The following is a 144,179-nucleotide window of genomic DNA, read 5'->3' as shown; positions in this document are numbered from 1 at the left end:
GTTAAGAGACCTTTTTTGTAGAGAATTATGTTTCCTACAATTTATGTTCTATGATATTTTTTGATCAGAAGCGTAGTTTTCGAGATATATCGAGATATTTAAAAGTTCCGAAGCCGCACCAACATAATAGAGATACAGAAACACCGTGGCCCCTTTCTTTGAGATAACTCTGCACTAGTGCGAGCCGCAAATGCCACTTCCAGCTTAGCTGTGCAGAAGAAGAACAACAGGAAGAAGAAATATCTCGAAATATGTCCGTCAGGCCCCTTCCCTTGAGATATATCTGCAAATATTTCGGAAACGAAGCGAGCTATGGCAAAATGTTAAGAGACCTTTTTTGTAGAGAATTATGTTTCCTACAATTTATGTTCTATGATATTTTTTGATCAGAAGCGTAGTTTTCGAGATATATCGAGATATTTAAAAGTTCCGAAGCCGCACCAACATAATAGAGATACAGAAACACCGTGGCCCCTTTCTTTGAGATAACTCTGCACTAGTGCGAGCCGCAAATGCCACTTCCAGCTTAGCTGTGCAGAAGAAGAACAACAGGAAGAAGAAATATCTCGAAATATGTCCGTCAGGCCCCTTCCCTTGAGATAAATATGCAAATATCTCGGAAACGAAGCGAGCTATGGCAAAATGTGAAGAGACCTTTTTTGTAGAGAATTAAGTTTCCTACTTTTTATGTTCTATGATATTTTTTGATCAGATGCGTTGTTCTCGAGATATATCAAGATATTTAAAAGTTCCGAAGCCGCACCAACATAATAGAGATACAGAAACACCGTGGCCCCTTTCTTTGAGATAACTCTGCACTATTGCGCGCTGCAAATGCCACTTCCAGCTTAGCTGTGCAGAAGAAGAACAACAAGAAGAAGAAATATCTCGAAATATGCCCGTCAGGCCCCTTCCCTTGAGATAAATCTGCAAATATCTAGGAAACGAAGCGAGCTATGGCAAAATGTTAAGAGACCTTTTTTGTAGAGAATTAAGTTTCCTACTTTTTATGTTCTATGATATTTTTTGATCAGATGCGTAGTTCTCGAGATATATCAAGATATTTAAAAGTTCCGAAGCCGCACCAACATAATAGAGATACAGAAACACCGTGGCCCCTTTCTTTGAGATAACTCTGCACTATTGCGCGCTGCAAATGCCACTTCCAGCTTAGCTGTGCCCAAGAAGGACAACAAGAAGAAGAAATATCTCGAAATATGTCCGTCAGGTCCCTTCCCTTGAGATAAATCTGCAAATATCTCGGAAACCAAGCGAGCTATGGCAAAATGTTAAGAGACCTTATTTGTAGAGAATTAAGTTTCCTACTTTTTATGTTCTACGATATTTTTTGATCAGATGCGTAGTTCTCGAGATATATCAAGATATTTAAAAGTTCCGAAGCCGCACCAACATAATAGAGATACAGAAACACCGTGGCCCCTTTCTTTGAGATAACTCTGCACTATTGCGAGATGCAAATGCCACTTCCAGCTTAGCTGTGCAGAAGAAGAACAACAAGAAGAAGAAATATCTCGAAATATGTCCGTCAGGCCCCTTCCCTTGAGATAAATCTGCAAATATCTCGGAAACGAAGCGAGCTATGGCAAAATGTTAAGAGACCTTTTTTGTAGAGAATTATGTTTCCTACAATTTACGTTCTCTGATATTTTTTGATCAGAAGCGTAGTTTTCGAGATATATCGAGATATTTAAAAGTTCCGAAGCCGCACCAACATAATAGAGATACAGAAACACCGTGGCCCCTTTCTTTGAGATAACTCTGCACTATTGCGACCTGCAAATGCCACTTCCAGCTTAGCTGTGCAGAAGAAGAACAACCAGAAGAAGAAATATCTCGAAATATGTCCGTCAGGCCCCTTCCCTTGAGATAAATATGCAAATATCTCGGAAACCAAACGAGCTATGGCAAAATGTTAAGAGACCTTTTTTGTAGAGAATTAAGTTTCCTACTTTTTATGTTCTATGATATTTTTTGATGAGATGCGTTGTTCTCGAGATATATCAAGATATTTAAAAGTTCCGAAGCCGCACCAACATAATAGAGATACAGACACACCGTGGCCCCTTTCTTTGAGATAACTCTGCACTATTGCGAGCTGCAAATGCCACTTCCAGCTTAGCTGTGCAGAAGAAGAACAACAAGAAGAAGAAATATCTCGAAATATGTCCGTCAGGCCCCTTCCCTTGAGATATATCTGCAAATATCTCGGAAACGAAGCGAGCTATGGCAAAATGTTAAGAGACCTTTTTTGTAGAGAATTAAGTTTCCTACTTTTTATGTTCTATGATATTTTTTGATCGGATGCGTAGTTCTCGAGATATATCAAGATATTTAAAAGTTCCGAAGCCGCACCAACATAATAGAGATACAGAAACACCGTGGCCCCTTTCTTTGAGATAACTCTGCACTATTGCGAGATGCAAATGCCACTTCCAGCTTAGCTGTGCAGAAGAAGAACAACAAGAAGAAGAAATATCTCGAAATATGTCCGTCAGGCCCCTTCCCTTGAGATAAATCTGCAAATATCTCGGAAACGAAGCGAGCTATGGCAAAATGTTAAGAGACCTTTTTTGTAGAGAATTATGTTTCCTACAATTTACGTTCTCTGATATTTTTTGATCAGAAGCGTAGTTTTCGAGATATATCGAGATATTTAACAGTTCCGAAGCCGCACCAACATAATAGAGATACAGAAACACCGTGGCCCCTTTCTTTGAGATAACTCTGCACTATTGCGACCTGCAAATGCCACTTCCAGCTTAGCTGTGCAGAAGAAGAACAACAAGAAGAAGAAATATCTCGAAATATGTCCGTCAGGCCCCTTCCCTTGAGATAAATATGCAAATATCTCGGAAACCAAACGAGCTATGGCAAAATGTTAAGAGACCTTTTTTGTAGAGAATTAAGTTTCCTACTTTTTATGTTCTATGATATTTTTTGATCAGATGCGTTGTTCTCGAGATATATCAAGATATTTAAAAGTTCCGAAGCCGCACCAACATAATAGAGATACAGAACCACCGTGGCCCCTTTCTTTGAGATAACTCTGCACTATTGCGAGCTGCAAATGCCACTTCCAGCTTAGCTGTGCAGAAGAAGAACAACAAGAAGAAGAAATATCTCGAAATATGTCCGTCAGGCCCCTTCCCTTGAGATAAATCTGCAAATATCTCGGAAACGAAGCGAGCTATGGCAAAATGTTAAGAGACCTTTTTTGTACAGAATTATCTTTCCTACAATTTACGTTCTCCGATATTTTTTGATCAGAAGCGTAGTTTTCGAGATATATCGAGCTATTTAAAAGTTCCGAAGCCGCACCAACATAATAGAGATACAGAAACACCGTGGCCCCTTTCTTTGAGATAACTCTGCACTATTGCGAGCTGTAAATGCCACTTCCAGCTTAGCTGTGCAGAAGAAGAACAACAAGAAGAAGAAACATCTCGAAATATGTCCGTCAGGCCCCTTCCCTTGAGATAAATCTGCAAATATCTCGGAAACGAAGCGAGCTATGGCAAAATGTTTAGAGACCTTTCTTGTTGAGAATTAAGTTTCCTACTTTTTATGTAGTATGATATTTTTTGATCAGATGCGTAGTTCTCGAGATATATCAAGATATTTAAAAGTTCCGAAGCCGCACCAACATAATAGAGATACAGAAACACCGTGGCCCCTTTCTTTGAGATAACTCTGCACTATTGCGCGCTGCAAATGCCACTTCCAGCTTAGCTGTGCCCAAGAAGGACAACAAGAAGAAGAAATATCTCGAAATATGTCCGTCAGGCCCCTTCCCTTGAGATAAATCTGCAAATATCTCGGAAACGAAGCGAGCTATGGCAAAATGTTAAGAGACGTTTTTTGTAGAGAATTAAGTTTCCTACTTTTTATGTTCTATGATATTTTTCGATCAGAAGCGTAGTTCTCGAGATATATCAAGATATTTAAAAGTTCCGAAGCCGCACCAACATAATAGAGATACAGAAACACCGTGGCCCCTTTCTTTGAGATAACTCTGCACTATTGCGAGCTGTAAATGCCACTTCCAGCTTAGCTGTGCAGAAGAAGAACAACAAGAAGAAGAAATATCTCGAAATATGTCCGTCAGGCCCCTTCCCTTGAGATATATCTGCAAATATCTCGGAAACGAAGCGAGCTATGGCAAAATGTTAAGAGACCTTTTTTGTAGAGAATTATGTTTCCTACAATTTATGTTCTATGATATTTTTTGATCAGAAGCGTAGTTTTCGAGATATATCGAGATATTTAAAAGTTCCGAAGCCGCACCAACATAATAGAGATACAGAAACACCGTGGCCCCTTTCTTTGAGATAACTCTGCACTAGTGCGAGCCGCAAATGCCACTTCCAGCTTAGCTGTGCAGAAGAAGAACAACAGGAAGAAGAAATATCTCGAAATATGTCCGTCAGGCCCCTTCCCTTGAGATAAATATGCAAATATCTCGGAAACGAAGCGAGCTATGGCAAAATGTTAAGAGACCTTTTTTGTAGAGAATTAGGTTTCCTACTTTTTATGTTCTATGATATTTTTTGATCAGATGCGTAGTTCTCGAGATATATCAAGATATTTAAAAGCTCCGAAGCTGCACCAACATAATAGAGATACAGAAACACCGTGGCCCCTTTCTTTGAGATAACTCTGCACTATTGCGAGCTGTAAATGCCACTTCCAGCTTAGCTGTGCAGAAGAAGAACAACAAGAAGAAGAAACATCTCGAAATATGTCCGTCAGGCCCCTTCCCTTGAGATAAATCTGCAAATATCTCGGAAACGAAGCGAGCTATGGCAAAATGTTTAGAGACCTTTCTTGTAGAGAATTAAGTTTCCTACTTTTTATGTAGTATGATATTTTTTGATCAGATGCGTAGTTCTCGAGATATATCAAGATATTTAAAAGTTCCGAAGCCGCACCAACATAATACAGATACAGAAACACCGTGGCCCCTTTCTTTGAGATAACTCTGCACTATTGCGCGCTGCAAATGCCACTTCCAGCTTAGCTGTGCCCAAGAAGGACAACAAGAAGAAGAAATATCTCGAAATATGTCCGTCAGGCCCCTTCCCTTGAGATAAATCTGCAAATATCTCGGAAACGAAGCGAGCTATGGCAAAATGTTAAGAGACGTTTTTTGTAGAGAATTAAGTTTCCTACTTTTTATGTTCTATGATATTTTTCGATCAGAAGCGTAGTTCTCGAGATATATCAAGATATTTAAAAGTTCCGAAGCCGCACCAACATAATAGAGATACAGAAACACCGTGGCCCCTTTCTTTGAGATAACTCTGCACTATTGCGAGCTGTAAATGCCACTTCCAGCTTAGCTGTGCAGAAGAAGAACAACAAGAAGAAGAAATATCTCGAAATATGTCCGTCAGGCCCCTTCCCTTGTGATATATCTGCAAATATCTCGAAAACGAAGCGAGCTATGGCAAAATGTTAAGAGACCTTTTTGTAGAGAATTATGTTTCCTACAATTTATGTTCTATGATATTTTTTGATCAGAAGCGTAGTTTTCGAGATATATCGAGATATTTAAAAGTTCCGAAGCCGCACCAACATAATAGAGATACAGAAACACCGTGGCCCCTTTCTTTGAGATAACTCTGCACTAGTGCGAGCCGCAAATGCCACTTCCAGCTTAGCTGTGCAGAAGAAGAACAACAGGAAGAAGAAATATCTCGAAATATGTCCGTCAGGCCCCTTCCCTTGAGATAAATCTGCAAATATCTCGGAAACGAAGCGAGCTATGGCAAAATGTTAAGAGACCTTTTTTGTAGAGAATTATGTTTCCTACTTTTTATGTTCTATGATATTTTTTGATCAGACGCGTAGTTCTCGAGATATATCAAGATATTTAAAAGTTCCGAAGCCGCACCAACATAATAGAGATACAGAAACACCGTGGCCCCTTTCTTTGAGATAACTCTGCACTATTGCGAGCTGCAAATGCCACTTCCAGCTTAGCTGTGCAGAAGAAGAACAACAAGAAGAAGAAATATCTCGAAATATGTCTGTCAGGCCCCTTCCCTTGAGATATATCTGCAAATATCTCGGAAACGAAGCGAGCTATGGCAAAATGTTGAGAGACCTTTTTTGTAGAGAATTAAGTTTCCTACTTTTTATGTTCTACGATATTTTTTGATCAGATGCGTAGTTCTCGAGATATATCAAGATATTTAAAAGTCCTGAAGCTGCACCAACTTAATAGAGATACAGAAACACCGTGGCCCCTTTCTTTGAGATAACTCTGCACTAGTGCGAGCCGCAAATGCCACTTCCAGCTTAGCTGTGCAGAAGAAGAACAACAAGAAGAAGAAATATCTGGAAATATGTCCGTTAGGCCCCTTCCCTTGAGATAAATCTGCAAATATCTCGGAAACGAAGCGAGCTATGGCAAAATGTTAAGAGACCTTTTTTGTAGCGAATTAAGTTTCCTACTTTTTATGTTCTATGATATTTTTTGATCAGATGCGTAGTTCTCGAGATATACCAAGATATTTAAAAGTTCCGAAGCCGCACAAACATAATAGAGATACAGAAACACCGTGGCCCCTTTCTTTGAGATAACTCTGCACTATTGCGAGCTGCAAATGCCACTTCCAGCTTAGCTGTGCAGAGGAAGAACAACAAGAAGAAGAAATATCTCGAAATATGTCCGTCAGGCCAGTTCCTTTGAGCTGAATCTGCAAATATCTCGGAAACGAAGCGAGCTATGGCAAAATGTTAAGAGACGTTTTTTGTAGAGAATTATGTTTCCTACAATTTATGTTCTATGATATTTTTTGATCAGAAGCGTAGTTTTCGAGATATATCGAGATATTTAAAAGTTCCGAAGCCGCACCAACATAATAGAGATACAGAAACAGCGTGGCCCCTTTCTTTGGGATAACTCTGCACTATTGCGAGCTGGAAATGCCACTTCCAGTTTAGCTGTGCAGAAGAAGAACAACAAGAAGAAGAAATATCACGAAATATGTCCGTCAGGACCCCTCCCTTGAGATAAATCTGCAAATATCTCGGAAACGAAGCGAGCTATTGCAAAACGTTAAGAGACCTTTTTTGTAGAGAATTAGGTTTCGTACTTTTTATGTTCTATGATATTTTTTGATCAGATGCGTAGTTCTCGAGATATACCAAGATATTTAAAAGTTCCGAAGCCGCACAAACATAATAGAGATACAGAAACACCGTGGCCCCTTTCTTTGAGATAACTCTGCACTATTGCGAGCTGCAAATGCCACTTCCAGCTTAGCTGTGCAGAGGAAGAACAACAAGAAGAAGAAATATCTCGAAATATGTCCGTCAGGCCAGTTCCTTTGAGCTGAATCTGCAAATATCTCGGAAACGAAGCGAGCTATGGCAAAATGTTAAGAGACGTTTTTTGTAGAGAATTATGTTTCCTACAATTCATGTTCTATGATATTTTTTGATCAGAAGCTTAGTTTTCGAGATATATCGAGATATTTAAAAGTTCCGAAGCCGCACCACCATAATAGAGATACAGAAACACCGTGGCCCCTTTCTTTGAGATAACTCTGCACTAGTGCGAGCCGCAAATGCCACTTCCAGCTTAGCTGTGCAGAAGAAGAACAACAAGAAGAAGAAATATCTCGAAATATGTCCGTCAGGCCCCTTCCCTTGAGATAAATATGCAAATATCTCGGAAACGAAGCGAGCTATGGCAAAATGTTAAGAGACCTTTTTTGTAGAGAATTAAGTTTCCTACTTTTTATGTTCTATGATATTTTTTGATCAGATGCGTTGTTCTCGAGATATATCAAGATATTTAAAAGTTCCGAAGCCGCACCAACATAATAGAGATACAGAAACACCGTGGCCCCTTTCTTTGAGATAACTCTGCACTATTGCGAGCTGCAAATGCCACTTCCAGCTTAGCTGTGCAGAAGAAGAACAACAAGAAGAAGAAATATCTCGAAATATGTCTGTCAGGCCCCTTGCCTTGAGATATATCTGCAAATATCTCGGAAACGAAGCGAGCTATGGCAAAATGTTGAGAGACCTTTTTTGTAGAGAATTAAGTTTCCTACTTTTTATGTTCTATGATATTTTTTGATCAGACGCGTAGTTCTCGAGATATATCAAGATATTTAAAAGTTCCGAAGCCGCACCAACTTAATAGAGATACAGAAACACCGTGGCCCCTTTCTTTGAGATAACTCTGCACTAGTGCGAGCCGCGAATGCCACTTCCAGCTTAGCTGTGCAGAAGAAGAACAACAAGAAGAAGAAATATCTGGAAATATGTCCGTTAGGCCCCTTCCCTTGAGATAAATCTGCAAATATCTCGGAAACGAAGCGAGCTATGGCAAAATGTTAAGAGACCTTTTTTGTAGAGAATTATGTTTCCTACTTTTTATGTTCTATGATATTTTTTGATCAGACGCGTAGTTCTCGAGATATATCAAGATATTTAAAAGTTCCGAAGCCGCACCAACATAATAGAGATACAGAAACACCGTGGCCCCTTTCTTTGAGATATCTCTGCACTATTGCGAGCTGCAAATGCCACTTCCAGCTTAGCTGCGCAGAAGAAGAACAACAAGAAGAAGAAATATCTCGAAATATGTCCGTCAGGCCCCTTCCCTTGAGATAAATCTGCAAATATCTCGGAAACGAAGCGAGCTATGGCAAAATGTTAAGAGACCTTTTTTGTAGAGAATTAAGTTTCCTACTTTTTATGTTCTATGATATTTTTTGATCAGATGCGTAGTTCTCGAGATATACCAAGATATTTAAAAGTTCCGAAGCCGCACCAACATAATAGAGATACAGAAACACCGTGGCCCCTTTCTTTGAGATAACTCTGCACTATTGCGAGCTGCAAATGCCACTTCCAGCTTAGCTGTGCAGAGGAAGAACAACAAGAAGAAGAAATATCTCGAAATATGTCCGTCAGGCCAGTTCCTTTGAGCTGAATCTGCAAATATCTCGGAAACGAAGCGAGCTATGGCAAAATGTTAAGAGACGTTTTTTGTAGAGAATTATGTTTCCTACAATTTATGTTCTATGATATTTTTTGATCAGAAGCGTAGTTTTCGAGATATATCGAGATATTTAAAAGTTCCGAAGCCGCACCAACATAATAGAGATACAGAAACACCGTGGCCCCTTTCTTTGAGATAACTCTGCACTATTGCGAGCTGCAAATGCCACTTCCAGCTTAGCTGTGCAGAGGAAGAACAACAAGAAGAAGAAATATCTCGAAATATGTCCGTCAGGCCAGTTCCTTTGAGCTGAATCTGCAAATATCTCGGAAACGAAGCGAGCTATGGCAAAATGTTAAGAGACCTTTTTTGTAGAGAATTAAGTTTCCTACTTTTTATGTTCTATGATATTTTTTGATCAGATGCGTAGTTCTCGAGATATACCAAGATATTTAAAAGTTCCGAAGCCGCACCAACATAATAGAGATACAGAAACACCGTGGCCCCTTTCTTTGAGATAACTCTGCACTATTGCGAGCTGCAAATACCACTTCCAGCTTAGCTGTGCAGAGGAAGAACAACAAGAAGAAGAAATATCTCGAAATATGTCCGTCAGGCCAGTTCCTTTGAGCTGAATCTGCAAATATCTCGGAAACGAAGCGAGCTATGGCAAAATGTTAAGAGACGTTTTTTGTAGAGAATTATGTTTCCTACAATTTATGTTCTATGATATTTTTTGATCAGAAGCGTAGTTTTCGAGATATATCGAGATATTTAAAAGTTCCGAAGCCGCACCAACATAATAGAGATACAGAAACACCGTGGCCCCTTTCTTTGAGATAACTCTGCACTAGTGCGAGCCGCAAATGCCACTTCCAGCTTAGCTGTGCAGAAGAAGAACAACAAGAAGAAGAAATATCTCGAAATATGTCCGTCAGGCCCCTTCCCTTGAGATAAATCTGCAAATATCTCGGAAACGAAGCGAGCTATGGCAAAATGTTAAGAGACCTCTTCTGTAGAGAATTAAGTTTTCTACTTTTTATGTTCCATGATATTTTTTGATCAGATGCGTAGTTCTCGAGATATATCAAGATATTTAAAAGTCCTGAAGCTGCACCAACTTAATAGAGATACAGAAACACCGTGGCCCCTTTCTTTGAGATAACTCTGCACTAGTGCGATCCGCGAATGCCACTTCCAGCTTAGCTGTGCAGAAGAAGAACAACAAGAAGAAGAAATATCTGGAAATATGTCCGTTAGGCCCCTTCCCTTGAGATAAATCTGCAAATATCTCGGAAACGAAGCGAGCTATGGCAAAATGTTAAGAGACCTTTTTTGTAGAGAATCATGTTTCCTACTTTTTATGTTCTATGATATTTTTTGATCAGACGCGTAGTTCTCGAGATATATCAAGATATTTAAAAGTTCCGATGCCGCACCAACATAATAGAGATACAGAAACACCGTGGCCCCTTTCTTTGAGATAACTCTGCACTATTGCGAGCTGCAAATGCCACTTCCAGCTTAGCTGTGCAGAAGAAGAACAACAAGAAGAAGAAATATCTCGAAATATGTCTGTCAGGCCCCTTCCCTTGAGATATATCTGCAAATATCTCGGAAACGAAGCGAGCTATGGCAAAATGTTCAGAGACCTTTTTTGTAGAGAATTAAGTTTCCTACTTTTTATGTTCTACGATATTTTTTGATCAGATGCGTAGTTCTCGAGATATATCAAGATATTTAAAAGTCCTGAAGCTGCACCAACTTAATAGAGATACAGAAACACCGTGGCCCCTTTCTTTGAGATAACTCTGCACTAGTGCGAGCCGCAAATGCCACTTCCAGCTTAGCTGTGCAGAAGAAGAACAACAAGAAGAAGAAATATCTGGAAATATGTCCGTTAGGCCCCTTCCCTTGAGATAAATCTGCAAATATCTCGGAAACGAAGCGAGCTATGGCAAAATGTTAAGAGACCTTTTTTGTAGCGAATTAAGTTTCCTACTTTTTATGTTCTATGATATTTCTTGATCAGATGCGTAGTTCTCGAGATATACCAAGATATTTAAAAGTTCCGAAGCCGCACAAACATAATAGAGATACAGAAACACGGTGGCCCCTTTCTTTGAGATAACTCTGCACTATTGCGAGCTGCAAATGCCACTTCCAGCTTAGCTGTGCAGAGGAAGAACAACAAGAAGAAGAAATATCTCGAAATATGTCCGTCAGGCCAGTTCCTTTGAGCTGAATCTGCAAATATCTCGGAAACGAAGCGAGCTATGGCAAAATGTTAAGAGACGTTTTTTGTAGAGAATTATGTTTCCTACAATTTATGTTCTATGATATTTTTTGATCAGAAGCGTAGTTTTCGAGATATATCGAGATATTTAAAAGTTCCGAAGCCGCACCAACATAATAGAGATACAGAAACAGCGTGGCCCCTTTCTTTGGGATAACTCTGCACTATTGCGAGCTGGAAATGCCACTTCCAGTTTAGCTGTGCAGAAGAAGAACAACAAGAAGAAGAAATATCACGAAATATGTCCGTCAGGACCCCTCCCTTGAGATAAATCTGCAAATATCTCGGAAACGAAGCGAGCTATTGCAAAACGTTAAGAGACCTTTTTTGTAGAGAATTAGGTTTCGTACTTTTTATGTTCTATGATATTTTTTGATCAGATGCGTAGTTCTCGAGATATACCAAGATATATAAAAGTTCCGAAGCCGCACAAACATAATAGAGATACAGAAACACCGTGGCCCCTTTCTTTGAGATAACTCTGCACTATTGCGAGCTGCAAATGCCACTTCCAGCTTAGCTGTGCAGAGGAAGAACAACAAGAAGAAGAAATATCTCGAAATATGTCCGTCAGGCCAGTTCCTTTGAGCTGAATCTGCAAATATCTCGGAAACGAAGCGAGCTACGGCAAAATGTTCAGAGACCTTTTTTGTAGAAAAGTAGGTTTCCTACTTTTTATGTTCTATGATATTTTTTGATCAGATGCGTAGTTCTCGAGATATATCAAGATATTTAAAAGTTCCGTAGCCGCACCAACATAATAGAGATACAGAAACACCGTGGCCCCTTTCTTTGCGATAACTCTGCACTATTGCGAGCTGCAAATGCCACTTCCAGCTTAGCTGTGCAGAAGAAGAACAACAAGAAGAAGAAATATCTCGAAATATGTCCGTCAGGCCCCTTCCCTTGAGATAAATCTGCAAATATCTCGGAAACGAAGCGAGCTATGCCAAAATGTTAAGAGACCTTATTTGTAGAGAATTAAGTTTCCTACTTTTTATGTTCTATGATATTTTTTGATCAGATGCGTAGTTCTCGAGATATATCGAGATATTTAAAAGTTCCGAAGCCGCACCAACATAATAGAGATACAGAAACACCGTGGCCCCTTTCTTTGAGATAACTCTGCACAATTGCGAGCTGCAAATGCCACTTCCAGCTTAGCTGTGCAGAAGAAGAACAACAAGAAGAAGAAATATCTCGAAATATGTCTGTCAGGCCCCTTCCCTTGAGATATATCTGCAAATATCTCGGAAACGAAGCGAGCTATGGCAAAATGTTGAGAGACCTTTTTTGTAGAGAATTAAGTTTCCTACTTTTTATGTTCTATGATATTTTTTGATCGGATGCGTAGTTCTCGAGATATATCAAGATATTTAAAAGTTCCGAAGCCGCACCAACATAATAGAGATACAGAAACACCGTGGCCCCTTTCTTTGAGGTAACTCTGCACTATTGCGAGCTGCAAATGCCACTTCCAGCTTAGCTGTGCAGAAGAAGAACAACAAGAAGAAGAAATATCTCGAAATATGTCCGTCAGACCCCTTCCCTTGAGATAAATCTGCAAATATCTCGGAAACCAAGCGAGCTATGGCAAAATGTTAAGAGACCTTATTTGTAGAGAATTAAGTTTCCTACTTTTTATGTTCTACGATATTTTTTGATCAGATGCGTAGTTCTCGAGATATATCAAGATATTTAAAAGTTCCGAAGCCGCACCAACATAATAGAGATACAGAAACACCGTGGCCCCTTTCTTTGAGATAACTCTGCACTATTGCGAACTGCAAATGCCACTTCCAGCTTAGCTGTGCAGAAGAAGAACAACAAGAAGAAGAAATATCTCGAAATATGTCCGTCAGGCCCCTTCCCTTGAGATAAATCTGCAAATATCTCGGAAACGAAGCGAGCTATGGCCAAATGTTAAGAGACCTTTTTTGTACAGAATTATCTTTCCTATAATTTACGTTCTCTGATATTTTTTGATCAGAAGCGTAGTTTTCGAGATATATCGAGATATTTAAAAGTTCCGAAGCCGCACCAACATAATAGAGATACAGAAACAGCGTGGCCCCTTTCTTTGGGATAACTCTGCACTATTGCGAGCTGGAAATGCCACTTCCAGTTTAGCTGTGCAGAAGAAGAACAACAAGAAGAAGAAATATCACGAAATATGTCCGTCAGGACCCCTCCCTTGAGATAAATCTGCAAATATCTCGGAAACGAAGCGAGCTATTGCAAAACGTTAAGAGACCTTTTTTGTAGAGAATTAGGTTTCCTACTTTTTATGTTCTATGATATTTTTTGATCAGATGCGTAGTTCTCGAGATATATCAAGATATTTAAAAGCTCCGAAGCTGCACCAACATAATAGAGGTACAGAAACACCGTGGCCCCTTCCTTTGAGATAACTCTGCACTAGTGCGAGCCGCAAATGCCACTTCCAGCTTAGCTGTGCAGAAGAAGAACAACAAGAAGAAGAAATATCTCGAAATATGTCCGTCAGGCCCCTTCCCTTGAGATAAATCTGCAAATATCTCGGAAACGAAGCGAGCTACGGCAAAATGTTCAGAGACCTTTTTTGTAGAAAATTAGGTTTCCTACTTTTTATGTTCTATGATATTTTTTGATCAGATGCGTAGTTCTCGAGATATATCGAGATATTTAAAAGTTCCGAAGCCGCACCAACATAATAGAGATACAGAAACACCGTGGCCCCTTTCTTTGAGATAACTCTGCACAATTGCGAGCTGCAAATGCCACTTCCAGCTTAGCTGTGCAGAAAAAGAACAACAAGAAGAAGAAAAATCTCGAAATATGTCCGTCAGGCCCCTTCCCTTGAGATAAATCGGCAAGTATCTCGGAAACGAAGCGAGCTATGGCAAAATGTTAAGAGACCTTTTCTGTAGAGAATTAAGTTTTCTACTTTTTATGTTCCATGATATTTTTTGATCAGATGCGTAGTTCTCGAGATATATCAAGATATTTAAAAGTTCCGAAGCCGCACCAACATAATAGAGATACAGAAACACCGTGGCCCCTTTCTTTGCGATAACTCTGCACTATTGCGAGCTGCAAATGCCACTTCCAGCTTAGCTGTGCAGAAGAAGAACAACAAGAAGAAGAAATATCTCGAAATATGTCCGTCAGGCCCCTTCCCTTGAGATAAATCTGCAAATATCTCGGAAACGAAGCGAGCTATGCCAAAATGTTAAGAGACCTTTTTTGTAGAGAATTAAGTTTCCTACTTTTTATGTTCTATGATATTTTTTGATCAGATGCGTAGTTCTCGAGATATACCAAGATATTTAAAAGTTCCGAAGCCGCACAAACATAATAGAGATACAGAAACACCGTGGCCCCTTTCTTTGAGATAACTCTGCACTATTGCGAGCTGCAAATGCCACTTCCAGCTTAGCTGTGCAGAGGAAGAACAACAAGAAGAAGAAATATCTCGAAATATGTCCGTCAGGCCAGTTCCTTTGAGCTGAATCTGCAAATATCTCGGAAACGAAGCGAGCTATGGCAAAATGTTAAGAGACGTTTTTTGTAGAGAATTATGTTTCCTACAATTTATGTTCTATGATATTTTTTGATCAGAAGCGTAGTTTTCGAGATATATCGAGATATTTAAAAGTTCCGAAGCCGCACCAACATAATAGAGATACAGAAACACCGTGGCCCCTTTCTTTGAGATAACTCTGCACTAGTGCGAGCCGCAAATGCCACTTCCAGCTTAGCTGTGCAGAAGAAGAACAACAAGAAGAAGAAATATCTCGAAATATGTCCGTCAGGCCCCTTCCCTTGAGATATATCTGCAAATATCTCGGAAACGAAGCGAGCTATGGCAAAATGTTAAGAGACCTTTTCTGTAGAGAATTAAGTTTTCTACTTTTTAGGTTCTATGATATTTTTTGATCAGAAGCGTAGTTTTCGAGATATATCGAGATATTTAAAAGTTCCGAAGCCGCACCAACATAATAGAGATACAGAAACACCGTGGCCCCTTTCATTGAGATAACTCTGCACTAGTGCGAGCCGCATATGCCACTTCCAGCTTAGCTGTGCAGAAGAAGAACAACAAGAAGAAGAAATATCTCGAAATATGTCCGTCAGGCCCCTTCCCTTGAGATAAATCTGCAAATATCTCGGAAACGAAGAGAGCTATGGCAAAATGTTAAGAGACCTTTTTGGTAGAGAATTAAGTTTCCTACTTTTCATGTTCTATGATATTTTTTGATCAGATGCGTAGTTCTCGAGATATATCAAGATATTTAAAAGTTCCGAAGCCGCACCAACATAATAGAGATACAGAAACACCGTGGCCCCTTTCTTTGAGATAACTCTGCACTATTGCGAGCTGCAAATGCCACTTCCAGCTTAGCTGTGCAGAAGAAGAACAACAAGAAGAAGAAATATCTCGAAATATGTCCGTCAGGCCCCTTCCCTTGAGATATATCTGCAAATATCTCGGAAACGAAGCGAGCTATGGCAAAATGTTAAGAGACCTTTTTTGTAGAGAATTATGTTTCCTACAATTTAGGTTCTATGATATTTTTTGATCAGAAGCGTAGTTTTCGAGATATATCGAGATATTTAAAAGTTCCGAAGCCGCACCAACATAATAGAGATACAGAAACACCGTGGCCCCTTTCTTTGAGATAACTCTGCACGATTGCGAGCTGGAAATGCCACTTCCAGTTTAGCTGTGCAGAAGAAGAACAACAAGAAGAAGAAATATCTCGAAATATGTCCATCAGGACCCTTCCCTTGAGATAAATCTGCAAATATCTCGGAAACGAAGCGAGCTATTGCAAAACGTTAAGAGACCTTTTTTGTAGAGAATTAGGTTTCCTACTTTTTATGTTCTATGATATTTTTTGATCAGATGCGTAGTTCTCGAGATATATCAAGATATTTAAAAGCTCCGAAGCTGCACCAACATAATAGAGGTACAGAAACACCGTGGCCCCTTCCTTTGAGATAACTCTGCACTAGTGCGAGCCGCAAATGCCACTTCCAGCTTAGCTGTGCAGAAGAAGAACAACAAGAAGAAGAAATATCTCGAAATATGTCCGTCAGGCCCCTTCCCTTGAGATAAATCTGCAAATATCTCGGAAACGAAGCGAGCTACGGCAAAATGTTCAGAGACCATTTTTGTAGAAAATTAGGTTTCCTACTTTTTATGTTCTATGATATTTTTTGATCAGATGCGTAGTTCTCGAGATATATCGAGATATTTAAAAGTTCCGAAGCCGCACCAACATAATAGAGATACAGAAACACCGTGGCCCCTTTCTTTGAGATAACTCTGCACAATTGCGAGCTGCAAATGCCACTTCCAGCTTAGCTGTGCAGAAAAAGAACAACAAGAAGAAGAAAAATCTCGAAATATGTCCGTCAGGCCCCTTCCCTTGAGATAAATCGGCAAGTATCTCGGAAACGAAGCGAGCTATGCCAAAATGTTAAGAGACCTTTTTTGTAGAGAATTAAGTTTCCTACTTTTTATGTTCTATGATATTTTTTGATCAGATGCGTAGTTCTCGAGATATACCAAGATATTTAAAAGTTCCGAAGCCGCACAAACATAATAGAGATACAGAAACACCGTGGCCCCTTTCTTTGAGATAACTCTGCACTATTGCGAGCTGCAAATGCCACTTCCAGCTTAGCTGTGCAGAGGAAGAACAACAAGAAGAAGAAATATCTCGAAATATGTCCGTCAGGCCAGTTCCTTTGAGCTGAATCTGCAAATATCTCGGAAACGAAGCGAGCTATGGCAAAATGTTAAGAGACGTTTTTTGTAGAGAATTATGTTTCCTACAATTTATGTTCTATGATACTTTTTGATCAGAAGCGTAGTTTTCGAGATATATCGAGATATTTAAAAGTTCCGAAGCCGCACCAACATAATAGAGATACAGAAACACCGTGGCCCCTTTCTTTGAGATAACTCTGCACTAGTGCGAGCCGCAAATGCCACTTCCAGCTTAGCTGTGCAGAAGAAGAACAACAAGAAGAAGAAATATCTCGAAATATGTCCGTCAGGCCCCTTCCCTTGAGATATATCTGCAAATATCTCGGAAACGAAGCGAGCTATGGCAAAATGTTAAGAGACCTTTTCTGTAGAGAATTAAGTTTTCTACTTTTTAGGTTCTATGATATTTTTTGATCAGAAGCGTAGTTTTCGAGATATATCGAGATATTTAAAAGTTCCGAAGCCGCACCAACATAATAGAGATACAGAAACACCGTGGCCCCTTTCATTGAGATAACTCTGCACTAGTGCGAGCCGCATATGCCACTTCCAGCTTAGCTGTGCAGAAGAAGAACAACAAGAAGAAGAAATATCTCGAAATATGTCCGTCAGGCCCCTTCCCTTGAGATAAATCTGCAAATATCTCGGAAACGAAGAGAGCTATGGCAAAATGTTAAGAGACCTTTTTGGTAGAGAATTCAGTTTCCTACTTTTCATGTTCTATGATATTTTTTGATCAGATGCGTAGTTCTCGAGATATATCAAGATATTTAAAAGTTCCGAAGCCGCACCAACATAATAGAGATACAGAAACACCGTGGCCCCTTTCTTTGAGATAACTCTGCACTATTGCGAGCTGCAAATGCCACTTCCAGCTTAGCTGTGCAGAAGAAGAACAACAAGAAGAAGAAATATCTCGAAATATGTCCGTCAGGCCCCTTCCCTTGAGATATATCTGCAAATATCTCGGAAACGAAGCGAGCTATGGCAAAATGTTAAGAGACCTTTTTTGTAGAGAATTATGTTTCCTACAATTTAGGTTCTATGATATTTTTTGATCAGAAGCGTAGTTTTCGAGATATATCGAGATATTTAAAAGTTCCGAAGCCGCACGAACATAATAGAGATACAGAAACACCGTGGCCCCTTTCTTTGAGATAACTCTGCACGATTGCGAGCTGGAAATGCCACTTCCAGTTTAGCTGTGCAGAAGAAGAACAACAAGAAGAAGAAATATCTCGAAATATGTCCATCAGGACCCTTCCCTTGAGATAAATCTGCAAATATCTCGGAAACGAAACGAGCTATGGCAAAATGTTAAGAGACCTTTTTTGTAAAGAATTATGTTTCCTACAATTTATGTTCTATGATATTTTTTGATCAGAAGCGTAGTTTTCGAGATATATCGAGATATTTAAAAGTTCCGAAGCCGCACCAACATAATGGAGATACAGAAACACCGTGGCCCCTTTCTTTGAGATAACTCTGCACTATTGCGAGCTGCAAATGCCACTTCCAGCTTAGCTGTGCAGAAGAAGAACAACAAGAAGAAGAAATATCTCGAAATATGTCCGTCAGACCCCTTCCCTTGAGATGAATCTGCAAATATCTCGGAAACGAAGCGAGCTATGGCAAAATGTTAAGAGACCTTTTTTGTAGAGAATTAAGTTTGCTACTTTTTATGTTCTATGATATTTTTTGATCAGATACGTAGTTCTCGAGATATATCAAGATATTTAAAAGTTCCGAAGCCGCACCAACATAATAGAGATACAGAAACACCGTGGCCCCTTTCTTTGAGATAACTCTGCACTAGTGCGAGCCGCAAATGCCACTTCCAGCTTAGCTGTGCAGAAGAAGAACAACAAGAAGAAGAAATATCTCGAAATATGTCCGTCAGACCCCTTCCCTTGAGATGAATCTGCAAATATCTCGGAAACGAAGCGAGCTATGGCAAAATGTTAAGAGACCTTTTTTGTAGAGAATAATGTTTCCTACAATTTACGTTCTATGATATTTTTTGATCAGAAGCGTAGTTTTCGAGATATATCGAGATATTTAAAAGTTCCGAAGACGCACCAACATAATAGAGATACAGAAACACCGTGGCACCTTTCTTTGACATAACTGTGCACTAGTGCGAGCCGCAAATGCCACTTCCAGCTTAGCTGTGCACAAGAAGAACAACAAGAAGAAGAAATATCTCGAAATATGTCCGTCAGGCCCCTTCCCTTGAGATATATCTGCAAATATCTCGGAAACGAAGTGAGCTATGGCAAAATGTTAAGAGACCGTTTTTGTAGAGAATTAAGTTTCCTACTTTTTATGTTCTATGATATTTTTTGATCAGACGCGGTAGTTCTCGAGATATATCAAGATATTTAAAAGTTCCGAAGCCGCACCAACATAATGGAGATACAGAAACACCGTGGCCCCTTTCTTTGAGATAACTCTGCACTATTGCGCGCTGCAAATGCCACTTCCAGCTTAGCTGTGCAGAAGAAGAACAACAAAAAGAAGAAATATCTCGAAGTATGTCCGTCAGGCCCCTTCCCTTGAGATAAATCTGCAAATATCTCGGAAACGAAGCGAATTATGGCAAAATGTTAAGAGACCTTTTTTGTAGAGAATTAAGTTTCCTACTTTTTATGTTCTATGATATTTTTCGATCAGAGGCGTAGTTCTCGAGATATATCAAGATATTTAAAAGTTCCGAAGCCGCACCAACATAATAGAGATACAGAAACACCGTGGCCCCTTTCTTTGAGATAACTCTGCACGATTGCGAGCTGGAAATGCCACTTCCAGTTTAGCTGTGCAGAAGAAGAACAACAAGAAGAAGAAATATCTCGAAATATGTCCATCAGGACCCTTCCCTTGAGATAAATCTGCAAATATCTCGGAAACGAAGCGAGCTATTGCAAAATGTTAAGAGACCTTTTTTGTAGAGAATTAGGTTTCCTACTTTTTATGTTCTATGATATTTTTTGATCAGATGCGTAGTTCTCGAGATATATCAAGATATTTAAAAGCTCCGAAGCTGCACCAACATAATAGAGGTACAGAAACACCGTGGCCCCTTCCTTTGAGATAACTCTGCACTAGTGCGAGCCGCAAATGCCACTTCCAGCTTAGCTGTGCAGAAGAAGAACAACAAGAAGAAGAAATATCTCGAAATATGTCCGTCAGGCCCCTTCCCTTGAGATAAATCTGCAAATATCTCGGAAACGAAGCGAGCTACGGCAAAATGTTCAGAGACCATTTTTGTAGAAAATTAGGTTTCCTACTTTTTATGTTCTATGATATTTTTTGATCAGATGCGTAGTTCTCGAGATATATCGAGATATTTAAAAGTTCCGAAGCCGCACCAACATAATAGAGATACAGAAACACCGTGGCCCCTTTCTTTGAGATAACTCTGCACAATTGCGAGCTGCAAATGCCACTTCCAGCTTAGCTGTGCAGAAAAAGAACAACAAGAAGAAGAAAAATCTCGAAATATGTCCGTCAGGCCCCTTCCCTTGAGATAAATCGGCAAGTATCTCGGAAACGAAGCGAGCTATGGCAAAATGTTAAGAGACCGTTTTTGTAGAGAATTAAGTTTCCTACTTTTTATGTTCTATGATATTTTTTGATCAGACGCGGTAGTTCTCGAGATATATCAAGATATTTAAAAGTTCCGAAGCCGCACCAACATAATGGAGATACAGAAACACCGTGGCCCCTTTCTTTGAGATAACTCTGCACTATTGCGCGCTGCAAATGCCACTTCCAGCTTAGCTGTGCAGAAGAAGAACAACAAAAAGAAGAAATATCTCGAAATATGTCCGTCAGGCCCCTTCCCTTGAGATAAATCGGCAAGTATCTCGGAAACGAAGCGAGCTATGGCAAAATGTTAAGAGACCTTTTCTGTAGAGAATTAAGTTTTCTACTTTTTATGTTCCATGATATTTTTTGATCAGATGCGTAGTTCTCGAGATATATCAAGATATTTAAAAGTTCCGAAGCCGCACCAACATAATAGAGATACAGAAACACCGTGGCCCCTTTCTTTGCGATAACTCTGCACTATTGCGAGCTGCAAATGCCACTTCCAGCTTAGCTGTGCAGAAGAAGAACAACAAGAAGAAGAAATATCTCGAAATATGTCCGTCAGGCCCCTTCCCTTGAGATAAATCTGCAAATATCTCGGAAACGAAGCGAGCTATGCCAAAATGGTAAGAGACCTTTTTTGTAGAGAATTAAGTTTCCTACTTTTTATGTTCTATGATATTTTTTGATCAGATGCGTAGTTCTCGAGATATACCAAGATATTTAAAAGTTCCGAAGCCGCACAAACATAATAGAGATACAGAAACACCGTGGCCCCTTTCTTTGAGATAACTCTGCACTATTGCGAGCTGCAAATGCCACTTCCAGCTTAGCTGTGCAGAGGAAGAACAACAAGAAGAAGAAATATCTCGAAATATGTCCGTCAGGCCAGTTCCTTTGAGCTGAATCTGCAAATATCTCGGAAACGAAGCGAGCTATGGCAAAATGTTAAGAGACGTTTTTTGTAGAGAATTATGTTTCCTACAATTTATGTTCTATGATACTTTTTGATCAGAAGCGTAGTTTTCGAGATATATCGAGATATTTAAAAGTTCCGAAGCTGCACCAACATAATAGAGATACAGAAACACCGTGGCCCCTTTCTTTGAGATAACTCTGCACTAGTGCGAGCCGCAAATGCCACTTCCAGCTTAGCTGTGCAGAAGAAGAACAACAAGAAGAAGAAATATCTCGAAATATGTCCGTCAGGCCCCTTCCCTTGAGATATATCTGCAAATATCTCGGAAACGAAGCGAGCTATGGCAAAATGTTAAGAGACCTTTTCTGTAGAGAATTAAGTTTTCTACTTTTTAGGTTCTATGATATTTTTTGATCAGAAGCGTAGTTTTCGAGATATATCGAGATATTTAAAAGTTCCGAAGCCGCACCAACATAATAGAGATACATAAACACCGTGGCCCCTTTCATTGAGATAACTCTGCACTAGTGCGAGCCGCATATGCCACTTCCAGCTTAGCTGTGCAGAAGAAGAACAACAAAAAGAAGAAATATCTCGAAGTATGTCCGTCAGGCCCCTTCCCTTGAGATAAATCTGCAAATATCTCGGAAACGAAGCGAATTATGGCAAAATGTTAAGAGACCTTTTTTGTAGAGAATTAAGTTTCCTACTTTTTATGTTCTATGATATTTTTCGATCAGAGGCGTAGTTCTCGAGATATATCAAGATATTTAAAAGTTCCGAAGCCGCACCAACATAATAGAGATACAGAAACACCGTGGCCCCTTTCTTTGAGATAACTCTGCACGATTGCGAGCTGGAAATGCCACTTCCAGTTTAGCTGTGCAGAAGAAGAACAACAAGAAGAAGAAATATCTCGAAATATGTCCATCAGGACCCTTCCCTTGAGATAAATCTGCAAATATCTCGGAAACGAAACGAGCTATGGCAAAATGTTAAGAGACCTTTTTTGTAAAGAATTATGTTTCCTACAATTTATGTTCTATGATATTTTTTGATCAGAAGCGTAGTTTTCGAGATATATCGAGATATTTAAAAGTTCCGAAGCCGCACCAACATAATAGAGATACAGAAACACCGTGGCCCCTTTCTTTGAGATAACTCTGCACTATTGCGAGCTGCAAATGCCACTTCCAGCTTAGCTGTGCAGAAGAAGAACAACAAGAAGAAGAAATATCTCGAAATATGTCCGTCAGACCCCTTCCCTTGAGATGAATCTGCAAATATCTCGGAAACGAAGCGAGCTATGGCAAAATGTTAAGAGACCTTTTTTGTAGAGAATTAAGTTTGCTACTTTTTATGTTCTATGATATTTTTTGATCAGATACGTAGTTCTCGAGATATATCAAGATATTTAAAAGCTCCGAAGCTGCACCAACATAATAGAGGTACAGAAACACCGTGGCCCCTTCCTTTGAGATAACTCTGCACTAGTGCGAGCCGCAAATGCCACTTCCAGCTTAGCTGTGCAGAAGAAGAACAACAAGAAGAAGAAATATCTCGAAATATGTCCGTCAGGCCCCTTCCCTTGAGATAAATCTGCAAATATCTCGGAAACGAAGCGAGCTATGGCAAAATGTTAAGAGACCTTTTCTGTAGAGAATTAAGTTTTCTACTTTTTATGTTCCATGATATTTTTTGATCAGAAGCGTAGTTTTCGAGATATATCGAGATATTTAAAAGTTCCGAAGCCGCACCAACATAATAGAGATACAGAAACACCGTGGCCCCTTTCTTTGAGATAACTCTGCACTATTGCGAGCTGCAAATGCCACTTCCAGCTTAGCTGTGCAGAAGAAGAACAACAAGAAGAAGAAATATCTCGAAATATGTCCGTCAGACCCCTTCCCTTGAGATGAATCTGCAAATATCTCGGAAACGAAGCGAGCTATGGCAAAATGTTAAGAGACCTTTTTTGTAGAGAATTAAGTTTGCTACTTTTTATGTTCTATGATATTTTTTGATCAGATACGTAGTTCTCGAGATATATCAAGATATTTAAAAGTTCCGAAGCCGCACCAACATAATAGAGATACAGAAACACCGTGGCCCCTTTCTTTGAGATAACTCTGCACTAGTGCGAGCCGCAAATGCCACTTCCAGCTTAGCTGTGCAGAAGAAGAACAACAAGAAGAAGAAATATCTCGAAATATGTCCGTCAGGCCCCTTCCCTTGAGATAAATATGCAAATATCTCGGAAACGAAGCGAGCTATGGCAAAATGTTAAGAGACCTTTTTTGTAGAGAATTAAGTTTCCTACTTTTTATGTTCTATGATATTTTTTGATCAGATGCGTAGTTCTCGAGATATATCAAGATATTTAAAAGTTCCGAAGCCGCACCAACATAATAGAGATACAGAAACACCGTGGCCCCTTTCTTTGAGATAACTCTGCACTATTGCGAGCTGCAAATGCCACTTCCAGCTTAGCTGTGCAGAGGAAGAACAACAAGAAGAAGAAATATCTCGAAATATGTCCGTCAGGCCCCTTCCCTTGAGATATATCTGCAAATATCTCGGAAACGAAGCGAGCTATGGCAAAATGTTAAGAGACCTTTTTTGTAGAGAATTAAGTTTCCTACTTTTTATGTTCTATGATATTTTTTGATCAGATGCGTAGTTCTCGAGATATATCAAGATATTTAAAAGTTCCGAAGCCGCACCAACATAATAGAGATACAGAAACACCGTGGCCCCTTTCTTTGAGATAACTCTGCACTAGTGCGAGCCGCAAATGCCACTTCCAGCTTAGCTGTGCAGAAGAAGAACAACAAGAAGAAGAAATATCTCGAAATATGTCCGTCAGGCCCCTTCCCTTGAGATAAATATGCAAATATCTCGGAAACGAAGCGAGCTATGGCAAAATGTTGAGAGACCTTTTTTGTAGAGAATTAAGTTTCCTACTTTTTATGTTCTACGATATTTTTCGATCAGATGCGTAGTTCTCGAGATATATCAAGATATTCAAAAGTTCCGAAGCCGCACCAACATAATAGAGATACAGAAACACCGTGGCCCCTTTCTTTGAGATAACTCTGCACTATTGCGAGCTGGAAATGCCACTTCCAGTTTAGCTGTGCAGAAGAAGAACAACAAGAAGAAGAAATATCTCGAAATATGTCCGTTAGGCCCCTTCCCTTGAGATAAATCTGCAAATATCTCGGAAACGAAGCGAGCTATGGCAAAATCTTAAGAGACCTTTTTTGTAGAGAATAAAGTTTCCTACCTTTTACGTTCTATGATATTTTTTGATCAGATGCGTAGTTCTCGAGATATATCAAGATATTTAAAAGTTCCGAAACCGCACCAACATAATAGAGATACATAAACACCGTGACCCCTTTCTTTGAGATAACTCTGCACTAGTGCGAGCCGCAAATGCCACTTCCAGCTTAGCTGTGCAGAAGAAGAACAACAAGAAGAAGAAATATCTCGAAATATGTCCGTTAGGCCCCTTCCCTTGAGATAAATCTGCAAATATCTCGGAAACGAAGCGAGCTATGGCAAAATGTTAAGAGACCTTTTTTGTAGAGAATTAAGTTTCCTACTTTTTATGTTCTATGATATTTTTCGATCAGATGCGTAGTTCTCGAGATATATCAAGATATTTAAAAGTTCCGAAGCCGCACCAACATAATAGAGATACAGAAACACCGTGGCCCCTTTCTTTGAGATAACCCTGCACTATTGCGAGCTGCAAATGCCACTTCCAGCTTAGCTGTGCAGAAGAAGAACATCAAGAAGAAGAAATATCTCGAAATATGTCCGTCAGGCCCCTTCCCTTGAGATAAATCTGCAAATATCTCGGAAACGAAGAGAGCTATGGCAAAATGTTAAGAGACCTTTTTTGTAGAGAATTAAGTTTCCTACTTTTTATGTTCTATGATATTTTTCGATCAGATGCGTAGTTCTCGAGATATATCAAGATATTTAAAAGTTCCGAAGCCGCACCAACATAATAGAGATACAGAAACACCGTGGCCCCTTTCTTTGAGATAACTCTGCACTATTGCGAGCTGCAAATGCCACTTCCAGCTTAGCTGTGCAGAAGAAGAACATCAAGAAGAAGAAATATCTCGAAACATGTCCGTCAGGCCCCTTCCCTTGAGATAAATCTGCAAATATCTCGGAAACGAAGAGAGCTATGGCAAAATGTTAAGAGACCTTTTTTGTAGAGAATTAAGTTTCCTACTTCTCATGTTCTATGATATTTTTCGATCAGATGCGTAGTTCTCGAGATATATCAAGATATTTAAAAGTTCCGAAGCCGCACCAACATAATAGGGATACAGAAACACCGTGGCCCCTTTCTTTGAGATAACTCTGCACTAGTGCGAGCCGCAAATGCCACTTCCAGCTTAGCTGTGCAGAAGAAGAACAACAAGAAGAAGAAATATCTCGAAATATGTCCGTCAGGCCCCTTCCCTTGAGATAAATCTGCAAATATCTCGGAAACGAAGCGAGCTATGGCAAAATGTTCAGAGACCTTTTTTGTAGAGAATTAAGTTTCCTACTTTTTATGTTCTATGATATTTTTTGATCAGATGCGTAGTTCTCGAGATATATCAAGATATTTAAAAGTTCCGAAGCCGCACCAACATAATAGAGATACAGAAACACCGTGGCCCCTTTCTTTGAGATAACTCTGCACTATTGCGAGCTGCAAATGCCTCTTCCAGCTTAGCTGTGCAGAGGAAGAACAACAAGAAGAAGAAATATCTCGAAATATGTCCGTCAGGCCAGTTCCTTTGAGCTGAATCTGCAAATATCTCGGAAACAAAGCGAGCTATGGCAAAATGTTAAGAGACCTTTTTTGTACAGAATTATGTTTCCTACAATTTATGTTCTATGATATTTTTTGATCAGAAGCGTAGTTTTCGAGATACATCGAGATATTTAAAAGTTCCGAAGCCGCACCAACATAATAGAGATACAGAAACACCGTGGCCCCTTTCTTTGAGATAACTCTGCACTAGTGCGAGCCGCAAATGCCACTTCCAGCTTAGCTGTGCAGAAGAAGAACAACAAGAAGAAGAAATATCTCGAAATATGTCCGTCAGGCCCCTTCCCTTGAGATAAATCTGCAAATATCTCGGAAACGAAGCGAGCTATGGCAAAATGTTAAGAGACCTTTTTTGTAGAGAATTAAGTTTCCTACTTTTTATGTTCTATGATATTTTTTGATGAGATGCGTAGTTCTCGAGATATATCAAGATATTTAAAAGTTCCGAAGCCGCACCAACATAATAGAGATACAGAAACACCGTGGCCCCTTTCTTTGAGATAACTCTGCACTATTGCGAGCTGCAAATGCCTCTTCCAGCTTAGCTGTGCAGAGGAAGAACAACAAGAAGAAGAAATATCTCGAAATATGTCCGTCAGGCCAGTTCCTTTGAGCTGAATCTGCAAATATCTCGGAAACGAAGCGAGCTATGGCAAAATGTTAAGAGACGTTTTTTATAGAGAATTATGTTTCCTACAATTTATGTTCTATGATATTTTTTGATCAGAAGCGGAGTTTTCGAGATATATCGAGATATTTAAAAGTTCCGAAGCCGCACCAACATAATAGAGATACAGAAACACCGTGGCCCCTTTCTTTGAGATAACTCTGCACTAGTGCGAGCCGCAAATGCCACTTCCAGCTTAGCTGTGCAGAAGAAGAACAACAAGAAGAAGAAATATCTCGAAATATGTCCGTCAGGCCCCTTCCCTTGAGATAAATCTGCAAATATCTCGGAAACGAAGCGAGCTATGGCAAAATGTTAAGAGACCTTTTTTGTAGAGAATTAAGTTTCCTACTTTTTATGTTCTATGATATTTTTTGATCAGATGCGTAGTTCTCGAGATATATCAAGATATTTAAAAGTTCCGAAGCCGCACCAACATAATAGAGATACAGAAACACCGTGGCCCCTTTCTTTGAGATAACTCTGCACTATTGCGAGCTGTAAATGCCACTTCCAGCTTAGCTGTGCAGAAGAAGAACAACAAGAAGAACAAATATCTCGAAATATGTCCGTCAGGCCCCTTCCCTTGAGATATATCTGCAAATATCTCGGAAACGAAGCGAGCTATGGCAAAATGTTAAGAGACCTTTTTTGTAGAGAATTATGTTTCCTACAATTTATGTTCTATGATATTTTTTGATCAGAAGCGTAGTTTTCGAGATACATCGAGATATTTAAAAGTTCCGAAGCCGCACCAACATAATAGAGATACAGAAACACCGTGGCCCCTTTCTTTGAGATAACTCTGCACTAGTGCGAGCCGCAAATGCCACTTCCAGCTTAGCTGTGCAGAAGAAGAACAACAAGAAGAAGAAATATCTCGAAATATGTCCGTCAGGCCCCTTCCCTTGCGATAAATCTGCAAATATCTCGGAAATGAAGCGAGCTATGGCAAAATCTTAAGAGACCTTTTTTGTAGAGAATTAAGTTTCCTACTTTTTATGTTCTATGATATTTTTTGATGAGATGCGTAGTTCTCGAGATATATCAAGATATTTAAAAGTTCCGAAGCCGCACCAACATAATAGAGATACAGAAACACCGTGGCCCCTTTCTTTGAGATAACTCTGCACTATTGCGAGCTGCAAATGCCTCTTCCAGCTTAGCTGTGCAGAGGAAGAACAACAAGAAGAAGAAATATCTCGAAATATGTCCGTCAGGCCAGTTCCTTTGAGCTGAATCTGCAAATATCTCGGAAACGAAGCGAGCTATGGCAAAATGTTAAGAGACCTTTTTTGTAGAGAATTATGTTTCCTACAATTTATGTTCTATGATATTTTTTGATCAGAAGCGTAGTTTTCGAGATACATCGAGATATTTAAAAGTTCCGAAGCCGCACCAACATAATAGAGATACAGAAACACCGTGGCCCCTTTCTTTGAGATAACTCTGCACTAGTGCGAGCCGCAAATGCCACTTCCAGCTTAGCTGTGCAGAAGAAGAACAACAAGAAGAAGAAATCTCGAAATATGTCCGTCAGGCCCCTTCCCTTGAGATAAATCTGCAAATATCTCGGAAACGAAGCGAGCTATGGCAAAATGTTAAGAGACCTTTTTTGTAGAGAATTAAGTTTCCTACTTTTTATGTTCTATGATATTTTTTGATCAGATGCGTAGTTCTCGAGATATGTCAAGATATTTAAAAGTTCCGAAGCCGCACCAACATAATAGAGATACAGAAACACCGTGGCCCCTTTCTTTGAGATAACTCTGCACTATTGCGAGCTGCAAATGCCTCTTCCAGCTTAGCTGTGCAGAGGAAGAACAACAAGAAGAAGAAATATCTCGAAATATGTCCGTCAGGCCAGTTCCTTTGAGCTGAATCTGCAAATATCTCGGAAACGAAGCGAGCTATGGCAAAATGTTAAGAGACGTTTTTTATAGAGAATTATGTTTCCTACAATTTATGTTCTATGATATTTTTTGATCAGAAGCGTAGTTTTCGAGATATATCGAGATATTTAAAAGTTCCGAAGCCGCACCAACATAATAGGGATACAGAAACACCGTGGCCCCTTTCTTTGAGATAACTCTGCACTAGTGCGAGCCGCAAATGCCACTTCCAGCTTAGCTGTGCAGAAGAAGAACAACAAGAAGAAGAAATATCTCGAAATATGTCCGTCAGGCCCCTTCCCTTGAGATAAATCTGCAAATATCTCGGAAACGAAGCGAGCTATGGCAAAATGTTAAGAGACCTTTTTTGTAGAGAATTAAGTTTCCTACAATTTATGTTCTATGATATTTTTTGATCAGATGCGTAGTTCTCGAGATATATCAAGATATTTAAAAGTTCCGAAGCCGCACCAACATAATAGAGATACAGAAACACCGTGGCCCCTTTCTTTGAGATAACTCTGCACTAGTGCGAGCCGCAAATGCCACTTCCAGCTTAGCTGTGCAGAAGAAGAACAACAAGAAGAAGAAATATCTCGAAATATGTCCGTCAGGCCCCTTCCCTTGCGATAAATCTGCAAATATCTCGGAAATGAAGCGAGCTATGGCAAAATCTTAAGAGACCTTTTTTGTAGAGAATTAAGTTTCCTACTTTTTATGTTCTATGATATTTTTTGATGAGATGCGTAGTTCTCGAGATATATCAAGATATTTAAAAGTTCCGAAGCCGCACCAACATAATAGAGATACAGAAACACCGTGGCCCCTTTCTTTGAGATAACTCTGCACTATTGCGAGCTGCAAATGCCTCTTCCAGCTTAGCTGTGCAGAGGAAGAACAACAAGAAGAAGAAATATCTCGAAATATGTCCGTCAGGCCCCTTCCCTTGAGATGTATGTGCAAATATCTCGGAAACGAAGCGAGCTATGGCAAAATGTTAAGAAACCGTTTTTGTAGAGAATTAAGTTTCCTACTTTTTATGTTCTATGATATTTTTTGATCAGACGCGTAGTTCTCGAGATATATCAAGATATTTAAAAGTTCCGAAGCCGAACCAACATAATAGAGATACAGAAACACCGTGGCCCCTTTCTTTGAGATAACTCTGCACTATTGCGAGCTGCAAATGCCACTTCCAGCTTAGCTGTGCAGAAGAAGAACAACAAGAAGAAGAAATATCTCGAAATATGTCCGTCAGGCCCCATCCCTTGAGATAAATCTGCAAATATCTCGGAAACGAAGAGAGCTATGGCAAAATGTTAAGCGACCTTTTTTGTAGAGAATTAAGTTTCCTACTTTTCATGTTCTATGATATTTTTTGATCAGATGCGTAGTTCTCGAGATATATCAAGATATTTAAAAGTTCCGAAGCCGCACCAACATAATAGAGATACAGAAACACCGTGGCCCCTTTCTTTGAGATAACTCTGCACGATTGCGAGCTGGAAATGCCACTTCCAGTTTAGCTGTGCAGAAGAAGAACAACAAGAAGAAGAAATATCTCGAAATATGTCCGTCAGGCCCCTTCCCTTGAGATATATCTGCAAATATCTCGGAAACGAAGCGAGCTATGGCAAAATGTTGAGAGACCTTTTTTGTAGAGAATTATGCTTCCTACAATTTATGTTCTATGATATTTTTTGATCAGAAGCGTAGTTTTCGAGATACATCGAGATATTTAAAAGTTCCGAAGCCGCACCAACATAATAGAGATACAGAAACACCGTGGCCCCTTTCGTTGAGATAACTCTGCACTAGTGCGAGCTGCAAATGCCACTTCCAGCTTAGCTGTGCAGAAGAAGAACAACAAGAAGAAGAAATATCTCGAAATATGTCCGTCAGGCCACTTCCCTTGAGATAAATCTGCAAATATCTCGGAAACGAAGCGAGCTATGGCAAAATGTTAAGAGACCTTTTTTGTAGAGAATTATGTTTCCTACTTTTTATGTTCGATGATATTTTTTGATCAGATGCGTAGTTCTCGAGATATATCAAGATATTTAAAAGTTCCGAAGCTGCACCAACATAATAGAGGTACAGAAACACCGTGGCCTCTTTCTTTGAGATAACTCTGCACTATTGCGAGCTGCAAATGCCACTTCGAGCTTAGCTGTGCAGAAGAAGAACAACAAGAAGAAGAAATATCTCGAAATATGTCCGTCAGACCCCTTCCCTTGAGATGTATCTGCAAATATCTCGGGAACAAAGCGAGCTATGGCAAAATGTTAAGAGACCTTTTTTGTAGAGAATAATGTTTCCTACAATTTACGTTCTATGATGTTTTTTGATCAGAAGCGTAGTTCTCGAGATATATCAAGATATTTAAAAGTTCCGAAGCCGCACCAACATAATAGAGATACAGAAACACCGTGGCCCCTTTCTTTGAGATAACTCTGCACTAGTGCGAGCCGCAAATGCCACTTCCAGCTTAGCTGTGCAGAAGAAGAACAACAAGAAGAAGAAATATCTCGAAATATGTCCGTCAGGCCCCTTCCCTTGAGATAAATATGCAAATATCTCGGAAACGAAGCGAGCTATGGCAAAATGTTAAGAGACCTTTTTTGTAGAGAATTAAGTTTCCTACTTTTTATGTTCTATGATATTTTGATCAGATGCGTAGTTCTCGAGATATATCAAGATATTTAAAAGTTCCGAAGCCGCACCAACATAATAGAGATACAGAAACACCGTGGCCCCTTTCTTTGAGATAACTCTGCACTATTGCGAGCTGCAAATGCCACTTCCAGCTTAGCTGTGCAGAGGAAGAACAACAAGAAGAAGAAATATCTCGAAATATGTCCGTCAGGCCAGTTCCTTTGAGTTGAATCTGCAAATATCTCGGAAACGAAGCGAGCTATGGCAAAATGTTAAGAGACCTTTTTTGTAGAGAATTATGTTTCCTACAATTTATCTTCTATGATATTTTTTGTTCAGAAGCGTAGTTTTCGAGATATATCGAGATATTTAAAAGTTCCGAAGCCGCACCAACATAATAGAGATACAGAAACACCGTGGCCCCTTTCTTTGAGATAACTCTGCACTAGTGCGAGCCGCAAATGCCACTTCCAGCTTAGCTGTGCAGAATAAGAACAACAATAAGAAGAAGTATCTCGAAATATGTCCGTCAGGCCCGTTCCTTTGAGCTGAATCTGCAAATATCTCGGAAACGAAGCGAGCTATGGCAAAATGTTAAGAGACGTTTTTTGTAGAGAATTATGTTTCCTACAATTTATGTTCTATGATATTTTTTGATCAGAAGCGTAGTTTTCGAGATATATCGAGATATTTAAAAGTTCCGAAGCCGCACCAACATAATAGAGATACAGAAACACCGTGGCCCCTTTCTTTGAGATAACTCTGCACTATTGCGAGCTGCAAATGCCACTTCCAGCTTAGCTGTGCAGAGGAAGAACAACAAGAAGAAGAAATATCTCGAAATATATCCGCCAGGCCAGTTCCTTTGAGCTGAATCTGCAAATATCTCGGAAACGAAGCGAGCTATGGCAAAATGTTAAGAGACCTTTTTTGTAGAGAATTAAGTTTCCTACTTTTTATGTTTTATGATATTTTTTGATCGGATGCGTAGTTCTCGAGATATATCAAGATATTTAAAAGTTCCGAAGCCGCACCAACATAATAGAGATACAGAAACACCGTGGCCCCTTTCTTTGAGATAACTCTGCACTAGTGCGAGCCGCAAATGCCGCTTCCAGCTTAGCTGTGCAGAAGAAGAACAACAAGAAGAAGAAATATCTCGAAATATGTCCGTCAGGCCCCTTCCCTCGAGATAAATCTGCAAATATCTCGGAAACGAAGCGAGCTATGGCAAAATGTTAAGAGACCTTTTTTGTAGAGAATTAAGTTTCCTACTTTTTATGTTCTATGATATTTTTTGATCGGATGCGTAGTTCTCGAGATATATCAAGATATTTAAAAGTTCCGAAGCCGCACCAACATAATAGAGATACAGAAACACCGTGGCCCCTTTCTTTGAGATAACTCTGCACTAGTGCGAGCCGCAAATGCCACTTCCAGCTTAGCTGTGCAGAAGAAGAACAACAAGAAGAAGAAATATCTCGAAATATGTCCGTCAGGCCACTTCCCTTGAGATAAATCTGCAAATATCTCGGAAACGAAGCGAGCTATGGCAAAATGTTAAGAGACCTTTTTTGTAGAGAATTATGTTTCCTACTTTTTATGTTCTATGATATTTTTTGATCAGACGCGTAGCTCTCGAGATATATCAAGATATTTAAAAGTTCCGAAGCCGCACCAACATAATAGAGATACAGAAACACCGTGGCCCCTTTCTTTGAGATAACTCTGCACTAGTGCGAGCCGCAAATGCCACTTCCAGCTTAGCTGTGCAGAAGAAGAACAACAAGAAGAAGAAATATCTCGAAATATGTCCGTCAGGCCCCTTCCCTTGAGATAAATCTGCAAATATCTCGGAAACGAAGCGAGCTATTGCAAAATGTTAAGAGACCTTTTTTGTAGAGAATTGAGTTTCCCACTTTTTATGTTCTATGATATTTTTTGATCAGATGCGTAGTTCTCGAGATATATCAAGATATTTAAAAGTTCCGAAGCCGCACCAACATAATAGAGATACAGAAACACCGTGGCCCCTTTCTTTGAGATAACTCTGCACTATTGCGAGCTGCAAATGCCACTTCCAGCTTAGCTGTGCAGAGGAAGAACAACAAGAAGAAGAAATATCTCGAAATATGTCCGTCAGGCCAGTTCCTTTGAGCTGAATCTGCAAATATCTCGGAAACGAAGCGAGCTATGGCAAAATGTTAAGAGACGTTTTTTGTAGAGAATTATGTTTCCTACAATTTATGTTCTATGATATTTTTTGATCAGATGCGTAGTTCTCGAGATATATCAAGATATTTAAAAGTTCCGAAGCCGCACCAACATAATAGAGATACAGAAACACCGTGGCCCCTTTCTTTGAGATAACTCTGCACTAGTGCGAGCCGCAAATGCCACTTCCAGCTTAGCTGTGCAGAAGAAGAACAACAAGAAGAAGAAATATCTCGAAATATGTCCGTCAGGCCACTTCCCTTGAGATAAATCTGCAAATATCTCGGAAACGAAGCGAGCTATGGCAAAATGTTAAGAGACCTTTTTTGTAGAGAATTATGTTTCCTACTTTTTATGTTCTATGATATTTTTTGATCAGACGCGTAGCTCTCGAGATATATCAAGATATTTAAAAGTTCCGAAGCCGCACCGACATAATAGAGATACAGAAACACCGTGGCCCCTCTCTTTGAGATAACTCTGCACTATTGCGAGCTGGAAATGCCACTTCCAGTTTAGCTGTGCAGAAGAAGAACAACAAGAAGAAGAAATATCTCGAAATATGTCCGTTAGGCCCCTTCCCTTGAGATAAATCTGCAAATATCTCGGAAACGAAGCGAGCTATGGCAAAATGTTAAGAGACCTTTTTTGTAGAGAATTATGTTTCCTACAATTTATGTTCTATGATATTTTTTGATCAGAAGCGTAGTTTTCGAGATATATCGAGATATTTAAAAGTTCCGAAGCCGCACCAACATAATAGAGATACAGAAACACCGTGGCCCCTTTCTTTCAGATAACTATGCACTATTGCGAGCTGTAAATGCCACTTCCAGCTTAGCTGTGCAGAAGAAGAACAACAAGAAGAAGAAATATCTCGAAATATGTCCGTCAGGCCACTTCCCTTGAGATAAATCTGCAAATATCTCGGAAACGAAGCGAGCTATGGCAAAATGTTAAGAGACCTTTTTTGTAGAGAATTATGTTTCCTACTTTTTATGTTCTATGATATTTTTTGATCAGACGCGTAGCTCTCGAGATATATCAAGATATTTAAAAGTTCCAAAGCCGCACCGACATAATAGAGATACAGAAACACCGTGGCCCCTCTCTTTGAGATAACTCTGCACTATTGCGAGCTGGAAATGCCACTTCCAGTTTAGCTGTGCAGAAGAAGAACAACAAGAAGAAGAAATATCTCGAAATATGTCCGTTAGGCCCCTTCCCTTGAGATAAATCTGCAAATATCTCGGAAACGAAGCGAGCTATGGCAAAATGTTAAGAGACCTTTTTTGTAGAGAATTATGTTTCCCACACTTTATGTTCTATGATATTTTTTGATCAGAAGCGTAGTTTTCGAGATATATCGAGATATTTAAAAGTTCCGAAGCCGCACCAACATAATAGAGATACAGAAACACCGTGGCCCCTTTCTTTCAGATAACTATGCACTATTGCGAGCTGTAAATGCCACTTCCAGCTTAGCTGTGCAGAAGAAGAACAACAAGAAGAAGAAATATCTCGAAATATGTCCGTCAGGCCACTTCCCTTGAGATAAATCTGCAAATATCTCGGAAACGAAGCGAGCTATGGCAAAATGTTAAGAGACCTTTTTTGTAGAGAATTATGTTTCCTACTTTTTATGTTCTATGATATTTTTTGATCAGACGCGTAGCTCTCGAGATATATCAAGATATTTAAAAGTTCCAAAGCCGCACCGACATAATAGAGATACAGAAACACCGTGGCCCCTCTCTTTGAGATAACTCTGCACTATTGCGAGCTGGAAATGCCACTTCCAGTTTAGCTGTGCAGAAGAAGAACAACGAGAAGAAGAAATATCTCGAAATATGTCCGTCAGGCCCCTTCCCTTGAGATAAATCTGCAAATATCTCGGAAACGAAGCGACCTATGGCAAAATGTTAAGAGACCTTTTTTGTAGAGAATTATGTTTCCTACAATTTATGTTCTATGATATTTTTTGATCAGAAGCGTAGTTTTCGAGATATATCGAGATATTTAAAAGTTCCGAAGCAGCACCAACATAATAGAGATACAGAAACACCGTGGCCCCTTTCTTTGAGATAACTCTGCACTAGTGCGAGCCGCAAATGCCACTTCCAGCTTAGCTGTGCAGAAGAAGAACAACAAGAAGAAGAAATATCTCGAAATATGTCCGTCAGGCCCCTTCCCTTGAGATAAATCTGCAAATATCTCGGAAACGAAGCGAGCTATTGCAAAATGTTAAGAGACCTTTTTTGTAGAGAATTGAGTTTCCTACTTTTTATGTTCTATGATATTTTTTGATCAGATGCGTAGTTCTCGAGATATATCAAGATATTTAAAAGTTCCGAAGCCGCACCAACATAATAGAGACACAGAAACACCGTGGCCCCTTTCTTTCAGATAACTATGCACTATTGCGAGCTTTAAATGCCACTTCCAGCTTAGCTGTGCAGAAGAAGAACAACAAGAAGAAGAAATATCTCGAAATATGTCCGTCAGGCCCCTTACCTTGAGATAAATCTGCAAATGTCTCGGAAACGAAGCGAGCTATGGCAAAATGTTGAGAGACGTTTTTTGTAGAGAATTAAGTTTCCTACTTTTTATCTTCTATGATATTTTCTGATCAGATGCGTAGTTCTCGAGATATATCAAGATATTTAAAAGTTCCGAAGCCGCACCAACATAATAGAGATACAGAAACACCGTGGCCCCTTTCTTTGAGATAACTCTGCACTAGTGCGAGCCGCAAATGCCACTTCCAGCTTAGCTGTGCAGAAGAAGAACAACAAGAAGAAGAAATATCTCGAAATATGTCCGTCAGGCCACTTCCCTTGAGATAAATCTGCAAATATCTCGGAAACGAAGCGAGCTATGGCAAAATGTTAAGAGACCTTTTTTGTAGAGAATTATGTTTCCTACTTTTTATGTTCTATGATATTTTTTGATCAGACGCGTAGCTCTCGAGATATATCAAGATATTTAAAAGTTCCGAAGCCGCACCGACATAATAGAGATACAGAAACACCGTGGCCCCTCTCTTTGAGATAACTCTGCACTATTGCGAGCTGGAAATGCCACTTCCAGTTTAGCTGTGCAGAAGAAGAACAACAAGAAGAAGAAATATCTCGAAATATGTCCGTTAGGCCCCTTCCCTTGAGATAAATCTGCAAATATCTCGGAAACGAAGCGAGCTATGGCAAAATGTTAAGAGACCTTTTTTGTAGAGAATTACGTTTCCTACAATTTATGTTCTATGATATTTTTTGATCAGAAGCGTAGTTTTCGAGATATATCGAGATATTTAAAAGTTCCGAAGCCGCACCAACATAATAGAGATACAGAAACACCGTGGCCCCTTTCTTTCAGATAACTATGCACTATTGCGAGCTGTAAATGCCACTTCCAGCTTAGCTGTGCAGAAGAAGAACAACAAGAAGAAGAAATATCTCGAAATATGTCCGTCAGGCCACTTCCCTTGAGATAAATCTGCAAATATCTCGGAAACGAAGCGAGCTATGGCAAAATGTTAAGAGACCTTTTTTGTAGAGAATTATGTTTCCTACTTTTTATGTTCTATGATATTTTTTGATCAGACGCGTAGCTCTCGAGATATATCAAGATATTTAAAAGTTCCAAAGCCGCACCGACATAATAGAGATACAGAAACACCGTGGCCCCTCTCTTTGAGATAACTCTGCACTATTGCGAGCTGGAAATGCCACTTCCAGTTTAGCTGTGCAGAAGAAGAACAACAAGAAGAAGAAATATCTCGAAATATGTCCGTTAGGCCCCTTCCCTTGAGATAAATCTGCAAATATCTCGGAAACGAAGCGAGCTATGGCAAAATGTTAAGAGACCTTTTTTGTAGAGAATTATGTTTCCTACAATTTATGGATATTTTTTGATCAGAAGCGTAGTTTTCGAGATATATCGAGATATTTAAAAGTTCCGAAGCCGCACCAACATAATAGAGATACAGAAACACCGTGGCCCCTTTCTTTCAGATAACTATGCACTATTGCGAGCTGTAAATGCCACTTCCAGCTTAGCTGTGCAGAAGAAGAACAACAAGAAGAAGAAATATCTCGAAATATGTCCGTCAGGCCCCTTACCTTGAGATAAATCTGCAAATATCTCGGAAACGAAGCGAGCTATGGCAAAATCTTACCAGACTTTTTTGTAGAGAATTAAGTTTCCTACTTTTTATGTTCTATGATATTTTTTGATCAGAAGCGTAGTTCTCGAGATATATCAAGATATTTAAAAGTTCCGAAGCCGCACCAACATAATAGAGATACAGAAACACCGTGGCCCCTCTCTTTGAGATAACTCTGCACTAGTGCGAGCTGGAAATGCCACTTCCAGTTTAGCTGTGCAGAAGAAGAACAACAAGAAGAAGAAATATCTCGAAATATGTCCGTCAGGCCCCTTCCCTTGAGATAAATCTGCAAATATCTCGGAAACGAAGCGAGCTATGGCAAAATGTTAAGAGACCTTTTTTGTAGAGAATTATGTTTCCTACAATTTATGTTCTATGATGTTTTTTGATCAGAAGCGTAGTTTTCGAGATATATCGAGATATTTAAAAGTTCCGAAGCAGCACCAACATAATAGAGATACAGAAACACCGTGGCCCCTTTCTTTGAGATAACTCTGCACTAGTGCGAGCCGCAAATGCCACTTCCAGCTTAGCTGTGCAGAAGAAGAACAACAAGAAGAAGAAATATCTCGAAATATGTCCGTCAGGCCCCTTCCCTTGAGATAAATCTGCAAATATCTCGGAAACGAAGCGAGCTATTGCAAAATGTTAAGAGACCTTTTTTGTAGAGAATTGAGTTTCCTACTTTTTATGTTCTATGATATTTTTTGATCAGATGCGTAGTTCTCGAGATATATCAAGATATTTAAAAGTTCCGAAGCCGCACCAACATAATAGAGACACAGAAACACCGTGGCCCCTTTCTTTCAGATAACTATGCACTATTGCGAGCTGTAAATGCCACTTCCAGCTTAGCTGTGCAGAAGAAGAACAACAAGAAGAAGAAATATCTCGAAATATGTCCGTCAGGCCCCTTACCTTGAGATAAATCTGCAAATATCTCGGAAACGAAGCGAGCTATGGCAAAATGTTAAGAGACGTTTTTTGTAGAGAATTAAGTTTCCTACTTTTTATCTTCTATGATATTTTCTGATCAGATGCGTAGTTCTCGAGATATATCAAGATATTTAAAAGTTCCGAAGCCGCACCAACATAATAGAGATACAGAAACACCGTGGCCCCTTTCTTTGAGATAACTCTGCACTATTGCGAGCTGCAAATGCCACTTCCAGCTTAGCTGTGCAGAGGAAGAACAACAAGAAGAAGAAATATCTCGAAATATATCCGTCAGGCCAGTTCCTTTGAGCTGAATCTGCAAATATCTCGGAAACTAAGCGAGCTATGGCAAAATGTTAAGAGACCTTTTTTGTAGAGAGTTAAGTTTCCTACTTTTTATCTTCTATGACATTTTTTGATCAGAAGCGTAGTTTTCGAGATATATCGAGATATTTAAAAGTTCCGAAGCCGCACCAACATAATAGAGATACAGAAACACCGTGGCCCCTTTCTTTGAGATAACTCTGCACTATTGCGAGCTGCAAATGCCACTTCCAGCTTAGCTGTGCAGAGGAAGAACAACAAGAAGAAGAAATATCTCGAAATATGTCCGTCAGGCCAGTTCCTTTGAGCTGAATCTGCAAATATCTCGGAAACGAAGCGAGCTATGGCAAAATGTTAAGAGACGTTTTTTGTAGAGAATTATGTTTCCTACAATTTATGTTCTATGATATTTTTTGATCAGATGCGTAGTTCTCGAGATATATCAAGATATTTAAAAGTTCCGAAGCCGCACCAACATAATAGAGATACAGAAACACCGTGGCCCCTCTCTTTGAGATAACTCTGCACTAGTGCGAGCAGGAAATGCCACTTCCAGTTTAGCTGTGCAGAAGAAGAACAACGAGAAGAAGAAATATCTCGAAATATGTCCGTCAGGCCCCTTCCCTTGAGATAAATCTGCAAATATCTCGGAAACGAAGCGAGCTATTGCAAAATGTTAAGAGACCTTTTTTGTAGAGAATTGAGTTTCCTACTTTTTATGTTCTATGATATTTTTTGATCAGATGCGTAGTTCTCGAGATATATCAAGATATTTAAAAGTTCCGAAGCCGCACCAACATAATAGAGACACAGAAACACCGTGGCCCCTTTCTTTCAGATAACTATGCACTATTGCGAGCTGTAAATGCCACTTCCAGCTTAGCTGTGCAGAAGAAGAACAACAAGAAGAAGAAATATCTCGAAATATGTCCGTCAGGCCCCTTACCTTGAGATAAATCTGCAAATATCTCGGAAACGAATCGAGCTATGGCAAAATGCTAAGAGACGTTTTTTGTAGAGAATTAAGTTTCCTACTTTTTATCTTCTATGATATTTTCTGATCAGATGCGTAGTTCTCGAGATATATCAAGATATTTAAAAGTTCCGAAGCCGCACCAACATAATAGAGATACAGAAACACCGTGGCCCCTTTCTTTGAGATAACTCTGCACTATTGCGAGCTGCAAATGCCACTTCCAGCTTAGCTGTGCAGAGGAAGAACAACAAGAAGAAGAAATATCTCGAAATATATCCGTCAGGCCAGTTCCTTTGAGCTGAATCTGCAAATATCTCGGAAACTAAGCGAGCTATGGCAAAATGTTAAGAGACCTTTTTTGTAGAGAGTTAAGTTTCCTACTTTTTATCTTCTATGACATTTTTTGATCAGAAGCGTAGTTTTCGAGATATATCGAGATATTTAAAAGTTCCGAAGCCGCACCAACATAATAGAGATACAGAAACACCGTGGCCCCTTTCTTTGAGATAACTCTGCACAATTGCGAGCTGCAAATGCCACTTCCAGCTTAGCTGTGCAGAGGAAGAACAACAAGAAGAAGAAATATCTCGAAATATGTCCGTCAGGCCAGTTCCTTTGAGCTGAATCTGCAAATATCTCGGAAACGAAGCGAGCTATGGCAAAATGTTAAGAGACGTTTTTTGTAGAGAATTATGTTTCCTACAATTTATGTTCTATGATATTTTTTGATCAGATGCGTAGTTCTCGAGATATATCAAGATATTTAAAAGTTCCGAAGCCGCACCAACATAATAGAGATACAGAAACACCGTGGCCCCTCTCTTTGAGATAACTCTGCACTAGTGCGAGCTGGAAATGCCACTTCCAGTTTAGCTGTGCAGAAGAAGAACAACGAGAAGAAGAAATATCTCGAAATATGTCCGTCAGGCCCCTTACCTTGAGATAAATCTGCAAATATCTCGGAAACGAAGCGAGCTATGGCAAAATGTTGAGAGACGTTTTTTGTAGAGAATTAAGTTTCCTACTTTTTATCTTCTATGATATTTTCTGATCAGATGCGTAGTTCTCGAGATATATCAAGATATTTAAAAGTTCCGAAGCCGCACCAACATAATAGAGATACAGAAACATCGTGGCCCCTTTCTTTGAGATAACTCTGCACTAGTGCGAGCCGCAAATGCCACTTCCAGCTTAGCTGTGCAGAAGAAGAACAACAAGAAGAAGAAATATCTCGAAATATGTCCGTCAGGCCACTTCCCTTGAGATAAATCTGCAAATATCTCGGAAACGAAGCGAGCTATGGCAAAATGTTAAGAGACCTTTTTTGTAGAGAATTATGTTTCCTACTTTTTATGTTCTATGATATTTTTTGATCAGACGCGTAGCTCTCGAGATATATCAAGATATTTAAAAGTTCCGAAGCCGCACCGACATAATAGAGATACAGAAACACCGTGGCCCCTCTCTTTGAGATAACTCTGCACTATTGCGAGCTGGAAATGCCACTTCCAGTTTAGCTGTGCAGAAGAAGAACAACAAGAAGAAGAAATATCTCGAAATATGTCCGTTAGGCCCCTTCCCTTGAGATAAATCTGCAAATATCTCGGAAACGAAGCGAGCTACGGCAAAATGTTAAGAGACCTTTTTTGTAGAGAATTATGTTTCCTACAATTTATGTTCTATGATATTTTTTGATCAGAAGCGTAGTTTTCGAGATATATCGAGATATTTAAAAGTTCCGAAGCCGCACCAACATAATAGAGATACAGAAACACCGTGGCCCCTTTCTTTCAGATAACTATGCACTATTGCGAGCTGTAAATGCCACTTCCAGCTTAGCTGTGCAGAAGAAGAACAACAAGAAGAAGAAATATCTCGAAATATGTCCGTCAGGCCACTTCCCTTGAGATAAATCTGCAAATATCTCGGAAACGAAGCGAGCTATGGCAAAATGTTAAGAGACCTTTTTTGTAGAGAATTATGTTTCCTACTTTTTATGTTCTATGATATTTTTTGATCAGAAGCGTAGTTTTCGAGATATATCGAGATATTTAAAAGTTCCGAAGCCGCACCAACATAATAGAGATACAGAAACACCGTGGCCCCTTTCTTTCAGATAACTATGCACTATTGCGAGCTGTAAATGCCACTTCCAGCTTAGCTGTGCAGAAGAAGAACAACAAGAAGAAGAAATATCTCGAAATATGTCCGTCAGGCCCCTTACCTTGAGATAAATCTGCAAATATCTCGGAAACGAAGCGAGCTATGGCAAAATGTTAAGAGACGTTTTTTGTAGAGAATTAAGTTTCCTACTTTTTATCTTCTATGATATTTTCTGATCAGATGCGTAGTTCTCGAGATATATCAAGATATTTAAAAGTTCCGAAGCCGCACCAACATAATAGAGATACAGAAACACCGTGGCCCCTTTCTTTGAGATAACTCTGCACTAGTGCGAGCCGCAAATGCCACTTCCAGCTTAGCTGTGCAGAAGAAGAACAACAAGAAGAAGAAATATCTCGAAATATGTCCGTCAGGCCACTTCCCTTGAGATAAATCTGCAAATATCTCGGAAACGAAGCGAGCTATGGCAAAATGTTAAGAGACCTTTTTTGTAGAGAATTATGTTTCCTACTTTTTATGTTCTATGATATTTTTTGATCAGACGCGTAGCTCTCGAGATATATCAAGATATTTAAAAGTTCCGAAGCCGCACCGACATAATAGAGATACAGAAACACCGTGGCCCCTCTCTTTGAGATAACTCTGCACTATTGCGAGCTGGAAATGCCACTTCCAGTTTAGCTGTGCAGAAGAAGAACAACAAGAAGAAGAAATATCTCGAAATATGTCCGTTAGGCCCCTTCCCTTGAGATAAATCTGCAAATATCTCGGAAACGAAGCGAGCTATGGCAAAATGTTAAGAGACCTTTTTTGTAGAGAATTATGTTTCCTACAATTTATGTTCTATGATATTTTTTGATCAGAAGCGTAGTTTTCGAGATATATCGAGATATTTAAAAGTTCCGAAGCCGCACCAACATAATAGAGATACAGAAACACCGTGGCCCCTTTCTTTCAGATAACTATGCACTATTGCGAGCTGCAAATGCCACTTCCAGCTTAGCTGTGCAGAGGAAGAACAACAAGAAGAAGAAATATCTCGAAATATATCCGTCAGGCCAGTTCCTTTGAGCTGAATCTGCAAATATCTCGGAAACGAAGCGAGCTATGGCAAAATGTTAAGAGACGTTTTTTGTAGAGAATTAAGTTTCCTACTTTTTATCTTCTATGATATTTTCTGATCAGATGCGTAGTTCTCGAGATATATCAAGATATTTAAAAGTTCCGAAGCCGCACCAACATAATAGAGATACAGAAACACCGTGGCCCCTTTCTTTGAGATAACTCTGCACTAGTGCGAGCCGCAAATGCCACTTCCAGCTTAGCTGTGCAGAAGAAGAACAACAAGAAGAAGAAATATCTCGAAATATGTCCGTCAGGCCACTTCCCTTGAGATAAATCTGCAAATATCTCGGAAACGAAGCGAGCTATGGCAAAATGTTAAGAGACCTTTTTTGTAGAGAATTATGTTTCCTACTTTTTATGTTCTATGATATTTTTTGATCAGACGCGTAGCTCTCGAGATATATCAAGATATTTAAAAGTTCCGAAGCCGCACCGACATAATAGAGATACAGAAACACCGTGGCCCCTCTCTTTGAGATAACTCTGCACTATTGCGAGCTGGAAATGCCACTTCCAGTTTAGCTGTGCAGAAGAAGAACAACAAGAAGAAGAAATATCTCGAAATATGTCCGTTAGGCCCCTTCCCTTGAGATAAATCTGCAAATATCTCGGAAACGAAGCGAGCTATGGCAAAATGTTAAGAGACCTTTTTTGTAGAGAATTATGTTTCCTACAATTTATGTTCTATGATATTTTTTGATCAGAAGCGTAGTTTTCGAGATATATCGAGATATTTAAAAGTTCCGAAGCCGCACCAACATAATAGAGATACAGAAACACCGTGGCCCCTTTCTTTCAGATAACTATGCACTATTGCGAGCTGCAAATGCCACTTCCAGCTTAGCTGTGCAGAGGAAGAACAACAAGAAGAAGAAATATCTCGAAATATATCCGTCAGGCCAGTTCCTTTGAGCTGAATCTGCAAATATCTCGGAAACGAAGCGAGCTATGGCAAAATGTTAAGAGACCTTTTTTGTAGAGAATTAAGTTTCCTACTTTTTATCTTCTATGACATTTTTTGATCAGAAGCGTAGTTTTCGAGATATATCGAGATATTTAAAAGTTCCGAAGCCGCACCAACATAATAGAGATACAGAAACACCGTGGCCCCTTTCTTTGAGATAACTCTGCACTATTGCGAGCTGCAAATGCCACTTCCAGCTTAGCTGTGCAGAGGAAGAACAACAAGAAGAAGAAATATCTCGAAATATGTCCGTCAGGCCAGTTCCTTTGAGCTGAATCTGCAAATATCTCGGAAACGAAGCGAGCTATGGCAAAATGTTAAGAGACGTTTTTTGTAGAGAATTATGTTTCCTACAATTTATGTTCTATGATATTTTTTGATCAGAAGCGTAGTTTTCGAAATATATCGAGATATTTAAAAGTTCCGAAGCCGCACCAACATAATAGGGATACAGAAACACCGTGGCCCCTTTCTTTGAGATAACTCTGCACTATTGCGAGCTGTAAATGCCACTTCCAGCTTAGCTGTGCAGAAGAAGAACAACAAGAAGAAGACATATCTCGAAATATGTCCGTCAGGCCCCTTCCATTGAGATATATCTGCAAATATCTCGGAAAGGAAGCGAGCTATGGCAAAATGTTAAGAGACCTTTTTTGTAGAGAATTATGTTTCCTACAATTTATGTTCTATGATATTTTTTGATCAGATGCGTAGTTCTCGAGATATATCAAGATATTTAAAAGTTCCGAAGCCGCACCAACATAATAGAGATACAGAAACACCGTGGCCCCTCTCTTTGAGATAACTCTGCACTAGTGCGAGCTGGAAATGCCACTTCCAGTTTAGCTGTGCAGAAGAAGAACAACAAGAAGAAGAAATATCTCGAAATATGTCCGTCAGGCCCCTTCCCTTGAGATAAATCTGCAAATATCTCGGAAACGAAGCGAGCTATGGCAAAATGTTAAGAGACCTTTTTTGTAGAGAATTATGTTTCCTACAATTTATGTTCTATGATGTTTTTTGATCAGAAGCGTAGTTTTCGAGATATATCGAGATATTTAAAAGTTCCGAAGCAGCACCAACATAACAGAGATACAGAAACACCGTGGCCCCTTTCTTTGAGATAACTCTGCACTAGTGCGAGCCGCAAATGCCACTTCCAGCTTAGCTGTGCAGAAGAAGAACAACAAGAAGAAGAAATATCTCGAAATATGTCCGTCAGGCCCCTTCCCTTGAGATAAATCTGCAAATATCTCGGAAACGAAGCGAGCTATTGCAAAATGTTAAGAGACCTTTTTTGTAGAGAATTGAGTTTCCTACTTTTTATGTTCTATGATATTTTTTGATCAGATGCGTAGTTCTCGAGATATATCAAGATATTTAAAAGTTCCGAAGCCGCACCAACATAATAGAGACACAGAAACACCGTGGCCCCTTTCTTTCAGATAACTATGCACTATTGCGAGCTGTAAATGCCACTTCCAGCTTAGCTGTGCAGAAGAAGAACAACAAGAAGAAGAAATATCTCGAAATATGTCCGTCAGGCCCCTTACCTTGAGATAAATCTGCAAATATCTCGGAAACGAAGCGAGCTATGGCAAAATGTTAAGAGACGTTTTTTGTAGAGAATTAAGTTTCCTACTTTTTATCTTCTATGATATTTTCTGATCAGATGCGTAGTTCTCGAGATATATCAAGATATTTAAAAGTTCCGAAGCCGCACCAACATAATAGAGATACAGAAACACCGTGGCCCCTTTCTTTGAGATAACTCTGCACTATTGCGAGCTGCAAATGCCACTTCCAGCTTAGCTGTGCAGAGGAAGAACAACAAGAAGAAGAAATATCTCGAAATATATCCGTCAGGCCAGTTCCTTTGAGCTGAATCTGCAAATATCTCGGAAACTAAGCGAGCTATGGCAAAATGTTAAGAGACCTTTTTTGTAGAGAGTTAAGTTTCCTACTTTTTATCTTCTATGACATTTTTTGATCAGAAGCGTAGTTTTCGAGATATATCAAGATATTTAAAAGTTCCGAAGCCGCACCAACATAATAGAGATACAGAAACACCGTGGCCCCTCTCTTTGAGATAACTCTGCACTATTGCGAGCTGGAAATGCCACTTCCAGTTTAGCTGTGCAGAAGAAGAACAACAAGAAGAAGAAATATCTCGAAATATGTCCGTCAGGCCACTTCCCTTGAGATAAATCTGCAAATATCTCGGAAACGAAGCGAGCTATGGCAAAATGTTAAGAGACGTTTTTTGTAGAGAATTATGTTTCCTACTTTTTATGTTCTATGATATTTTTTGATCAGATGCGTAGTTCTCGAGATATATCAAGATATTTAAAAGTTCCGAAGCCGCACCAACATAATAGAGATACAGAAACACCGTGGCCCCTTTCTTTGAGATAACTCTGCACTATTGCGAGCTGCAAATGCCACTTCCAGCTTAGCTGTGCAGAGGAAGAACAACAAGAAGAAGAAATATCTCGAAATATGTCCGTCAGGCCAGTTCCTTTGAGCTGAATCTGCAAATATCTCGGAAACGAAGCGAGCTATGGCAAAATGTTAAGAGACGTTTTTTGTAGAGAATTATGTTTCCTACAATTTATGTTCTATGATATTTTTTGATCAGAAGCGTAGTTTTCGAGATATATCGAGATATTTAAAAGTTCCGAAGCCGCACCAACATAATAGGGATACAGAAACACCGTGGCCCCTTTCTTTGAGATAACTCTGCACTATTGCGAGCTGTAAATGCCACTTCCAGCTTAGCTGTGCAGAAGAAGAACAACAAGAAGAAGACATATCTCGAAATATGTCCGTCAGGCCCCTTCCCTTGAGATATATCTGCAAATATCTCGGAAACGAAGCGAGCTATGGCAAAATGTTAAGAGACCTTTTTTGTAGAGAATTATGTTTCCTACAATTTATGTTCTATGATATTTTTTGATCAGATGCGTAGTTCTCGAGATATATCAAGATATTTAAAAGTTCCGAAGCCGCACCAACATAATAGAGATACAGAAACACCGTGGCCCCTCTCTTTGAGATAACTCTGCACTAGTGCGAGCTGGAAATGCCACTTCCAGTTTAGCTGTGCAGAAGAAGAACAACAAGAAGAAGAAATATCTCGAAATATGTCCGTCAGGCCCCTTCCCTTGAGATAAATCTGCAAATATCTCGGAAACGAAGCGAGCTATTGCAAAATGTTAAGAGACCTTTTTTGTAGAGAATTGAGTTTCCTACTTTTTATGTTGTATGATATTTTTTGATCAGATGCGTAGTTCTCGAGATATATCAAGATATTTAAAAGTTCCGAAGCCGCAGCAACATAATAGAGACACAGAAACACCGTGGCCCCTTTCTTTCAGATAACTATGCACTATTGCGAGCTGTAAATGCCACTTCCAGCTTAGCTGTGCAGAAGAAGAACAACAAGAAGAAGAAATATCTCGAAATATGTCCGTCAGGCCCCTTACCTTGAGATAAATCTGCAAATATCTCGGAAACGAAGCGAGCTATGGCAAAATGTTAAGAGACGTTTTTTGTAGAGAATTAAGTTTCCTACTTTTTATCTTCTATGATATTTTCTGATCAGATGCGTAGTTCTCGAGATATATCAAGATATTTAAAAGTTCCGAAGCCGCACCAACATAATAGAGATACAGAAACACCGTGGCCCCTTTCTTTGAGATAACTCTGCACTATTGCGAGCTGGAAATGCCACTTCCAGTTTAGCTGTGCAGAAGAAGAACAACAAGAAGAAGAAATATCTCGAAATATGTCCGTCAGGCCACTTCCCTTGAGATAAATCTGCAAATATCTCGGAAACGAAGCGAGCTATGGCAAAATGTTAAGAGACGTTTTTTGTAGAGAATTATGTTTCCTACTTTTTATGTTCTATGATATTTTTTGATCAGATGCGTAGTTCTCGAGATATATCAAGATATTTAAAAGTTCCGAAGCCGCACCAACATAATAGAGATACAGAAACACCGTGGCCCCTTTCTTTGAGATAACTCTGCACTATTGCGAGCTGCAAATGCCACTTCCAGCTTAGCTGTGCAGAGGAAGAACAACAAGAAGAAGAAATATCTCGAAATATGTCCGTCAGGCCAGTTCCTTTGAGCTGAATCTGCAAATATCTCGGAAACGAAGCGAGCTATGGCAAAATGTTAAGAGACGTTTTTTGTAGAGAATTATGTTTCCTACAATTTATGTTCTATGATATTTTTTGATCAGAAGCGTAGTTTTCGAGATATATCGAGATATTTAAAAGTTCCGAAGCCGCACCAACATAATAGGGATACAGAAACACCGTGGCCCCTTTCTTTGAGATAACTCTGCACTATTGCGAGCTGTAAATGCCACTTCCAGCTTAGCTGTGCAGAAGAAGAACAACAAGAAGAAGACATATCTCGAAATATGTCCGTCAGGCCCCTTCCCTTGAGATATATCTGCAAATATCTCGGAAACGAAGCGAGCTATGGCAAAATGTTAAGAGACCTTTTTTGTAGAGAATTATGTTTCCTACAATTTATGTTCTATGATATTTTTTGATCAGATGCGTAGTTCTCGAGATATATCAAGATATTTAAAGGTTCCGAAGCCGCACCAACATAATAGAGATACAGAAACACCGTGGCCCCTCTCTTTGAGATAACTCTGCACTAGTGCGAGCTGGAAATGCCACTTCCAGTTTAGCTGTGCAGAAGAAGAACAACAAGAAGAAGAAATATCTCGAAATATGTCCGTCAGGCCCCTTCCCTTGAGATAAATCTGCAAATATCTCGGAAACGAAGCGAGCTATGGCAAAATGTTAAGAGACCTTTTTTGTAGAGAATTATGTTTCCTACAATTTATGTTCTATGATGTTTTTTGATCAGAAGCGTAGTTTTCGAGATATATCGAGATATTTAAAAGTTCCGAAGCAGCACCAACATAACAGAGATACAGAAACACCGTGGCCCCTTTCTTTGAGATAACTCTGCACTAGTGCGAGCCGCAAATGCCACTTCCAGCTTAGCTGTGCAGAAGAAGAACAACAAGAAGAAGAAATATCTCGAAATATGTCCGTCAGGCCCCTTCCCTTGAGATAAATCTGCAAATATCTCGGAAACGAAGCGAGCTATTGCAAAATGTTAAGAGACCTTTTTTGTAGAGAATTATGTTTCCTACTTTTTATGTTCTATGATATTTTTTGATCAGACGCGTAGCTCTCGAGATATATCAAGATATTTAAAAGTTCCGAAGCCGCACCAACATAATAGAGATACAGAAACACCGTGGCCCCTCTCTTTGAGATAACTCTGCACTATTGCGAGCTGGAAATGCCACTTCCAGTTTAGCTGTGCAGAAGAAGAACAACAAGAAGAAGAAATATCTCGAAATATGTCCGTCAGGCCACTTCCCTTGAGATAAATCTGCAAATATCTCGGAAACGAAGCGAGCTATGGCAAAATGTTAAGAGACGTTTTTTGTAGAGAATTATGTTTCCTACTTTTTATGTTCTATGATATTTTTTGATCAGATGCGTAGTTCTCGAGATATATCAAGATATTTAAAAGTTCCGAAGCCGCACCAACATAATAGAGATACAGAAACACCGTGGCCCCTTTCTTTGAGATAACTCTGCACTATTGCGAGCTGCAAATGCCACTTCCAGCTTAGCTGTGCAGAGGAAGAACAACAAGAAGAAGAAATATCTCGAAATATGTCCGTCAGGCCAGTTCCTTTGAGCTGAATCTGCAAATATCTCGGAAACGAAGCGAGCTATGGCAAAATGTTAAGAGACGTTTTTTGTAGAGAATTATGTTTCCTACAATTTATGTTCTATGATATTTTTTGATCAGAAGCGTAGTTTTCGAGATATATCGAGATATTTAAAAGTTCCGAAGCCGCACCAACATAATAGGGATACAGAAACACCGTGGCCCCTTTCTTTGAGATAACTCTGCACTATTGCGAGCTGTAAATGCCACTTCCAGCTTAGCTGTGCAGAAGAAGAACAACAAGAAGAAGACATATCTCGAAATATGTCCGTCAGGCCCCTTCCCTTGAGATATATCTGCAAATATCTCGGAAACGAAGCGAGCTATGGCAAAATGTTAAGAGACCTTTTTTGTAGAGAATTATGTTTCCTACAATTTATGTTCTATGATATTTTTTGATCAGATGCGTAGTTCTCGAGATATATCAAGATATTTAAAAGTTCCGAAGCCGCACCAACATAATAGAGATACAGAAACACCGTGGCCCCTCTCTTTGAGATAACTCTGCACTAGTGCGAGCTGGAAATGCCACTTCCAGTTTAGCTGTGCAGAAGAAGAACAACAAGAAGAAGAAATATCTCGAAATATGTCCGTCAGGCCCCTTCCCTTGAGATAAATCTGCAAATATCTCGGAAACGAAGCGAGCTATGGCAAAATGTTAAGAGACCTTTTTTGTAGAGAATTATGTTTCCTATAATTTATGTTCTATGATGTTTTTTGATCAGAAGCGTAGTTTTCGAGATATATCGAGATATTTAAAAGTTCCGAAGCAGCACCAACATAACAGAGATACAGAAACACCGTGGCCCCTTTCTTTGAGATAACTCTGCACTAGTGCGAGCCGCAAATGCCACTTCCAGCTTAGCTGTGCAGAAGAAGAACAACAAGAAGAAGAAATATCTCGAAATATGTCCGTCAGGCCCCTTCCCTTGAGATAAATCTGCAAATATCTCGGAAACGAAGCGAGCTATTGCAAAATGTTAAGAGACCTTTTTTGTAGAGAATTGAGTTTCCTACTTTTTATGTTCTATGATATTTTTTGATCAGATGCGTAGTTCTCGAGATATATCAAGATATTTAAAAGTTCCGAAGCCGCACCAACATAATAGAGACACAGAAACACCGTGGCCCCTTTCTTTCAGATAACTATGCACTATTGCGAGCTGTAAATGCCACTTCCAGCTTAGCTGTGCAGAAGAAGAACAACAAGAAGAAGAAATATCTCGAAATATGTCCGTCAGGCCCCTTACCTTGAGATAAATCTGCAAATATCTCGGAAACGAAGCGAGCTATGGCAAAATGTTAAGAGACGTTTTTTGTAGAGAATTAAGTTTCCTACTTTTTATCTTCTATGATATTTTCTGATCAGATGCGTAGTTCTCGAGATATATCAAGATATTTAAAAGTTCCGAAGCCGCACCAACATAATAGAGATACAGAAACACCGTGGCCCCTTTCTTTGAGATAACTCTGCACTAGTGCGAGCCGCAAATGCCACTTCCAGCTTAGCTGTGCAGAAGAAGAACAACAAGAAGAAGAAATATCTCGAAATATGTCCGTCAGGCCACTTCCCTTGAGATAAATCTGCAAATATCTCGGAAACGAAGCGAGCTATGGCAAAATGTTAAGAGACCTTTTTTGTAGAGAATTATGTTTCCTACTTTTTATGTTCTATGATATTTTTTGATCAGACGCGTAGCTCTCGAGATATATCAAGATATTTAAAAGTTCCGAAGCCGCACCAACATAATAGAGATACAGAAACACCGTGGCCCCTCTCTTTGAGATAACTCTGCACTATTGCGAGCTGGAAATGCCACTTCCAGTTTAGCTGTGCAGAAGAAGAACAACAAGAAGAAGAAATATCTCGAAATATGTCCGTCAGGCCACTTCCCTTGAGATAAATCTGCAAATATCTCGGAAACGAAGCGAGCTATGGCAAAATGTTAAGAGACGTTTTTTGTAGAGAATTATGTTTCCTACTTTTTATGTTCTATGATATTTTTTGATCAGATGCGTAGTTCTCGAGATATATCAAGATATTTAAAAGTTCCGAAGCCGCACCAACATAATAGAGATACAGAAACACCGTGGCCCCTTTCTTTGAGATAACTCTGCACTATTGCGAGCTGCAAATGCCACTTCCAGCTTAGCTGTGCAGAGGAAGAACAACAAGAAGAAGAAATATCTCGAAATATGTCCGTCAGGCCAGTTCCTTTGAGCTGAATCTGCAAATATCTCGGAAACGAAGCGAGCTATGGCAAAATGTTAAGAGACGTTTTTTGTAGAGAATTATGTTTCCTACAATTTATGTTCTATGATATTTTTTGATCAGAAGCGTAGTTTTCGAGATATATCGAGATATTTAAAAGTTCGGAAGCCGCACCAACATAATAGAGATACAGAAACACCGTGGCCCCTTTCGTTGAGATAACTCTGCACTAGTGCGAGCCGCAAATGCCACTTCCAGCTTAGCTGTGCAGAAGAAGAACAACAAGAAGAAGAAATATCTCGAAATATGTCCGTCAGGCCCCTTCCCTTGAGATAAATCTGCAAATATCTCGGAAACGAAGCGAGCTATGGCAAAATGTTAAGAGACCTTTTTTGTAGAGAATTGAGTTTCCTACTTTTTATGTTCTATGATATTTTTTGATCAGATGCGTAGTTCTCGAGATATATCAAGATATTTAAAAGTTCCGAAGCCGCACCAACATAATAGAGACACAGAAACACCGTGGCCCCTTTCTTTCAGATAACTATGCACTATTGCGAGCTGCAAATGCCACTTCCAGCTTAGCTGTGCAGAGGAAGAACAACAAGAAGAAGGAATATCTCGAAATATGTCCGTCAGGCCAGTTCCTTTGAGCTGAATCTGCAAATATCTCGGAAACGAAGCGAGCTATGGCAAAATGTTAAGAGACGTTTTTTGTAGAGAATTATGTTTCCTACAATTTATGTTCTATGATATTTTTTGATCAGAAGCGTAGTTTTCGAGATATATCGAGATATTTAAAAGTTCCGAAGCCGCACCAACATAATAGGGATACAGAAACACCGTGGCCCCTTTCTTTGAGATAACTCTGCACTAGTGCGAGCCGCAAATGCCACTTCCAGCTTAGCTGTGCAGAAGAAGAACAACAAGAAGAAGAAATATCTCGAAATATGTCCGTCAGGCCCCTTCCCTTGAGATAAATCTGCAAATATCTCGGAAACGAAGCGAGCTATGGCAAAATGTTAAGAGATCTTTTTTGTAGAGAATTAGGTTTCCTACTTTTTATGTTCTATGATATTTTTTGATCAGATGCGTAGTTCTCGAGATATATCAAGATATTTAAAAGTTCCGAAGCCGCACCAACATAATAGAGATACAGAAACACCGTGGCCCCTTTCTTTGAGATAACTCTGCACTAGTGCGAGCCGCAAATGCCACTTCCAGCTTAGCTGTGCAGAAGAAGAACAACAAGAAGAAGAAATATCTCGAAATATGTCCGTCAGGCCACTTCCCTTGAGATAAATCTGCAAATATCTCGGAAACGAAGCGAGCTATGGCAAAATGTTAAGAGACGTTTTTTGTAGAGAATTATGTTTCCTACAATTTATGTTCTATGATATTTTTTGATCAGAAGCGTACTTTTCGAGATATATCGAGATATTTAAAAGTTCCGAAGCCGCACCAACATAATAGAGATACAGAAACACCGTGGCCCCTTTCTTTGAGATAACTCTGCACTAGTGCGAGCTGCAAATGCGACTTCCAGTTTAGCTGTGCAGAAGAAGAGCAACAAGAAGAAGAAATATCTCGAAATATGTCCGTCAGGCCCCTTCCCTTGAGATAAATCTGCAAATATCTCGGAAACGAAGCGAGCTATGGCAAAATGTTAAGAGACCTTTTTTGTAGAGAATTAGGTTTCCTACTTTTTATGTTCTATGATATTTTTTGATCAGATGCGTAGTTCTCGAGATATATCAAGATATTTAAAAGTTCCGAAGCCGCACCAACATAATAGAGATACAGAAACACCGTGGCCCCTTTCTTTGAGATAACTCTGCACTAGTGCGAGCCGCAAATGCCACTTCCAGCTTACCTGTGCAGAAGAAGAACAACAAGAAGAAGAAATATCTCGAAATATGTCCGTCAGACCCCTTCCCTTGAGATGAATCTGCAAATATCTCGGAAACGAAGCGAGCTATGGCAAAATGTTAAGAGACCTTTTTTGTAGAGAATAATATTTCCTACAATTTACGTTCTATGATATTTTTTGATCAGAAGCGTAGTTTTCGAGATATATCGAGATATTTAAAAGTTCCGAAGCCGCACCAACATAATAGAGATACAGAAACACCGTGGCCCCTTTCTTTGAGATAACTGTGCACCAGTGCGAGCCGCAAATGCCACTTCCAGCTTAGCTGTGCAGAAGAAGAACAACAAGAAGAAGAAATATCTCGAAATATGTCCGTCAGGCCCCTTCCCTTGAGATATATCTGCAAATATCTCGGAAACGAAGCGAGCTATGGCAAAATGTTAAGAGACGTTTTTTGTAGAGAATTATGTTTCCTACAATTTATGTTCTATGATATTTTTTGATCAGAAGCGTAGTTTTCGAGATATATCGAGATATTTAAAAGTTCCGAAGCCGCACCAACATAATAGGGATACAGAAACACCGTGGCCCCTTTCTTTGAGATAACTCTGCACTAGTGCGAGCCGCAAATGCCACTTCCAGCTTAGCTGTGCAGAAGAAGAGCAACAAGAAGAAGAAATATCTCGAAATATGTCCGACAGGCCCCTTCCCTTGAGATAAATCTGCAAATATCTCGGAAACGAAGCGAGCTATGGCGAAATGTTAAGAGACCTTTTTTGTAGAGAATTAAGTTTCCTACTTTTTATCTGCTATGATATTTTTCGATCAGATGCGTAGTTCTCGAGATAGATCAAGATACTTAAAAGTTCCGAAGCCGCACCAACATAATAGAGATACAGAAACACCGTGGCCCCTCTCTTTGAGATAACTCTGCACTATTGCGAGCTGCAAATGCCACTTCCAGCTTAGCTGTGCAGAAGAAGAACAACAAGAAGAAGAAATATCTCGAAATATGTCCGTCAGGCCCCTTCCCTTGAGATAAATCTGCAAATATCTCGGAAACGAAGCGAGCTATGGCAAAATGTTTAGAGACCTTTCTTGTAGAGAATTAAGTTTCCCACTTTTTATGTAGTATGATATTTTTTGATCAGATGCGTAGTTCTCGAGATATATCAAGATATTTAAAAGTTCCGAAGCCGCACCAACATAATAGAGATACAGAAACACCGTGGCCCCTTTCTTTGAGATAACTCTGCACTATTGCGCGCTGCAAATGCCACTTCCAGCTCAGCTGTGCAGAAGAAGAACAACAAGAAGAAGAAATATCTCGAAATATGTCCGTCAGGCCCCTTCCCTTGAGATAAATCTGCAAATATCTCGGAAACGAAGCGAGCTATGGCAAAATGTTAAGAGACCTTTTTTGTAGAGAATTATGTTTCCTACAATTTATCTTCTATGATATTTTTTGATCAGAAGCGTAGTTTTCGAGATATATCGAGATATTTAAAAGTTCCGAAGCCGCACCAACATAATAGAGATACAGAAACATCGTGGCCCCTGTCTTTGGGATAACTCTGCACTATTGCGAGCTGGAAATGCCACTTCCAGTTTAGCTGTGCAGAAGAAGAACAACAAGAAGAAGAAATATCTCGAAATATGTCCGTCAGGACCCTTCCCTTGAGATAAATCTGCAAATATCTCGGAAACGAAGCGAGCTATGGCAAAATGTAAAGAGACCTTTTTTGTAGAGAATTAAGTTTCCTACTTTTTATGTTCGATGATATTTTTTGATCAGATGCGTAGTTCTCGAGATATATCAAGATATTTAAAAGTTCCGAAGCCGCACCAACATAATAGAGATACAGAAACACCGTGGCCCCTTTCTTTGAGATAATTCTGCACTAGTGCGAGCCGCAAATGCCACTTCCAGCTTAGCTGTGCAGAAGAAGAACAACAAGAAGAAGAAATATCTCGAAATATGTCCGTCAGGCCCCTTCCCTTGAGATAAATCTGCAAATATCTCGGAAACGAAGCGAGCTATGGCAAAATGTTAAGAGACCTTTTTTGTAGAGAATTAAGTTTCCTACTTTTTATGTTGTATGATATTTTTTGATCAGATGCGTAGTTCTCGAGATATATCAAGATATTTAAAAGTTCCGAAGCCGCACCAACATAATAGAGATACAGAAACACCGTGGCCCCTTTCTTTGAGATAACTCTGCACTAGTGCGAGCCGCAAATGCCACTTCCAGCTTCGCTGTGCAGAAGAAGAACAACAAGAAGAAGAAATATCTCGAAATATGTCCGTCAGGCCACTTCCCTTGAGATAAATCTGCAAATATCTCGGAAACGAAGCGAGCTATGGCAAAATGTTAAGAGACGTTTTTTGTAGAGAATTATGTTTCCTACAATTTATGTTCTATAATATTTTTTGATCAGAAGCGTAGTTTTCGAGATATATCGAGATATTTAAAAGTTCCGAAGCCGCACCAACATAATAGAGATACAGAAACACCGTGGCCCCTTTCTTTGAGATAACTCTGCACTAGTGCGAGCCGCAAATGCCACTTCCAGCTTAGCTGTGCAGAAGAAGAACAACAAGAAGAAGAAATATCTCGAAATATGTCCGTCAGGCCCCTTCCCTTGAGATAAATCTGCAAATATCTCGGAAACGAAGCGAGCTATGGCAAAATGTTTAGAGACCTTTCTTGTAGAGAATTAAGTTTCCTACTTTTTATGTAGTATGATATTTTTTGATCAGATGCGTAGTTCTCGAGATATATCAAGATATTTAAAAGTTCCGAAGCCGCACCAACATAATAGAGATACAGAAACACCGTGGCCCCTTTCTTTGAGATAACTCTGCACTATTGCGCGCTGCAAATGCCACTTCCAGCTTAGCTGTGCAGAAGAAGAACAACAAGAAGAAGAAATATCTCGAAATATGTCCGTCAGGCCCCTTCCCTTGAGATAAATCTGCAAATATCTCGGAAACGAAGCGAGCTATGGCAAAATGTTAAGAGACCTTTTTTGTAGAGAATTATGTTTCCTACAATTTATCTTCTATGATATTTTTTGATCAGAAGCGTAGTTTTCGAGATATATCGAGATATTTAAAAGTTCCGAAGCCGCACCAACATAATAGAGATACAGAAACATCGTGGCCCCTTTCTTTGGGATAACTCTGCACTATTGCGAGCTGGAAATGCCACTTCCAGTTTAGCTGTGCAGAAGAAGAACAACAAGAAGAAGAAATATCTCGAAATATGTCCGTCAGGACCCTTCCCTTGAGATAAATCTGCAAATATCTCGGAAACGAAGCGAGCTATGGCAAAATGTAAAGAGACCTTTTTTGTAGAGAATTAAGTTTCCTACTTTTTATGTTCGATGATATTTTTTGATCAGATGCGTAGTTCTCGAGATATATCAAGATATTTAAAAGTTCCGAAGCTGCACCAACATAATAGAGGTACAGAAACACCGTGGCCTCTTTCTTTGAGATAACTCTGCACTATTGCGAGCTGCAAATGCCACTTCGAGCTTAGCTGTGCAGAAGAAGAACAACAAGAAGAAGAAATATCTCGAAATATGTCCGTCAGACCCCTTCCCTTGAGATGAATCTGCAAATATCTCGGAAACGAAGCGAGCTATGGCAAAATGTTAAGAGACCTTTTTTGTAGAGAATAATATTTCCTACAATTTATGTTCTATGATATTTTTTGATCAGAAGCGTAGTTTTCGAGATATATCGAGATATTTAAAAGTTCCGAAGCCGCACCAACATAATAGAGATACAGAAACATCGTGGCCCCTTTCTTTGGGATAACTCTGCACTATTGCCAGCTGGAAATGCCACTTCCAGTTTAGCTGTGCAGAAGAAGAACAACAAGAAGAAGAAATATCTCGAAATATGTCCGTCAGGACCCTTCCCTTGAGATAAATCTGCAAATATCTCGGAAACGAAGCGAGCTATGGCAAAATGTAAAGAGACCTTTTTTGTAGAGAATTAAGTTTCCTGCTTTTTATGTTCGATGATATTTTTTGATCAGATGCGTAGTTCTCGAGATATATCAAGATATTTAAAAGTTCCGAAGCTGCACCAACATAATAGAGGTACAGAAACACCGTGGCCTCTTTCTTTGAGATAACTCTGCACTATTGCGAGCTGCAAATGCCACTTCGAGCTTAGCTGTGCAGAAGAAGAACAACAAGAAGAAGAAATATCTCGAAATATGTCCGTCAGACCCCTTCCCTTGAGATGAATCTGCAAATATCTCGGAAACGAAGCGAGCTATGGCAAAATGTTAAGAGACCTTTTTTGTAGAGAATTATGTTTCCTACAATTTATGTTCTATGATATTTTTTGATCAGAAGCGTAGTTTTCGAGATATATCGAGATATTTAAAAGTTCCGAAGCCGCACCAACATAATAGAGATACAGAAACACCGTGGCCCCTTTCTTTGAGATAACTCTGCACTAGTGCGAGCCGCAAATGCCACTTCCAGCTTAGCTGTGCAGAAGAAGAACAACAAGAAGAAGAAATATCTCGAAATATGTCCGTCAGGCCCCTTCCCTTGAGATAAATCTGCAAATATCTCGGAAACGAAGCCAGCTATGGCAAAATGTTAAGAGACCTTTTTTGTAGAGAATTAAGTTTCCTACTTTTTATGTTCTATGATATTTTTTGATCAGATGCGTAGTTCTCGAGATATATCAAGATATTTAAAAGTTCCGAAGCCGCACCAACATAATAGGGATACAGAAACACCGTGGCCCCTTTCTTTGAGATAACTCTGCACTAGTGCGAGCCGCAAATGCCACTTCCAGCTTAGCTGTGCAGAGGAAGAACAACAAGAAGAAGAAATATCTCGAAATATGTCCGTCAGGCCAGTTCCTTTGAGCTGAATCTGCAAATATCTCGGAAACGAAGCGAGCTATGGCAAAATGTTAAGAGACGTTTTTTGTAGAGAATTATGTTTCCTACAATTTATGTTCTATGATATTTTTTGATCAGAAGCGTAGTTTTCCAGATATATCGAGATATTTAAAAGTTCCGAAGCCGCACCAACATAATAGGGATACAGAAACACCGTGGCCCCTTTCTTTGAGATAACTCTGCACTATTGCGAGCTGCAAATGCCACTTCCAGCTTAGCTGTGCAGAATAAGAACAACAAGAAGAAGAAATATCTCGAAATATGTCCGTCAGGCCCCTTCCCTTGAGATAAATCTGCAAATATCTCGGAAACGAAGAGAGCTATGGCAAAATGTTAAGAGACCTTTTTTGTAGAGAATTAAGTTTCCTACTTTTCATGTTCTATGATATTTTTTGATCAGATGCGTAGTTCTCGAGATATATCAAGATATTTAAAAGTTCCGAAGCCGCACCAACATAATAGAGATACAGAAACACCGTGGCCCCTTTCTTTGAGATAACTCTGCACTAGTGCGAGCCGCAAATGCCACTTCCAGCTTAGCGGTGCAGAAGAAGAACAACAAGAAGAAGAAATATCTCGAAATATGTCCGTCAGGCCACTTCCCTTGAGATAAATCTGCAAATATCTCGGAAACGAAGCGAGCTATGGCAAAATGTTAAGAGACGTTTTTTGTAGAGAATTATGTTTCCTACAATTTATGTTCTATGATATTTTTTGATCAGAAGCGTAGTTTTCGAGATATATCGAGATATTTAAAAGTTCCGAAGCCGCACCAACATAATAGAGATACAGAAACACCGTGGCCCCTTTCTTTGAGATAACTCTGCACTAGTGCGAGCCGCAAATGCCACTTCCAGCTTAGCTGTGCAGAAGAAGAACAACAAGAAGAAGAAATATCTCGAAATATGTCCGTCAGGCCCCTTCCCTTGAGATAAATCTGCAAATATCTCGGAAACGAAGCGAGCTATGGCAAAATGTAAAGAGACCTTTTTTGTAGAGAATTAAGTTTCCTACTTTTTATGTTCGATGATATTTTTTTATCAGATGCGTAGTTCTCGAGATATATCAAGATATTTAAAAGTTCCGAAGCTGCACCAACATAATAGAGGTACAGAAACACCGTGGCCTCTTTCTTTGAGATAACTCTGCACTATTGCGAGCTGCAAATGCCACTTCGAGCTTAGCTGTGCAGAAGAAGAACAACAAGAAGAAGAAATATCTCGAAATATGTCCGTCAGACCCCTTCCCTTGAGATGAATCTGCAAATATCTCGGAAACGAAGCGAGCTATGGCAAAATGTTAAGAGACCTTTTTTGTAGAGAATAATATTTCCTACAATTTATGTTCTATGATATTTTTTGATCAGAAGCGTAGTTTTCGAGATATATCGAGATATTTAAAAGTTCCGAAGCCGCACCAACATAATAGAGATACAGAAACATCGTGGCCCCTTTCTTTGGGATAACTCTGCACTATTGCCAGCTGGAAATGCCACTTCCAGTTTAGCTGTGCAGAAGAAGAACAACAAGAAGAAGAAATATCTCGAAATATGTCCGTCAGGACCCTTCCCTTGAGATAAATCTGCAAATATCTCGGAAACGAAGCGAGCTATGGCAAAATGTAAAGAGACCTTTTTTGTAGAGAATTAAGTTTCCTACTTTTTATGTTCGATGATATTTTTTGATCAGATGCGTAGTTCTCGAGATATATCAAGATATTTAAAAGTTCCGAAGCTGCACCAACATAATAGAGGTACAGAAACACCGTGGCCTCTTTCTTTGAGATAACTCTGCACTATTGCGAGCTGCAAATGCCACTTCGAGCTTAGCTGTGCAGAAGAAGAACAACAAGAAGAAGAAATATCTCGAAATATGTCCGTCAGACCCCTTCCCTTGAGATGAATCTGCAAATATCTCGGAAACGAAGCGAGCTATGGCAAAATGTTAAGAGACCTTTTTTGTAGAGAATTATGTTTCCTACAATTTATGTTCTATGATATTTTTTGATCAGAAGCGTAGTTTTCGAGATATATCGAGATATTTAAAAGTTCCGAAGCCGCACCAACATAATAGAGATACAGAAACACCGTGGCCCCTTTCTTTGAGATAACTCTGCACTAGTGCGAGCCGCAAATGCCACTTCCAGCTTAGCTGTGCAGAAGAAGAACAACAAGAAGAAGAAATATCTCGAAATATGTCCGTCAGGCCCCTTCCCTTGAGATAAATCTGCAAATATCTCGGAAACGAAGCGAGCTATTGCAAAACGTTAAGAGACCTTTTTTGTAGAGAATTAAGTTTCCTACTTTTTATGTTGCATGATATTTTTTATCAGAAGCGTAGTTTTCGAGATATATCGAGATATTTAAAAGTTCCGAAGCCGCACCAACATAATAGAGATACAGAAACACCGTGGCCCCTTTCTTTGGGATAACTCTGCACTATTGCGAGCTGCAAATGCCACTTCCAGCTTAGCTGTGCAGAAGAAGAACAACAAGAAGAAGAAATATCTCGAAATATGTCCGTCAGGCCACTTCCCTTGAGATAAATCTGCAAATATCTCGGAAACGAAGCCAGCTATGGCAAAATGTTAAGAGACCTTTTTTGTAGAGAATTAAGTTTCCTACTTTTTATGTTCGATGATATTTTTTGATCAGATGCGTAGTTCTCGAGATATATCAAGATATTTAAAAGTTCCGAAGCTGCACCAACATAATAGAGGTACAGAAACACCGTGGCCTCTTTCTTTCAGATAACTCTGCACTATTGCGAGCTGCAAATGCCACTTCGAGCTTAGCTGTGCAGAAGAAGAACAACAAGAAGAAGAAATATCTCGAAATATGTCCGTCAGACTCCTTCCCTTGAGATGAATCTGCAAATATCTCGGAAACGAAGCGAGCTATGGCAAAATGTTAAGAGACCTTTTTTGTAGAGAATAATATGTCCTACAATTTACGTTCTATGATATTTTTTGATCAGAAGCGTAGTTTTCGAGATATATCGAGATATTTAAAAGTTCCGAAGCCGCACCAACATCATAGAGATACAGAAACACCGTGGCCCCTTTCTTTGAGATAACTCTGCACTAGTGCGAGCTGCAAATGCCACTTCCAGCTTAGCTGTGCAGAAGAAGAACAACAAGAAGAAGAAATATCTCGAAATATGTCCGTCAGGCCCCTTCCCTTGAGATATATCTGCAAATATCTCGGAAACGAAGCGAGCTATGGCAAAATGTTAAGAGACCTTTTTTGTAGAGAATTATGTTTCCTACAATTTATGTTCTATGATATTTTTTTATCAGAAGCGTAGTTTTCGAGATATATCGAGATATTTAAAAGTTCCGAAGCCGCACCAACATAATAGAGATACAGAAACACCGTGGCCCCTTTCTTTGAGATAACTCTGCACTAGTGCGAGCCGCAAATGCCACTTCCAGCTTAGCTGTGCAGAAGAAGAACAACAAGAAGAAGAAATATCTCGAAATATGTCCGTCAGGCCCCTTCCCTTGAGATAAATCTGCAAATATCTCGGAAACGAAGCGAGCTATGGCAAAATGTTAAGAGACCTTTTTTGTAGAGAATTAAGTTTCCTACTTTTTATGTTTTATGATATTTTTTGATCAGATGCGTAGTTCTCGAGATATATCAAGATATTTAAAAGTTCCGAAGCCGCACCAACATAATAGAGATACAGAAACACCGTGGCCCCTTTCTTTGAGATAACTCTGCACTAGTGCGAGCCGCAAATGCCACTTCCAGCTTAGCTGTGCAGAGGAAGAGCAACAAGAAGAAGAAATATCTCGAAATATGTCCGACAGGCCCCTTCCCTTGAGATAAATCTGCAAATATCTCGGAAACGAAGCGAGCTATGGCAAAATGTTAAGAGACCTTTTTTGTAGAGAATTAAGTTTCCTACTTTTTATGTTCTATGATATTTTTTGATCAGATGCGTAGTTCTCGAGATATATCAAGATATTTAAAAGTTCCGAAGCCGCACCAACATAATAGGGATACAGAAACACCGTGGCCCCTTTCTTTGAGATAACTCTGCACTAGTGCGAGCCGCAAATGCCACTTCCAGCTTAGCTGTGCAGAAGAAGAACAACAAGAAGAAGAAATATCTCGAAATATGTCCGTCGGGCCCCTTCCCTTGAGATAAATCTGCAAATATCTCGAAAACGAAGCGAGCTATGGCAAAATGTTAAGAGACCTTTTTTGTAGAGAATTATGTTTCCTACAATTTATGTTCTATGATATTTTTTGATCAGAAGCGTAGTTTTCGAGATATATCGAGATATTTAAAAGTTCCGAAGCCGCACCAACATAATAGAGATACAGAAACATCGTGGCCCCTTTCTTTGGGATAACTCTGCACTATTGCGAGCTGGAAATGCCACTTCCAGCTTAGCTGTGCAGAAGAAGAACAACAAGAAGAAGAAATATCTCGAAATATGTCCGTCAGGCCCCTTCCCTTGAGATATATCTGCAAATATCTCGGAAACGAAGCGAGCTATGGCAAAATGTTAAGAGACCTTTTTTGTAGAGAATTATGTTTCCTACAATTTATGTTCTATGATATTTTTTGATCAGAAGCGTAGTTTTCGAGATATATCGAGATATTTAAAAGTTCCGAAGCCGCACCAACATAATAGAGATACAGAAACACCGTGGCCCCTTTCTTTGAGATAACTCTGCACTAGTGCGAGCTGCAAATGCCACTTCCAGCTTAGCTGTGCAGAAGAAGAACAACAAGAAGAAGAAATATCTCGAAATATGTCCGTCAGGCCCCTTCCCTTGAGATATATCTGCAAATATCTCGGAAACGAAGCGAGCTATGGCAAAATGTTAAGAGACCTTTTTTGTAGAGAATTATGTTTCCTACAATTTATGTTCTATGATATTTTTTGATCAGAAGCGTAGTTTTCGAGATATATCGAGATATTTAAAAGTTCCGAAGCCGCACCAACATAATAGAGATACAGAAACACCGTGGCCCCTTTCTTTGAGATAACTCTGCACTAGTGCGAGCCGCAAATGCCACTTCCAGCTTAGCTGTGCAGAAGAAGAACAACAAGAAGAAGAAATATCTCGAAATATGTCCGTCAGGCCCCTTCCCTTGAGATAAATCTGCAAATATCTCGGAAACGAAGCGAGCTATGGCAAAATGTTAAGAGACCTTTTTTGTAGAGAATTAAGTTTCCTACTTTTTATGTTTTATGATATTTTTTGATCAGATGCGTAGTTCTCGAGATATATCAAGATATTTAAAAGTTCCGAAGCCGCACCAACATAATAGGGATACAGAAACACCGTGGCCCCTTTCTTTGAGATAACTCTGCACTAGTGCGAGCCGCAAATGCCACTTCCAGCTTAGCTGTGCAGAAGAAGAACAACAAGAAGAAGAAATATCTCGAAATATGTCCGTCAGGCCCCTACCCTTGAGATAAATCTGCAAATATCTCGGAAACGAAGCGAGCTATCGCAAAATGTTAAGAGACCTTTTTTGTAGAGAATTATGTTTCCTACAATTTATGTTCTACGATATTTTTTGATCAGAAGCGTAGTTTTCGAGATATATGGAGATATTTAAAAGTTCCGAAGCCGCACCAACATAATAGAGATACAGAAACACCGTGGCCCCTTTCTTTGAGATAACTCTGCACTAGTGCGAGATGCAAATGCCACTTCCAGCTTAGCTGTGCAGAAGAAGAACAACAAGAAGAAGAAATATCTCGAAATATGTCCGTCAGGCCCCTTCCCTTGAGATAAATCTGCAAATATCTCGGAAACGAAGCGAGCTATGGCAAAATGTTAAGAGACCTTTTTTGTAGAGAATTATGTTTCCTACAATTTATGTTCTATGATATTTTTTGATCAGAAGCGTAGTTTTCGAGATATATGGAGATATTTAAAAGTTCCGAAGCCGCACCAACATAATAGAGATACAGAAACACCGTGGCCCCTTTCTTTGAGATAACTCTGCACTAGTGCGAGCCGCAAATGCCACTTCCAGCTTAGCTGTGCAGAAGAAGAACAACAAGAAGAAGAAATATCTCGAAATATGTCCGTCAGGCCCCTTCCCTTGAGATAAATCTGCAAATATCTCGGAAACGAAGCGAGCTATGGCAAAATGTTAAGAGACCTTTTTTGTAGAGAATTAAGTTTCCTACTTTTTATGTTTTATGATATTTTTTGATCAGATGCGTAGTTCTCGAGATATATCAAGATATTTAAAAGTTCCGAAGCCGCACCAACATAATAGGGATACAGAAACACCGTGGCCCCTTTCTTTGAGATAACTCTGCACTAGTGCGAGCCGCAAATGCCACTTCCAGCTTAGCTGTGCAGAAGAAGAACAACAAGAAGAAGAAATATCTCGAAATATGTCCGTCAGGCCCCTACCCTTGAGATAAATCTGCAAATATCTCGGAAACGAAGCGAGCTATCGCAAAATGTTAAGAGACCTTTTTTGTAGAGAATTATGTTTCCTACAATTTATGTTCTACGATATTTTTTGATCAGAAGCGTAGTTTTCGAGATATATGGAGATATTTAAAAGTTCCGAAGCCGCACCAACATAATAGAGATACAGAAACACCGTGGCCCCTTTCTTTGAGATAACTCTGCACTAGTGCGAGATGCAAATGCCACTTCCAGCTTAGCTGTGCAGAAGAAGAACAACAAGAAGAAGAAATATCTCGAAATATGTCCGTCAGGCCCCTTCCCTTGAGATAAATCTGCAAATATCTCGGAAACGAAGCGAGCTATGGCAAAATGTTAAGAGACCTTTTTTGTAGAGAATTATGTTTCCTACAATTTATGTTCTATGATATTTTTTGATCAGAAGCGTAGTTTTCGAGATATATCGAGATATTTAAAAGTTCCGAAGCCGCACCAACATAATAGAGATACAGAAACATCGTGGCCCCTTTCTTTGGGATAACTCTGCACTATTGCGAGCTGGAAATGCCACTTCCAGTTTAGCTGTGCAGAAGAAGAACAACAAGAAGAAGAAATATGTCGAAATATGTCCGTCAGGACCCTTCCCTTGAGATAAATCTGCAAATATCTCGGAAACGAAGCGAACTATGGCAAAATGTTAAGAGACCTTTTTTGTAGAGAATTAAGTTTCCTACTTTTTATGTTCGATGATATTTTTTGATCAGATGCGTAGTTTTCGAGATATATCGAGATATTTAAAAGTTCCGAAGCCGCACCAACATAATAGGGATACAGAAACACCGTGGCCCCTTTCTTTGAGATAACTCTGCACTAGTGCGAGCCGCAAATGCCACTTCCAGCTTAGCTGTGCAGAAGAAGAACAACAAGAAGAAGAAATATCTCGAAATATGTCCGTCAGGACACTTCCCTTGAGATAAATCTGCAAATATCTCGGAAACGAAGCGAGCTATGGCAAAATGTTAAGAGACGTTTTTTGTAGAGAATTATGTTTCCTACAATTTATGTTCTATGATATTTTTTGATCAGAAGCGTAGTTTTCGAGATATATCGAGATATTTAAAAGTTCCGAAGCCGCACCAACATAATAGAGATACAGAAACACCGTGGCCCCTTTCTTTGAGATAACTCTGCACTAGTGCGAGCCGCAAACGCCACTTCCAGCTTAGCTGTGCAGAAGAAGAGCAACAAGAAGAAGAAATATCTCGAAATATGTCCGTCAGGCCCCTTCCCTTGAGATAAATCTGCAAATATCTCGGAAACGAAGCGAACTATGGCAAAATGTTAAGAGACCTTTTTTGTAGAGAATTAAGTTTCCTACTTTTTATGTTCGATGATATTTTTTGATCAGATGCGTAGTTTTCGAGATATATCGAGATATTTAAAAGTTCCGAAGCCGCACCAACATAATAGGGATACAGAAACACCGTGGCCCCTTTCTTTGAGATAACTCTGCACTAGTGCGAGCCGCAAATGCCACTTCCATCTTAGCTGTGCAGAAGAAGAACAACAAGAAGAAGAAATATCTCGAAATATGTCCGTCAGGCCACTTCCCTTGAGATAAATCTGCAAATATCTCGGAAACGAAGCGAGCTATGGCAAAATGTTAAGAGACGTTTTTTGTAGAGAATTATGTTTCCTACAATTTATGTTCTATGATATTTTTTGATCAGAAGCGTAGTTTTCGAGATATATCGAGATATTTAAAAGTTCCGAAGCCGCACCAACATAATAGAGATACAGAAACACCGTGGCCCCTTTCTTTGAGATAACTCTGCACTAGTGCGAGCCGCAAATGCCACTTCCAGCTTAGCTGTGCAGAAGAAGAGCAACAAGAAGAAGAAATATCTCGAAATATGTCCGACAGGCCCCTTCCCTTGAGATAAATCTGCAAATATCTCGGAAACGATGCGAGCTATGGCGAAATGTTAAGAGACCTTTTTTGTAGAGAATTAAGTTTCCTACTTTTTATCTTCTATGATATTTTTTGATCAGATGCGTAGTTCTCGAGATAGATCAAGATACTTAAAAGTTCCGAAGCCGCACCAACATAATAGAGATACAGAAACACCGTGGCCCCTCTCTTTGAGATAACTCTCCACTATTGCGAGCTGAAAATGCCACTTCCAGCTTAGCTGTGCAGAAGAAGAACAACAAGAAGAAGAAATATCTCGAAATATGTCCGTCAGGCCCCTTCCCTTGAGATAAATCTGCAAATATCTCGGAAACGAAGCGAGCTATGGCAAAATGTTTAGAGAACTTTCTTGTAGAGAATTAAGTTTCCTACTTTTTATGTAGTATGATATTTTTTGATCAGATGCGTAGTTGTCGAGATATATCAAGATATTTAAAAGTTCCGAAGCCGCACCAACATAATAGAGATACAGAAACACCGTGGCCCCTTTCTTTGAGATAACTCTGCACTATTGCGCGCTGCAAATGCCACTTCCAGCTTAGCTGTGCAGAAGAAGAACAACAAGAAGAAGAAATATCTCGAAATATGTCCGTCAGACCCCTTCCCTTGAGATGAATCTGCAAATATCTCGGAAACGAAGCGAGCTATGGCAAAATGTTAAGAGACCTTTTTTGTAGAGAATAATGTTTCCTACAATTTACGTTCTATGATATTTTTTGATCAGAAGCGTAGTTTTCGAGATATATCGAGATATTTAAAAGTTCCGAAGCCGCACCAACATAATAGAGATACAGAAACACCGTGGCCCCATTCTTTGAGATAACTCTGCACTATTGCGACCTGCAAATGCCACTTCCAGCTCAGCTGTGCAGAAGAAGAACAACAAGAAGAAGAAATATCTCGAAATATGTCCGTTAGGCCCCTTCCCTTGAGATAAATCTGCAAATATCTCGGAAACGAAGCGAGCTATGGCAAAATGTTAAGAGACCTTTTTTGTAGAGAATTAAGTTTCCTACTTTTTATGTTCTATGATATTTTTTGATCAGAAGCGTAGTTTTCGAGATATATCGAGATATTTAAAAGTTCCGAAGCCGCACCAACATAATAGAGATACAGAAACACCGTGGCCCCTTTCTTTGAGATAACTCTGCACTAGTGCGAGCTGCAAATGCCACTTCCAGCTTAGCTGTGCAGAAGAAGAACAACAAGAAGAAGAAATATCTCGAAATATGTCCGTCAGGCCAGTTCCTTTGAGCTGAATCTGCAAATATCTCGGAAACGAAGCGAGCTATGGCAAAATGTTAAGAGACGTTTTTAGTAGAGAATTATGTTTCCTACAATTTATGTTCTATGATATTTTTTGATCAGAAGCGTAGTTTTCGAGATATATCGAGATATTTAAAAGTTCCGAAGCCGCACCAACATAATAGAGATACAGAAACACCGTGGCCCCTTTCTTTGAGATAACTCTGCACTAGTGCGAGCCGCAAACGCCACTTCCAGCTTAGCTGTGCAGAAGAAGAGCAACAAGAAGAAGAAATGTCTCGAAATATGTCCGACAGGCCCCTTCCCTTGAGATAAATCTGCAAATATCTCGGAAACGATGCGAGCTATGGCGAAATGTTAAGAGACCTTTTTTGTAGAGAATTAAGTTTCCTACTTTTTATCTTCTATGATATTTTTTGATCAGATGCGTAGTTCTCGAGATAGATCAAGATACTTAAAAGTTCCGAAGTCGCACAAACATAATAGAGATACAGAAACACCGTGGCCCCTCTCTTTGAGATAACTCTGCACTATTGCGAGCTGCAAATGCCACTTCCAGCTTAGCTGTGCAGAGGAAGAACAACAAGAAGAAGAAATATCTCGAAATATGTCCGTCAGGCCAGTTCCTTTGAGCTGAATCTGCAAATATCTCGGAAACGAAGCGATCTGTGGCAAAATGTTAAGAGACATTTTTTGTAGAGAATTATGTTTCCTACAATTTATGTTCTATGATATTTTTTGATCAGAAGCGTAGTTTTCGAGATATATCGAGATATTTAAAAGTTCCGAAGCCGCACCAACATAATAGGGATACAGAAACACCGTGGCCCCATTCTTTGAGATAACTCTGCACTAGTGCGAGCCGCAAATGCCACTTCCAGCTTAGCTGTGCAGAAGAAGAACAACAAGAAGAAGAAATATCTCGAAATATGTCCGTCAGGCCCCTTCCCTTGAGATAAATCTGCAAATATCTCGGAAACGAAGCGAGCTATGGCAAAATGTTAAGAGACCTTTTTTGTAGAGAATTATGTTTCCTACAATTTATGTTCTATGATATTTTTTGATCAGAAGCGTAGTTTTCGAGATATATCGAGATATTTAAAAGTTCCGAAGCCGCACCAACATAATAGAGATACAGAAACACCGTGGCCCCTTTCTTTGAGATAACTCTGCACTAGTGAGAGCCGCAAATGCCACTTCCAGCTTAGCTGTGCAGAAGAAGAACAACAAGAAGAAGAAATATCTCGAAATATGTCCGTCAGGGCCCTTCCCTTGAGATAAATCTGCAAATATCTCGGAAACGAAGCAAGCTATGGCAAAATGTTAAGAGACCTTTTTTGTAGAGAATTAAGTTTCCTACTTTTTATGTTCTATGATATTTTTTGATCAGAAGCGTAGTTTTCGAGATATATCGAGATATTTAAAAGTTCCGAAGCCGCACCAACATAATAGAGATACAGAAACACCGTGGCCCCTTTCATTGAGATAACTCTGCACTATTGCGAGCTGGAAATGCCACTTCCAGCTTAGCTGTGCAGAAGAAGAACAACAAGAAGAAGAAATATCTCGAAATATGTCCGTCAGGCCACTTCCCTTGAGATAAATCTGCAAATATCTCGGAAACGAAGCGAGCTATGGCAAAATGTTAAGAGACCTTTTTTGTAGAGAATTATGTTTCCTACAATTTATGTTCTATGATATTTTTTGATCAGAAGCGTAGTTTTCGAGATATATCGAGATATTTAAAAGTTCCGAAGCCGCACCAACATAATAGAGATACAGAAACACCGTGGCCCCTTTCTTTGAGATAACTCTGCACTAGTGAGAGCCGCAAATGCCACTTCCAGCTTAGCTGTGCAGAAGAAGAACAACAAGAAGAAGAAATATCTCGAAATATGTCCGTCAGGGCCCTTCCCTTGAGATAAATCTGCAAATATCTCGGAAACGAAGCGAGCTATGGCAAAATGTTAAGAGACCTTTTTTGTAGAGAATTAAGTTTCCTACTTGTTATGTTCTATGATATTTTTTGATCAGAAGCGTAGTTTTCGAGATATATCGAGATATTTAAAAGTTCCGAAGCCGCACCAACATAATAGAGATACAGAAACACCGTGGCCCCTTTCATTGAGATAACTCTGCACTATTGCGAGCTGGAAATGCCACTTCCAGCTTAGCTGTGCAGAAGAAGAACAACAAGAAGAAGAAATATCTCGAAATATGTCCGTCAGGCCACTTCCCTTGAGATAAATCTGCAAATATCTCGGAAACGAAGCGAGCTATGGCAAAATGTTAAGAGACCTTTTTTGTAGAGAATTAAGTTTCCTACTTTTTATGTTCGATGATATTTTTTGATCAGATGCGTAGTTCTCGAGATATATCAAGATATTTAAAAGTTCCGAAGCTGCACCAACATAATAGAGGTACAGAAACACCGTGGCCTCTTTCTTTGAGATAACTCTGCACTATTGCGAGCTGCAAATGCCGCTTCGAGCTTAGCTGTGCAGAAGAAGAACAACAAGAAGAAGAAATATCTCGAAATATGTCCGTCAGACCCCTTCCCTTGAGATGAATCTGCAAATATCTCGGAAACGAAGCGAGCTATAGCAAAATGTTAAGAGACCTTTTTTGTAGAGAATAATGTTTCCTACAATTTACGTTCTATGATATTTTTTGATCAGAAGCGTAGTTTTCGAGATATATCGAGATATTTAAAAGTTCCGAAGCCGCACCAACATAATAGAGATACAGAAACACCGTGGCCCCGTTCTTTGAGATAACTCTGCACTATTGCGACCTGCAAATGCCACTTCCAGCTCAGCTGTGCAGAAGAAGAACAACAAGAAGAAGAAATATCTCGAAATATGTCCGTCAGGCCCCTTCCCTTGAGATAAATCTGCAAATATCTCGGAAACGAAGCGAGCTATGGCAAAATGTTAAGAGACCTTTTTTGTAGAGAATTAAGTTTCCTACTTTTTATGTTCTATGATATTTTTTGATCAGATGCGTAGTTCTCGAGATATATCAAGATATTTAAAAGTTCCGAAGCCGCACCAACATAATAGAGATACAGAAACACCGTGGCCCCTTTCTTTGAGATAACTCTGCACTATTGCGAGCTGGAAATGCCACTTCCAGTTTAGCTGTGCAGAAGAAGAACAACAAGAAGAAGAAATATCTCGAAATATGTCCGTCAGGGCCCTTCCCTTGAGATAAATCTGCAAATATCTCGGAAACGAAGCGAGCTATGGCAAAATGTTAAGAGACCTTTTTTGTAGAGAATTAAGTTTCCTACTTTTTATGTTGTATCATATTTTTTGATCAGAAGCGTAGTTTTCGAGATATATCGAGATATTTAAAAGTTCCGAAGCCGCACCAACATAATAGAGATACAGAAACACCGTGGCCCCTTTCTTTGAGATAACTCTGCACTATTGCGAGCTGCAAATGCCACTTCCAGCTTAGCTGTGCAGAAGAAGAACAACAAGAAGAAGAAATATCTCGAAATATGTCCGTCAGGCCCCTTCCCTTGAGATAAATCTGCAAATATCTCGGAAACGAAGCGAGCTATGGTAAAATGTTTAGAGACCTTTCTTGTAGAGAATTAAGTTTCCTACTTTTTATGTAGTATGATATTTTTTGATCAGATGCGTAGTTCTCGAGATATATCAAGATATTTAAAAGTTCCGAAGCCGCACCAACATAATAGAGATACAGAAACACCGTGGCCCCTTTCTTTGGGATAACTCTGCACTATTGCGAGCTGCAAATGCCACTTCCAGCTTAGCTGTGCAGAACAAGAACAACAAGAAGAAGAAATATCTCGAAATATGTCCGTCAGGCCACTTCCCTTGAGATAAATCTGCAAATATCTCGGAAACGAAGCGAGCTATGCCAAAATGTTAAGAGACCTTTTTTGTAGAGAAATAAGTTTCCTACTTTTTATGTTCGATGATATTTTTTGATCAGATGCGTAGTTCTCGAGATATATCGAGATATTTAAAAGTTCCGAAGCCGCACCAACATAATAGAGATACAGAAACACCGTGGCCCCTTTCTTTGAGATAACTCTGCACTAGTGAGAGCCGCAAATGCCACTTCCAGCTTAGCTGTGCAGAAGAAGAACAACAAGAAGAAGAAATATCTCGAAATATGTCCGTCAGGGCCCTTCCCTTGAGATAAATCTGCAAATATCTCGGAAACGAAGCAAGCTATGGCAAAATGTTAAGAGACCTTTTTTGTAGAGAATTAAGTTTCCTACTTTTTATGTTCTATGATATTTTTTGATCAGAAGCGTAGTTTTCGAGATATATCGAGATATTTAAAAGTTCCGAAGCCGCACCAACATAATAGAGATACAGAAACACCGTGGCCCCTTTCATTGAGATAACTCTGCACTATTGCGAGCTGGAAATGCCACTTCCAGCTTAGCTGTGCAGAAGAAGAACAACAAGAAGAAGAAATATCTCGAAATATGTCCGTCAGGCCACTTCCCTTGAGATAAATCTGCAAATATCTCGGAAACGAAGCGAGCTATGGCAAAATGTTAAGAGACCTTTTTTGTAGAGAATTATGTTTCCTACAATTTATGTTCTATGATATTTTTTGATCAGAAGCGTAGTTTTCGAGATATATCGAGATATTTAAAAGTTCCGAAGCCGCACCAACATAATAGAGATACAGAAACACCGTGGCCCCTTTCTTTGAGATAACTCTGCACTAGTGAGAGCCGCAAATGCCACTTCCAGCTTAGCTGTGCAGAAGAAGAACAACAAGAAGAAGAAATATCTCGAAATATGTCCGTCAGGGCCCTTCCCTTGAGATAAATCTGCAAATATCTCGGAAACGAAGCGAGCTATGGCAAAATGTTAAGAGACCTTTTTTGTAGAGAATTAAGTTTCCTACTTTTTATGTTCTATGATATTTTTTGATCAGAAGCGTAGTTTTCGAGATATATCGAGATATTTAAAAGTTCCGAAGCCGCACCAACATAATAGAGATACAGAAACACCGTGGCCCCTTTCATTGAGATAACTCTGCACTATTGCGAGCTGGAAATGCCACTTCCAGCTTAGCTGTGCAGAAGAAGAACAACAAGAAGAAGAAATATCTCGAAATATGTCCGTCAGGCCACTTCCCTTGAGATAAATCTGCAAATATCTCGGAGACGAAGCGAGCTATGGCAAAATGTTAAGAGACCTTTTTTGTAGAGAATTAAGTTTCCTACTTTTTATGTTCGATGATATTTTTTGATCAGATGCGTAGTTCTCGAGATATATCAAGATATTTAAAAGTTCCGAAGCTGCACCAACATAATAGAGGTACAGAAACACCGTGGCCTCTTTCTTTGAGATAACTCTGCACTATTGCGAGCTGCAAATGCCGCTTCGAGCTTAGCTGTGCAGAAGAAGAACAACAAGAAGAAGAAATATCTCGAAATATGTCCGTCAGACCCCTTCCCTTGAGATGAATCTGCAAATATCTCGGAAACGAAGCGAGCTATGGCAAAATGTTAAGAGACCTTTTTTGTAGAGAATAATGTTTCCTACAATTTACGTTCTATGATATTTTTTGATCAGAAGCGTAGTTTTCGAGATATATCGAGATATTTAAAAGTTCCGAAGCCGCACCAACATAATAGAGATACAGAAACACCGTGGCCCCGTTCTTTGAGATAACTCTGCACTATTGCGACCTGCAAATGCCACTTCCAGCTCAGCTGTGCAGAAGAAGAACAACAAGAAGAAGAAATATCTCGAAATATGTCCGTCAGGCCCCTTCCCTTGAGATAAATCTGCAAATATCTCGGAAACGAAGCGAGCTATGGCAAAATGTTAAGAGACCTTTTTTGTAGAGAATTAAGTTTCCTACTTTTTATGTTCTATGATATTTTTTGATCAGATGCGTAGTTCTCGAGATATATCAAGATATTTAAAAGTTCCGAAGCCGCACCAACATAATAGAGATACAGAAACACCGTGGCCCCTTTCTTTGAGATAACTCTGCACTATTGCGAGCTGGAAATGCCACTTCCAGTTTAGCTGTGCAGAAGAAGAACAACAAGAAGAAGAAATATCTCGAAATATGTCCGTCAGGGCCCTTCCCTTGAGATAAATCTGCAAATATCTCGGAAACGAAGCGAGCTATGGCAAAATGTTAAGAGACCTTTTTTGTAGAGAATTAAGTTTCCTACTTTTTATGTTGTATCATATTTTTTGATCAGAAGCGTAGTTTTCGAGATATATCGAGATATTTAAAAGTTCCGAAGCCGCACCAACATAATAGAGATACAGAAACACCGTGGCCCCTTTCTTTGAGATAACTCTGCACTATTGCGAGCTGCAAATGCCACTTCCAGCTTAGCTGTGCAGAAGAAGAACAACAAGAAGAAGAAATATCTCGAAATATGTCCGTCAGGCCCCTTCCCTTGAGATAAATCTGCAAATATCTCGGAAACGAAGCGAGCTATGGTAAAATGTTTAGAGACCTTTCTTGTAGAGAATTAAGTTTCCTACTTTTTATGTAGTATGATATTTTTTGATCAGATGCGTAGTTCTCGAGATATATCAAGATATTTAAAAGTTCCGAAGCCGCACCAACATAATAGAGATACAGAAACACCGTGGCCCCTTTCTTTGGGATAACTCTGCACTATTGCGAGCTGCAAATGCCACTTCCAGCTTAGCTGTGCAGAACAAGAACAACAAGAAGAAGAAATATCTCGAAATATGTCCGTCAGGCCACTTCCCTTGAGATAAATCTGCAAATATCTCGGAAACGAAGCGAGCTATGCCAAAATGTTAAGAGACCTTTTTTGTAGAGAAATAAGTTTCCTACTTTTTATGTTCGATGATATTTTTTGATCAGATGCGTAGTTCTCGAGATATATCAAGATATTTAAAAGTTCCGAAGCTGCACCAACATAATAGAGGTACAGAAACACCGTGGCCTCTTTCTTTGAGATAACTCTGCACTATTGCGAGCTGCAAATGCCGCTTCGAGCTTAGCTGTGCAGAAGAAGAACAACAAGAAGAAGAAATATCTCGAAATATGTCCGTCAGACCCCTTCCCTTGAGATGAATCTGCAAATATCTCGGAAACGAAGCGAGCTATGGCAAAATGTTAAGAGACCTTTTTTGTAGAGAATAATGTTTCCTACAATTTACGTTCTATGATATTTTTTGATCAGAAGCGTAGTTTTCGGGATATATCGAGATATTTAAAAGTTCCGAAGCCGCACCAACATAATAGAGATACAGAAACACCGTGGCCCCTTTCTTTGAGATAACTCTGCACTATTGCGACCTGCAAATGCCACTTCCAGCTCAGCTGTGCAGAAGAAGAACAACAAGAAGAAGAAATATCTCGAAATATGTCCGTCAGGCCCCTTCCCTTGAGATAAATCTGCAAATATCTCGGAAACGAAGCGAGCTATGGCAAAATGTTAAGAGACCTTTTTTGTAGAGAATTAAGTTTCCTACTTTTTATGTTCTATGATATTTTTTGATCAGACGCGTAGTTTTCGAGATATATCGAGATATTTAAAAGTTCCGAAGCCGCACCAACATAATAGAGATACAGAAACACCGTGGCCCCATTCTTTGAGATAACTCTGCACTATTGCGACCTGCAAATGCCACTTCCAGCTCAGCTGTGCAGAAGAAGAACAACAAGAAGAAGAAATATCTCGAAATATGTCCGTTAGGCCCCTTCCCTTGAGATAAATCTGCAAATATCTCGGAAACGAAGCGAGCTATGGCAAAATGTTAAGAGACCTTTTTTGTAGAGAATTAAGTTTCCTACTTTTTATGTTCTATGATATTTTTTGATCAGAAGCGTAGTTTTCGAGATATATCGAGATATTTAAAAGTTCCGAAGCCGCACCAACATAATAGAGATACAGAAACACCGTGGCCCCTCTCTTTGAGATAACTCTGCACTATTGCGAGCTGCAAATGCCACTTCCAGCTTAGCTGTGCAGAGGAAGAACAACAAGAAGAAGAAATATCTCGAAATATGTCCGTCAGGCCAGTTCCTTTGAGCTGAATCTGCAAATATCTCGGAAACGAAGCGATCTATGGCAAAATGTTAAGAGACATTTTTTGTAGAGAATTATGTTTCCTACAATTTATGTTCTATGATATTTTTTGATCAGAAGCGTAGTTTTCGAGATATATCGAGATATTTAAAAGTTCCGAAGCCGCACCAACATAATAGGGATACAGAAACACCGTGGCCCCTTTCTTTGAGATAACTCTGCACTAGTGCGAGCCGCAAATGCCACTTCCAGCTTAGCTGTGCAGAAGAAGAACAACAAGAAGAAGAAATATCTCGAAATATGTCCGTCAGGCCCCTTCCCTTGAGATAAATCTGCAAATATCTCGGAAACGAAGCGAGCTATGGCAAAATGTTAAGAGACCTTTTTTGTAGAGAATTATGTTTCCTACAATTTATGTTCTATGATATTTTTTGATCAGAAGCGTAGTTTTCGAGATATATCGAGATATTTAAAAGTTCCGAAGCCGCACCAACATAATAGAGATACAGAAACACCGTGGCCCCTTTCTTTGAGATAACTCTGCACTAGTGAGAGCCGCAAATGCCACTTCCAGCTTAGCTGTGCAGAAGAAGAACAACAAGAAGAAGAAATATCTCGAAATATGTCCGTCAGGGCCCTTCCCTTGAGATAAATCTGCAAATATCTCGGAAACGAAGCGAGCTATGGCAAAATGTTAAGAGACCTTTTTTGTAGAGAATTAAGTTTCCTACTTTTTATGTCCTATGATATTTTTTGATCAGAAGCGTAGTTTTCGAGATATATCGAGATATTTAAAAGTTCCGAAGCCGCACCAACATAATAGAGATACAGAAACACCGTGGCCCCTTTCATTGAGATAACTCTGCACTATTGCGAGCTGGAAATGCCACTTCCAGCTTAGCTGTGCAGAAGAAGAACAACAAGAAGAAGAAATATCTCGAAATATGTCCGTCAGGCCACTTCCCTTGAGATAAATCTGCAAATATCTCGGAAACGAAGCGAGCTATGGCAAAATGTTAAGAGACCTTTTTTGTAGAGAATTATGTTTCCTACAATTTATGTTCTATGATATTTTTTGATCAGAAGCGTAGTTTTCGAGATATATCGAGATATTTAAAAGTTCCGAAGCCGCACCAACATAATAGAGATACAGAAACACCGTGGCCCCTTTCTTTGAGATAACTCTGCACTAGTGAGAGCCGCAAATGCCACTTCCAGCTTAGCTGTGCAGAAGAAGAACAACAAGAAGAAGAAATATCTCGAAATATGTCCGTCAGGGCCCTTCCCTTGAGATAAATCTGCAAATATCTCGGAAACGAAGCGAGCTATGGCAAAATGTTAAGAGAGCTTTTTTGTAGAGAATTAAGTTTCCTACTTTTTATGTTCTATGATATTTTTTGATCAGAAGCGTAGTTTTCGAGATATATCGAGATATTTAAAAGTTCCGAAGCCGCACCAACATAATAGAGATACAGAAACACCGTGGCCCCTTTCATTGAGATAACTCTGCACTATTGCGAGCTGGAAATGCCACTTCCAGCTTAGCTGTGCAGAAGAAGAACAACAAGAAGAAGAAATATCTCGAAATATGTCCGTCAGGCCACTTCCCTTGAGATAAATCTGCAAATATCTCGGAAACGAAGCGAGCTATGGCAAAATGTTAAGAGACCTTTTTTGTAGAGAATTAAGTTTCCTACTTTTTATGTTCGATGATATTTTTTGATCAGATGCGTAGTTCTCGAGATATATCAAGATATTTAAAAGTTCCGAAGCTGCACCAACATAATAGAGGTACAGAAACACCGTGGCCTCTTTCTTTGAGATAACTCTGCACTATTGCGAGCTGCAAATGCCGCTTCGAGCTTAGCTGTGCAGAAGAAGAACAACAAGAAGAAGAAATATCTCGAAATATGTCCGTCAGACCCCTTCCCTTGAGATGAATCTGCAAATATCTCGGAAACGAAGCGAGCTATGGCAAAATGTTAAGAGACCTTTTTTGTAGAGAATAATGTTTCCTACAATTTACGTTCTATGATATTTTTTGATCAGAAGCGTAGTTTTCGAGATATATCGAGATATTTAAAAGTTCCGAAGCCGCACCAACATAATAGAGATACAGAAACACCGTGGCCCCTTTCTTTGGGATAACTCTGCACTATTGCGAGCTGCAAATGCCACTTCCAGCTTAGCTGTGCAGAACAAGAACAACAAGAAGAAGAAATATCTCGAAATATGTCCGTCAGGCCACTTCCCTTGAGATAAATCTGCAAATATCTCGGAAACGAAGCGAGCTATGCCAAAATGTTAAGAGACCTTTTTTGTAGAGAAATAAGTTTCCTACTTTTTATGTTCGATGATATTTTTTGATCAGATGCGTAGTTCTCGAGATATATCAAGATATTTAAAAGTTCCGAAGCTGCACCAACATAATAGAGATACAGAAACACCGTGGCCCCTTTCATTGAGATAACTCTGCACTATTGCGAGCTGGAAATGCCACTTCCAGCTTAGCTGTGCAGAAGAAGAACAACAAGAAGAAGAAATATCTCGAAATATGTCCGTCAGGCCACTTCCCTTGAGATAAATCTGCAAATATCTCGGAAACGAAGCGAGCTATGGCAAAATGTTAAGAGACCTTTTTTGTAGAGAATTAAGTTTCCTACTTTTTATGTTCGATGATATTTTTTGATCAGATGCGTAGTTCTCGAGATATATCAAGATATTTAAAAGTTCCGAAGCTGCACCAACATAATAGAGGTACAGAAACACCGTGGCCTCTTTCTTTGAGATAACTCTGCACTATTGCGAGCTGCAAATGCCGCTTCGAGCTTAGCTGTGCAGAAGAAGAACAACAAGAAGAAGAAATATCTCGAAATATGTCCGTCAGACCCCTTCCCTTGAGATGAATCTGCAAATATCTCGGAAACGAAGCGAGCTATGGCAAAATGTTAAGAGACCTTTTTTGTAGAGAATAATGTTTCCTACAATTTACGTTCTATGATATTTTTTGATCAGAAGCGTAGTTTTCGAGATATATCGAGATATTTAAAAGTTCCGAAGCCGCACCAACATAATAGAGATACAGAAACACCGTGGCCCCTTTCTTTGGGATAACTCTGCACTATTGCGAGCTGCAAATGCCACTTCCAGCTTAGCTGTGCAGAACAAGAACAACAAGAAGAAGAAATATCTCGAAATATGTCCGTCAGGCCACTTCCCTTGAGATAAATCTGCAAATATCTCGGAAACGAAGCGAGCTATGCCAAAATGTTAAGAGACCTTTTTTGTAGAGAAATAAGTTTCCTACTTTTTATGTTCGATGATATTTTTTGATCAGATGCGTAGTTCTCGAGATATATCAAGATATTTAAAAGTTCCGAAGCTGCACCAACATAATAGAGGTACAGAAACACCGTGGCCTCTTTCCTTGAGATAACTCTGCACTATTGCGAGCTGCAAATGCCGCTTCGAGCTTAGCTGTGCAGAAGAAGAACAACAAGAAGAAGAAATATCTCGAAATATGTCCGTCAGACCCCTTCCCTTGAGATGAATCTGCAAATATCTCGGAAACGAAGCGAGCTATGGCAAAATGTTAAGAGACCTTTTTTGTAGAGAATAATGTTTCCTACAATTTACGTTCTATGATATTTTTTGATCGGAAGCGTAGTTTTCGAGATATATCGAGATATTTAAAAGTTCCGAAGCCGCACCAACATAATAGAGATACAGAAACACCGTGGCCCCTTTCTTTGAGATAACTCTGCACTATTGCGACCTGCAAATGCCACTTCCAGCTCAGCTGTGCAGAAGAAGAACAACAAGAAGAAGAAATATCTCGAAATATGTCCGTCAGGCCCCTTCCCTTGAGATAAATCTGCAAATATCTCGGAAACGAAGCGAGTTATGGCAAAATGTTAAGAGACCTTTTTTGTAGAGAATTAAGTTTCCTACTTTTTATGTTCTATGATATTTTTTGATCAGATGCGTACTTCTCGAGATATATCAAGATATTTAAAAGTTCCGAAACGGCACCAACATAATAGAGATACAGAAACACCGTGGCCCCTTTCTTTGAGATAACTCTGCACTATTGCGAGCTGGAAATGCCACTTCCAGCTTAGCTGTGCAGCAGAAGAACAACAAGAAGAAGAAATATCTCGAAATATGTCCGTCAGGGCCCTTCCCTTGAGATAAATCTGCAAATATCTCGGAAACGAAGCGAGCTATGGCAAAATGTTAAGAGACCTTTTTTGTAGAGAATTAAGTTTCCTACTTTTTATGTTCTATGATATTTTTTGATCAGATGCGTAGTTCTCGAGATATATCAAGATATTTAAAAGTTCCGAAGCCGCACCAACATAATAGAGATACAGAAACACCGTGGCCCCTTTCATTGAGATAACTCTGCACTATTGCGAGCTGGAAATGCCACTTCCAGCTTAGCTGTGCAGAAGAAGAACAACAAGAAGAAGAAATATCTCGAAATATGTCCGTCAGACCCCTTCCCTTGAGATGAATCTGCAAATATCTCGGAAACGAAGCGAGCTATGGCAAAATGTTAAGAGACCTTTTTTGTAGAGAATAATGTTTCGTACAATTTACGTTCTATGATATTTTTTGATCAGAAGCGTAGTTTTCGAGATATATCGAGATATCTAAAAGTTCCGAAGCCGCACCAACATAATAGAGATACAGAAACACCGCGGCCCCTTTCTTTGGGATAACTCTGCACTATTGCGAGCTGCAAATGCCACTTCCAGCTTAGCTGTGCAGAACAAGAACAACAAGAAGAAGAAATATCTCGAAATATGTCCGTCAGGCCACTTCCCTTGAGATAAATCTGCAAATATCTCGGAAACGAAGCGAGCTATGCCAAAATGTTAAGAGACCTTTTTTGTAGAGAAATAAGTTTCCTACTTTTTATGTTCGATGTTATTTTTTGATCAGATGCGTAGTTCTCGAGATATATCAAGATATTTAAAAGTTCCGAAGCTGCACCAACATAATAGAGGTACAGAAACACCGTGGCCTCTTTCTTTGAGATAACTCTGCACTATTGCGAGCTGCAAATGCCGCTTCGAGCTTAGCTGTGCAGAAGAAGAACAACAAGAAGAAGAAATATCTCGAAATATGTCCGTCAGACCCCTTCCCTTGAGATGAATCTGCAAATATCTCGGAAACGAAGCGAGCTATGGCAAAATGTTAAGAGACCTTTTTTGTAGAGAATAATGTTTCCTGCAATTTACGTTCTATGATATTTTTTGATCAGAAGCGTAGTTTTCGAGATATATCGAGATATTTAAAAGTTCCGAAGCCGCACCAACATAATAGAGATACAGAAACACCGTGGCCCCTTTCTTTGAGATAACTTTGCACTATTGCGACCTGCAAATGCCACTTCCAGCTCAGCTGTGCAGAAGATGAACAACAAGAAGAAGAAATATCTCGAAATATGTCCGTCAGGCCCCTTCCCTTGAGATAAATCTGCAAATATCTCGGAAACGAAGCGAGCTATGGCAAAATGTTAAGAGACCTTTTTTGTAGAGAATTAAGTTTCCTACTTTTTACGTTCTATGATATTTTTTGATCAGATGCGTAGTTCTCGAGATATATCAAGATATTTAAAAGTTCCGAAGCCGCACCAACATAATAGAGATACAGAAACACCGTGGCCCCTTTCTTTGAGATAACTCTGCACTATTGCGAGCTGGAAATGCCACTTCCAGTTTAGCTGTGCAGAAGAAGAACAACAAGAAGAAGAAATATCTCGAAATATGTCCGTTAGGCCCCTTCCCTTGAGATAAATCTGCAAATATCTCGGAAACGAAGCGAGCTATGGCAAAATGTTAAGAGACCTTTTTTGTAGAGAATTAAGTTTTCTACTTTTTATGTTCTATGATATTTTTTGATCAGAAGCGTAGTTTTCGAGATATATCGAGATATTTAAAAGTTCCGAAGCCGCACCAACATAATAGAGATACAGAAACACCGTGGCCCCTTTCTTTGAGATAACTCTGCACTAGTGCGAGCCGCAAATGCCACTTCCAGCTTAGCTGTGCAGAAGAAGAACAACAAGAAGAAGAAATATCTCGAAATATGTCCGTTAGACCCCTTCCCTTGAGATAAATCTGCAAATATCTCGGAAACGAAGCGAGCTATGGCAAAATGTTAAGAGACCTTTTTTGTAGAGAATTAAGTTTCCTACTTTTTATGTTCTATCATATTTTTTGATCACAAGCGTAGTTTTCGAGATATATCGAGATATTTAAAAGTTCCGAAGCCGCACCAACATAATAGAGATACAGAAACACCGTGGCCCCTTTCTTTGAGATAACTCTGCACTAGTGCGAGCCGCAAATGCCACTTCCAGCTTAGCTGTGCAGAAGAACAACAAGAAGAAGAAATATCTCGAAATATGTCCGTCAGGCCCCTTCCCTTGAGATAAATCTGCAAATATCTCGGAAACGAAGCGAGCTATGGCAAAATGTTAAGAGACCTTTTTTGTAGAGAATTAAGTTTCCTACTTTTTATGTTCGATGATATTTTTTGATCAGATGCGTAGTTCGCGAGATATATCAAGATATTCAAAAGTTCCGAAGCTGCACCAACATAATAGAGGTACAGAAACACCGTGGCCTCTTTCTTTGAGCTAACTCTGCACTATTGCGAGCTGCAAATGCCGCTTCGAGCTTAGCTGTGCAGAAGAAGAACAACAAGAAGGAGAAATATCTCGAAATATGTCCGTCAGACCCCTTCCCTTGAGATGAATCTGCAAATATCTCGGAAACGAAGCGAGCTATGGCAAAATGTTAAGAGACCTTTTTTGTAGAGAATAATGTTTCCTACAATTTACGTTCTATGATATTTTTTGATCAGAAGCGTAGTTTTCGAGATATATCGAGATATTTAAAAGTTCCGAAGCCGCACCAACATAATAGAGATACAGAAACACCGTGGCCCCTTTCTTTGAGATAACTCTGCACTATTGCGACCTGCAAATGCCACTTCCAGCTCAGCTGTGCAGAAGAAGAACAACAAGAAGAAGAAATATCTCGAAATATGTCCGTCAGGCCCCTTCCCTTGAGATAAATCTGCAAATATCTCGGAAACGAAGCGAGCTATGGCAAAATGTTAAGAGACCTTTTTTGTAGAGAATTAAGTTTCCTACTTTTCATGTTCTATGATATTTTTTGATCAGATGCGTAGCTCTCGAGATATATCAAGATATTTAAAAGTTCCGAAGCCGCACCAACATAATAGGGATACAGAAACACCGTGGCCCCTTTCTTTGAGATAACTCTGCACTAGTGCGAGCCGCAAATGCCACTTCCAGCTTAGCTGTGCAGAAGAAGAACAACAAGAAGAAGAAATATCTCGAAATATGTCCGTCAGGCCCCTTCCCTTGAGATATATCTGCAAATATCTCGGAAACGAAGAGAGCTATGGCAAAATGTTAAGAGACCTTTTTTGTAGAGAATTAAGTTTCCTACTTTTCATGTTCTATGATATTTTTTGATCAGATGCGTAGCTCTCGAGATATATCAAGATATTTAAAAGTTCCGAAGCCGCACCAACATAATAGGGATACAGAAACACCGTGGCCCCTTTCTTTGAGATAACTCTGCACTAGTGCGAGCCGCAAATGCCACTTCCAGCTTAGCTGTGCTGAGGAAGAACAACAAGAGGAAGAAGTATCTCGAAATATGTCCGTCAGGCCCGTTCCTTTGAGCTGAATCTGCAAATATCTCGGAAACGAAGCGAGCTATGGCAAAATGTTAAGATACGTTTTTAGTAGAGAATTATGTTTCCTACAATTTATGTTCTATGATATTTTTTGATCAGAAGCGTAGTTTTCGAGATATATCGAGATATTTAAAAGTTCCGAAGCCGCACCAACATAATAGAGATACAGAAACACCGTGGCCCCTCTCTTTGAGATAACTCTGCACTATTGCGAGCTGCAAATGCCACTTCCAGCTTAGCTGTGCAGAAGAAGAACAACAAGAAGAAGAAATATCTCGAAATATGTCCGTCAGGCCCCTTCCCTTGAGATAAATCTGCAAATATCTCGGAAACGAAGCGAGCTATGGCAAAATGTTAAGAGACCTTTTTTGTAGAGAATTATGTTTCCTACAAATTATGTTCTATGATATTTTTTGATCAGATGCGTAGTTCTCGAGATATATCAAGATATTTAAAAGTTCCGAAGCCGCACCAACATAATAGAGATACAGAAACACCGTGGCCCCTCTCTTTGAGATAACTCTGCACTATTGCGAGCTGCAAATGCCACTTCCAGCTTAGCTGTGCAGAAGAAGAACAACAAGAAGAAGAAATATCTCGAAATATGTCCGTCAGGCCACTTCCCTTGAGATAAATCTGCAAATATCTCGGAAACGAAGCGAGCTATGGCAAAATGTTAAGAGACCTTTTTTGTAGAGAATTATGTTTCCTACAAATTATGTTCTATGATATTTTTTTATCAGATGCGTAGTTCTCGAGATATATCAAGATATTTAAAAGTTCCGAAGCCGCACCAACATAATAGAGATACAGAAACACCGTGGCCCCTCTCTTTGAGATAACTCTGCACTATTGCGAGCTGCAAATGCCACTTCCAGCTTAGCTGTGCAGAAGAAGAACAACAAGAAGAAGAAATATCTCGAAATATGTCCGTCAGGCCCCTTCCCTTGAGATAAATCTGCAAATATCTCGGAAACGAAGCGAGCTATGGCAAAATGTTTAGAGACCTTTCTTGTAGAGAATCAAGTTTCCTACTTTTTATGTAGTATGATATTTTTTGATCAGATGCGTAGTTCTCGAGATATATCAAGATATTTAAAAGTTCCGAAGCCGCACCAACATAATAGAGATACAGAAACACCGTGGCCCCTCTCTTTGAGATAACTCTGCACTATTGCGAGCTGCAAATGCCACTTCCAGCTTAGCTGTGCAGAAGAAGAACAACAAGAAGAAGAAATATCTCGAAATATGTCCGTCAGGCCCCTTCCCTTGAGATAAATCTGCAAATATCTCGGAAACGAAGCGAGCTATGGCAAAATGTTAAGAGACCTTTTTTGTAGAGAATTATGTTTCCTACAAATTATGTTCTATGATATTTTTTGATCAGATGCGTAGTTCTCGAGATATATCAAGATATTTAAAAGTTCCGAAGCCGCACCAACATAATAGAGATACAGAAACACCGTGGCCCCTCTCTTTGAGATAACTCTGCACTATTGCGAGCTGCAAATGCCACTTCCAGCTTAGCTGTGCAGAAGAAGAACAACAAGAAGAAGAAATATCTCGAAATATGTCCGTCAGGCCCCTTCCCTTGAGATAAATCTGCAAATATCTCGGAAACGAAGCGAGCTATGGCAAAATGTTTAGAGACCTTTCTTGTAGAGAATCAAGTTTCCTACTTTTTATGTAGTATGATATTTTTTGATCAGATGCGTAGTTCTCGAGATATATCAAGATATTTAAAAGTTCCGAAGCCGCACCAACATAATAGAGATACAGAAACACCGTGGCCCCTTTCTTTGGGATAACTCTGCACTATTGCGAGCTGCAAATGCCACTTCCAGCTTAGCTGTGCAGAAGAAGAACAACAAGAAGAAGAAATATCTCGAAATATGTCCGTCAGGCCACTTCCCTTGAGATAAATCTGCAAATATCTCGGAAACGAAGCGAGCTATGGCAAAATGTTAAGAGACCTTTTTTGTAGAGAATTAAGTTTCCTACTTTTTATGTTCGATGATATTTTTTGATCAGATGCGTAGTTCTCGAGATATATCAAGATATTTAAAAGTTCCGAAGCCGCACCAACATAATAGAGATACAGAAACACCGTGGCCCCTTTCTTTCAGATAACTCTGCACTATTGCGAGCTGGAAATGCCACTTCCTGTTTAGCTGTGCAGAAGAAGAACAACAAGAAGAAGAAATGTCCCGAAATATGTCCGTCAGGCCCCTTCCCTTGAGATAAATCTGCATATATCTCGGAAACGAAGCGAGCTATGGCAAAATGTTAAGAGACCTTTTTGGTAGAGAATGAAGTTTCCTACTTTTTACGTTCTATGATATTTTTTGATCAGATGCGTAGTTCTCGAGATATATCAAGATATTTAAAAGTTCCGAAGCCGCACCAACATAATAGAGATACAGAAACACCGTGGCCCCTTTCTTTGAGATAACTCTGCACTACTGCGAGCTGGAAATCCCACTTCCAGTTTAGCTGTGCAGAAGAAGAACAACAAGAAGAAGAAATATCTCAAAATATGTCCGTCAGGCCCCTTCCCTTGAGATAAATCTGCAAATATCTCGGAAACGAAGCGAGCTATGGCAAAATGTTAAGAGACCTTTTTTGTTGAGAATTAAGTTTCCTACTTTTTATGTTCCATGATATTTTTTGATCAGATGCGTAGTTCTCGAGATATATCAAGATATTTAAAAGTTCCGAAGCCGCACCAACATAATAGAGATACAGAAACACCGTGGCCCCTTTCTTTGAGATAACTCTGCACTATTGCGAGCTGCAAATGCCACTTCCAGCTTAGCTGTGCAGAAGAAGAACAACAAGAAGAAGAAATATCTCGAAATATGTCCGTCAGGCCCCTTCCCTTGAGATATATCTGCAAATATCTCGGAAACGAAGCGAGCTATGGCAAAATGTTAAGAGACCTTTTTGGTAGAGAATGAAGTTTCCTACTTTTTATGTTCTATGATATTTTTTGATCAGATGCGTAGTTCTCGAGATATATCAAGATATTTAAAAGTTCCGAAGCCGCACCAACATAATAGAGATACAGAAACACCGTGGCCCCTTTCTTTGAGATAACTCTGCACTATTGCGAGCTGCAAATGCCACTTCCAGCTTAGCTGTGCAGAAGAAGACCAACAAGAAGAAGAAATATCTCGAAATATGTCCGTCAGGCCCCTTCCCTTGAGATAAATCTGCAAATATCTCGGAAACGAAGCGAGCTATGGCAAAATGTTAAGAGATCTTATTTGTAGAGAATTAAGTTTCCTACTTTTTATGTTCTATGATATTATTTGATCAGATGCGTAGTTCTCGAGATATATCAAGATATTTAAAAGTTCCGAAGCCGCACCAACATAATAGAGATACAGAAACACCGTGGCCCCTTTCTTTCAGATAACTCTGCACTATTGCGAGCTGGAAATGCCACTTCCTGTTTAGCTGTGCAGAAGAAGAACAACAAGAAGAAGAAATATCCCGAAATATGTCCGTCAGGCCCCTTCCCTTGAGATAAATCTGCATATATCTCGGAAACGAAGCGAGCTATGGCAAAATGTTAAGAGACCTTTTTGGTAGAGAATGAAGTTTCCTACTTTTTATGTTCTATGATATTTTTTGATCAGATGCGTAGTTCTCGAGATATATCAAGATATTTAAAAGTTCCGAAGCCGCACCAACATAATAGAGATACAGAAACACCGTGGCCCCTTTCTTTGAGATAACTCTGCACTATTGCGAGCTGCAAATGCCACTTCCAGCTTAGCTGTGCAGAAGAAGAACAACAAGAAGAAGAAATATCTCGAAATATGTCCGTCAGACCCCTTCCCTTGAGATAAATCTGCAAATATCTCGGAAACGAAGCGAGCTATGGCAAAATGTTAAGAGACCTTATTTGTAGAGAATTAAGTTTCTTACTTTTTATGTTCTATGATATTTTTTGATCAGATGCGTAGTTCTCGAGATATATCAAGATATTTAAAAGTTCCGAAGCCGCACCAACATAATAGAGATACAGAAACACCGTGGCCCCTTTCTTCGAGATAACTCTGCACTATTGCGAGCTGCAAATGCCACTTCCAGCTTAGCTGTGCAGAAGAAGACCAACAAGAAGAAGAAATATCTCGAAATATGTCCGTCAGGCCCCTTCCCTTGAGATAAATCTGCAAATATCTCGGAAACGAAGCGAGCTATGGCAAAATGTTAAGAGACCTTATTTGTGGAGAATTAAGTTTCCTACTTTTTATGTTCTATGATATTATTTGATCAGATGCGTAGTTCTCGAGATATATCAAGATATTTAAAAGTTCCGAAGCCGCACCAACATAATAGAGATACAGAAACAACGTGGCCCCTTTCTTCGAGATAACTCTGCACTATTGCGAGCTGCAAATGCCACTTCCAGCTTAGCTGTGCAGAAGAAGACCAACAAGAAGAAGAAATATCTCGAAATATGTCCGTCAGGCCCCTTCCCTTGAGATAAATCTGCAAATATCTCGGAAACGAAGCGAGCTATGGCAAAATGTTAAGAGACCTTATTTGTAGAGAATTAAGTTTCCTACTTTTTATGTTCTATGATATTTTTTGATCAGATGCGTAGTTCTCGAGATATATCAAGATATTTAAAAGTTCCGAAGCCGCACCAACATAATAGAGATACAGAAACACCGTGGCCCCTTTCTTTGAGATAACTCTGCGCTATTGCGAGCTGGAAATGCCACTTCCAGTTTAGCTGTGCAGAAGAAGAACAACAAGAAGAGGAAATATCTCGAAATATGTCCGTCAGGCCCCTTCCCTTGAGATATATCTGCAAATATCTCGGAAACGAAACGAGCTATGGCAAAATGTTAAGAGACCTTTTTTGTAGAGAATTATGTTTCCTACAATTTATGTTCTATGATATTTTTTGATCAGAAGCGTAGTTTTCGATATATATCGAGATATTTAAAAGATCCGAAGCTGCACCAACATAATAGAGATACAGAAACACCGTGGCCCCTTTCTTTGAGATAACTCTGCACTAGTGCGAGCCGCAAATGCGGCTTCCAGCTTAGCTGTGCAGAAGAAGAACAACAAGAAGAAGAAATATCTCGAAATATGTCCGTCAGGCCCCTTCCCTTGAGATAAATCTGCAAATATCTCGGAAACGAAGCGAGCTATGGCAAAATGTTAAGAGACCTTTTTTGTAGAGAATTAAGTTTCCTACTTTTTATCTTCTATGATATTTTCTGATCAGATTCGTAGTTCTCGAGATATATCGAGATATTTAAAAGATCCGAAGCCGCACCAACATAATAGAGATACAGAAACACCGTGGCCCCTTTCTTCGAGATAACTCTGCACTATTGCGAGCTGCAAATGCCACTTCCAGCTTAGCTGTGCAGAAGAAGACCAACAAGAAGAAGAAATATCTCGAAATATGTCCGTCAGGCCCCTTCCCTTGAGATAAATCTGCAAATATCTCGGAAACGAAGCGAGCTATGGCAAAATGTTAAGAGACCTTATTTGTGGAGAATTAAGTTTCCTACTTTTTACGTTCTATGATATTATTTGATCAGATGCGTAGTTCTCGAGATATATCAAGATATTTAAAAGTTCCGAAGCCGCACCAACATAATAGAGATACAGAAACACCGTGGCCCCTTTCTTTGAGATAACGCTGCACTATTGCGAGCTGCAAATGCCACTTCCAGCTTAGCTGTGCAGAAGAAGAACAACAAGAAGAAGAAATATCTCGAAATATGTCCGTCAGGCCCCTTCCCTTGAGATAAATCTGCAAATATCTCGGAAACGAAGCGAGCTATGGCAAAATGTTAAGAGACCTTATTTGTAGAGAATTAAGTTTCCTACTTTTTATGTTCTATGATATTTTTTGATCAGATGCGTAGTTCTCGAGATATATCAAGATATTTAAAAGTTCCGAAGCCGCACCAACATAATAGAGATACAGAAACACCGTGGCCCCTTTCTTTGAGATAACTCTGCACGATTGCGAGCTGGAAATGCCACTTCCAGTTTAGCTGTGCAGAAGAAGAACAACAAGAAGAAGAAATATCTCGAAATATGTCCATCAGGACCCTTCCCTTGAGATAAATCTGCAAATATCTCGGAAACGAAGCGAGCTATTGCAAAACGTTAAGAGACCTTTTTTGTAGAGAATTAAGTTTCCTACTTTTTATGTTCTATGATATTTTTTGATCAGATGCGTAGTTCTCGAGATATATCAAGATATTTAAAAGCTCCGAAGCTGCACCAACATAATAGAGGTACAGAAACACCGTGGCCCCTTTCTTTGAGATAACTGTGCACTATTGCGAGCTGCAAATGCCACTTCCAGCTTAGCTGTGCAGAAGAAGAAGAACAAGAAGAAGAAATATTTCGAAATATGTCCGTCAGGCCCCTTCCCTTGAGATAAATCTGCAAATATCTCGGAAACGAAGCGAGCTACGGCAAAATGTTAAGAGACCTTTTTTGTAGAAAATTAGGTTTCCTACTTTTTATGTTTTATGATATTTTTTGATCAGATGCGTAGTTCTCGAGATATATCAAGATATTTAAAAGTTCCGAAGCCGCACCAACATAATGGAGATACAGAAACACCGTGGCCCCTTTCTTTGCGATAACTCTGCACTATTGCGAGCTGCAAATGCCACTTCCAGCTTAGCTGTGCAGAAGAAGAACAACAAGAAGAAGAAATATCTCGAAATATGTCCGTCAGGCCCCTTCCCTTGAGATAAATCTGCAAATATCTCGGAAACGAAGCGAGCTATGCCAAAATGTTAAGAGACCTTATTTGTAGAGAATTAAGTTTCCTACTTTTTATGTTCTATGATATTTTTTGATGAGATGCGTAGTTCTCGAGATATATCGAGATATTTAAAAGTTCCGAAGCCGCACCAACATAGTAGAGATACAGAAACACCGTGGCCCCTTTCTTTGAGATAACTGTGCACTATTGCGAGCTGCAAATGCCACTTCCAGCTTAGCTGTGCAGAAGAAGAACAACAAGAAGAAGAAATATCTCGAAATATGTCCGTCAGGCCCCTTCCCTTGAGATAAATCTGCAAATATCTCGGAAACGAAGCGAGCTATGGCAAAATGTTAAGAGACCTTTTTTGTAGAGAATTAAGTTTCCTACTTTTTATCTTCTACGATATTTTCTGATCAGATTCGTAGTTCTCGAGATATATCAAGATATTTAAAAGTTCCGAAGCCGCACCAACATAATAGAGATACAGAAACACCGTGGCCCCTCTCTTTGAGATAACTCTGCACAATTGCGAGCTGCAAATGCCACTTCCAGCTTAGCTGTGCAGAAGAAGAACAACAAGAAGAAGAAATATCTCGAAATATGTCCGTCAGGCCCCTTCCCTTGAGATAAATCGGCAAGTATCTCGGAAACGAAGCGAGCTATGGCAAAATGTTGAGAGACCTTTTTTGTAGAGAATTAAGTTTCCTACTTTTTATGTTCTATGATATTTTTTGATCAGATGCGTAGATCTCGAGATATATCAAGATATTTAAAAGTTCCGAAGCCGCACCAACATAATAGAGATACAGAAACACCGTGGCCCCTTTCTTTGAGATAACTCTGCACTATTGCGAGCTGCAAATGCCACTTCCAGCTTAGCTGTGCAGAAGAAGAACAACAAGAAGAAGAAATATCTCGAAATATGTCCGTCAGGCCCCTTCCCTTGAGATAAATCTGCAAATATCTCGGAAACGAAGCGAGCTATGGCAAAATGTTAAGAGACCTTTTTTGTATGGAATTATGTTTCCTACTTTTTATGTTCTATGATATTTTTTGATCAGACGCGTAGTTCTCGAGATATATCAAGATATTTAAAAGTTCCGAAGCCGCACCAACATAATAGAGATACAGAAACACCGTGGCCCCTCTCTTTGAGATAACTCTGCACTATTGCGAGCTGCAAATGGCACTTCCAGTTTAGCTGTGCAGAAGAAGAACAACAAGAAGAAGAAATATCTCGAAATATGTCCGTTAGGCCCCTTCCCTTGAGATAAATCTGCAAATATCTCGGAAACGAAGCGAGCTATGGCAAAATGTTAAGAGACGTTTTTTGTAGAGAATTATGTTTCCTACAATTTATGTTCTATGATATTTTTTGATCAGAAGCGTAGTTCTCGAGATATATCAAGATATTTAAAAGTTCCGAACCCGCACCAACATAATAGAGATACAGAAACACCGTGGCCCCTTTCTTTGAGATAACTCGGCACTACTGCGAGCTGGAAATGCCACTTCCAGTTTAGCTGTGCAGAAGAAGAACAACAAGAAGAAGAAATATCACGAAATATGTCCGTCAGGCCCCTTCCCTTGAGATAAATCTGCAAATATCTCGGAAACGAAGCGAGCTATGGCAAAATGTTAACAGACCTTTTTGTAGCGAATTAAGTTTCCTACTTTTTATGTTCTATGATATTTTTTGATCAGATGCGTAGTTCTCGAGATATATCAAGATATTTAAAAGTTCCGAAGCCGCACCAACATAATAGAGATACAGAAACACCGTGGCCCCTCTCTTTGAGATAACTCTGCACAATTGCGAGCTGCAAATGCCACTTCCAGCTTAGCTGTGCAGAAGAAGAACAACAAGAAGAAGAAATATCTCGAAATATGTCCGTCAGGCCCCTTCCCTTGAGATAAATCGGCAAGTATCTCGGAAACGAAGCGAGCTATGGCAAAATGTTGAGAGACCTTTTTTGTAGAGAATTAAGTTTCCTACTTTTTATGTTCTATGATATTTTTTGATCAGATGCGTAGTTCTCGAGATATATCAAGATATTTAAAAGTTCCGAAGCCGCACCAACATAATAGAGATACAGAAACACCGTGGCCCCTTTCTTTGAGATAACTCGGCACTACTGCGAGCTGGAAATGCCACTTCCAGTTTAGCTGTGCAGAAGAAGAACAACAAGAAGAAGAAATATCTCGAAATATGTCCGTCAGGCCCCTTCCCTTGAGATAAATCTGCAAGTATCTTGGAAACGAAGCGAGCTATGGCAAAATGTTAAGAGACCTTTTTTGTAGAGAATTAAGTTTCCTACTTTTTATGTTCTATGATATTTTTTGATCAGATGCGTAGTTCTCGAGATATATCAAGATATTTAAAAGTTCCGAAGCCGCACCAACATAATAGAGATACAGAAACACCGTGGCCCCTTTCTTTGAGATAACTCTGCACTATTGCGAGCTGCAAATGCCACTTCCAGCTTAGCTGTGCAGAAGAAGAACAACAAGAAGAAGAAATATCTCGAAATATGTCCGTCAGGCCCCTTCCCTTGAGATAAATCTGCAAATATCTCGGAAACGAAGCGAGCTATGGCAAAATGTTAAGCGACTTTATTTGTAGAGAATTAAGTTTCCTACTTTTTACGTTCTATGATATTTTTTAATCAGATGCGTAGTTCTCGAGATATATAAAGATATTTTAAAGTTCCGAAGCCGCACCAACATAATAGAGATACAGAAACACCGTGGCCCCTTTCTTCGAGATAACTCTGCACTATTGCGAGCTGCAAATGCCACTTCCAGCATAGCTGTGCAGAAGAAGAACAACAAGAAGAAGAAATATCTCGAAAAATGTCCGTCAGGCCCCTTCCCTTGAGATAAATCTGCAAATATCTCGGAAACGAAGCGAGCTATGGCAAAATGTTGAGAGACCTTTTTTGTAGAAAATTAGGTTTCCTACTTTTTATGTTCTATGATATTTTTTGATCAGATGCGTAGATCTCGAGATATATCAAGATATTTAAAAGTTCCGAAGCCGCACCAACATAATAGAGATACAGAAACACCGTGGCCCCTTTCTTTGAGATAACTCTGCACTATTGCGAGCTGCAAATGCCACTTCCAGCTTAGCTGTGCAGAAGAAGAACAACAAGAAGAAGAAATATCTCGAAATATGTCCGTCAGGCCCCTTCCCTTGAGATAAATCTGCAAATATCGCGGAAACGAAGCGAGCTACGGCAAAATGTTAAGAGACCTTTTTTGTAGAAAATTAGGTTTCCTACTTTTTATGTTCTATGATATTTTTTGATCAGATGCGTAGTTCTCGAGATATATCAAGATATTTAAAAGTTCCGAAGCCGTACCAACATAATAGAGATACAGAAACACCGTGGCCCCTTTCTTTGAGATAACTCTGCACTATTGCGAGCTGCAAATGCCACTTCCAGCTTAGCTGTGCAGAAGAAGAACAACAAGAAGAAGAAATATCTCGAAATATGTCCGTCAGACCCCTTCCCTTGAGATAAATCGGCAAGTATCTCGGAAACGAAGCGAGCTATGGCAAAATGTTGAGAGACCTTTTTTGTAGAGAATTAAGTTTCCTACTTTTTATGTTCTATGATATTTTTTGATCAGATGCGTAGATCTCGAGATATATCAAGATATTTAAAAGTTCCGAAGCCGCACCAACATAATAGAGATACAGAAACACCGTGGCCCCTTTCTTTGAGATAACTCTGTACTAGTGCGAGCCGCAAATGCCACTTCCAGCTTAGCTGTGCAGAAGAAGAACAACAAGAAGAAGAAATATCACGAAATATGTCCGTGAGGCCCCTTCCCTTGAGATAAATCTGCAAATATCTCGGAAACGAAGCGAGCTATGGCAAAATGTTAAGAGACCTTTTTTGTAGCGAATTAAGTTTCCTACTTTTTATGTTCTATGATATTTTTTGATCAGATGCGTAGTTCTCGAGATATATCAAGATATTTAAAAGTTCCGAAGCCGCACCAACATAATAGAGATACAGAAACACCGTGGCCCCTCTCTTTGAGATAACTCTGCACAATTGCGAGCTGCAAATGCCACTTCCAGCGTAGCTGTGCAGAAGAAGAACAACAAGAAGAAGAAATATCTCGAAATATGTCCGTCAGGCCCCTTCCCTTGAGATAAATCTGCAAATATCTCGGAAACGAAGCGAGCTATTGCAAAATGTTAAGAGACCTTTTTTGTAGAGAATTGAGTTTCCTACTTTTTATGTTCTATGATATTTTTTGATCAGATGCGTAGTTCTCGAGATATATCAAGATATTTAAAAGTTAAGAAGCCGCACCAACATAATAGAGATACAGAAACACCGTGGCCCCTTTCTTTGAGATAACTCTGCACTAATGCGAGCTGCAAATGCCACTTCCAGCTTAGCTGTGCAGAAGAAGAACAACAAGAAGAAGAAATATCACGAAATATGTCCGTCAGGCCCCTTCCCTTGAGATAAATCTGCAAATATCTCGGAAACGAAGCGAGCTACGGCAAAATGTTAAGAGACCTTTTTTGTAGAAAATTAGGTTTCCTACTTTTTATGTTCTATGATATTTTTTGATCAGATGCGTAGTTCTCGAGATATATCAAGATATTTAAAAGTTCCGAAGCCGCACCAACATAATAGAGATACAGAAACACCGTGGCCCCTTTCTTTGCGATAACTCTGCACAATTGCGAGCTGCAAATGCCACTTCCAGCTTAGCTGTGCAGAAGAAGAACAACAAGAAGAAGAAATATCTCGAAATATGTCCGTCAGGCCCCTTCCCTTGAGATAAATCGGCAAGTATCTCGGAAACGAAGCGAGCTATGGCAAAATGTTGAGAGACCTTTTTTGTAGAGAATTAAGTTTCCTACTTTTTATGTTCTATGATATTTTTTGATCAGATGCGTAGATCTCGAGATATATCAAGATATTTAAAAGTTCCGAAGCCGCACCAACATAATAGAGATACAGAAACACCGTGGCCCCTTTCTTTGAGATAACTCTGTACTAGTGCGAGCCGCAAATGCCACTTCCAGCTTAGCTGTGCAGAAGAAGAACAACAAGAAGAAGAAATATCACGAAATATGTCCGTGAGGCCCCTTCCCTTGAGATAAATCTGCAAATATCTCGGAAACGAAGCGAGCTATGGCAAAATGTTAAGAGACCTTTTTTGTAGCGAATTAAGTTTCCTACTTTTTATGTTCTATGATATTTTTTGATCAGATGCGTAGTTCTCGAGATATATCAAGATATTTAAAAGTTCCGAAGCCGCACCAACATAATAGAGATACAGAAACACCGTGGCCCCTCTCTTTGAGATAACTCTGCACAATTGCGAGCTGCAAATGCCACTTCCAGCGTAGCTGTGCAGAAGAAGAACAACAAGAAGAAGAAATATCTCGAAATATGTCCGTCAGGCCCCTTCCCTTGAGATAAATCTGCAAATATCTCGGAAACGAAGCGAGCTATTGCAAAATGTTAAGAGACCTTTTTTGTAGAAAATTAGGTTTCCTACTTTTTATGTTCTATGATATTTTTTGATCAGATGCGTAGTTCTCGAGATATATCAAGATATTTAAAAGTTCCGAAGCCGCACCAACATAATAGAGATACAGAAACACCGTGGCCCCTCTCTTTGAGATAACTCTGCACAATTGCGAGCTGCAAATGCCACTTCCAGCGTAGCTGTGCAGAAGAAGAACAACAAGAAGAAGAAATATCTCGAAATATGTCCGTCAGGCCCCTTCCCTTGAGATAAATCTGCAAATATCTCGGAAACGAAGCGAGCTACGGCAAAATGTTAAGAGACCTTTTTTGTAGAAAATTAGGTTTCCTACTTTTTATGTTCTATGATATTTTTTGATCAGATGCGTAGTTCTCGAGATATATCAAGATATTTAAAAGTTCCGAAGCCGTACCAACATAATAGAGATACAGAAACACCGTGGCCCCTTTCTTTGAGATAACTCTGCACTAGTGCGAGCCGCAAATGCCACTTCCAGCTTAGCTGTGCAGAAGAAGAACAACAAGAAGAAGAAATATCTCGAAATATGTCCGTCAGGCCACTTCCCTTGAGATAAATCTGCAAATATCTCGGAAACGAAGCGGGCTATGGCAAAATGCTAAGAGACCTTTTTTGTATGGAATTATGTTTCCTACTTTTTATGTTCTATGATATTTTTTGATCAGATGCGTAGTTCTCGAGATATATCAAGATATTTAAAAGTTCCGAAGCCGCACCAACATAATAGAGATACAGAAACACCGTGGCCCCTTTCTTTGAGATAACTCTGCACTATTGCGAGCTGCAAATGCCACTTCCAGCTTAGCGTGCAGAAGAAGAACAACAAGAAGAAGAAATATCTCGAAATGTGTCCGGCAGGCCCCTTCCCTTGAGATAAATCTGCAAATATCTCGGAAACGAAGAGAGCTATGGCAAAATGTTAAGAGACCTTTTTTGTAGAGAATTAAGTTTCCTACTTTTTATGTTCTATGATATTTTTTGATCAGATGCGTAGTTCTCGAGATATATCAAGATATTTAAAAGTTCCGAAGCCGCACCAACATAATAGAGATACAGAAACACCGTGGCCCCTTTCTTTGAGATAACTCTGTACTATTGCGAGCTGGAAATGCCACTTCCAGTTTAGCTGTGCAGAAGAAGAACAACAAGAAGAAGAAATATCTCGAAATATGTCCGTTAGGCCCCTTCCCTTGAGATAAATCTGCAAATATCTCGGAAACGAAGCGAGCTATGGCAAAATGTTAAGAGACGTTTTTTGTAGAGAATTATGTTTCCTACAATTTATGTTCTATGATATTTTTTGATCAGAAGCGTAGTTTTCGAGATATATCGAGATATTTAAAAGTTCCGAAGCAGCACCAACATAATAGAGATACAGAAACACCGTGGCCCCTCTCTTTGAGATAACTCTGCACTATTGCGAGCTGGAAATGCCACTTCCAGTTTAGCTGTGCAGAGGAAGAACAACAAGAAGAAGAAATATCTCGAAATGTGTCCGTCAGGCCCCTTCCCTTGAGATATATCTGCAAATATCTCGGAAACGAAGCGAGCTACGGCAAAATGTTAAGAGACCTTTTTTGTAGAAAATTAGGTTTCCTACTTTTTATGTTCTATGATATTTTTTGATCAGATGCGTAGTTCTCGAGATATATCAAGATATTTAAAAGTTCCGAAGCCGTACCAACATAATAGAGATACAGAAACACCGTGGCCCCTTTCTTTGAGATAACTCTGCACTATTGCGAGCTGCAAATGCCACTTCCAGCTTAGCTGTGCAGAAGAAGAACAACAAGAAGAAGAAATATCTCGAAATATGTCCGTCAGACCCCTTCCCTTGAGATAAATCTGCAAATATCTCGGAAACGAAGCGAGCTATGGCAAAATGTTAAGAGACCTTTTTTGTAGAGAATTAAGTTTCCTACTTTTTATGTTCTATGATATTTTTCGATCAGAGGCGTAGTTCTCGAGATATATCAAGATATTTAAAAGCTCCGAAGCTGCACCAACATAATAGAGGTACAGAAACACCGTGGCCCCTTTCTTTGAGATAACTCTGCACTATTGCGAGCTGCAAATGCCACTTCCAGCTTAGCTGTGGAGAAGAAGAACAACAAGAATAAGAAATATTTCGAAATATGTCCGTCAGGCCCCTTCCCTTGAGATAAATCTGCAAATATCTCGGAAACGAAGCGAGCTACGGCAAAATGTTAAGAGACCTTTTTTGTAGAAAATTAGGTTTCCTACTTTTTATGTTCTATGATATTTTTTGATCAGATGCGTAGTTCTCGAGATATATCAAGATATTTAAAAGTTCCGAAGCCGCACCAACATAATAGAGATACAGAAACACCGTGGCCCCTTTCTTTGCGATAACTCTGCACAATTGCGAGCTGCAAATGCCACTTCCAGCTTAGCTGTGCAGAAGAAGAACAACAAGAAGAAGAAATATCTCGAAATATGTCCGTCAGGCCCCTTCCCTTGAGATAAATCGGCAAGTATCTCGGAAACGAAGCGAGCTATGGCAAAATGTTGAGAGACCTTTTTTGTAGAGAATTAAGTTTCCTACTTTTTATGTTCTATGATATTTTTTGATCAGATGCGTAGATCTCGAGATATATCAAGATATTTAAAAGTTCCGAAGCCGCACCAACATAATAGAGATACAGAAACACCGTGGCCCCTTTCTTTGAGATAACTCTGTACTAGTGCGAGCCGCAAAAGCCACTTCCAGCTTAGCTGTGCAGAAGAAGAACAACAAGAAGAAGAAATATCACGAAATATGTCCGTGAGGCCCCTTCCCTTGAGATAAATCTGCAAATATCTCGGAAACGAAGCGAGCTATGGCAAAATGTTAAGAGACCTTTTTTGTAGCGAATTAAGTTTCCTACTTTTTATGTTCTATGATATTTTTTGATCAGATGCGTAGTTCTCGAGATATATCAAGATATTTAAAAGTTCCGAAGCCGCACCAACATAATAGAGATACAGAAACACCGTGGCCCCTCTCTTTGAGATAACTCTGCACAATTGCGAGCTGCAAATGCCACTTCCAGCGTAGCTGTGCAGAAGAAGAACAACAAGAAGAAGAAATATCTCGAAATATGTCCGTCAGGCCCCTTCCCTTGAGATAAATCTGCAAATATCTCGGAAACGAAGCGAGCTATTGCAAAATGTTAAGAGACCTTTTTTGTAGAAAATTAGGTTTCCTACTTTTTATGTTCTATGATATTTTTTGATCAGATGCGTAGTTCTCGAGATATATCAAGATATTTAAAAGTTCCGAAGCCGCACCAACATAATAGAGATACAGAAACACCGTGGCCCCTCTCTTTGAGATAACTCAGCACAATTGCGAGCTGCAAATGCCACTTCCAGCGTAGCTGTGCAGAAGAAGAACAACAAGAAGAAGAAATATCTCGAAATATGTCCGTCAGGCCCCTTCCCTTGAGATAAATCTGCAAATATCTCGGAAACGAAGCGAGCTACGGCAAAATGTTAAGAGACCTTTTTTGTAGAAAATTAGGTTTCCTACTTTTTATGTTCTATGATATTTTTTGATCAGATGCGTAGTTCTCGAGATATATCAAGATATTTAAAAGTTCCGAAGCCGTACCAACATAATAGAGATACAGAAACACCGTGGCCCCTTTCTTTGAGATAACTCTGCACTATTGCGAGCTGCAAATGCCACTTCCAGCTTAGCTGTGCAGAAGAAGAACAACAAGAAGAAGAAATATCTCGAAATATGTCCGTCAGACCCCTTCCCTTGAGATAAATCTGCAAATATCTCGGAAACGAAGCGAGCTATGGCAAAATGTTAACAGACCTTTTTGTAGCGAATTAAGTTTCCTACTTTTTATGTTCTATGATATTTTTTGATCAGATGCGTAGTTCTCGAGATATATCAAGATATTTAAAAGTTCCGAAGCCGCACCAACATAATAGAGATACAGAAACACCGTGGCCCCTTTCTTTGAGATAACTCTGCACTATTGCGAGCTGCAAATGCCACTTCCAGCTTAGCGTGCAGAAGAAGAACAACAAGAAGAAGAAATATCTCGAAATGTGTCCGTCAGGCCCCTTCCCTTGAGATAAATCTGCAAATATCTCGGAAACGAAGAGAGCTATGGCAAAATGTTAAGAGACCTTTTTTGTAGAGAATTAAGTTTCCTACTTTTTATGTTCTATGATATTTTTTGATCAGATGCGTAGTTCTCGAGATATATCAAGATATTTAAAAGTTCCGAAGCCGCACCAACATAATAGAGATACAGAAACACCGTGGCCCCTTTCTTTGAGATAACTCTGTACTATTGCGAGCTGGAAATGCCACTTCCAGTTTAGCTGTGCAGAAGAAGAACAACAAGAAGAAGAAATATCTCGAAATATGTCCGTTAGGCCCCTTCCCTTGAGATAAATCTGCAAATATCTCGGAAACGAAGCGAGCTATGGCAAAATGTTAAGAGACGTTTTTTGTAGAGAATTATGTTTCCTACAATTTATGTTCTATGATATTTTTTGATCAGAAGCGTAGTTTTCGAGATATATCGAGATATTTAAAAGTTCCGAAGCAGCACCAACATAATAGAGATACAGAAACACCGTGGCCCCTCTCTTTGAGATAACTCTGCACTATTGCGAGCTGGAAATGCCACTTCCAGTTTAGCTGTGCAGAGGAAGAACAACAAGAAGAAGAAATATCTCGAAATGTGTCCGTCAGGCCCCTTCCCTTGAGATATATCTGCAAATATCTCGGAAACGAAGCGAGCTACGGCAAAATGTTAAGAGACCTTTTTTGTAGAAAATTAGGTTTCCTACTTTTTATGTTCTATGATATTTTTTGATCAGATGCGTAGTTCTCGAGATATATCAAGATATTTAAAAGTTCCGAAGCCGTACCAACATAATAGAGATACAGAAACACCGTGGCCCCTTTCTTTGAGATAACTCTGCACTATTGCGAGCTGCAAATGCCACTTCCAGCTTAGCTGTGCAGAAGAAGAACAACAAGAAGAAGAAATATCTCGAAATATGTCCGTCAGACCCCTTCCCTTGAGATAAATCTGCAAATATCTCGGAAACGAAGCGAGCTATGGCAAAATGTTAAGAGACCTTTTTTGTAGAGAATTAAGTTTCCTACTTTTTATGTTCTATGATATTTTTCGATCAGAGGCGTAGTTCTCGAGATATATCAAGATATTTAAAAGCTCCGAAGCTGCACCAACATAATAGAGGTACAGAAACACCGTGGCCCCTTTCTTTGAGATAACTCTGCACTATTGCGAGCTGCAAATGCCACTTCCAGCTTAGCTGTGGAGAAGAAGAACAACAAGAATAAGAAATATTTCGAAATATGTCCGTCAGGCCCCTTCCCTTGAGATAAATCTGCAAATATCTCGGAAACGAAGCGAGCTACGGCAAAATGTTAAGAGACCTTTTTTGTAGAAAATTAGGTTTCCTACTTTTTATGTTCTATGATATTTTTTGATCAGATGCGTAGTTCTCGAGATATATCAAGATATTTAAAAGTTCCGAAGCCGCACCAACATAATAGAGATACAGAAACACCGTGGCCCCTTTCTTTGCGATAACTCTGCACAATTGCGAGCTGCAAATGCCACTTCCAGCTTAGCTGTGCAGAAGAAGAACAACAAGAAGAAGAAATATCTCGAAATATGTCCGTCAGGCCCCTTCCCTTGAGATAAATCGGCAAGTATCTCGGAAACGAAGCGAGCTATGGCAAAATGTTGAGAGACCTTTTTTGTAGAGAATTAAGTTTCCTACTTTTTATGTTCTATGATATTTTTTGATCAGATGCGTAGATCTCGAGATATATCAAGATATTTAAAAGTTCCGAAGCCGCACCAACATAATAGAGATACAGAAACACCGTGGCCCCTTTCTTTGAGATAACTCTGTACTAGTGCGAGCCGCAAATGCCACTTCCAGCTTAGCTGTGCAGAAGAAGAACAACAAGAAGAAGAAATATCACGAAATATGTCCGTGAGGCCCCTTCCCTTGAGATAAATCTGCAAATATCTCGGAAACGAAGCGAGCTATGGCAAAATGTTAAGAGACCTTTTTTGTAGCGAATTAAGTTTCCTACTTTTTATGTTCTATGATATTTTTTGATCAGATGCGTAGTTCTCGAGATATATCAAGATATTTAAAAGTTCCGAAGCCGCACCAACATAATAGAGATACAGAAACACCGTGGCCCCTCTCTTTGGGATAACTCTGCACAATTGCGAGCTGCAAATGCCACTTCCAGCGTAGCTGTGCAGAAGAAGAACAACAAGAAGAAGAAATATCTCGAAATATGTCCGTCAGGCCCCTTCCCTTGAGATAAATCTGCAAATATCTCGGAAACGAAGCGAGCTATTGCAAAATGTTAAGAGACCTTTTTTGTAGAGAATTGAGTTTCCTACTTTTTATGTTCTATGATATTTTTTGATCAGATGCGTAGTTCTCGAGATATATCAAGATATTTAAAAGTTAAGAAGCCGCACCAACATAATAGAGATACAGAAACACCGTGGCCCCTTTCTTTGAGATAACTCTGCACTAATGCGAGCTGCAAATGCCACTTCCAGCTTAGCTATGCAGAAGAAGAACAACAAGAAAAAGAAATATCACGAAATATGTCCGTTAGGCTCCTTCCCTTGAGATAAATCTGCAAATATCTCGGAAACGAAGCGAGCTATGGCAAAATGTTAACAGACCTTTTTGTAGCGAATTAAGTTTCCTACTTTTTATGTTCTATGATATTTTTTGATCAGATGCGTAGTTCTCGAGATATATCAAGATATTTAAAAGTTCCGAAGCCGCACCAACATAATAGAGATACAGAAACACCGTGGCCCCTTTCTTTGAGATAACTCTGCACTAGTGCGAGCCGCAAATGCCACTTCCAGCTTAGCTGTGCAGAAGAAGAACAACAAGAAGAAGAAATATCTCGAAATATGTCCGTCAGGCCACTTCCCTTGAGATAAATCTGCAAATATCTCGGAAACGAAGCGAGCTATGGCAAAATGTTAAGAGACCTTTTTTGTATGGAATTATGTTTCCTACTTTTTATGTTCTATGATATTTTTTGAGCAGATGCGTAGTTCTCGAGATATATCAAGATATTTAAAAGTTCCGAAGCCGCACCAACATAATAGAGATACAGAAACACCGTGGCCCCTCTCTTTGAGATAACTCTGCACTATTGCGAGCTGGAAATGCCACTTCCAGTTTAGCTGTGCAGAAGAAGAACAACAAGAAGAAGAAATATCTCGAAATATGTCCGTTAGGCCCCTTCCCTTGAGATAAATCTGCAAATATCTCGGAAACGAAGCGAGCTATGGCAAAATCTTACGAGACTTTTTTGTAGAGAATTAAGTTTCCTACTTTTTATGTTCTATGATATTTTTTGATCAGATGCGTAGTTCTCGAGATATATCAAGATATTTAAAAGTTCCGAAGCCGCACCAACATAATAGAGATACAGAAACACCGTGGCCCCTTTCTTTGAGATAACTCTGCACTATTGCGAGCTGCAAATGCCACTTCCAGCTTAGCGTGCAGAAGAAGAACAACAAGAAGAAGAAATATCTCGTAATGTGTCCGTCAGGCCCCTTCCCTTGAGATAAATCTGCAAATATCTCGGAAACGAAGGGAGCTATGGCAAAATGTTAAGAGACCTTTTTTGTAGAGAATTAAGTTTCCTACTTTTTATGTTCTATGATATTTTTTGATCAGATGCGTAGTTCTCGAGATATATCAAGATATTTAAAAGTTCCGAAGCCGCACCAACATAATAGAGATACAGAAACACCGTGGCCCCTTTCTTTGAGATAACTCTGTACTATTGCGAGCTGGAAATGCCACTTCCAGTTTAGCTGTGCAGAAGAAGAACAACAAGAAGAAGAAATATCTCGAAATATGTCCGTTATGCCCCTTCCCTTGAGATAAATCTGCAAATATCTCGGAAACGAAGCGAGCTATGGCAAAATGTTAAGAGACGTTTTTTGTAGAGAATTATGTTTCCTACAATTTATGTTCTATGATATTTTTTGATCAGAAGCGTAGTTTTCGAGATATATCGAGATATTTAAAAGTTCCGAAGCAGCACCAACATAATAGAGATACAGAAACACCGTGGCCCCTCTCTTTGAGATAACTCTGCACTATTGCGAGCTGGAAATGCCACTTCCAGTTTAGCTGTGCAGAAGAAGAACAACAAGAAGAAGAAATATCTCAAAATGTGTCCGTCAGGCCCCTTCCCTTGAGATAAATCTGCAAATATCTCGGGACCGAAGAGAGCTATGGCAAAATGTTAAGAGACCTTTTTTGTAGAGAATTAAGTTTCCTACTTTTTATGTTCTATGATATTTTTTGATCAGATGCGTAGTTCTCGAGATATATCAAGATATTTAAAAGTTCCGAAGCCGCACCAACATAATAGAGATACAGAAACACCGTGGCCCCTTTCTTTGAGATAAGTCTGTACTATTGCGAGCTGGAAATGCCACTTCCAGTTTAGCTGTGCAGAAGAAGAACAACAAGAAGAAGAAATATCTCGAAATATGTCCGTTAGGCCCCTTCCCTTGAGATAAATCTGCAAATATCTCGGAAACGAAGCGAGCTATGGCAAAATGTTAAGAGACGTTTTTTGTAGAGAATTATGTTTCCTACTTTTTATCTTCTATGATATTTTCTGATCAGATGCGTAGTTCTCGAGATATATCAAGATATTTAAAAGTTCCGAAGCCGCACCAACATAATAGAGATACAGAAACACCGTGGCCCCTTTCTTTGAGATAACTCTGCACTATTGCGAGCCGCAAATGCCACTTCCAGCTTAGCTGTGCAGAAGAAGAACAACAAGAAGAAGAAATATCTCGAAATATGTCCGTCAGGCCCCTTCCCTTGAGATAAATCTGCAAATATCTCGGAAACGAAGCGAGCTATTGCAAAATGTTAAGAGACCTTTTTTGTAGAGAATTGAGTTTCCTACTTTTTATGTTCTATGATATTTTTTGATCAGATGCGTAGTTCTCGAGATATATCAAGATATTTAAAAGTTAAGAAGCCGCACCAACATAATAGAGATACAGAAACACCGTGCCCCTTTCTTTGAGATAACTCTGCACTAATGCGAGCTGCAAATGCCACTTCCAGCTTAGCTGTGCAGAAGAAGAACAACAAGAAGAAGAAATATCACGAAATATGTCCGTTAGGCTCCTTCCCTTGAGATAAATCTGCAAATATCTCGGAAACGAAGCGAGCTATGGCAAAATGTTAACAGACCTTTTTGTAGCGAATTAAGTTTCCTACTTTTTATGTTCTATGATATTTTTTGATCAGATGCGTAGTTCTCGAGATATATCAAGATATTTAAAAGTTCCGAAGCCGCACCAACATAATAGAGATACAGAAACACCGTGGCCCCTTTCTTTGAGATAACTCTGCACTAGTGCGAGCCGCAAATGCCACTTCCAGCTTAGCTGTGCAGAAGAAGAACAACAAGAAGAAGAAATATCTCGAAATATGTCCGTTAGGCCCCTTCCCTTGAGATAAATCTGCAAATATCTCGGAAACGAAGCGAGCTATGGCAAAATGTTAAGAGACGTTTTTTGTAGAGAATTATGTTTCCTACAATTTATGCTCTATGATATTTTTTGATCAGAAGCGTAGTTTTCGAGATATATCGAGATATTTAAAAGTTCCGAAGCAGCACCAACATAATAGAGATACAGAAACACCGTGGCCCCTCTCTTTGAGATAACTCTGCACTATTGCGAGCTGGAAATGCCACTTCCAGTTTAGCTGTGCAGAAGAAGAACAACAAGAAGAAGAAATATCTCGAAATGTGTCCGTCAGGCCCCTTCCCTTGAGATAAATCTGCAAATATCTCGGAAACGAAGAGAGCTATGGCAAAATGTTAAGAGACCTTTTTTGTAGAGAATTAAGTTTCCTACTTTTTATGTTCTATGATATTTTTTGATCAGATGCGTAGTTCTCGAGATATATCAAGATATTTAAAAGTTCCGAAGCCGCACCAACATAATAGAGATACAGAAACACCGTGGCCCCTTTCTTTGAGATAACTCTGCACTAGTGCGAGCCGCAAATGCCACTTCCAGCTTAGCTGTGCAGAAGAAGAACAACAAGAACAAGAAATATCTCGAAATATGTCCGTCAGGCCACTTCCCTTGAGATAAATCTGCAAATATCTCGGAAACGAAGCGAGCTATGGCAAAATGTTAAGAGACCTTTTTTGTAGAGAATTATGTTTCCTACTTTTTATGTTCTATGATATTTTTTGATCAGACGCGTAGCTCTCGAGATATATCAAGATATTTAAAAGTTCCGAAGCCGCACCAACATAAGAGAGATACAGAAACACCGTGGCCCCTCTCTTTGAGATAACTCTGCACTATTGCGAGCTGGAAATGCCACTTCCAGTTTAGCTGTGCAGAAGAAGAACAACAAGAAGAAGAAATATCTCGAAATATGTCCGTTAGGCCCCTTCCCTTGAGATAAATCTGCAAATATCTCGGAAACGAAGCGAGCTATGGCAAAATGTTAAGAGACCTTTTTTGTAGAGAATTATGTTTCCTACAATTTATGTTCTATGATATTTTTTGATCAGAAGCGTAGTTTTCGAGATATATCGAGATATTTAAAAGTTCCGAAGCCGCACCAACATAATAGAGATACAGAAACACCGTAGCCCCTTTCTTTGAGATAACTCTGCACTATTGCGAGCTGCAAATGCCACTTCCAGCTTAGCTGTGCAGAGGAAGAACAACAAGAAGAAGAAATATCTCGAAATATGTCCGTCAGGCCAGTTCCTTTGAGCTGAATCTGCAAATATCTCGGAAACGAAGCGAGCTATGGCAAAATGTTAAGAGACCTTTTTTGTAGAGAATTAAGTTTCCTACTTTTTATCTTCTATGATATTTTCTGATCAGATGCGTAGTTCTCGAGATATATCAAGATATTTAAAAGTTCCGAAGCCGCACCAACATAATAGAGATACAGAAACACCGTGGCCCCTTTCTTTGAGATAACTCTGCACTAGTGCGAGCCGCAAATGCCACTTCCAGCTTAGCTGTGCAGCAGAAGAACAACAAGAAGAAGAAATATCTCGAAATATGTCCGTCAGGCCACTTCCCTTGAGATAAATCTGCAAATATCTCGGAAACGAAGCGAGCTATGGCAAAATGTTAAGAGACCTTTTTTGTAGAGAATTATGTTTCCTACTTTTTATGTTCTATGATATTTTTTGATCAGACGCGTAGCTCTCGAGATATATCAAGATATTTAAAAGTTCCGAAGCCGCACCAACATAATAGAGATACAGAAACACCGTGGCCCCTTTCTTTCAGATAACTATGCACTATTGCGAGCTGTAAATGCCACTTCCAGCTTCGCTGTGCAGAAGAAGAACAACAAGAAGAAGAAATATCTCGAAATATGTCCGTCAGGCCCCTTACCTTGAGCTAAATCTGCAAATATCTCGGAAACGAAGCGAGCTATGGCAAAATCTTACGAGACTTTTTTGTAGAGAATTATGTCTCCTACCATTTATGTTCTATGATATTTTTTGATCAGAAGCGTAGTTTTCGAGATATATCGAGATATTTAAAAGTTCCGAAGCCGCACCAACATAATAGAGATACAGAAACACCGTGGCCCCTTTCTTTGAGATAACTCTGCACTATTGCGAGCTGCAAATGCCACTTCCAGCTTAGCTGTGCAGAAGAAGAACAACAAGAAGAAGAAATATCTCGAAATATGTCCGTTAGGCCCCTTCCCTTGAGATAAATCTGCAAATATCTCGGAAACGAAGCGAGCTATGGCAAAATGTTAAGAGACCTTTTTTGTAGAGAATTATGTTTCCTACAATTTATGTTCTATGATATTTTTTGATCAGAAGCGTAGTTTTCGAGATATATCGAGATATTTAAAAGTTCCGAAGCCGCACCAACATAATAGAGATACAGAAACCCCGTGGCCCCTTTCTTTGAGATAACTCTGCACTATTGCGAGCTGCAAATGCCACTTCCAGCTTAGCTGTGCAGAGGAAGAACAACAAGAAGAAGAAATATCTCGAAATATGTCCGTTAGGCCCCTTCCCTTGAGATGAATCTGCAAATATCTCGGAAACGAAGCGAGCTATGGCAAAATGTTAAGAGACCTTTTTTGTAGAGAATTATGTTTCCTACAATTTATGTTCTATGATATTTTTTGATCAGAAGCGTAGTTTTCGAGATATATCGAGATATTTAAAAGTTCCGAAGCCGCACCAACATAATAGAGATACAGAAACACCGTAGCCCCTTTCTTTGAGATAACTCTGCACTATTGCGAGCTGCAAATGCCACTTCCAGCTTAGCTGTGCAGAGGAAGAACAACAAGAAGAAGAAATATCTCGAAATATGTCCGTCAGGCCAGTTCCTTTGAGCTGAATCTGCAAATATCTCGGAAACGAAGCGAGCTATGGCAAAATGTTAAGAGACCTTTTTTGTAGAGAATTAAGTTTCCTACTTTTTATCTTCTATGATATTTTCTGATCAGATGCGTAGTTCTCGAGATATATCAAGATATTTAAAAGTTCCGAAGCCGCACCAACATAATAGAGATACAGAAACACCGTGGCCCCTTTCTTTGAGATAACTCTGCACTAGTGCGAGCCGCAAATGCCACTTCCAGCTTAGCTGTGCAGCAGAAGAACAACAAGAAGAAGAAATATCTCGAAATATGTCCGTCAGGCCACTTCCCTTGAGATAAATCTGCAAATATCTCGGAAACGAAGCGAGCTATGGCAAAATGTTAAGAGACCTTTTTTGTAGAGAATTAAGTTTCCTACTTTTTATCTTCTATGATATTTTCTGATCAGATGCGTAGTTCTCGAGATATATCAAGATATTTAAAAGTTCCGAAGCCGCACCAACATAATAGAGATACAGAAACACCGTGGCCCCTTTCTTTGAGATAACTCTGCACTAGTGCGAGCCGCAAATGCCACTTCCAGCTTAGCTGTGCAGCAGAAGAACAACAAGAAGAAGAAATATCTCGAAATATGTCCGTCAGGCCACTTCCCTTGAGATAAATCTGCAAATATCTCGGAAACGAAGCGAGCTATGGCAAAATGTTAAGAGACCTTTTTTGTAGAGAATTATGTTTCCTACTTTTTATGTTCTATGATATTTTTTGATCAGACGCGTAGCTCTCGAGATATATCAAGATATTTAAAAGTTCCGAAGCCGCACCAACATAATAGAGATACAGAAACACCGTGGCCCCTTTCTTTCAGATAACTATGCACTATTGCGAGCTGTAAATGCCACTTCCAGCTTCGCTGTGCAGAAGAAGAACAACAAGAAGAAGAAATATCTCGAAATATGTCCGTCAGGCCCCTTACCTTGAGCTAAATCTGCAAATATCTCGGAAACGAAGCGAGCTATGGCAAAATCTTACGAGACTTTTTTGTAGAGAATTATGTCTCCTACCATTTATGTTCTATGATATTTTTTGATCAGAAGCGTAGTTTTCGAGATATATCGAGATATTTAAAAGTTCCGAAGCAGCACCAACATAATAGAGATACAGAAACACCGTGGCCCCTTTCTTTGAGATAACTCTGCACTATTGCGAGCTGCAAATGCCACTTCCAGCTTAGCTGTGCAGAAGAAGAACAACAAGAAGAAGAAATATCTCGAAATGTGTCCGTCAGGCCCCTTCCCTTGAGATAAATCTGCAAATATCTCGGAAACGAAGCGAGCTATGGCAAAATGTTAAGAGACCTTTTTTGTAGAGAATTATGTTTCCTACTTTTTATGTTCTATGATATTTTTTGATCAGACGCGTAGCTCTCGAGATATATCAAGATATTTAAAAGTTCCGAAGCCGCACCAACATAATAGAGATACAGAAACACCGTGGCCCCTCTCTTTGAGATAACTCTGCACTATTGCGAGCTGGAAATGCCACTTCCAGTTTAGCTGTGCAGAAGAAGAACAACAAGAAGAAGAAATATCTCGAAATATGTCCGTTAGGCCCCTTCCCTTGAGATAAATCTGCAAATATCTCGGAAACGAAGCGAGCTATGGCAAAATGTTAAGAGACCTTTTTTGTAGAGAATTATGTTTCCTACAATTTATGTTCTATGATATTTTTTGATCAGAAGCGTAGTTTTCGAGATATATCGAGATATTTAAAAGTTCCGAAGCCGCACCAACATAATAGAGATACAGAAACCCCGTGGCCCCTTTCTTTGAGATAACTCTGCACTATTGCGAGCTGCAAATGCCACTTCCAGCTTAGCTGTGCAGAGGAAGAACAACAAGAAGAAGAAATATCTCGAAATATGTCCGTTAGGCCCCTTCCCTTGAGATGAATCTGCAAATATCTCGGAAACGAAGCGAGCTATGGCAAAATGTTAAGAGACCTTTTTTGTAGAGAATTATGTTTCCTACAATTTATGTTCTATGATATTTTTTGATCAGAAGCGTAGTTTTCGAGATATATCGAGATATTTAAAAGTTCCGAAGCCGCACCAACATAATAGAGATACAGAAACACCGTAGCCCCTTTCTTTGAGATAACTCTGCACTATTGCGAGCTGCAAATGCCACTTCCAGCTTAGCTGTGCAGAGGAAGAACAACAAGAAGAAGAAATATCTCGAAATATGTCCGTCAGGCCAGTTCCTTTGAGCTGAATCTGCAAATATCTCGGAAACGAAGCGAGCTATGGCAAAATGTTAAGAGACCTTTTTTGTAGAGAATTAAGTTTCCTACTTTTTATCTTCTATGATATTTTCTGATCAGATGCGTAGTTCTCGAGATATATCAAGATATTTAAAAGTTCCGAAGCCGCACCAACATAATAGAGATACAGAAACACCGTGGCCCCTTTCTTTGAGATAACTCTGCACTAGTGCGAGCCGCAAATGCCACTTCCAGCTTAGCTGTGCAGCAGAAGAACAACAAGAAGAAGAAATATCTCGAAATATGTCCGTCAGGCCACTTCCCTTGAGATAAATCTGCAAATATCTCGGAAACGAAGCGAGCTATGGCAAAATGTTAAGAGACCTTTTTTGTAGAGAATTATGTTTCCTACTTTTTATGTTCTATGATATTTTTTGATCAGACGCGTAGCTCTCGAGATATATCAAGATATTTAAAAGTTCCGAAGCCGCACCAACATAATAGAGATACAGAAACACCGTGGCCCCTTTCTTTCAGATAACTATGCACTATTGCGAGCTGTAAATGCCACTTCCAGCTTAGCTGTGCAGAAGAAGAACAACAAGAAGAAGAAATATCTCGAAATATGTCCGTCAGGCCCCTTACCTTGAGCTAAATCTGCAAATATCTCGGAAACGAAGCGAGCTATGGCAAAATCTTACGAGACTTTTTTGTAGAGAATTATGTCTCCTACCATTTATGTTCTATGATATTTTTTGATCAGAAGCGTAGTTTTCGAGATATATCGAGATATTTAAAAGTTCCGAAGCAGCACCAACATAATAGAGATACAGAAACACCGTGGCCCCTTTCTTTGAGATAACTCTGCACTATTGCGAGCTGCAAATGCCACTTCCAGCTTAGCTGTGCAGAAGAAGAACAACAAGAAGAAGAAATATCTCGAAATGTGTCCGTCAGGCCCCTTCCCTTGAGATAAATCTGCAAATATCTCGGAAACGAAGCGAGCTATGGCAAAATGTTAAGAGACCTTTTTTGTAGAGAATTATGTTTCCTACTTTTTATGTTCTATGATATTTTTTGATCAGACGCGTAGCTCTCGAGATATATCAAGATATTTAAAAGTTCCGAAGCCGCACCAACATAATAGAGATACAGAAACACCGTGGCCCCTCTCTTTGAGATAACTCTGCACTATTGCGAGCTGGAAATGCCACTTCCAGTTTAGCTGTGCAGAAGAAGAACAACAAGAAGAAGAAATATCTCGAAATATGTCCGTTAGGCCCCTTCCCTTGAGATAAATCTGCAAATATCTCGGAAACGAAGCGAGCTATGGCAAAATGTTAAGAGACCTTTTTTGTAGAGAATTATGTTTCCTACAATTTATGTTCTATGATATTTTTTGATCAGAAGCGTAGTTTTCGAGATATATCGAGATATTTAAAAGTTCCGAAGCCGCACCAACATAATAGAGATACAGAAACCCCGTGGCCCCTTTCTTTGAGATAACTCTGCACTATTGCGAGCTGCAAATGCCACTTCCAGCTTAGCTGTGCAGAGGAAGAACAACAAGAAGAAGAAATATCTCGAAATATGTCCGTTAGGCCCCTTCCCTTGAGATGAATCTGCAAATATCTCGGAAACGAAGCGAGCTATGGCAAAATGTTAAGAGACGTTTTCTGTAGAGAATTATGTTTCCAACAATTTATGTTCTATGATATTTTTTGATCAGAAGCGTAGTTTTCGAGATATATCGAGATATTTAAAAGTTCCGAAGCAGCACCAACATAATAGAGATACAGAAACACCGTGGCCCCTTTCTTTGAGATAACTCTGCACTATTGCGAGCTGCAAATGCCACTTCCAGCTTAGCTGTGCAGAAGAAGAACAACAAGAAGAAGAAATATCTCGAAATGTGTCCGTTAGGCCCCTTCCCTTGAGATAAATCTGCAAATATCTCGGAAACGAAGCGAGCTATGGCAAAATGTTAAGAGACGTTTTTTGTAGAGAATTATGTTTCCTACAATTTATGTTCTATGATATTTTTTGCTCAGAAGCGTAGTTTTCGAGATATATCGAGATATTTAAAAGTTCCGAAGCAGCACCAACATAATAGAGATACAGAAACACCGTGGCCCCTCTCTTTGAGATAACTCTGCACTATTGCGAGCTGGAAATGCCACTTCCAGTTTAGCTGTGCAGAAGAAGAACATCAAGAAGAAGAAATATCTCGAAATATGTCCGTTAGGCCCCTTCCCTTGAGATAAATCTGCAAATATCTCGGAAACGAAGCGAGCTATGGCAAAATCTTACGAGACTTTTTTGTAGAGAATTAAGTTTCCTACTTTTTATGTTCTATGATATTTTTTGATCAGATGCGTAGTTCTCGAGATATATCAAGATATTTAAAAGTTCCGAAGCCGCACCAACATAATAGAGATACAGAAACACCGTGGCCCCTTTCTTTGAGATAACTCTGCACTAGTGCGAGCCGCAAATGCCACTTCCAGCTTAGCTGTGCAGAAGAAGAACAACAAGAAGAAGAAATATCTCGAAATATGTCCGTCAGGCCACTTCCCTTGAGATAAATCTGCAAATATCTCGGAAACGAAGCGAGCTATGGCAAAATGTTAAGAGACCTTTTTTGTATGGAATTATGTTTCCTACTTTTTATGTTCTATGATATTTTTTGATCAGATGCGTAGTTCTCGAGATATATCAAGATATTTAAAAGTTCCGAAGCCGCACCAACATAATAGAGATACAGAAACACCGTGGCCCCTTTCTTTGAGATAACTCTGCACTATTGCGAGCTGCAAATGCCACTTCCAGCTTAGCGTGCAGAAGAAGAACAACAAGAAGAAGAAATATCTCGAAATGTGTCCGTCAGGCCCCTTCCCTTGAGATAAATCTGCAAATATCTCGGAAACGAAGAGAGCTATGGCAAAATGTTAAGAGACCTTTTTTGTAGAGAATTAAGTTTCCTACTTTTTATGTTCTATGATATTTTTTGATCAGATGCGTAGTTCTCGAGATATATCAAGATATTTAAAAGTTCCGAAGCCGCACCAACATAATGGAGATACAGAAACACCGTGGCCCCTTTCTTTGAGATAACTCTGTACTATTGCGAGCTGGAAATGCCACTTCCAGTTTAGCTGTGCAGAAGAAGAACAACAAGAAGAAGAAATATCTCGAAATATGTCCGTTAGGCCCCTTCCCTTGAGATAAATCTGCAAATATCTCGGAAACGAAGCGAGCTATGGCAAAATGTTAAGAGACGTTTTTTGTAGAGAATTATGTTTCCTACAATTTATGTTCTATGATATTTTTTGATCAGAAGCGTAGTTTTCGAGATATATCGAGATATTTAAAAGTTCCGAAGCAGCACCAACATAATAGAGATACAGAAACACCGTGGCCCCTCTCTTTGAGATAACTCTGCACTATTGCGAGCTGGAAATGCCACTTCCAGTTTAGCTGTGCAGAAGAAGAACAACAAGAAGAAGAAATATCTCGAAATGTGTCCGTCAGGCCCCTTCCCTTGAGATAAATCTGCAAATATCTCGGGACCGAAGAGAGCTATGGCAAAATGTTAAGAGACCTTTTTTGTAGAGAATTAAGTTTCCTACTTTTTATGTTCTATGATATTTTTTGATCAGATGCGTAGTTCTCGAGATATATCAAGATATTTAAAAGTTCCGAAGCCGCACCAACATAATAGAGATACAGAGACACCGTGGCCCCTTTCTTTGAGATAAGTCTGTACTATTGCGAGCTGGAAATGCCACTTCCAGTTTAGCTGTGCAGAAGAAGAACAACAAGAAGAAGAAATATCTCGAAATATGTCCGTTAGGCCCCTTCCCTTGAGATAAATCTGCAAATATCTCGGAAACGAAGCGAGCTATGGCAAAATGTTAAGAGACGTTTTTTGTAGAGAATTATGTTTCCTACTTTTTATCTTCTATGATATTTTCTGATCAGATGCGTAGTTCTCGAGATATATCAAGATATTTAAAAGTTCCGAAGCCGCACCAACATAATAGAGATACAGAAACACCGTGGCCCCTTTCTTTGAGATAACCCTGCACTAGTGCGAGCCGCAAATGCCACTTCCAGCTTAGCTGTGCAGAAGAAGAACAACAAGAACAAGAAATATCTCGAAATATGTCCGTCAGGCCACTTCCTTTGAGATAAATCTGCAAATATCTCGGAAACGAAGCGAGCTATGGCAAAATGTTAAGAGACCTTTTTTGTAGAGAATTATGTTTCCTACTTTTTATGTTCTATGATATTTTTTGATCAGACGCGTAGCTCTCGAGATATATCAAGATATTTAAAAGTTCCGAAGCCGCACCAACATAATAGAGATACAGAAACACCGTGGCCCCTCTCTTTGAGATAACTCTGCACTATTGCGAGCTGGAAATGCTACTTCCAGTTTAGCTGTGCAGAAGAAGAACAACAAGAAGAAGAAATATCTCGAAATATGTCCGTTAGGCCCCTTCCCTTGAGATAAATCTGCAAATATCTCGGAAACGAAGCGAGCTATGGCAAAATGTTAAGAGACGTTTTTTGTAGAGAATTATGTTTCCTACAATTTATGTTCTATGATATTTTTTGATCAGAAGCGTAGTTTTCGAGATATATCGAGATATTTAAAAGTTCCGAAGCAGCACCAACATAATAGAGATACAGAAACACCGTGGCCCCTCTCTTTGAGATAACTCTGCACTATTGCGAGCTGGAAATGCCACTTCCAGTTTAGCTGTGCAGAAGAAGAACAACAAGAAGAAGAAATATCTCGAAATGTGTCCGTCAGGCCCCTTCCCTTGAGATAAATCTGCAAATATCTCGGGACCGAAGAGAGCTATGGCAAAATGTTAAGAGACCTTTTTTGTAGAGAATTAAGTTTCCTACTTTTTATGTTCTATGATATTTTTTGATCAGATGCGTAGTTCTCGAGATATATCAAGATATTTAAAAGTTCCGAAGCCGCACCAACATAATAGAGATACAGAAACACCGTGGCCCCTTTCTTTGAGATAAGTCTGTACTATTGCGAGCTGGAAATGCCACTTCCAGTTTAGCTGTGCAGAAGAAGAACAACAAGAAGAAGAAATATCTCGAAATATGTCCGTTAGGCCCCTTCCCTTGAGATAAATCTGCAAATATCTCGGAAACGAAGCGAGCTATGGCAAAATGTTAAGAGACGTTTTTTGTAGAGAATTATGTTTCCTACTTTTTATCTTCTATGATATTTTCTGATCAGATGCGTAGTTCTCGAGATATATCAAGATATTTAAAAGTTCCGAAGCCGCACCAACATAATAGAGATACAGAAACACCGTGGCCCCTTTCTTTGAGATAACCCTGCACTAGTGCGAGCCGCAAATGCCACTTCCAGCTTAGCTGTGCAGAAGAAGAACAACAAGAACAAGAAATATCTCGAAATATGTCCGTCAGGCCACTTCCCTTGAGATAAATCTGCAAATATCTCGGAAACGAAGCGAGCTATGGCAAAATGTTAAGAGACCTTTTTTGTAGAGAATTAAGTTTCCTACTTTTTATCTTCTATGATATTTTCTGATCAGATGCGTAGTTCTCGAGATATATCAAGATATTTAAAAGTTCCGAAGCCGCACCAACATAATAGAGATACAGAAACACCGTGGCCCCTTTCTTTGAGATAACTCTGCACTAGTGCGAGCCGCAAATGCCACTTCCAGCTTAGCTGTGCAGCAGAAGAACAACAAGAAGAAGAAATATCTCGAAATATGTCCGTCAGGCCACTTCCCTTGAGATAAATCTGCAAATATCTCGGAAACGAAGCGAGCTATGGCAAAATGTTAAGAGACCTTTTTTGTAGAGAATTATGTTTCCTACTTTTTATGTTCTATGATATTTTTTGATCAGACGCGTAGCTCTCGAGATATATCAAGATATTTAAAAGTTCCGAAGCCGCACCAACATAATAGAGATACAGAAACACCGTGGCCCCTTTCTTTCAGATAACTATGCACTATTGCGAGCTGTAAATGCCACTTCCAGCTTAGCTGTGCAGAAGAAGAACAACAAGAAGAAGAAATATCTCGAAATATGTCCGTCAGGCCCCTTACCTTGAGCTAAATCTGCAAATATCTCGGAAACGAAGCGAGCTATGGCAAAATCTTTACAGACCTTTCTTGTAGAGAATTAAGTTTCCTACTTTTTATGTTCTATGATATTTTTTGATCAGATGCGTAGTTCTCGAGATATATCAAGATATTTAAAAGTTCCGAAGCCGCACCAACATAATAGAGATACAGAAACACCGTGGCCCCTTTCTTTGAGATAACTCTGTACTATTGCGAGCTGGAAATGCCACTTCCAGTTTTGCTGTGCAGAAGAAGAACAACAAGAAGAAGAAATATCTCGATATATGTCCGTTAGGCCCCTTCCCTTGAGATGAATCTGCAAATATCTCGGAAACGAAGCGAGCTATGGCAAAATGTTAAGAGACGTTTTCTGTAGAGAATTATGTTTCCTACAATTTATGTTCTATGATATTTTTTGATCAGAAGCGTAGTTTTCGAGATATATCGAGATATTTAAAAGTTCCGAAGCCGCACCAACATAATAGAGATACAGAAACACCGTGGCCCCTCTCTTTGAGATAACTCTGCACTATTGCGAGCTGGAAATGCCACTTCCAGTTTAGCTGTGCAGAAGAAGAACAACAAGAAGAAGAAATATCTCGAAATGTGTCCGTCAGGCCCCTTCCCTTGAGATAAATCTGCAAATATCTCGGGACCGAAGAGAGCTATGGCAAAATGTTAAGAGACCTTTTTTGTAGAGAATTAAGTTTCCTCCTTTTTATGTTCTATGATATTTTTTGATCAGATGCGTAGTTCTCGAGATATATCAAGATATTTAAAAGTTCCGAAGCCGCACCAACATAATAGAGATACAGAAACACCGTGGCCCCTTTCTTTGAGATAAGTCTGTACTATTGCGAGCTGGAAATGCCACTTCCAGTTTAGCTGTGCAGAAGAAGAACAACAAGAAGAAGAAATATCTCGAAATATGTCCGTTAGGCCCCTTCCCTTGAGATAAATCTGCAAATATCTCGGAAACGAAGCGAGCTATGGCAAAATGTTAAGAGACGTTTTTTGTAGAGAATTATGTTTCCTACTTTTTATCTTCTATGATATTTTCTGATCAGATGCGTAGTTCTCGAGATATATCAAGATATTTAAAAGTTCCGAAGCAGCACCAACATAATAGAGATACAGAAACACCGTGGCCCCTCTCTTTGAGATAACTCTGCACTATTGCGAGCTGGAAATGCCACTTCCAGTTTAGCTGTGCAGAAGAAGAACAACAAGAAGAAGAAATATCTCGAAATATGTCCGTCAGGCCAGTTCCTTTGAGCTGAATCTGCAAATATCTCGGAAACGAAGCGAGCTATGGCAAAATGTTAAGAGACCTTTTTTGTAGAGAATTAAGTTTCCTACTTTTTATCTTCTATGATATTTTCTGATCAGATGCGTAGTTCTCGAGATATATCAAGATATTTAAAAGTTCCGAAGCCGCACCAACATAATAGAGATACAGAAACACTGTGGCCCCTTTCTTTGAGATAACTCTGCACTAGTGCGAGCCGCAAATGCCACTTCCAGCTTAGCTGTGCAGAAGAAGAACAACAAGAAGAAGAAATATCTCGAAATATGTCCGTCAGGCCCCTTACCTTGAGCTAAATCTGCAAATATCTCGGAAACGAAGCGAGCTATGGCAAAATCTTACGAGACTTTTTTGTAGAGAATTAAGTTTCCTACTTTTTATGTTCTATGATATTTTTTGATCAGATGCGTAGTTCTCGAGATATATCAAGATATTTAAAAGTTCCGAAGCCGCACCAACATAATAGAGATACAGAAACACCGTGGCCCCTTTCTTTGAGATAACTCTGTACTATTGCGAGCTGGAAATGCCACTTCCAGTTTAGCTGTGCAGAAGAAGAACAACAAGAAGAAGAAATATCTCGATATATGTCCGTTAGGCCCCTTCCCTTGAGATGAATCTGCAAATATCTCGGAAACGAAGCGAGCTATGGCAAAATGTTAAGAGACTTTTTTGTAGAGAATTAAGTTTCCTACTTTTTATGTTCTATGATATTTTTTGATCAGATGCGTAGTTCTCGAGATATATCAAGATATTTAAAAGTTCCGAAGCCGCACCAACATAATAGAGATACAGAAACACCGTGGCCCCTTTCTTTGAGATAACTCTGTACTATTGCGAGCTGGAAATGCCACTTCCAGTTTTGCTGTGCAGAAGAAGAACAACAAGAAGAAGAAATATCTCGATATATGTCCGTTAGGCCCCTTCCCTTGAGATGAATCTGCAAATATCTCGGAAACGAAGCGAGCTATGGCAAAATGTTAAGAGACGTTTTCTGTAGAGAATTATGTTTCCTACAATTTATGTTCTATGATATTTTTTGCTCAGAAGCGTAGTTTTCGAGATATATCGAGATATTTAAAAGTTCCGAAGCAGCACCAACATAATAGAGATACAGAAACACCGTGGCCCCTCTCTTTGAGATAACTCTGCACTATTGCGAGCTGGAAATGCCACTTCCAGTTTAGCTGTGCAGAAGAAGAACAACAAGAAGAAGAAATATCTCGAAATATGTCCGTTAGGCCCCTTCCCTTGAGATAAATCTGCAAATATCTCGGAAACGAAGCGAGCTATGGCAAAATCTTACGAGACTTTTTTGTAGAGAATTAAGTTTCCTACTTTTTATGTTCTATGATATTTTTTGATCAGATGCGTAGTTCTCGAGATATATCAAGATATTTAAAAGTTCCGAAGCCGCACCAACATAATAGAGATACAGAAACACCGTGGCCCCTTTCTTTGAGATAACTCTGCACTAGTGCGAGCTGTAAATGCCACTTCCAGCTTAGCTGTGCAGAAGAAGAACAACAAGAAGAAGAAATATCTCGAAATATGTCCGTCAGGCCCCTTCCCTTGAGATAAATCTGCAAATATCTCGGAAACGAAGCGAGCTATGGCAAAATGTTGAGAGACCTTTTTTGTAGAGAATTAAGTTTCCTACTTTTTATGTTCTATGATATTTTTTGATCAGATGCGTAGTTCTCGAGATATATCAAGATATTTAAAAGTTCCGAAGCCGCACCAACATAATAGAGATACAGAAACACCGTGGCCCCTCTCTTTGAGATAACTCTGCACTATTGCGAGCTGGAAATGCCACTTCCAGTTTAGCTGTGCAGAAGAAGAACAACAAGAAGAAGAAATATCTCGAAATATGTCCGTCAGGCCCCTTCCCTTGAGATAAATCTGCAAATATCTCGGAAACGAAGCGAGCTATGGCAAAATGTTAAGAGACGTTTTTTGTAGAGAATTATGTTTCCTACAATTTATGTTCTATGATATTTTTTGATCAGAAGCGTAGTTTTCGAGATATATCGAGATATTTAAAAGTTCCGAAGCCGCACCAACATAATAGGGATACAGAAACACCGTGGCCCCTTTCTTTGAGATAACTCTGCACTAGTGCGAGCCGCAAATGCCACTTCCACCTTAGCTGTGCAGAAGAAGAACAACAAGAAGAAGGAATATCTCGAAATATGTCCGTCAGGCCCCTTCCCTTGAGATAAATCTGCAAATATCTCGGAAACGAAGCGAGCTATGGCAAAATGTTGAGAGACCTTTTTTGTAGAGAATTAAGTTTCCTACTTTTTATGTTCTATGATATTTTTTGATCAGATGCGTAGTTCTCGAGATATATCAAGATATTTAAAAGTTCCGAAGCCGCACCAACATAATAGAGATACAGAAACACCGTGGCCCCTCTCTTTGAGATAACTCTGCACTATTGCGAGCTGGAAATGCCACTTCCAGTTTAGCTGTGCAGAAGAAGAACAACAAGAAGAAGAAATATCTCGAAATATGTCCGTCAGGCCCCTTCCCTTGAGATATATCTGCAAATATCTCGGAAACGAAGCGAGCTATGGCAAAATGTTAGGAGACCTTTTTTGTAGAGAATTATGTTTCCTACAATTTATGTTCTATGATATTTTTTGATCAGAAGCGTAGTTCTCGAGATATATCAAGATATTTAAAAGTTCCGAAGCCGCACCAACATAATAGAGATACAGAAACACCGTGGCCCCTCTCTTTGAGATAACTCTGCACTAGTGCGAGCCGCAAATGCCACTTCCACCTTAGCTGTGCAGAAGAAGAACAACAAGAAGAAGAAATATCTCGAAATATGTCCGTCAGGCCCCTTCCCTTGAGATAAATCTGCAAATATCTCGGAAACGAAGCGAGCTATGGCAAAATGTTAGGAGACCTTTTTTGTAGAGAATTAAGTTTCCTACTTTTTATGTTCTATGATATTTTTTGATCAGATGCGTAGTTCTCGAGATATATCAAGATATTTAAAAGTTCCGAAGCCGCACCAACATAATAGAGATACAGAAACACCGTGGCCCCTTTCTTTGAGATAACTCTGCACTATTGCGAGCTGCAAATGCCACTTCCAGCTTAACTGTGCAGAAGAAGAACAACAAGAAGAAGAAATATCTCGAAATATGTCCGTCAGGCCCCTTCCCTTGAGATAAATCTGCAAATATCTCGGAAACGAAGCGAGCTATGGCAAAATGTTTAGAGACCTTTCTTGTAGAGAATTAAGTTTCCTACTTTTTATGTAGTATGATATTTTTTGATCAGATGCGTAGTTCTCGAGATATATCAAGATATTTAAAAGTTCCGAAGCCGCACCAACATAATAGAGATACAGAAACACCGTGGCCCCTTTCTTTGAGATAACTCTGCACTAGTGCGAGCTGCAAATGCCACTTCCAGCTTAGCTGTGCAGAAGAAGAACAAGAAGAAGAAGAAATATCTCGAAATATGTCCGTCAGGCCCCTTCCCTTGAGATAAATCTGCAAATATCTCGGAAACGAAGCGAGCTATGGCAAAATGTTAAGAGACCTTTTTTGTAGAGAATTAAGTTTCCTACTTTTTATGTTCTATGATATTTTTTGATCAGATGCGTAGTTCTCGAGATATATCAAGATATTTAAAAGTTCCGAAGCCGCACCAACATAATAGAGATACAGAAACACCGTGGCCCCTTTCTTTGAGATAACTCTGCACTATTGCGAGCTGTAAATGCCACTTCCAGCTTAGCTGTGCAGAAGAAGAACAACAAGAAGAAGAAATATCTCGAAATATGTCCGTCAGGCCCCTTCCCTTGAGATATATCTGCAAATATCTCGGAAACGAAGCGAGCTATGGCAAAATGTTAAGAGACCTTTTTTGTAGAGAATTATGTTTCCTACAATTTATGTTCAATGATATTTTTTGATCAGAAGCGTAGTTTTCGAGATATATCGAGATATTTAAAAGTTCCGAAGCCGCACCAACATAATAGAGATACAGAAACACCGTGGCCCCTTTCTTTGAGATAACTCTGCACTAGTGAGAGCCGCAAATGCCACTTCCAGCTTAGCTGTGCAGAAGAAGAACAACAAGAAGAAGAAATATCTCGAAATATGTCCGTTAGGCCCCTTCCCTTCAGATAAATCTGCAAATATCTCGGAAACGAAGCGATCTATGGCAAAATGTTAAGAGACGTTTTTTGTAGAGAATTATGTTTCCTACAATTTATGTTCTATGATATTTTTTGATCAGAAGCGTAGTTTTCGAGATATATCGAGATATTTAAAAGTTCCGAAGCCGCACCAACATAATAGGGATACAGAAACACCGTGGCCCCTTTCTTTGAGATAACTCTGCACTAGTGCGAGCCGCAAATGCCACTTCCAGCTTAGCTGTGCAGAAGAAGAACAAGAAGAAGAAGAAATATCTCGAAATATGTCCGTCAGGCCCCTTCCCTTGAGATAAATCTGCAAATATCTCGGAAACGAAGCGAGCTATGGCAAAATGTTAAGAGACCTTTTTTGTAGAGAATTATGTTTCCTACAATTTATGTTCTATGATATTTTTTGATCAGATGCGTAGTTCTCGAGATATATCAAGATATTTAAAAGTTCCGAAGCTGCACCAACATAATAGAGGTACAGAAACACCGTGGCCTCTTTCTTTGAGATAACTCTGCACTATTGCGAGCTGCAAATGCCGCTTCGAGCTTAGCTGTGCAGAAGAAGAACAACAAGAAGAAGAAATATCTCGAAATATGTCCGTCAGGCCAGTTCCTTTGAGCTGAATCTGCAAATATCTCGGAAACGAAGCGATCTATGGCAAAATGTTAAGAGACGTTTTTTGTAGAGAATTATGTTTCCTACAATTTATGTTCTATGATATTTTTTGATCAGAAGCGTAGTTTTCGAGATATATCGAGATATTTAAAAGTTCCGAAGCCGCACCAACATAATAGAGATACAGAAACACCGTGGCCCCTTTCTTTGAGATAACTCTGCACTAGTGCGAGCCGCAAATGCCACTTCCAGCTTAGCTGTGCAGAAGAAGAACAACAAGAAGAAGAAATATCTCGAAATATGTCCGTCAGGCCCCTTCCCTTGAGATAAATCTGCAGATATCTCGGAAACGAAGCGAGCTATGGCAAAATGTTAAGAGACCTTTTTTGTAGAGAATTAAGTTTCCTACTTTTTATGTTCTATGATATTTTTTGATCAGATGCGTAGTTCTCGAGATATATCAAGATATTTAAAAGTTCCGAAGCCGCACCAACATAATAGAGATACAGAAACACCGTGGCCCCTTTCTTTGAGATAACTCTGCACTAGTGAGAGCCGCAAATGCCACTTCCAGCTTAGCTGTGCAGAGGAAGAACAACAAGAAGAAGAAATATCTCGAAATATGTCCGTCAGGCCCCTTCCCTTGAGATAAATCTGCAAATGTCTCGGAAACGAAGCGAGCTATGGCAAAATGTTAAGAGACCTTTTTTGTAGAGAATTAAGTTTCCTACTTTTTATGTTCTATGATATTTTTTGATGAGATGCGTAGTTCTCGAGATATATCAAGATATTTAAAAGTTCCGAAGCCGCACCAACATAATAGAGATACAGAAACACCGTGGCCCCTTTCTTTGAGATAACTCTGCACTATTGCGAGCTGCAAATGCCACTTCCAGCTTAGCTGTGCAGAGGAAGAACAACAAGAAGAAGAAATATCTCGAAATATGTCCGTCAGGCCAGTTCCTTTGAGCTGAATCTGCAAATATCTCGGAAACGAAGCGATCTATGGCAAAATGTTAAGAGACGTTTTTTGTAGAGAATTAAGTTTCCTACTTTTTATGTTCTATGATATTTTTTGATCAGATGCGTAGTTCTCGAGATATATCAAGATATTTAAAAGTTCCGAAGCCGCACCAACATAATAGAGATACAGAAACACCGTGGCCCCTTTCTTTGAGATAACTCTGCACTATTGCGAGCTGCAAATGCCACTTCCCGCTTAGCTGTGCAGAGGAAGAACAACAAGAAGAAGAAATATCTCGAAATATGTCCGTCAGGCCAGTTCCTTTGAGCTGAATCTGCAAATATCTCGGAAACGAAGCGATCTATGGCAAAATGTTAAGAGACGTTTTTTGTAGAGAATTATGTTTCCTACAATTTATGTTCTATGATATTTTTTGATCAGATGCGTAGTTCTCGAGATATATCAAGATATTTAAAAGTTCCGAAGCCACACCAACATAATAGAGATACAGAAACACCGTGGCCCCTTTCTTTGAGATAACTCTGCACTATTGCAAGCTGTAAATGCCACTTCCGGCTTAGCTGTGCAGAAGAAGAACAACAAGAAGAAGAAATATCTCGAAATATGTCCGTCAGGCCCCTTCCCTTGAGATAAATCTGCAGATATCTCGAAAACGAAACGAGCTATGGCAAAATGTTAAGAGACCTTTTTTGTAGAGAATTAAGTTTCCTACTTTTTATGTTCTATGATATTTTTTGATCAGAAGCGTAGTTTTCGAGATATATCGAGATATTTAAAAGTTCCGAAGCCGCACCAACATAATAGAGATACAGAAACACCGTGGCCCCTTTCTTTGAGATAACTCTGCACTAGTGCGAGCTGCAAATGCCACTTCCAGCTTAGCTGTGCAGAAGAAGAACAACAAGAAGAAGAAATATCTCGAAATATGTCCGTCAGGCCCCTTCCCTTGAGATAAATCTGCAAATATCTCGGAAACAAAGCGAGCTATGGCAAAATGTTAAGAGACCTTTTTTGTAGAGAATTAAGTTTTCTACTTTTTATGTTCTATGATATTTTTTGATCAGATGCGTAGTTCTCGAGATATATCAAGATATTTAAAAGTTCCGAAGCCGCACCAACATAATAGAGATACAGAAACACCGTGGCCCCTTTCTTTGAGATAACTCTGCACTATTGCGAGCTGTAAATGCCACTTCCAGCTTAGCTGTGCAGAAGAAGAACAACAAGAAGAAGAAATATCTCGAAATATGTCCGTCAGGCCCCTTCCCTTGAGATATATCTGCAAGTATCTCGGAAACGAAGCGAGCTATGGCAAAATGTTAAGAGACCTTTTTTGTAGAGAATTATGTTTCCTACAATTTATGTTCAATGATATTTTTTGATCAGAAGCGTAGTTTTCGAGATATATCGAGATATTTAAAAGTTCCGAAGCCGCACCGACATAATAGAGATACAGAAACACCGTGGCCCCTTTCTTTGAGATAACTCTGCACTATTGCGACCTGCAAATGCCACTTCCAGCTCAGCTGTGCAGAAGAAGAACAACAAGAAGAAGAAATATCTCGAAATATGTCCGTCAGGCCCCTTCCCTTGAGATAAATCTGCAAATATCTCGGAAACGAAGCGAGCTATGGCAAAATGTTAAGAGACCTTTTTTGTAGAGAATTAAGTTTCCTACTTTTTATGTTCTATGAGATTTTTTGATCAGATGCGTAATTCTCGAGATATATCAAGATATTTAAAAGTTCCGAAGCCGCACCAACATAATAGAGATACAGAAACACCGTGGCCCCTTTCTTTGAGATAACTCTGCACTAGTGAGAGCCGCAAATGCCACTTCCAGCTTAGCTGTGCAGAGGAAGAACAACAAGAAGAAGAAATATCTCGAAATATGTCCGTCAGGCCCCTTCCCTTGAGATAAATCTGCAAATGTCTCGGAAACGAAGCGAGCTATGGCAAAATGTTAAGAGACCTTTTTTGTAGAGAATTAAGTTTCCTACTTTTTATGTTCTATGATATTTTTTGATCAGATGCGTAGTTCTCGAGATATATCAAGATATTTAAAAGTTCCGAAGCCGCACCAACATAATAGAGATACAGAAACACCGTGGCCCCTTTCTTTGAGATAACTCTGCACTATTGCGAGCTGCAAATGCCACTTCCAGCTTAGCTGTGCAGAGGAAGAACAACAAGAAGAAGAAATATCTCGAAATATGTCCGTCAGGCCAGTTCCTTTGAGCTGAATCTGCAAATATCTCGGAAACGAAGCGATCTATGGCAAAATGTTAAGAGACGTTTTTTGTAGAGAATTAAGTTTCCTACTTTTTATGTTCTATGATATTTTTTGATCAGATGCGTAGTTCTCGAGATATATCAAGATATTTAAAAGTTCCGAAGCCGCACCAACATAATAGAGATACAGAAACACCGTGGCCCCTTTCTTTGAGATAACTCTGCACTATTGCGAGCTGCAAATGCCACTTCCAGCTTAGCTGTGCAGAGGAAGAACAACAAGAAGAAGAAATATCTCGAAATATGTCCGTCAGGCCAGTTCCTTTGAGCTGAATCTGCAAATATCTCGGAAACGAAGCGATCTATGGCAAAATGTTAAGAGACGTTTTTTGTAGAGAATTATGTTTCCTACAATTTATGTTCTATGATATTTTTTGATCAGAAGCGTAGTTTTCGAGATATATCGAGATATTTAAAAGTTCCGAAGCCGCACCAACATAATAGGGATACAGAAACACCGTGGCCCCTTTCTTTGAGATAACTCTGCACTAGTGCGAGCCGCAAATGCCACTTCCAGCTTAGCTGTGCAGAAGAAGAACAACAAGAAGAAGAAATATCTCGAAATATGTCCGTCAGGCCCCTTCCCTTGAGATAAATCTGCAAATATCTCGGAAACGAAGCGAGCTATGGCAAAATGTTAAGAGACCTTTTTTGTAGAGAATTATGTTTCCTACAATTTATGTTCTATGATATTTTTTGATCAGATGCGTAGTTCTCGAGATATATCAAGATATTTAAAAGTTCCGAAGCCACACCAACATAATAGTGATACAGAAACACCGTGGCCCCTTTCTTTGAGATAACTCTGCACTATTGCGAGCTGTAAATGCCACTTCCGGCTTAGCTGTGCAGAAGAAGAACAACAAGAAGAAGAAATATCTCGAAATATGTCCGTCAGGCCCCTTCCCTTGAGATAAATCTGCAAATATCTCGGAAACAAAGCGAGCTATGGCAAAATGTTAAGAGACCTTTTTTGTAGAGAATTAAGTTTCCTACTTTTTATGTTCTATGATATTTTTTGATCAGATGCGTAGTTCTCGAGATATATCAAGATATTTAAAAGTTCCGAAGCCGCACCAACATAATAGAGATACAGAAACACCGTGGCCCCTTTCTTTGAGATAACTCTGCACTATTGCGAGCTGTAAATGCCACTTCCAGCTTAGCTGTGCAGAAGAAGAACAACAAGAAGAAGAAATATCTCGAAATATGTCCGTCAGGCCCCTTCCCTTGAGATATATCTGCAAGTATCTCGGAAACGAAGCGAGCTATGGCAAAATGTTAAGAGACCTTTTTTGTAGAGAATTATGTTTCCTACAATTTATGTTCAATGATATTTTTTGATCAGAAGCGTAGTTTTCGAGATATATCGAGATATTTAAAAGTTCCGAAGCCGCACCAACATAATAGAGATACAGAAACACCGTGGCCCCTTTCTTTGAGATAACTCTGCACTAGTGAGAGCCGCAAATGCCACTTCCAGCTTAGCTGTGCAGAAGAAGAACAACAAGAAGAAGAAATATCTCGAAATATGTCCGTCAGGCCCCTTCCCTTGAGATAAATATGCAAATATCTCGGAAACGAAGCGAGCTATGGCAAAATGTTGAGAGACCTTTTTTGTAGAGAATTAAGTTTCCTACTTTTTATGTTCTATGATATTTTTTGATCAGATGCGTAGTTCTCGAGATATATCAAGATATTTAAAAGTTCCGAAGCCGCACCAACATAATAGAGATACAGAAACACCGTGGCCCCTTTCATTGAGATAACTCTGCACTATTGCGAGCTGGAAATGCCACTTCCAGCTTAGCTGTGCAGAAGAAGAACAACAAGAAGAAGAAATATCTCGAAATATGTCCGTCAGGCCACTTCCCTTGAGATAAATCTGCAAATATCTCGGAAACGAAGCGAGCTATGGCAAAATGTTAAGAGACCTTTTTTGTAGAGAATTAAGTTTCCTACTTTTTATGTTCGATGATATTTTTTGATCAGATGCGTAGTTCTCGAGATATATCAAGATATTTAAAAGTTCCGAAGCTGCACCAACATAATAGAGGTACAGAAACACCGTGGCCTCTTTCTTTGAGATAACTCTGCACTATTGCGAGCTGCAAATGCCGCTTCGAGCTTAGCTGTGCAGAAGAAGAACAACAAGAAGAAGAAATATCTCGAAATATGTCCGTCAGACCCCTTCCCTTGAGATGAATCTGCAAATATCTCGGAAACGAAGCGAGCTATGGCAAAATGTTAAGAGACCTTTTTTGTAGAGAATAATGTTTCCTACAATTTACGTTCTATGATATTTTTTGATCAGAAGCGTAGTTTTCGAGATATATCGAGATATTTAAAAGTTCCGAAGCCGCACCGACATAATAGAGATACAGAAACACCGTGGCCCCTTTCTTTGAGATAACTCTGCACTATTGCGACCTGCAAATGCCACTTCCAGCTCAGCTGTGCAGAAGAAGAACAACAAGAAGAAGAAATATCTCGAAATATGTCCGTCAGGCCCCTTCCCTTGAGATAAATCTGCAAATATCTCGGAAACGAAGCGAGCTATGGCAAAATGTTAAGAGACCTTTTTTGTAGAGAATTAAGTTTCCTACTTTTTATGTTCTATGATATTTTTTGATCAGATGCGTAATTCTCGAGATATATCAAGATATTTAAAAGTTCCGAAGCCGCACCAACATAATAGAGATACAGAAACACCGTGGCCCCTTTCTTTGAGATAACTCTGCACTAGTGAGAGCCGCAAATGCCACTTCCAGCTTAGCTGTGCAGAGGAAGAACAACAAGAAGAAGAAATATCTCGAAATATGTCCGTCAGGCCCCTTCCCTTGAGATAAATCTGCAAATGTCTCGGAAACGAAGCGAGCTATGGCAAAATGTTAAGAGACCTTTTTTGTAGAGAATTAAGTTTCCTACTTTTTATGTTCTATGATATTTTTTGATCAGATGCGTAGTTCTCGAGATATATCAAGATATTTAAAAGTTCCGAAGCCGCACCAACATAATAGAGATACAGAAACACCGTGGCCCCTTTCTTTGAGATAACTCTGCACTATTGCGAGCTGCAAATGCCACTTCCAGCTTAGCTGTGCAGAGGAAGAACAACAAGAAGAAGAAATATCGCGAAATATGTCCGTCAGGCCAGTTCCTTTGAGCTGAATCTGCAAATATCTCGGAAACGAAGCGATCTATGGCAAAATGTTAAGAGACGTTTTTTGTAGAGAATTAAGTTTCCTACTTTTTATGTTCTATGATATTTTTTGATCAGATGCGTAGTTCTCGAGATATATCAAGATATTTAAAAGTTCCGAAGCCGCACCAACATAATAGAGATACAGAAACACCGTGGCCCCTTTCTTTGAGATAACTCTGCACTATTGCGAGCTGCAAATGCCACTTCCAGCTTAGCTGTGCAGAGGAAGAACAACAAGAAGAAGAAATATCTCGAAATATGTCCGTCAGGCCAGTTCCTTTGAGCTGAATCTGCAAATATCTCGGAAACGAAGCGATCTATGGCAAAATGTTAAGAGACGTTTTTTGTAGAGAATTATGTTTCCTACAATTTATGTTCTATGATATTTTTTGATCAGAAGCGTAGTTTTCGAGATATATCGAGATATTTAAAAGTTCCGAAGCCGCACCAACATAATAGGGATACAGAAACACCGTGGCCCCTTTCTTTGAGATAACTCTGCACTAGTGCGAGCCGCAAATGCCACTTCCAGCTTAGCTGTGCAGAAGAAGAACAACAAGAAGAAGAAATATCTCGAAATATGTCCGTCAGGCCCCTTCCCTTGAGATAAATCTGCAAATATCTCGGAAACGAAGCGAGCTATGGCAAAATGTTAAGAGACCTTTTTTGTAGAGAATTATGTTTCCTACAATTTATGTTCTATGATATTTTTTGATCAGATGCGTAGTTCTCGAGATATATCAAGATATTTAAAAGTTCCGAAGCCACACCAACATAATAGAGATACAGAAACACCGTGGCCCCTTTCTTTGAGATAACTCTGCACTATTGCGAGCTGTAAATGCCACTTCCGGCTTAGCTGTGCAGAAGAAGAACAACAAGAAGAAGAAATATCTCGAAATATGTCCGTCAGGCCCCTTCCCTTGAGATAAATCTGCAGATATCTCGAAAACGAAACGAGCTATGGCAAAATGTTAAGAGACCTTTTTTGTAGAGAATTAAGTTTCCTACTTTTTATGTTCTATGATATTTTTTGATCAGATGCGTAGTTCTCGAGATATATCAAGATATTTAAAAGTTCCGAAGCCGCACCAACATAATAGAGATACAGAAACACCGTGGCCCCTTTCTTTGAGATAACTCTGCACTATTGCGAGCTGTAAATGCCACTTCCAGCTTAGCTGTGCAGAAGAAGAACAACAAGAAGAAGAAATATCTCGAAATATGTCCGTCAGGCCCCTTCCCTTGAGATATATCTGCAAGTATCTCGGAAACGAAGCGAGCTATGGCAAAATGTTAAGAGACCTTTTTTGTAGAGAATTATGTTTCCTACAATTTATGTTCAATGATATTTTTTGATCAGAAGCGTAGTTTTCGAGATATATCGAGATATTTAAAAGTTCCGAAGCCGCACCAACATAATAGAGATACAGAAACACCGTGGCCCCTTTCTTTGAGATAACTCTGCACTATTGCGAGCTGCAAATGCCGCTTCGAGCTTAGCTGTGCAGAAGAAGAACAACAAGAAGAAGAAATATCTCGAAATATGTCCGTCAGACCCCTTCCCTTGAGATGAATCTGCAAATATCTCGGAAACGAAGCGAGCTATGGCAAAATGTTAAGAGACCTTTTTTGTAGAGAATAATGTTTCCTACAATTTACCTTCTATGATATTTTTTGATCAGAAGCGTAGTTTTCGAGATATATCGAGATATTTAAAAGTTCCGAAGCCGCACCAACATAATAGAGATACAGAAACACCGTGGCCCCTTTCTTTGAGATAACTCTGCACTATTGCGACCTGCAAATGCCACTTCCAGCTCAGCTGTGCAGAAGAAGAACAACAAGAAGAAGAAATATCTCGAAATATGTCCGTCAGGCCCCTTCCCTTGAGATAAATCTGCAAATATCTCGGAAACGAAGCGAGCTATGGCAAAATGTTAAGAGACCTTTTTTGTAGAGAATTATGTTTCCTACAATTTATGTTCAATGATATTTTTTGATCAGAAGCGTAGTTTTCGAGATATATCGAGATATTTAAAAGTTCCGAAGCCGCACCAACATAATAGAGATACAGAAACACCGTGGCCCCTTTCTTTGAGATAACTCTGCACTAGTGAGAGCCGCAAATGCCACTTCCAGCTTAGCTGTGCAGAAGAAGAACAACAAGAAGAAGAAATATCTCGAAATATGTCCGTCAGGCCCCTTCCCTTGAGATAAATATGCAAATATCTCGGAAACGAAGCGAGCTATGGCAAAATGTTAAGAGACCTTTTTTGTAGAGAATTAAGTTTCCTACTTTTTATGTTCTATGATATTTTTTGATCAGATGCGTAGTTCTCGAGATATATCAAGATATTTAAAAGTTCCGAAGCCGCACCAACATAATAGAGATACAGAAACACCGTGGCCCCTTTCATTGAGATAACTCTGCACTATTGCGAGCTGGAAATGCCACTTCCAGCTTAGCTGTGCAGAAGAAGAACAACAAGAAGAAGAAATATCTCGAAATATGTCCGTCAGGCCACTTCCCTTGAGATAAATCTGCAAATATCTCGGAAACGAAGCGAGCTATGGCAAAATGTTAAGAGACCTTTTTTGTAGAGAATTAAGTTTCCTACTTTTTATGTTCGATGATATTTTTTGATCAGATGCGTAGTTCTCGAGATATATCAAGATATCTAAAAGTTCCGAAGCTGCACCAACATAATAGAGGTACAGAAACACCGAGGCCTCTTTCTTTGAGATAACTCTGCACTATTGCGAGCTGCAAATGCCGCTTCGAGCTTAGCTGTGCAGAAGAAGAACAACAAGAAGAAGAAATATCTCGAAATATGTCCGTCAGACCCCTTCCCTTGAGATGAATCTGCAAATATCTCGGAAACGAAGCGAGCTATGGCAAAATGTTAAGAGACCTTTTTTGTAGAGAATTAAGTTTCCTACTTTTTATGTTCTATGATATTTTTTGATCAGATGCGTAGTTCTCGAGATATATCAAGATATTTAAAAGTTCCGAAGCCGCACCAACATAATAGAGATACAGAAACACCGTGGCCCCTTTCTTTGAGATAACTCTGCACTATTGCGAGCTGGAAATGCCACTTCCAGTTTAGCTGTGCAGAAGAAGAACAACAAGAAGAAGAAATATCTCGAAATATGTCCGTTAGGCCCCTTCCCTTGAGATAAATCTGCAAATATCTCGGAAACGAAGCGAGCTATGGCAAAATGTTAAGAGACCTTTTTTGTAGAGAATTAAGTTTCCTACTTTTTATCTTCTATGATATTTTTTGATCAGATGCGTAGTTCTCGAGATATATCAAGATATTTAAAAGTTCCGAAGCCGCACCAACATAATAGAGATACAGAAACACCGTGGCCCCTTTCTTTGGGATAACTCTGCACTATTGCGAGCTGCAAATGCCACTTCCAGCTTAGCTGTGCAGAACAAGAACAACAAGAAGAAGAAATATCTCGAAATATGTCCGTCAGGCCACTTCCCTTGAGATAAATCTGCAAATATCTCGGAAACGAAGCGAGCTATGGCAAAATGTTGAGAGACCTTTTTTGTAGAGAATTAAGTTTCCTACTTTTTATGTTCTATGATATTTTTTGATCAGATGCGTAGTTCTCGAGATGTATCAAGATATTTAAAAGTTCCGAAGCCGCACCAACATAATAGAGATACAGAAACACCGTGGCCCCTTTCTTTGAGATAACTCTGCAAATATCTCGGAAACGAAGCGAGCTATGGCAAAATGTTGAGAGACCTTTTTTGTAGAGAATTAAGTTTCCTACTTTTTATGTTCTATGATATTTTTTGATCAGATGCGTAGTTCTCGAGATATATCAAGATATTTAAAAGTTCCGAAGCCGCACCAACATAATAGAGATACAGAAACACCGTGGCCCCTTTCTTTGAGATAACTCTGCACTATTGCGAGCTGTAAATGCCACTTCCAGCTTAGCTGTGCAGAAGAAGAACAACAAGAAGAAGAAATATCTCGAAATATGTCCGTCAGGCCCCTTCCCTTGAGATAAATCTGCAAATATCTCGGAAACGAAGCGAGCTATGGCAAAATGTTAGGATACCTTTTTTGTAGAGAATTAAGTTTCCTACTTTTTATGTTCTATGATATTTTTTGATCAGAAGCGTAGTTTTCGAGATATATCGAGATATTTAAAAGTTCCGAAGCCGCATCAACATAATAGAGATACAGAAACACCGTGGCCCCTTTCTTTGAGATAACTCTGCACTATTGCGAGCTGGAAATGCCACTTCCAGTTTAGCTGTGCAGAAGAAGAACAACAAGAAGAAGAAATATCTCGAAATATGTCCGTCAGGCCCCTTCCCTTGAGATATATCTGCAAATATCTCGGAAACGAAGCGAGCTATGGCAAAATGTTAAGAGACCTTTTTTGTAGAGAATTATGTTTCCTACAATTTATGTTCTATGATATTTTTTGATCAGAAGCGTAGTTTTCGAGATATATCGAGATATTTAAAAGTTCCGAAGCCGCACCAACATAATAGAGATACAGAAACACCGTGGCCCCTTTCTTTGAGATAACTCTGCACTATTGCGACCTGCAAATGCCACTTCCAGCTCAGCTGTGCAGAAGAAGAACAACAAGAAGAAGAAATATCTCGAAATATGTCCGTCAGGCCCCTTCCCTTGAGATAAATCTGCAAATATCTCGGAAACGAAGCGAGCTATGGCAAAATGTTAAGAGACCTTTTTTGTAGAGAATTAAGTTTCCTACTTTTTCTGTTCTAAGATATTTTTTGATCAGATGCGTAGTTCTCGAGATATATCAAGATATTTAAAAGTTCCGAAGCCGCACCAACATAATAGAGATACAGAAACACCGTGGCCCCTTTCTTTGAGATAACTCTGCACTATTGCGAGCTGGAAATGCCACTTCCAGTTTAGCTGTGCAGAAGAAGAACAACAAGAAGAAGAAATATCTCGAAATATGTCCGTTAGGCCCCTTCCCTTCAGATAAATCTGCAAATATCTCGGAAACGAAGCGAGCTATGGCAAAATGTTAAGAGACCTTTTTTGTAGAGAATTAAGTTTCCTACTTTTCATGTTCTATGATATTTTTTGATCAGATGCGTAGTTCTCGAGATATATCAAGATATTTAAAAGTTCCGAAGCCGCACCAACATAATAGAGATACAGAAACACCGTGGCCCCTTTCTTTGAGATAACTCTGCACTATTGCGAGCTGTAAATGCCACTTCCAGCTTAGCTGTGCAGAAGAAGAACAACAAGAAGAAGAAATATCTCGAAATATGTCCGTCAGGCCCCTTCCCTTGAGATAAATCTGCAAATATCTCGGAAACGAAGCGAGCTATGGCAAAATGTTAAGATACCTTTTTTGTAGAGAATTAAGTTTCCTACTTTTTATGTTCTATGATATTTTTTGATCAGAAGCGTAGTTTTCGAGATATATCGAGATATTTAAAAGTTCCGAAGCCGCACCAACATAATAGAGATACAGAAACACCGTGGCCCCTTTCTTTGAGATAACTCTGCACTATTGCGAGCTGGAAATGCCACTTCCAGTTTAGCTGTGCAGAAGAAGAACAACAAGAAGAAGAAATATCTCGAAATATGTCCGTCAGGCCCCTTCCCTTGAGATATATCTGCAAATATCTCGGAAACGAAGCGAGCTATGGCAAAATGTTAAGAGACCTTTTTTGTAGAGAATTATGTTTCCTACAATTTATGTTCTATGATATTTTTTGATCAGAAGCGTAGTTTTCGAGATATATCGAGATATTTAAAAGTTCCGAAGCCGCACCAACATAATAGAGATACAGAAACACCGTGGCCCCTTTCTTTGAGATAACTCTGCACTATTGCGACCTGCAAATGCCACTTCCAGCTCAGCTGTGCAGAAGAAGAACAACAAGAAGAAGAAATATCTCGAAATATGTCCGTCAGGCCCCTTCCCTTGAGATAAATCTGCAAATATCTCGGAAACGAAGCGAGCTATGGCAAAATGTTAAGAGACCTTTTTTGTAGAGAATTAAGTTTCCTACTTTTTATGTTCTATGATATTTTTTGATCAGATGCGTAGTTCTCGAGATATATCAAGATATTTAAAAGTTCCGAAGCCGCACCAACATAATAGAGATACAGAAACACCGTGGCCCCTTTCTTTGAGATAACTCTGCACTATTGCGAGCTGGAAATGCCACTTCCAGTTTAGCTGTGCAGAAGAAGAACAACAAGAAGAAGAAATATCTCGAAATATGTCCGTTAGGCCCTTCCCTTCAGATAAATCTGCAAATATCTCGGAAACGAAGCGAGCTATGGCAAAATGTTAAGAGACCTTTTTTGTAGAGAATTAAGTTTCCTACTTTTCATGTTCTATGATATTTTTTGATCAGATGCGTAGTTCTCGAGATATATCAAGATATTTAAAAGTTCCGAAGCCGCACCAACATAATAGAGATACAGAAACACCGTGGCCCCTTTCTTTGAGATAACTCTGCACTATTGCGAGCTGTAAATGCAACTTCCAGCTTAGCTGTGCAGAAGAAGAACAACAAGAAGAAGAAATATCTCGAAATATGTCCGTCAGGCCCCTTCCCTTGAGATATATCTGCAAATATCTCGGAAACGAAGCGAGCTATGGCAAAATGTTAAGAGACCTTTTTTGTAGAGAATTATGTTTCCTACAATTTATGTTCTATGATATTTTTTGATCAGAAGCGTAGTTTTCGAGATATATCGAGATATTTAAAAGTCCCGAAGCCGCACCAACATAATAGAGATACAGAAACACCGTGGCCCCTTTCTTTGAGATAACTCTGCACTAGTGCGAGCTGCAAATGCCACTTCCAGCTTAGCTGTGCAGAAGAAGAACAACAAGAAGAAGAAATATCTCGAAATATGTCCGTCAGGCCCCTTCCCTTGAGATAAATCTGCAAATATCTCGGAAACGAAGCGAGCTATGGCAAAATGTTAAGAGACCTTTTTTGTAGAGAATAATGTTTCCTACAATTTACGTTCTATGATATTTTTTGATCCGAAGCGTAGTTCTCGAGATATATCAAGATATTTAAAAGTTCCGAAGCCGCACCAACATAATAGAGATGCAGAAACACCGTGGCCCCTTTCTTTGAGATAACTCTGCACTATTGCGAGCTGTAAATGCCACTTCCAGCTTAGCTGTGCTGAAGAAGAACAACAAGAAGAAGAAATATCTCGAAATATGTCCGTCAGGCCCCTTCCCTTGAGATAAATCTGCAAATATCTCGGAAACGAAGCGAGCTATGGCAAAATGTTAAGAGACCTTTTTTGTAGAGAATAATGTTTCCTACAATTTACGTTCTATGATATTTTTTGATCCGAAGCGTAGTTTTCGAGATATATCGAGATATTTAAAAGTTCCGAAGCCGCACCAACATAATAGAGATACAGAAACACCGTGGCCCCTTTCATTGAGATAACTCTGCACTATTGCGACCTGCAAATGCCACTTCCAGCTCAGCTGTGCAGAAGAAGAACAACAAGAAGAAGAAATATCTCGAAATATGTCCGTCAGGCCCCTTCCCTTGAGATAAATCTGCAAATATCTCGGAAACGAAGCGAGCTATGGCAAAATGTTAAGAGACCTTTTTGGTAGAGAATTAAGTTTCCTACTTTTTATGTTCTATGATATTTTTTGATCAGATGCGTAGTTCTCGAGATATAACAAGATATTTAAAAGTTCCGAAGCCGCACCAACATAATAGAGATACAGAAACACCGTGGCCCCTTTCTTTGAGATAACTCTGCACTATTGCGAGCTGCAAATGCCACTTCCAGCTTAGCTGTGCAGAGGAAGAACAACAAGAAGAAGAAGTATCTCGAAATATGTCCGTCAGGCCCGTTCCTTTGAGCTGAATCTGCAAATATCTCGGAAACGAAGCGAGCTATGGCAAAATGTTAAGATACGTTTTTTGTAGAGAATTATGTTTCCTACAATTTATGTTCTATGATATTTTTTGATCAGAAGCGTAGTTTTCGAGATATATCGAGATATTTAAAAGTTCCGAAGCCGCACCAACATAATAGAGATACAGAAACACCGTGGCCCCTTTCTTTGAGATAACTCTGCACTAGTGCGAGCCGCAAATGCCACTTCCAGCTTAGCTGTGCAGAAGAAGAACAACAAGAAGAAGAAATATCTCGAAATATGTCCGTCAGGCCCCTTCCCTTGAGATAAATCTCCAAATATCTCGGAAACGAAGCGAGCTATGGCAAAATGTTAAGAGACCTTTTTTGTAGAGAATTATGTTTCCTACAATTTATGTTCTATGATATTTTTTGATCAGAAGCGTAGTTTTCGAGATATATCGAGATATTTAAAAGTTCCGAAGCCGCACCAACATAATAGAGATACAGAAACACCGTGGCCCCTTTCTTTGAGATAACTCTGCACTATTGCGAGCTGGAAATGCCACTTCCAGTTTAGCTGTGCAGAAGAAGAACAACAAGAAGAAGAAATATCTCGAAATATGTCCGTCAGGCCCCTTCCCTTGAGATATATCTGCAAATATCTCGGAAACGAAGCGAGCTATGGCAAAATGTTAAGAGACCTTTTTTGTAGAGAATTATGTTTCCTACAATTTATGTTCTATGATATTTTTTGATCAGAAGCGTAGTTTTCGAGATATATCGAGATATTTAAAAGTTCCGAAGCCGCACCAACATAATAGAGATACAGAAACACCGTGGCCCCTTTCTTTGAGATAACTCTGCACTATTGCGACCTGCAAATGCCACTTCCAGCTCAGCTGGGCAGAGGAAGAACAACAAGAAGAAGAAATATCTCGAAATATGTCCGTCAGGCCCCTTCCCTTGAGATAAATCTGCAAATATCTCGGAAACGAAGCGAGCTATGGCAAAATGTTAAGAGACCTTTTTTGTAGAGAATTAAGTTTCCTACTTTTTATGTTCTATGATATTTTTTGATCAGATGCGTAGTTCTCGAGATATATCAAGATATTTAAAAGTTCCGAAGCCGCACCAACATAATAGAGATACAGAAACACCGTGGCCCCTTTCTTTGAGATAACTCTGCACTAGTGCGAGCTGCAAATGCCACTTCCAGCTTAGCTGTGCAGAAGAAGAACAACAAGAAGAAGAAATATCTCGAAATATGTCCGTCAGGCCCCTTCCCTTGAGATAAATCTGCAAATATCTCGGAAACGAAGCGAGCTATGGCAAAATGTTAAGAGACCTTTTTTGTAGAGAATAATGTTTCCTACAATTTACGTTCTATGATATTTTTTGATCCGAAGCGTAGTTCTCGAGATATATCAAGATATTTAAAAGTTCCGAAGCCGCACCAACATAATAGAGATACAGAAACACCGTGGCCCCTTTCTTTGAGATAACTCTGCACTATTGCGAGCTGTAAATGCCACTTCCAGCTTAGCTGTGCTGAAGAAGAACAACAAGAAGAAGAAATATCTCGAAATATGTCCGTCAGGCCCCTTCCCTTGAGATAAATCTGCAAATATCTCGGAAACGAAGCGAGCTATGGCAAAATGTTAAGAGACCTTTTTTGTAGAGAATAATGTTTCCTACAATTTACGTTCTATGATATTTTTTGATCCGAAGCGTAGTTTTCGAGATATATCGAGATATTTAAAAGTTCCGAAGCCGCACCAACATAATAGAGATACAGAAACACCGTGGCCCCTTTCATTGAGATAACTCTGCACTATTGCGACCTGCAAATGCCACTTCCAGCTCAGCTGTGCAGAAGAAGAACAACAAGAAGAAGAAATATCTCGAAATATGTCCGTCAGGCCCCTTCCCTTGAGATACATCTGCAAATATCTCGGAAACGAAGCGAGCTATGGCAAAATGTTAAGAGACCTTTTTGGTAGAGAATTAAGTTTCCTACAATTTATGTTCTATGATATTTTTTGATCAGAAGCGTAGTTTTCGAGATATATCGAGATATTTAAAAGTTCCGAAGCCGCACCAACATAATAGAGATACAGAAACACCGTGGCCCCTTTCTTTGAGATAACTCTGCACTATTGCGAGCTGCAAATGCCACTTCCAGCTTAGCTGTGCAGAAGAAGAACAACAAGAAGAAGAAATATCTCGAAATATGTCCGTCAGGCCCCTTCCCTTGAGATAAATCTGCAAATATCTCGGAAACGAAGCGAGCTATGGCAAAATGTTTCGAGACCTTTCTTGTAGAGAATTAAGTTTCCTACTTTTTATGTAGTATGATATTTTTTGATCAGATGCGTAGTTCTCGAGATATATCAAGATATTTAAAAGTTCCGAAGCCGCACCAACATAATAGAGATACAGAAACACCGTGGCCCCTTTCTTTGGGATAACTCTGCACTATTGCGAGCTGCAAATGCCACTTCCAGCTTAGCTGTGCAGAAGAAGAACAACAAGAAGAAGAAATATCTCGAAATATGTCCGTCAGGCCACTTCCCTTGAGATAAATCTGCAAATATCTCGGAAACGAAGCGAGCTATGGCAAAATGTTAAGAGACCTTTTTTGTAGAGAATTAAGTTTCCTACTTTTTATGTTCGATGATATTTTTTGATCAGATGCGTAGTTCTCGAGATATATCAAGATATTTAAAAGTTCCGAAGCTGCACCAACATAATAGAGGTACAGAAACACCGTGGCCTCTTTCTTTGAGATAACTCTGCACTATTGCGAGCTGCAAATGCCGCTTCGAGCTCAGCTGTGCAGAAGAAGAACAACAAGAAGAAGAAATATCTCGAAATATGTCCGTCAGGCCAGTTCCTTTGAGCTGAATCTGCAAATATCTCGGAAACGAAGCGAGCTATGGCAAAATGTTAAGAGACGTTTTTTATAGAGAATTATGTTTCCTACAATTTATGTTCTATGATATTTTTTGATCAGAAGCGTGGTTTTCGAGATATATCGAGATATTTAAAAGTTCCGAAGCCGCACCAACATAATAGGGATACAGAAACACCGTGGCCCCTTTCTTTGAGATAACTCTGCACTGTTGCGAGCTGTAAATGCCACTTCCAGCTTAGCTGTGCAGAAGAAGAATAACAAGAAGAAGAAATATCTCGAAATATGTCCGTCAGGCCCCTTCCCTTGAGATATATCTGCAAATATCTCGGAAACGAAGCGAGCTATGGCAAAATGTTAAGAGACCTTTCTTGTAGAGAATTATGTTTCCTACAATTTAGGTTCTATGATATTTTTTGATCAGAAGCGTAGTTTTCGAGATGTATCGAGATATTTAAAAGTTCCGAAGCCGCACCAACATAATAGAGATACAGAAACACAGTGGCCCCTTTCTTTGAGATAACTCTGCACTAGTGCGAGCCGCAAATGCCACTTCCAGCTTAGCTGTGCAGAAGAGGAACAACAAGAAGAAGAAATATCTCGAAATATGTTCGTCAGGCCCCTTCCCTTGAGATAAATCTGCAAATATCTCGGAAACGAAGCGAGCTATGGCAAAATGTTAAGAGACCTTTTTTGTAGAGAATTAAGTTTCCTACTTTTTATGTTCTATGATATTTTTTGATCAGATGCGTAGTTCTCGAGATATATCAAGATATTTAAAAGTTCCGAACCCGCACCAACATAATAGAGATACAGAAACACCGTTGCCCCTTTCTTTGAGATAACTCTGCACTATTGCGAGCTGCAAATGCCACTTCCAGCTTAGCTGTGCAGAGGAAGAACAACAAGAAGAAGAAATATCTCGAAATATGTCCGTCAGGCCCCTTCCCTTGAGATATATCTGCAAATATCTCGGAAACGAAGCGAGCTATGGCAAAATGTTAAGAGACCTTTTTTGTAGAGAATTATGTTTCCTACAATTTAGGTTCTATGATATTTTTTGATCAGAAGCGTAGTTGTCGAGATGTATCGAGATATTTAAAAGTTCCGAAGCCGCACCAACATAATAGAGATACAGAAACACCGTCGCCCCTTTCTTTGAGATAACTCTGCACTAGTGCGAGCCGCAAATGCCACTTCCAGCTTAGCTGTGCAGAAGAAGAACAACAAGAAGAAGAAAGATCTCGAAATATGTCCGTCAGGCCCCTTCCCTTGAGATATATCTGCAAATATTTCGGAAACGAAGCGAGCTATGGCAAAATGTTAAGAGACCTTTTTTGTAGAGAATTATGGTTCCTACAATTTATGTTCTATGATATTTTTTGATCAGAAGCGTAGTTTTCGAGATATATCGAGATATTTAAAAGTTCCGAAGCCGCACCAACATAATAGAGATACAGAAACACCGTGGCCCCTTTCTTTGAGATAACTCTGCACTAGTGCGAGCCGCAAATGCCACTTCCAGCTTAGCTGTGCAGAAGAAGAACAACAAGAAGAAGAAATATCTCGAAATATGTCCGTCAGGCCCCTTCCCTTGAGATAAATCTGCAAATATCTCGGAAACGAAGCGAGCTATGGCAAAATGTTAACAGACCTTTTTTGTGGAGAATTAAGTTTCCTACTTTTTATGTTCTATGATATTTTTTGATCAGATGCGTAGTTCTCGAGATATATCAAGATATTTAAAAGTTCCGAACCCGCACCAACATAATAGAGATACAGAAACACCGTGGCCCCTTTCTTTGAGATAACTCTGCACTAGTGCGAGCCGCAAATGCCACTTCCAGCTTAGCTGTGCAGAAGAAGAACAACAAGAAGAAGAAAGATCTCGAAATATGTCCGTCAGGCCCCTTCCCTTGAGATATATCTGCAAATATTTCGGAAACGAAGCGAGCTATGGCAAAATGTTAAGAGACCTTTTTTGTAGAGAATTATGGTTCCTACAATTTATGTTCTATGATATTTTTTGATCAGAAGCGTAGTTTTCGAGATATATCGAGATATTTAAAAGTTCCGAAGCCGCACCAACATAATAGAGATACAGAAACACCGTGGCCCCTTTCTTTGAGATAACTCTGCACTAGTGCGAGCCGCAAATGCCACTTCCAGCTTAGCTGTGCAGAAGAAGAACAACAAGAAGAAGAAATATCTCGAAATATGTCCGTCAGGCCCCTTCCCTTGAGATAAATCTGCAAATATCTCGGAAACGAAGCGAGCTATGGCAAAATGTTAACAGACCTTTTTTGTGGAGAATTAAGTTTCCTACTTTTTATGTTCTATGATATTTTTTGATCAGATGCGTAGTTCTCGAGATATATCAAGATATTTAAAAGTTCCGAACCCGCACCAACATAATAGAGATACAGAAACACCGTGGCCCCTTTCTTTGAGATAACTCTGCACTAGTGCGAGCCGCAAATGCCACTTCCAGCTTAGCTGTGCAGAAGAAGAACAACAAGAAGAAGAAATATCTCGAAATATGTCCGTCAGGCCCCTTCCCTTGAGATAAATCTGCAAATATCTCGGAAACGAAGCGAGCTATGGCAAAATGTTAAGAGACCTTTTTTGTAGAGAATTAAGTTTCCTACTTTTTATGTTCTATGATATTTTTTGATCAGATGCGTAGTTCTCGAGATATATCAAGATATTTAAAAGTTCCGAAGCCGCACCAACATAATAGAGATACAGAAACACCGTGGCCCCTTTCTTTGAGATAACTCTGCACTATTGCGAGCTGCAAATGCCACTTCCAGCTTAGCTGTGCAGAAGAAGAACAACAAGAAGAAGAAATATCTCGAAATATGTCCGTCAGGCCCCTTCCCTTGAGATAAATCTGCAAATATCTCGGAAACGAAGCGAGCTATGGCAAAATGTTAAGAGACCTTTTTTGTAGAGAATTAAGTTTCCTACTTTTTATGTTCTATGATATTTTTTGATCAGA

The sequence above is a fragment of the Osmia lignaria genome, unplaced genomic scaffold, assembly GCF_051020975.1.
Source record: "Osmia lignaria lignaria isolate PbOS001 unplaced genomic scaffold, iyOsmLign1 scaffold0002, whole genome shotgun sequence".
In the NCBI taxonomy this organism is placed as follows: domain Eukaryota; kingdom Metazoa; phylum Arthropoda; class Insecta; order Hymenoptera; family Megachilidae; genus Osmia; species Osmia lignaria.
The sequence above is the reverse complement of the archived record's forward strand: the minus strand, read 5'-3'. Positions refer to the sequence as shown.